Source organism: Saccopteryx bilineata, chromosome 3, assembly GCF_036850765.1.
Source record: "Saccopteryx bilineata isolate mSacBil1 chromosome 3, mSacBil1_pri_phased_curated, whole genome shotgun sequence".
Taxonomy (NCBI): Eukaryota; Metazoa; Chordata; class Mammalia; order Chiroptera; family Emballonuridae; genus Saccopteryx; species Saccopteryx bilineata.
This window is the reverse complement of record NC_089492.1, coordinates 64,420,542-64,564,720: the sequence shown is the minus strand read 5'-3', so window position 1 is coordinate 64,564,720 and position 144,179 is coordinate 64,420,542. Positions and strand designations below refer to the sequence as shown.

At 42.2% G+C, this 144,179-nt stretch overlaps 3 protein-coding genes and 1 long non-coding RNA gene across 6 annotated transcripts; 1 reads left to right on the top strand and 3 right to left on the bottom strand.

The window, feature by feature from the left end:
• Positions 1-31,253: 31,253 nt before the first annotated feature.
• Positions 31,254-58,704, bottom strand: VXN (vexin). Its single transcript, XM_066264675.1, has 6 exons — positions 58,497-58,704; positions 53,182-53,237; positions 44,326-44,476; positions 39,522-39,583; positions 34,628-34,722; positions 31,254-32,842 (listed from the first exon to the last, which is right to left on the bottom strand). Exons 1-6 carry the CDS (start codon positions 58,561-58,563, stop codon positions 32,659-32,661), a joined length of 615 nt encoding a protein of 204 aa, XP_066120772.1. The 5' UTR covers positions 58,564-58,704; the 3' UTR covers positions 31,254-32,658.
• Positions 58,705-70,437: 11,733 nt separating this feature from the next.
• On the bottom strand, positions 70,438-110,600 carry ADHFE1 (alcohol dehydrogenase iron containing 1). 3 transcript variants are annotated; one of them, XM_066266246.1, is made up of 14 exons: positions 107,734-108,017; positions 104,373-104,410; positions 103,034-103,080; positions 101,031-101,084; positions 100,702-100,856; positions 100,362-100,558; positions 98,453-98,530; positions 96,632-96,737; positions 92,874-93,026; positions 90,973-91,071; positions 87,501-87,579; positions 86,882-86,978; positions 84,192-84,349; positions 70,438-76,356 (listed from the first exon to the last, which is right to left on the bottom strand). In XM_066266246.1, exons 4-14 carry the CDS (start codon positions 101,082-101,084, stop codon positions 76,273-76,275), a joined length of 1,260 nt encoding a protein of 419 aa, XP_066122343.1. In that variant the 5' UTR covers positions 103,034-103,080; positions 104,373-104,410; positions 107,734-108,017; the 3' UTR covers positions 70,438-76,272. The 3 variants fall into 3 exon arrangements, with proteins under 3 accessions (XP_066122343.1, XP_066122344.1, XP_066122342.1); XM_066266245.1 differs by lacking the exon at positions 107,734-108,017 and adding an exon at positions 110,528-110,600 and having other exon boundaries at positions 70,439-76,356; XM_066266247.1 differs by lacking the exons at positions 103,034-103,080; positions 104,373-104,410; positions 107,734-108,017 and adding an exon at positions 101,776-102,214.
• A 1,394-nt stretch (positions 110,601-111,994) lies between these two features.
• Positions 111,995-113,773, bottom strand: RRS1 (ribosome biogenesis regulator 1 homolog). The gene has a single exon (XM_066266244.1). It carries the CDS (start codon positions 113,682-113,684, stop codon positions 112,587-112,589), a length of 1,098 nt encoding a protein of 365 aa, XP_066122341.1. The 5' UTR covers positions 113,685-113,773; the 3' UTR covers positions 111,995-112,586.
• Positions 113,774-113,858: 85 nt separating this feature from the next.
• LOC136329670 (uncharacterized) lies at positions 113,859-114,611 on the top strand. The gene is made up of 3 exons (XR_010730237.1): positions 113,859-113,991; positions 114,101-114,268; positions 114,459-114,611. It is a non-coding gene; the product is annotated as an uncharacterized lncRNA (long non-coding RNA).
• Positions 114,612-144,179: the final 29,568 nt, after the last annotated feature.

The following is a 144,179-nucleotide window of genomic DNA, read 5'->3' as shown; positions in this document are numbered from 1 at the left end:
CTCTTTTCCAATGGTCACCCCACTTATAGCTAATACAATCTTTTGTATTATTGATGTTCTTGAATGTGTCCTATGTCCAGTGAAGCAAGCTTGGTGGGAAAGGAGGAAAAGCCCTCATTGCTGTTAAGTTTTCTTGGCACATTGGTGTCAGAAATTTTACTCATATCAGTTGGTGGGGTAGTTGGTTTTACAATATTAAATGTATAAGCACATGGAAGGGTAGGTTTCAGTACAACCGTGATGGTGTCCTTTTAGGTTCTGTGATGAAAGAGAAGTTGATGTGCAGTTTTCAACCCAGATTCCTCATATAGACTGATGATCCGTGGTAAAAAACAATAGAAGCCGATGGGAAAACAAGGCCCACTGCCTTCCCAGCAGCTGTCTGGGTTTTCTTCCCGTATAATCCAGAAAAAGTGGCTTTCAAGGACAAAGCAGCATGTCTGTTAGTAATAACCACAAAGCTCCAGTGGCTGCTGAGGAGGTGTGATGCTGGGTGAGAGTGATGAGAGGACCCTGGAGGCAGCACTCTGGGCCGTGTCATTAAGTCAACAGATGTCATCTCTCATCTTTCTCCTGCTTTCTAAGGAAAGGGCTGTCCTCTCATTTATGATTGTATTTCCCTCCTTCTCATGAAAACATAAGATGGAGCGTGTCCTGAAAAAAAGTACTAAAGCACTGTAGTGCTCAAGAATGTGATCATTATTTTATAATTCCCATTTATTGTGTTAAGAGTTGAGATGAAGTCATTTCCTGAGACTTAAATTATTACAAACAAAATTAGGAGAGAGAGAGTGTGTGTGTTAGGGAGTGGGGGATGAAATTGAATGCATTAAATAATCATTTTAACTGAGAGCTCAAGATAGGCATAATTTTCCATTATATAAATTAAATTAATCCAATTTTTGTTGTATTTGTTGGTTGCACAACTCTAAAATTTATTGTATTGACAAAAAAATTTATTGTATTGACACTTAAAACAAGCAAATTTTATGGTATGTAAATTATGCCTTGAAAAAGTTTTTAACAATTAATTCACTTTTGTTGGGTGTGTATAACCAATAAAATAGTGACAAGACAAGACACTAGGAGCAAACATTTTAAAAGATATCCTCAGTTCACATTCACTTGTAATACCGTAGGGCTGTGAGGGAGGGTCAAAAGTGAGAATCTGACACTGAGCCACATGAAAAATATAGGAAAGTTTGGAATTTTTAGTTTGCAGACTGTTCTGAATGCTTTGGCCAGGTAAACACCCTCAGTCTGGGCTTATTGTCCACTGATAACTCTACTTGGGTACTGATGTGCTGACAGGAGTTTACAGGGGAGGTGATGCAGAGGGCCTTTGTTGACTTGAAAGTAGCTATAAGTGGGGTGACTATATAATTTATCATCTAACCTAAGAACAGTTGGAGGCTTGAAATGAGTTGCTATTACTATTACACTGGGACAGTAATTGTAAGCAGATTATATGCAAGGTCCCTGGAGCTCTAATTGTGTGTCTCATAATACAACAAATAATTATATGTAACTCTTGGTTGATTTTATAAGCAGAGTTTGGATCCATGTTTACCTTGGTGAATTTTGATTTCCTCAATTCTAAAATGAAGAAACATCCTCCTTTCTGTTTCCTTCCCCAGCCCCCTCCTTTCTTCTCTTCCTTGCTTACTTCCTTCAACATATATTTATTGAGCTCCTACTATTTTAAGTACTGTTCTAAGAATTCAGGAGATAAAGGTAATCCGCAAGGAGCTCCTGGTTTAGTTTTAGAAGCAGATACAGTACTGAATTACAATGTATGTACTTTCTGAGGGCACCTCCCTTGGCTTTCTGCCCGGTGCGCCCTCGCAGCTAGGTCAGAGCAGGCTTTCGGCAGAGGTGGAAGCAGCTCCTTCCAGCAAAATGTTCCAAGGCCAGACGCAGGGCAGGCAGCCTTCCCGAAGGCCTCTGCCCATCTCTTCTATCACCTTGGGCAAACCTCCTCACTCACAGAGCACGGCTAGAGGCAAACACAGTACGGTGCCCACTGCCCTTGTGTATGTGGTTACCACAATCCTACCCCATGACCCTGGACAACTGAGTCTGCCCTCTCTGAGGGGATCCTTCTCCATTTCTCTCTCCCGGATTTCCATTCACTCTCAGCTTGCTCTTTTTTTTTTTAAAGTGACAATCAGCCTAGAAACACCTTGTCTCCCTCACCCCTTCCTGCCCACTGAGCAGCCTGCATGGTGTTCACCTGCAGGAACTCGTCCACTTGCAGAGGGGAAGCTCTCTAGCCTGCTCCTGGCCTGCCCCTCCTGTGAGCGGACCAAGCCTCACACCTGTCAAGCTTGTTCCACTTGAAATCCTCTCTTCTCTCCCAGTATCCTCCCCTTCTTGATCATTCTGGTCATCCTACAACAGTGTTGAAGTGATCTCCCACCTTAAAAGAAATTCCTCTCCTGATGGACACTGCCTCCTGCATCTTCCATTTCTCTGCTGCTGTTCACAGCAAAGCTCCACTTCCTCACCTCCCCTCTTATTCTGGCTCTTGCCAGACCCATGCCCACTTTGCTATCCTATTCTTATGATGTGACTCTCTTAGGGACATGTGACAGAGCCACTTCTGTCTGAACCACTTCTTTCACTTGGCCTCTGCAATCTTTCTGGTTTTTCTCCTTTCCTACTGGCTGCCCTTCCTTGGTTTCCTTTCCTGTTTCCTCCTTCTCCTGTGTCCAACTTCTGAGTATTGGAGCCCTGAGCCTCTGTCCTGGACCCCCCTTCTCTCCTAATATCTTCCTGCAGATGACTTCATGGTTTTAAATATTATCTATAAGTAAATGAGAGAGCATTCATTTAAAAATTTTTTTATTATCAAGTGATGGATATTCAATTATAAAAATATGTAAAAATAAGAAAACAAAGATAATCAAAAATAGAAAGATGAAATCATAAACTTAACACCCAAAAGTAATTAACTAACACGTTGGCATATATACTTGTTCTGCATATATGCACATACGTACCTACATGTATCTACACATTTATATATATTATAACAATATAAAATCACATGGCACATATTATTTTGTAACTTGCTTTTTATTTATTTATTTATTTTTAGTGAGAGAGAGAGACAGACAGACAAACAGGAAGGTAGAGAGATGAGAAGCATCAACTCTAAGTTGTGGTACCTTATCACATGTGCCTTGACTTGGGGGCTCCAGCCAAGCCAGTGACCCTGAATCACGTGATGATCCCACACTCATGCTCAAGCCGGATGAGCCTGCGCTCAAGCCCGTGGGTAACTTCGGGGTTTCGAACCTGAGACCTCAGCATCTCAGGTCAACGCTCTATCCATTATGCCACCGCTGGTCAGGTTGTAAGTGGCTTTTTAAATTTAAGAATGTTTTTGTGGACATCTTTTTGATGCCAACATTCACAGGTCTCCAGCATCATCTTTAATCCCTACACAGTATTTGCTAGTGTGGATATTTCCATAATTTATTTAACCCAACTTGTTCTGAATTGTTGGAGTTGTTTTCAAAATTTTGCCAGTACACAAAAGAAGGTGCTGCAAACCCCTGGCAGCTCTGCTGCTGGGCACTTCTGAATTGCAGCCCAGAACGTGTTCTTAGGAGCTGGGAGCTGCTGAGTCACAGGCCTGTGCTTTTTCATGCATATTGCCAACCTTGTTCAAGTCTTAGGTGAGATCCAGTCCACTGACATCACCTGTCAGTCCTGGGCTGACAAAATGTCCTCCGTGGAGTCTTTGTCTGCCTCCCATGAGTGACCGTGGATGGCCTTGAGCCCAGTGGCTGCTAGCATGTGCCCTGTCCAGCTGGTGGGAGGTGGACACAGCCTGGGCCCCAGAAACTCACAATCGTCCTGCAGAAAGGCTGGGTGAGGCCGGGCCTCGCCTTTGTGTGTGCCAGACACCAGATGGGACACAATTAGGGATGTGTGAGTGGTCAGATGGTAGGCTTTCCGTGGACCTGCTGCTGTGACTATAGGTACAGATATTTTGGCGGGAAGAGAAAAATCTGAAAAAAACAAAACAAAAACCTTTTTCTCAGTGACAGGCCCTTTGGACAAATGTCTTTTTGACATTTATGTGTGCTTGGGGGTGGGGTTGTTGCTCAGAACTGGGCTGTTTTTTTCTGAGATAAAAGCCTTTTGCTCTGTCAGATGTGGGCTAACAATGACAAGAAGTTTCCATATGGCCTTTCAGGGAGCAGAGAGCAGGACAATGTTTGCACTCTGCTGAGCATGGTTGGCCATTGTTAGGAGAGCTCTTTGAATGCAAAGGGGTCAGTGAAGAATAGATTTGTGCTGGGTCCAGCGTGTGTGCATGTGCAGAGAGAAAGGATGCTGGGGAAGAGGGAGGGACACGGGAACCCCCAGAGAGAATCCCCCAATTTACATCTTAGCCCAGATCTGGAAGGATGGCCCTTTTTCAGGTCTGAAGCAGAATTGATTATAGTAAAAATGACTTATCCAGGCCTGGGGCTTGGGCACTGTTTAGATGAAATGTATTTAGTGGTAAATGACCTATTCAGATCTGAACGGAATGTTTAGTCCTAGAACACTGCTTTCCTGGACCCATAGACATAAAGGAGACCGTGTAAAAGCTCCTCTACCTCCCCAATATCTGCTCTGTTGACTTGCCCTCTTCAGTCTAGGCGTTCTTCCAAGAAGACCCTGTTATACCTACAGTGGTGACCCCGGGTCTAATACATTAGCACAGCTCATCACTTAAGCAGAGAGCAGTGTATGTGGGTAATGACACTTGGCCCAAATGTACTCCAGGAACATGAGGAGCTGGGAGAGGTCTGTAGTGAGTATGAGAGATAGAACAGGTAGTCCAGGAGCGGATCCCCAGGAGTTAGGTGTGCGAAGAGAGAAGACACTCTGGGGTGGCTCCAAAAGCCACTTCTGACATGTTGCCTATGGCTACCTTTTTTGGATCTCACCTTCCCACTAAATGCCATAGTATCCTGGATAGTATATACAGATGTCCATCTGTGTTGGGTGGTGTGTCATCGGTCTTCTTCAAAGAGAGTAAAATCTGTATGGGACTAGACAGAACAGAGTCACGAAGAGTCCTTTGGACTTTCAGGAATTGTCCTCTGGAGCCAGGGCTCCTCCGGAGCACTGTGTGGCCAGCACGAGGGGGTCAGGATCCCACAGTCACCGCCCCTTCATGGTGTGACCATGGACCAGGCCTTCATTACTGATCCCATTTCCTTATTGCTAATCAAGAGAGAGTGATTCCCAGTTTACAGGGCCAGGGTGAAAAATAAGCTCTGTAAAGACTATAATGTAATGAAAATGATACTCTTTTCAATGCTTATGGCAGCATCTTCCCCGAGAACCAGCCCCCTGCTTTCCCCCATTGCAATAGGCAGGCTGCCTCTTTCCAGAATAGTGATGTCCTTACCTTTTAAATTCTCTGACTCTGAGGGGTTCATTACTGTGGCCATCAACCGCATGTAGCTATTCAGCACTTGAAATGTGACTGGTCTGAACATACATACTATATATCGAAGATTTAAGACAAAAGAGAATCTAAAATACCTCACTAAGAATTCATATGGGCTTCATGTTGAAATGACATTATTTTGGATACACTGGGCTAAATAAAAATATTAAAATTAATTCCTCTGCTTCTTCTTGCTTTTTATAATGTGGCTTCTAGAAAAATTAAAATTATATTTGTGGAATGCATTATGTCCAACTGGACACTGCTGACCTAAGTACGAGGGAGATGACCACTTTCTTACCATCCAGCCCTCATCTCTCTCATCAAGCTGGCCAGCTGGGTAACAGATGCTCTGATCTGTCTTTACCTTACTCTTTGGGGAGCCGGGTGTTTCTGGCTTCTGTGTTTTCTGACAAGAGGTTTCTTTGGGGCTGTGAATCTTGCCTTGTTTCTATAAATCAGGGGCCAAAGCAAGCCTCTGCCCTCAGGTTGACCAAAACTGTTCTAGGAAAAGGAGCTCTGGATTATGTTTTAGCAAAGTCCTGGTCAAAGGAAAATCTGCCAGGGACGCCCAGAGTTTGATGCCTTCCTTATTTAACTGCCATCTCTTTTCTCCTTTCTAAGTTTAAATTAAAGCACAAGGCAGTTAAGGCATGGGGGGGGGGTATTTTGATATGGTGAGACTGCTGGCCACTGACTTGGAAAAGGTATCTGTCCTTCCCTCTCTGAGCAGGGGTAAGACCTGAGCACTTCGTCAGCAGGGACTTGACCCCCACCTACAGTCATTCTCCACAAGGACTGCAGAGAGAGAAGGACGACTCAACTCCTCACCTCCAGTGGGAAGCAACTGAGCGTGTTGCATATCTCACTGAGTTCCAATCCATAAAGTGATTTCACACTGACCTCTTTGTATTTTGGTCTAGGCCGAGCAGAATAAGTTGCATGTTCTTAACTTAAAAGTCTCTTCTTAACACTTTAAAATTCTGTTACATTTTTGTTTTTAAGAGAAAAAATGGGTCTGATCTGTGGTGATGCAGTGGATAAAGCATTGACCTGGAATGCTGAGGTCACTGGTTTATAACCCTGGGCTTGCCCAGTCAAGGCACATGTGAGAAGCAACTACTATGAGTTGATGCTTCTCGCTCCTCCCTCCACCCCTTTCTCTCTCTCTCTCTCTCAAATCAATAAGTAAAATCTTTAAAATAAATAAATAAATAAATAAATAAATAAATAAATAAAGAGTGAAAGTGGCTCCCAGGACATTGGATACCGGTATATCAGCTGCTTCTGCTGAAAGAGGTACTCGACCCTGGCCACCACTGTGAAGGCCTCTCCTGCTGGCCTGCAGCCCGGAATGAGGCTGGGGCTGGCTGGGCACATGCAGCCTGTGGACATGGGTAACAGAGAGGCTTCTTCTTCTGGGGGGGGGATGCTAGAGATCCTCCTCCAGCTGTTATATTTATATATTTTTTTAAGGCTCTACTCTAGCTTGGCTGGCTGTAGTTGGACAAGCCATCCAGCCTCTCCATTAAATGAGGGAATTGATGGAGTGGCTCTATAGTTCCATCCAGTTCCAAAATCTGTGCTGCTAATATGACAAGAAACAACTGACTCAGGGGAATGTGGTTCACAGAAAAAGAGACTGGATGCTTCTTCTTAGAACAGCGCATTCCCAGAAACAAGTACAGGTGAAAGAAGACTATTGTGAAGTGGGATTTCCTATCTGATCATCCTCTCTCCTTTCTGACGATGATAGTCATCACCACCCCAGACTTTGATAAGTTGGTGGCTTTGATACTTTCCATCATAACACACCCATGCTCTGTGGCCCTCTTCCTGGGAACAGAGCTTGTGCTACTTCTCAGCCCTTGTTCACTCCGAGATGCCGAGGATCTGTTGATGTTGACTGCATGGTGGCAGGAGGGTGGGGAAGTGGGAAGAACATCAAAGAAAAGAATAATACCTATGTCTTAAACTGGGAATTGTTGGAAGCAATAGGAGAGTCTCATAAATTCTTACCTTTCCCCAGTCACTCCCTCATTTGCAAAGAATACGTGGGGCATAAAATCTCTAAAGGACAGATATGATCATGTCATTGCTCTACCCAGAAATGTTTGGTGATTTCCTGTTGCCCACATTTGAGAATTTGGGACCATCTGTGACCCAACTCCAAGTCTTCCTTTCCAGCTTGCTGTCACACTTTTCATGCAGACTTTTTCATCTCTTCAGAGAAATCCTTCATCTCTGCACCTCCACACTTTTTCTTGGTAAGATGCTCTTTCTAAAATGTTCTAATCCCATATCTACCTTTTGAAATCCTAATTGTCATTTAAGGGCCAGTTGGCTCTGCTGCCACCTTCGTGAAGCCTTCCTGGATTTCCTGAGCCAGGAATGTTCTCTCCCTTACCTGAACATTCACTGTCTTTGGTTTGTGTCTTGCTTTTGGTATTACTTGTTGACTACCTATTCTTATCATTATTTCTATGCATCTTTGACCATAGCTTTATGTACCTGAGAGTATTTAGCTCATGTTATGTACTTAGTAGGTAGTCAGCAAATAACTCTTGGTCCAAATGTTTTATATAAAATGAAACCAGACAGAAATGCACCCACTGGCACCTGTGGCAACACAGGGGGACAGCTGCGCGGCAAGGTGAAATGGAGATCTAAGAGCACGTGACCTCAAACCACCTCAAAGCACAAAGGCTTTATTTTCTAGTACTGAATCTGCTGGTTGTTTGCCAGCTCTGCCTGCCTCCCAGAGAGGACCCATTCTCCCCACCTTTTCTTTCCTTTTTTAGCCCCACACACCTGCATCCCTTTCAGATTAAATAAAGGAAGAATTGGAAATATAAGACGCATTAAGGAAAAGAAGTACTAATTTTGACAGATTATGTTGTGGTCAGGCTAATTTCACAATAAAGGGAGTTTAGTTCTGATCACTTTCTGTTTATTGTTTCCTTAAAAAACAACCCCCCCCAAAAAACAAAAACAAAAACAAAAACAAAAAACAAAAAACCCCCAAAACCCCACCATCCTTAAAACAAGTTTTAAGGCCTATGGGCTGTAAATCAGTACTTCTCAAACTTGAATGTGCACAGACATCACCAGAGGATCTTATTAAAATGTGGATCCTGATTCAGCACTTCTGGGTGGAGTCTATAATTCTGCATTTCTAACAAGCTCCCAGGTGATGTCTATGCTCTGGTTCTGTGCACAACACCTTGAGAAACAAGGATCAATACATAATTTTCAAATTTTGTGCAGTAACTACGTTTTTCAAATCACCTTTCTCACATTGAATCCCCATAATATATTTTTTTGTGCTATGCATAGGGTCTGTTTAGTTGATTTCATTTTGTCATTGCTATGTTATGCATTAGAAGTCATCTCCTTGAAGACAGAAGCCATCTCTCCCTTATATCTCTATATTTTTACTTATAAACCTCATGCTGCTAGCACATAGTAGGTCTTCATAAATGTTTGTTAAATGAACATATGAATAAATTCATGGGCAAAGCAAATCTGTAAGACTATATTCTAGGGCACGGTTATGCTACTTCAGAGAAGGAGAAGTCCAGAAGAGGCATTAAGGTGTAGTGTGGAAACTTGGCCCCCTCAGGAGCTCATCTCATTGCCTAACGAGAGGGACAATTTTGAGTTGACTGGAGCAAATGCCCTTTTGGGTGCTATAGGCTCACAGAGTTTTAGTATTATGAATCCCTGGGACTTCTCACTAGAATCCATGATATTATTCAAATACTGATTATAGAGCCCATGAAACACTCGGGTTCTTAGGCTTTCTTCTTTACTCCTCGCTCCTCCTCTCTTTTGTCACTTTTCAACATTTGGCACTCTCCATCATATAGAAAGAGCTATGGTGAGAGCCTTCTGTAACAGAGACCTCTTCAGAGCACTCTTCTTCCTGTGCGCTTCATATACCTGCCGCTTCCAACCAGAATCTAAAACGACTGCTTAGCACGGCATTCTAGGCCCTTAGCCACCTGCCCTGTGCCCCTTTCCACTTTTACCTTTCATCCCTTCCCACTACACACCCCACTTCCCTCAAGTGGGCTGCTTTCCACCCCCCAAGGCCTTCGTGTTTTTGCTTTTGCTGTTCACTTTGCCTAAATTCCTTCTCTCTACTTAGCAACCTATACTCCTGGCCCTGTCCAATCCCACCTTCTCCTGGGGTACTCCTAACACTCCAGAATAACTAATCAATCTTCCTTGGGGTCCCCTACTGCTTTGCTCCCCCTCGTTTCTGCATTTGTCTCATTGCCTTATTGATAGACTCTACCTCTGTCCAACCTGCCTTCTCTTTTGAGTCTTCAGTATCCATTGGGCACTCAGCTCATGGTTATTGAAGAAATGAGGTCAACAGGGAACGGGAGTACTTTAGCTGACCACTATTCATTACAATCCCTTTTCCTTTCTTCTGGTAATCCAGAAGGAATTCACATTACCTATCACCTTCTATGAGCCAATTTCATTACTTCCCTACCTTATTTATTCTTCACAATTTCTCTGTACAGCAGGTGTTGTTAACCTCGTTTAATGCACAAAGACACTGAAGGACAGGGAAGTTAAATCTTGTGCTCCCAAGCTTTCTGAAGGTTTTGTCTGCAGACTTGGGGCCCAGAATTTAGCCATATGTTAACAATTGAGTCTCTGGAAGCCTAAGTCCCATGAAGTATGCACTGAAAGCATGTGCCTCCTTAATAAGGCCATTGATTGGGTAGGGAGTCTGTCACTGGCATCTGAGTCATTCATTCCTGAAACAAGACTTCAAATGTTGAATGGATTTCCCCCTTTTCCCGTCCCTGGTACATTCAAATGACTCAAGTGGAGGGCACAGTGAGTAGGGAGCAGGCTGACTTGGTAGGTATGCCATTAAGGGTGGGGCAATATTTCTTAACCACAAGCAGCCAAATTATTTCCCCTTTCAAAAGGGTTTTTTTTGCTGGTAATGCTCAAGTAGCCATCATTTCAAAACATTTTCAAGAGGTTTTTTATTTGTTTTTTTTTCTATTTAATTTAAAGACAATTGATTTTATACTTGCTTTTCTAGTTCTTCAGTAATATATTGCACCTGTAGGATAATCAACCAATCTAGGACTGATGCAGACACAAACACACTCAGGATCTGTGTGACCACTACCATCTGAATCTTTGTTTGTTTGTCTGTTTGTTTGTTTAACACCTATGGCACTCTCAGAGTGAGAGGTCTAGACCTGCCTGAACCCCCCTGGGTGGATATCAAGAAAGGAGATGTACCTTTAATGAGCTATAAACTCATCAGGTGATCTTATAAGGATTAAGACTTTAGGGTGACTGCTGCTATTCTTAACCTAGTAAAATTTACTAACAACAGGTGCTATACTGGAGAGCCAGTCCCCCTGCTCTGATCACAGCTCTTCCTTCAAAAGACCCTGGACCCAGGTCTGGCAATTGTCATATTCTTTGTTGGTTTCTGCACACAAAACTTTAGTGAAATGACATGTATTTTGGAAGGAAGACTGTGGAGATGTTAGAATTAAACTCTAATCATGGCTGATTAGAGCATAGGGTTTTGCCTGACCTGTGGTGGTGCAGTGGATAAAGTGTCGACCTGGAAATGCTGAGGTTGCCTGTTCGAAACCCTGGGCTTGCCTGGTCAAGGCACATATGGGAGTTGATGCTTCCTGCTCCTCCCCCTTCTCTCTCTCTCTCTCTCTCTCTCTCTCTCTCTTCTCTCTCTCTCTCTCTCTCCCTCTCTCTTTCCTTTCTAAAATAAATAAAAAAAATAAAAAAAATAGAGCATAGGGTTTTAAATCATAATATATGATTAAAAGCAAGCGAGAAGGTTGATTTTGATCATTCTGGTGTTAATATCTGACATTGATTTAGATGATTCAGTTATTCTATTAGTCTCTACAGGTAATTGCACAATAAATAAATCTGTTCTGTTATGGTGGAGAGAATTTAATCTAGGGAAGTTGGTTTGTGTAAAATATGATGTGTATTGTGGGGGCTAGAGTAGACTTTGGTGGCTTCTGGCTTTGATCTTCTTGTTGGATAAAGTAAGAGATGATTTTGGCTGGAGGACCTCAGGACCATTTATGTTACACAGTGGAGGCTAAATTTGCCCAAGAGTGAGCTGTAGTCTGTGTACATCTTTGACATGTTTTGTATGGGACAGTGTGACCATGGCCTTGCCAAGCTCCATGAATAGACACAGGCTTATTTCATTAAATCATCCAACATGGATGTCTGGAAGGCTCTTCTTGGGCCGCCAGGGCAGTCATCACCCAAGGCTTTGCTATTGAATTCCCTGTTCTCTCCCAGCCTGCTGAGTACCCTTTCCTAAACACTGGGCCCTCTCTGCATACTGCAGGACTCAGGGCTTGCAGATGACTTGGGGACTTCATTCCATGTGACAAACTGTGCCCTGGACTCAGAGGGAAAGAAGGACAGGCCACTATGATTTAGGTCTTCACAGAGATGTGATCAGCAAGAAAATGAGCTTAAATTCTATTCTTAGTGTCTCAGTGAGCAGCAGGTCTGGATACTCAGATACAGTAAGACAAGTAAAATACCCCCGCCTTTATCTTATCATCATAATAACATACATTCATTGTGGGAGATAAAGAAAACACTGATACAAAAGTAATACAATTAAATCATCCATAATCCCACATCAAAGATAATCTCTGTGAATGTTTTGGTGTGTATTCTTTACATATTTTAAATATAAAATTAGATCACATCCTGTTTCTATTTTTCATTTCCACATCCAGCAAATACTTATTGGGATACCCCAAAGTACTGTTGTCTACAGTGCAAAACACAATTGGTCTATAAAGAATTACAGTTAGTAAGCCCTGGCCGGATAGCTAAGTTGGTTACAGCGTCGTCTGGAAGCGCAGAGGTTGCTGGCTTGATCCTTGGTAATGGCACATACAGGAACAGATTGATGTTACTGTCTCTCTCTATTTCTCTCACACAAAAAAAAAATCAATAAAAATAATTAAAAAATAATTACAGTTAGTAGGGGAGAGACATTTTCACAAATATCCAACCCTGATTTCAACAGCTCCCAAAGTAGCTGGCATGCTGAGTCACCGAATGCCCACCCAGACCATGAGCATGTAGTTCACTAGGGAACACTGGCTTAGAGAGAGATCATCATGCAAGGGGGTGTTCATTTGCTAGAGCTACCATAACAAAATAGCACAGTCTGGCTGGCTTAGACAACAGAAGTTTATTTTCTCACAGTTCTGGTAGTAGAAGTCTGAAATCCAAGTGTCAGCAGGGTTGTTCCCTTCTGAGGGCCGTGAGGAAAGGATCTGTCACAGGCCTTTCTTCTTGGCTTGTCTTTTTACATCCTTTTTCCCTCCAAGCATGTCTCTGTGCCCAAACTTCCCTTCTTACAAGAACACCAGTCATATTGGATTAGGACCTACTTTAATGACCTTGTTTTAACTTACTTACCTCTGTAAAGACCCTATCCCAAATAATGTCACTTTTTGCGGTATTAGGGGTTGGGACCTCAACATTACCTTTGAAGGGGGCACAGTTCAGCCCAAACAGCTCCTTCCCTTGAAGGTTGGCTCCATGTCCCTCACTGAGAGTTCCTTCTACCAAGAGGCAGAACCAGCTGTGGGGTTGCATTTGTTCCCAGGCCACAGGTGCCACATAGCTCAATGATTGCATCACTGCTATGAGCTCCACACCTCCCAGCCATCACCCTCCACTCAAGAGTGACCTCAGCAATGCCAGGGCAATGGGTGATCTTATGGGGATGGAGGCGGGGAGGATGCTTGTCCTGGGGCCATGCCAGTGCCTCTCCTACCACTCCCTTCACACAGTTGATGAGTTGGGGATGTTGAAAGAGTTTTTTTTCTCTCTCCTTTAGAGACCACAGTACCAATCCCACTTTCTTTACCACTCCCATCACCAGGAAAGCGATAGATTGGGTTGATTTCCTCTGGGTAATCTGATTTAGAGTGGTTAACTTTTAATTCAACAAATATTTATTGGAAAATGATCATTTGGAGAACCCCCAACAAACCATGTTAGATGATTTGTTATCCTTACCATGTGCATATTCTTACCATAATTTTTCAGAGTAACAATCATTTCTTCTGTATTATATGGGTAAATCATCTAAGGCAGTGATCCCCAACTCCCGGGCCATGGACTGGTACTGGTCCGTGGCCCATTTGGTACCAGTCAGCAGAGAAAGAATAAATAACTTACGTTATTTCCGTTTTATTTATATTTAAGTCTGAATGATGTTTTATTTTTAAAAAATGACCGGATTCCCTCTGTCACATCCATCTAAGACTCATTCTTGATGCTTGTCTCGTAAGTTCGACAATTATATTTAAAAATACCACAGTTTTTACACTGGTTGCATAATTTTGTTTTGTGCATTTATCTGTCCCACCCTACAGGCCGGTCTGTGAAAATATTTTCTGACATTAAACCAGTCCGTGGACCAAAAAAGGTTGGGGACCACTGATCTAAGGGGAAAGCTGATATGCAAAGTTCAGTGTGTCCATAAAGTCTTGATGCACTTTTGACCGGTCACAGGAAAGCAACAAAAAAGGATAGAAATGTGAAATCTGCACCAAATAAAAGGAAAACCCTCCCAGTTTCTGTAGGATGATGTGGCAGCATGTGCGCATGCACAGATAATGATGTAACATTGTGTATACAGCACAGCAACCCACAGCCATGCCAGTCGAGATGTGGACGGTACAGAGGAAAGTCCAGTGTGTTCTGTGGCTCGCTAAATTCAAATCTGTGACCAAAGTGCAACATGACTATTGGTGCGTTTATAACGAAGCGCCACCACATAGGAATAACATTACTCGGTGGGATAAGCAGTTGAAGGAAACCAGAAGTTTGGTGGAGAAACCCCGTTCTGGTAGGCCATCAGTCAGTGACGAGTCTGTACAGGCTATACAGAATAGCTACCTAAGGAGCCCTAAAAAATCTGTGCATGAGCCCACATCGAACTGCACTGAATAGGTATGAAACTGGGAGAGTTTTCCTTTTATTTGGTGCAGATTTCACATTTCTATCGTCTTTTGTTGCTTTCCTGTGACCGGTCAAAAGTGCACCATGACTTTACGGACACACTGTATAATCTAGACTATTCTCTTGCTTCCCCTGTCCACCATCCCTCTGAGTTCAGGTTGAGCAGATTGCCATTCTTCAAACCAAAAGGGTCCAGACACCTTGCCCAGGAATGCTCCCTGCTTTCACAGAAGAGAAATCTCCCTAAACTTGTTAATTTTTTGGCCCCTTACCTTCAAGTTCTTTCTTGCTGACTCATCTTTGGAATGCCACCAAGCCCTTCTCACCTCCATTTTAAGCAAAATTTGTACTCATCTTTCAATACCCAGCTAAAATGTCCCTGAATCCCACCCCACATCCCACCTAAGTCAGATGACCACTCCTTTATTTCCCCTGTAAAAGCCTCAACTGTGACACAGATCCTAATTGGTTTATGTTGGTGTCTTAATCTAGACCAGTGGTAGTCAACCTGGTCCCTACCACCCACTAGTGGGCATTCCAGCTTTCATGGTGGGCGGTAGCGGAGCAACCAAAGTATAAATAAAAAGGTAGATTTAACTATAGTAAGTTGTTTTATAAAGATTTATTCTGCCAAACTTAGCGAAAATCCGACATAAAGTACTTGGTAAGTAATTATTATTATATGCTTTAACTCTGCTTTATAAATTTTATAAATAAAGTTACTTCTCTACTTTATAAATCACCATTACTGTGGAACCGGTGGTGGTTAGAAAATTTTACTACTAACAGATACAAAAGTGGGTGATAGGTATGAAAAGGTTGACTACCCTTGATCTAGACCATTGCTCTTTTCCAGAGCAAAACCTGTCTTTTCTTTAGTATTCCCAGTGTCCAGCACAATTGCCTGTCTGAAGTCAGTTTGCCTTCTGATCCTAAGCTTCTTTAAGTCCCTCTTCTTTTCTCTTTTTCTTTCTGGCTCCATCTCAAATTCTCATGTCTAATTCCAAGCTCATTTCTGCGATCTCGTTCTCCCTAACCTCCTTTTTCTCTTGCTTGCCACATAATTCCCTTTTAGGCATTGTTAAATTTGTTTCCTTAGGATAAACTTTACTTTTTGTTGTTTTACAGGGGAGGCAGAGATTACATTTAAAATAAATTGTGGCCTGTGGAAAGAACTAAAGCCTCAAATTCAAGAAGCAAACAGAACACCAAGTTTTCTTAACCCCAACAAACCCACTCCAAGGCACATCATAATAAAGATGACACAAACCAATGACAAAGAAAAAATTCTCAAGGCAGCCAGGGAAAAGAAGAGTACAACATATAAAGGAAGGCCTATTAGATTATCATCAGAGTCTACGGCCATACCACCCTGAACGCGCCCGATCTTGTCTGATCTCGGAAGCTAAGCAGGGTCGGGCCTGGTTAGTACTTGGATGGGAGATTATCATCAGATTTCTCAGCAGAAACTCTACAAGCTAGAAGAGAGTGGACCCCAATATTTAAAGCCCTGAAAGAGAGGAACTTTCAGCCAAGAATACTATACCCATCAAAGCTATCCTTCAAGTATGAAGGAGATATAAAAACATTCACAAATACAGAAAAGATGAGAGAATTTATCAACAGAAAGCCCCCACTCCAGGAAATACTAAGGGGGGTTTTCCAACCAGATTCAAAGAACAAAAGAAAACAACACCACAAGTAACAGCTCCACCAAGAACACAATAAAACCAAACTTAAACTGTGACAACAAAGGAAAAAAAGGGGGGAGAGGATGGAGATTAACAGTAGCAAAGGATGATGAAGTGCAGAAATACTTATAAGATAGGGTACTACAATGAATATGGTAGGTACCCTTTTCATTACTTAATGGTAACCACCCTTGAAAAAACCACCACAAAAACACTTGACTTAAAAAAGGTAGCAACAGAGGAAAGAAGTATGGAACACAAACAAACAAAAACAAATGATAGAAAAACAAAAGAGAAGAAACAAACTAGATACAAAACTAACAGAAAGCAATTTATAAAATGGCAGTAGGGAACCCACAAGTGTCAATAATTACACTAAATGTAAATGGATTAAACTTACCAATAAAAAGACACAGAGTAGCAGAATGGATTAAAAAAGAAAATCCAACTATATGCTGCCTACAAGAAACACACCTAAGCAACAAGGATAAAAACAAATTCAAAGTGAAAGGCTGGAAAACAATACTCCAAGCAAACAACACCCCCAAAAAAGCAGGTGTAGCAATACTCATATCTAATAATGCTGACTACAAGACAGAAAAAGTACTCAGAGACAAAAATGGTCATTTCATAATGATTAAGGGGAAGTTGAATCAAGAAGACATAACAATCCTTAATATATATGCACCAAACCAAGGAGCACCAAAATATATAAGACAGCTACTTATTGACCTTAAAACAAAAACTAACAAAAATACAATCATACTTGGAGACCTCAATACACCGCTGACGGCTCTAGATCGGTCATCCAAACAGAGAATCAATAAAGATATAGTGGCCTTAAACGAAATACTACAACACCTGGATATGATAGACATCTACAGGACACTTCATCCCAAAGCGACAGAGTATACATTTTTCTCTAGTGTACATGGAACATTCTCAAGAATTGACCATATGTTGGGCCACAAAGACAATATCAGCAAATTTAGAAAAATTGAAATTGTACCAAGCATATTTTCTGATCATAAAGCCTTGAAACTAGAATTCAACTGCAAAAAAGAGGGGGAAAAACCCACAAAAATGTGGAAACTAAACAACATACTTCTAAAAAATGAATGGGTCAAAGAAGAAATAAGCGCAGAAATCAAAAGATATATACAGACAAATGAAAATGAAAATACTACATATCAGAATCTCTGGGATGCAGCAAAAGCAGTAATAAGAGGAAAGTTCATATCACTTCAGGCCTATATGAACAAACAAGAGAGAGCCAAAGTAAACCACTTAACTTCACACCTTAAGGAACTAGAAAAAGAAGAACAAAGACAACCCAAAACCAGCCGAAGAAAGGAGATAATAAAAATCAGAGCAGAAATAAATGAATTAGAGAACAGAAAAACTATAGAAAAAATCAATAAAACAAGGAGCTGGTTCTTTGAAAAGATCAACAAAATTGACAAACCCTTGGCAAGACTCACCAAGGAAAAAAGACACAGGACTCAAATAAATAAAATCCAAAATGAAAGAGGAGAGATCACCACAGACATCATAGAAATACAAAGAATTATTGTAGAATACTATGAAAAATTATATGCCACCAAATACAACAATCTAGAAGAAATGGATAAATTCCTAGAACAATACAACCTTCCTAGACTGAGTCATGAAGAAGCAGAAAGCCTAAACAGACCAATCAGCAGGGAGGAAATAGAAAAAACTATTAAAAATCTCCCCAAAAATAAAAGTCCAGGCCCAGACGGTTATACTAGTGAATTCTATCAAACATTCAAAGAAGACTTGGTTCCTATTCTACTCAAAGTCTTCCAAAAAATTGAAGAAGAAGCAATACTTCCAAACACATTTTATGAGGCCAACATAACCCTCATACCAAAACCTGGCAAGGATGGCACAAAGAAAGAAAACTACAGACCAATATCTCTAATGAATACAGATGCTAAAATACTAAACAAAATACTGGCAAACCGAATACAACAACATATTAAAAAAATAATACATCATGATCAAGTGGGATTCATCCCAGAATCTCTAGGATGGTTCAACATACGCAAAACGGTTAACGTAATACACCATATCAACAAAACAAAGAACAAAAACCACATGATCTTATCAATAGATGCAGAAAAGGCTTTTGATAAAATACAACACAATTTTATGTTTAAGACTCTCAACAAAATGGGTATAGAAGGAAAATATCTCAACATGATAAAGGCCATATATGATAAACCATCAGCCAACATCCTATTAAACGGCATAAAACTGAGGACTTTCTACCTTAAATCAGGAACAAGACAGGGTTGTCCACTCTCTCCACTCTTATTCAACGTGGTGCTAGAAGTTCTGGCCAGAGCAATCAGACAAGACAAAGAAATAAAAGGCATCCATATCGGAAAAGAAGAAGTAAAGCTATCACTTTTTGCTGATGATATGATCCTATACATCGAGAACCCGAAGGACTCCACAAAAAGATTATTAGAAACAATAAACCAATACAGTAAGGTCGCAGGATACAAAATTAACATACAAAAGTCCATAGCCTTTCTATATGCCAACAATGAAATATTAGAAAACGAACTCAAAAAAATAATCCCCTTCACGATTGCAACAAAAAAAATAAAATACCTAGGAATAAACATAACAAAGAACGTAAAGGACCTATATAATGAAAATTACAAAGCATTGTTAAGGGAAATCGAAAAAGATACAATGAGATGGAAAAATATTCCTTGTTCTTGGATAGGAAGAATAAATATAATCAAAATGGCCATATTACCCAAAGCAATATACAAATTTAATGCAATTCCCATCAAAATCCCTATGAGATTTTTTAAAGAAATGGAACAAAAAATCATCAGATTTATATGGAACTATAAAAAACCCCGAATAGCCAAAACAATCCTAAGGAAAAAGAATGAAGCTGGGGGCATTACAATACCTGACTTTAAACTATATTATAGGGCCATGATAATCAAAACAGCATGGTATTGGCAGAAAAATAGACACTCAGACCAATGGAACAGAATAGAAAGCCCAGAAATAAAACCACATATATATGGTCAAATAATCTTTGATAAAGGGGCCAACAACACACAATGGAGAAAAGAAAGCCTCTTCAACAAATGGTGTTGGGAAAACTGGAAAGCCACATGCAAAAGAATGAAACTCGACTACAGCCTGTCCCCGTGTACTAAAATTAATTCAAAATGGATCAAAGACCTAAATATAAGACCTGAAACAATTAAGTACATAGAAGAAGACATAGGTACTAAAATCATGGACCTGGGTTTTAAAGAACATTTTATGAACTTGACTCCAATGGCAAGAGAAGTGAAGGCAAAGATAAATGAATGGGACTACATCAGAATTAAAAGTTTTTGCTCAGCAAGAGAAACTGATATCAAAATAAACAGACAGCAACTATATGGGAACTGATATTTTCAAACGACAGCTCAGATAAGGGCCTAATATCCAAAATTTACAAAGAACTCATAAAACTCAACAACAAACAAACAAACAATCCAATAAAAAAATGGGAAGAGGACATGAACAGACACTTCTCCCAGGAAGAGATACAAATGGCCAACAGATATATGAAAAGATGCTCAGCTTCATTAGTTATTAGAGAAATGCAAATCAAAACTACAATGAGATACCACCTCACTCCTGTTAGATTAGCTATTATCAACAAGACGGGTAATAGCAAATGTTGGAGAGGCTGTGGAGAAAAAGGAACCCTCATTCACTGTTGGTGGGACTGTAAAGTAGTACAACCATTATGGAGGAAAGTATGGTGGTTCCTCAAAAAACTGCAAATAGAACTACCTTATGACCCAGCAATCCCTCTACTGGGTATATACCCCAAAACCTCAGAAACATTGATACGTGAAGACACATGTAGCCCCATGTTCATTGCAGCACTGTTCACAGTGGCCAAGACATGGAAACAACCAAAAAGCCCTTCAATAGAAGAGTGGATAAAGAAGATGTGGCACATATACACTATGGAATACTACTCAGCCATAAGAAATGATGACATCAGATCATTTACAGCAAAATGGTGGGATCTTGATAACATTATAAGGAGTGAAATAAGCAAATCAGAAAAAAACAAGAACTACATGATTCCATACATTGGTGGAACATAAAAATGAGACTAAGAGACATGGACAAGAGTGTGGTGGTTACCAAGGGTGGGGGGGGAGGGAGGACTGGGAGGGAGGGAGGGAGAGAGTTAGGGGGAGGGGGAGGGGCACAGAGAACTAGATAGAGGGTGATGGAGGACAATCTGACTTTGGGCGAGGGGTTTGCAACATAATTTGATGACAAAATAACCTAGACATGTTTTCTTTGAATATATGTACCCTGATTTATTAATGTCATCCCATTACCATTAATAAAAATTTATTAAAAAAAAAATAAAATAAATACCACATAAAAAAAATAAAATAAAATAAATTGTGAAGGATGGTGTGTTTCTTAATCCTTGTTACAAATCCAGGTTTTGCTGTGGGGAAACGGCTCTCCTCCGGGAGTCCCAAGCACTATAAGAATTACTTAGGGGGGTTAGGCCCATGATTTTTGTTTTTGATTTTTAATTGACTTTAGAGAGAGAGAAAGAAACATTGATTTGTTGTTCTACTTATTCATGCATTCATCAGTTGATTCTTGTGTATGCCCTGACCCAGGATCACATCTGCAACCTTGGTGTGTCAGGACGGTGCTCTAACCAACTGAGCTACTGGGCCAGGCAGACCTGTGGTTTTTTTTTTTAATTAATTGCATTTCCACACAGAGTAAAGAGCCTGGAATATTCTGAGACTGGAAAAATGTTCTCACATCAAGAAGTTTACTCCAGAACAACAATGATGCTGTTAACTTTGGTCTCCTTTGCTCCTTTCTCAGCAACACTTTCTGTATTTATAATTCATGCCTCTGTTGCTTTAGAGTATCTATCTGGAACAGAAAAATACTGGATAACTTGGACATGTATTAAATTCTAAATGAAAATGGCATGGCAATAATCTGTGAATAACCAAACACTGGATTAATATTTCAGTAAACAATTAAGCTGTTCTTTTCCTTAAATAAAACAAAGTAGCCTACCTGTTTTCTTCTGTGCCCTGCCCCCTCCCAGCACACAACTCAGGAATTTTATGTAAGGGAGCCCAGGGCAGTGACCTATATGCCTCCCCACTGTTTGTGCTGTTGCCCTGGACACTGGAACACAACCACTGTTTTTCCAAATCAGCTCACCTGCTGAGTAATGGGTTGGCTGAGGGCCTGACTGGCTCTTCCTGGCTCCATGGAGCATCAGGCTGCATTTTCTCCCTCTAAAACTTCGCTGTGGTTTTGGTCAGGAACATGAAAGGACTTTCTACCCTTCTCTTGGTCCTTAGAATGGGAGACTACCCAACAAAACAGTTAGGTCACTGGAAATGGATAAAACATCCATGCCCTTTGCCCTGAGCCCATGGGAGGAGGTAAGTGCAAACTTCAAGGTGCAGAAGTTGTGTAGGAATGACATTCCAGGAGCCTGAACATTCCTAGGCTGGGGACGCCACCATCAGTCTTGGCACTTCCTCACACCACCCTCTTTTTCACAGATTTCTCCATCAGTATTATTTAGTGCCAGAAAAGCTCCAGCCTTGTGGAGAGGGAACCCAGAGTACAAGGACTGTTTCTTTTTCAGAGTGATTTTCTGTTGCATTCAATAAAGTGTGAAAGCCATTGCAGGCATTTTTGCCCTGGGAGTGGTAGATGGGAGCAGGGATGCGAGTCTAGGTGTGGAGAACATGCAGTCCACGACACTGCTCCTCTTGTAACCTTCCCTGCTGGCACTCCCGAGAGGAGGTGGGAGGGTGGGAGAGCTCCCCAGAGCGTGGATCCACCTGGAGAGAATCCTCTGCTCCTGGGGGAGTTCAGAGAACCTGCTATTTCCAGACAGCTTGGCTTGAGTATGGCCAGACTTCCCAAACATTTTTACCTTGGTGCCTCTAAAAGATATGCCCATGCCCTGGGGGTCTCCAACCTAAGAAGTTTCTTTCAAGGTTCAGGTTGTGTGTGTGTATGTGCGTGTGTGTGCATCCGTGCATATATTTGTATGTATTCTTTTAAGTTAAACTACTTTTTTGAAACAATCCCAAACTTACAGAGAAATTGAAAGCATGGTGCAAAGAATATCTTTTTCTTCTGAACCATTTAAAAATCAGTTGCATTTTTGTTCGTAACCTATATTTTATTAACCTTTTTTTTTTACTTTAACAACCAATATAATAAAAGTTTAAAATAGTATTTCTATTTTTGTAGTGAGATTATTTTAAAATTTTATTATTATTTTTGGCTATCTTTTTCTAATTTTATTGAGGTATAATTGACATATAATGCTCTGTTAGTTTAAGGTGTACAAGATCATGATTTGATATATGTGTATATTGTAAAATGATCTCCACAATAAGTTTAGTTAACATTCATCATTTCACATAGTTACAATTTTTTTTCTCTTGTGATGAGAACTTTGAAGATCTTTCTCTTACCTGTATATTTGCATTCTATGGAAATACCACCTGGATGATGGTGGTGACTTCTGAAGAAAAAACTGAGATCAAAGGGGAGGGAAGGAGACTTAAATTTTTTTTTTTTTTTTACAGAGACAGAGAGAGAGTCAGAGAGAGGGATAGACAGGGACAGACAGACAGGAACGGAGAGATGAGAAGCATCAATCATCAGTTTTTCATTGCAACACCTTAGTTGTTCATTGATTGCTTTCTCATATGTGCCTTGACCGCGGGCCTTCAGCAGACCGAATAACCCCTTGCTTGAGCCAGCGACCTTGGGTCCAAGCTGGCGAGCTTTGCTCAAACCAGATGAGCCTGTGCTCAAGCTGGCGACCTTGGGGTTTCGAACCTGGGTCCTCTGCATCCCAGTCCTATGCTTTATCCACTGTGCCACTGCCTGGTCAGGCAAGACTTACATATTTAAATGAGTAGCTTCTGTATTGTGTGATGTTTTTTACAATAAAAGTATATGCATGATTGCTAGTTTGTTTTAGAAGTAAATGAGAAGGCAAAAGTAATAATAAAAAATTAAGATTAAGATGCTGGCATGGTGCCCTCCACATAAAGACATTCCGCTATGTAATTCCAACAGACCCATCCCACCAGGAAACTAACATAGCTGTATGACTGCCATTGACATTTGCAACCCCCTTAAGTTTCTCCAGTTATCCCAATAGTGTCCTTTAAAGCAAAAGGACCCAGCCCTCTTCCCCTCTGGATCACTGTGGCTCTGCCCCCTCACTCTGCATGGACACCTACCTTGATTTTCCAAGCCAGATGACTTTAGGACTGAGTTGTTCAAGAAAGAAAAGGAAGGGAAAGTGGATGATTTGTATTTAAATAATATTATACATATATCATTTATTGGTGTTTTGGTATAATACCTCCAAAGAGAACCCTAGACACTAACTGAAATATTTGAGTAAAGTTTGCCCCCTCTGGGAAACTGCCCCTTAAAGGCAAGCTGTCTTTGTGTGGAGAAAGCCCCTGCACATGACCTTTGCCCTTAGTAATGCCCTTTTAGGGCAGATTTACAAACTGGACATCTACATGCAGTGGGTTCCAGAGGTGGCCTGCCTGAGTTCACCTCCAGCCTGCTCTCAATAGCTGTGTGACATCAGTCAAGCTAAGACATTCTCTGGGCCTCTGTAAAAGAAGAGGTAAAGGCATGAACTACATCATAATATTTCTGGAGGACTGTACCAGCTAAGACATTTTAAGCACAGTGTCTGGCACATGGTAAACACCCAATAAATGTTTGTTTCTATTAATGCAGCCACATCTATCTTAATGTAAGGAAGTCTACCACACCCTGGCTGGAGGGCCCCGGAAGCTGGGTAGGGTTAGCCTGTGGCTTCAGGTAGCCCCTGGCACAAAGCCCTGGGAACCTTTATCCAGTTTCAAAGGCTGGGGATGTTTTCTCACTCTTCAAGCTGGAAGGGCAGGGAATAAACAGCCAAAATATCAGGCCTCCCTTTTCCCTACTTCCTACTCCCTTCCCCAATCTGCACCTCTCGCCACATCCTGGGGAAAGGATGGGGGAAGCTGCAGATGGGGGAATGGAGCAGGACCAGGCTGGGCCGTTTCCCAACAGCGCCCAGCTTCCCACGCAGCTGACGGCCAGAGCCTGGCCAGGGCCCCAGAGAGCCCAAATGACAAGTAGTTTCGGCTTTGCTCTGGTTTCTCTGTGTCGTGGCAAGAAGGCAGAACCCCGAGGCTGAAAATGGCCCCATCCCGACCCCTCTCCTCTGGGATGGCGTTTCTCTGGAGAGCAGGATAAAAGCTCCACCCTGGCCCCCAGCCTGCTCCTAAACTGGCCACCTGCCCCTTCTACAGGGCAGGGCCACCCTGGGAGTTTTCACGACATACTAAGTGTCCTGGGTTGTTTGGGGATGTAGGGTTTGTGTGAGAGACTGGGGAGCCTGCTTTCCTGATGAGGTCACTGTTCCTTGAATATTATACCTCTCTTTCCTTGGCCTGAGCAAGCAGCAGGAATGCCTTGGAGTGGTGTTTGTTTGTGAAACATCAAACCTCTGCCTAGTTACGCCCAAGCAGGCCTGCTTGCCTCCAGTCCCTGATCCCTCAGAAGTTCTTCAGGCCTGTGGGTGCAGGTGTCTGTCACCAGCTTCAGGACTAAAGGGCCATCTTCCCTCCTCAGGCTGGAGCTTGTGGTGGGCCAGAGGTCTCCTCTGCCAGCCTGCTTTGTAGGTTTCATCTGAAGGCTAATTTTGCTGGTAGGAAGTGTAAGCAAGAGGCCAGGGCAACATTTGGCAAAAAGCCTGCGGCTCTGGAGAAAGTGAGCCGTTTGAATTCCAAGTGAAGTCCAAGGACGGTCACCGCCCTCCACTTCCTGCCTGTGAGCCAGAGCAGTTGGCTGTGTTGACCTGGCCGGCAGTGCAGCCGCCTCAGGCTGCAGGCACTGGCCCCACAGGCCACATCAGGGGGAGCAGGTAGCCTGGGACCTTGCCAGCCTGGTGCCACTCTCTGCCAGCCACTGGTGGGCCTGGCCCCGGGAGTGCAGCCCTGGGCTCTGCAAATGATTCTATTTTTGGTGCCTGAATAGCTCTTCAGCTCTCAGTCCTGTCTGAGCTTCCTGAGCTGCTTCTCCCCACGCCCAGCCCGGCTTCTTTCAGAATGGACTGGATTATCATAACACCATGTGTTAGGAAAGCAATTCACAATTTATGAAGCCCTTCTATGAACCAGCTCTCTTCTGATCTTTCATCAGCCTGTGAGGTCCACTGGCAGGTCATTTAATCCACGTTTCACAGATGAAGGACAGAGGACACTCAAAGAAATTCAAGCAGTTTGGCTAACATGACACATGCATACACATGCACATGGGCACACACACACCACACATGGACACAGGCACACGCACATGAACCCTGCACATCTGCAGGTCAGTGTGAGGCTGAGTCTTAAAACCAGGCTTCACGCCTAGACTCTGGTGCTCATTCCCCCCACCCTTCATGTCCAGGTGTCCATGGTGTATGGCACCAGAGGAGAGACCCTGCAGGACCACCTGTGGTGGCCATTTCCTTTCTTCTTCAAGGAGAACATTTGCTTCTGGGGATATTGCCTTTGAATCCGAGGAATTTAAAATGCTTGTGGAGGATAAGCAGTACTCTAGACAAAGTGGAGAAAGTAGCCAGAATTTACCATTCAGGTTCTTTCTAACCCTCCTTCCCTCAGCATTTCACCCCCTCCTTTCACGGAACCTCCTGGTCCCTAAGGAAACCTCTTCTCCATTCCCTCCGTCCCCTACTCTAAGGCCTGGTGACTGATAACAGTTTAAACAGTTGCCCCTCCATACGTTAGTACACCCTACAGTTCTGTGGTCTATGCCTCAAGGTATAAGACAGGCACATTTGAACACATTGGTTCCAGGAAGAAAGTCCACATTTTTTTTTAAGTTTTATTTATTTTTTATTATTCATTTTAGAGAGGAGAGGGAGAGACAGAGAAAGAGAGAGAGAGGAGAGACAGAGAGAGAAAAGGGAGGGAGGAGCTGGAAGCATCAACTCCCATATGTACCTTGACCAGGCAAGCCCAGGGTTTCGAACCGGCGACCTCAGCATTTCCAGGTCGATACTTTATCCACTGCGCCACCACAGGTCGAAAGTCCACATTTTTAACAACTGGCTTAGCTTTGGCAAATGACCATTAAGAACAAACACTAGCCTGACCTGTGGTGGCGCAGTGGATAAAGCGTCGACCTGGAAATGCTGAGGTCGCCGGTTCGAAACCCTGGGCTTGCCTGATCAAGGTACATATGGGAGTTGATGCTTCCAGCTCCTCCCCCCTTCTCTCTCTCTCTCTCTCTCTCCTCTCTCTCCCTCTCTCTGTCCCCTTCTCTCTCTCTCTGTCTCTCTCTCCTCTCTCTCCCTCTCTCTGTCCTCTCTAAAAATGAATAATAATAATAATAAAAAGAACACACACTAGTCACAGGATTGAGTGGGTCCTAGGGCCCCCGTTGCCCCTCCATAGTGCCAAGCATTAACCACAGCTGCTGACCTGTGGAGCGGTCTGTGACAGTCCCCTGGGGAGGGCTGAACAATTAGGGCCATGCGGGAGCTCCCGCCATTGGCCATTACCAGACAGGGTGGAAGCAATACAACATTTTCTCACACATATTGCCTACTGGCTACATATTAACGCCAATTATTTTATATAATCTTTTCTAAAACATTTGAAGGAAGAGACTACATTTTATTTTCAACTGCTGAGGAAAAAGTTTCCATGACATTTAACGCTCTCAAGCTCTCATAACCAGTGGGTGTTTCTGGCAGTAAGGGAAATTCAGAGCATGGGGTACCCAAGATGGGAGGCCCTTGATGGGATACAGGAGGTGGGAGCCCTGGGTAGGCAAAGGGTATCAGGAGGCTTGGCCCCACCAGGGGTCCAGGAACAGAGTGTGGCGCAAGGAGGAAAGGAACAAAAAACAGAAAACAGGTGTATGAGTGTGTGTGCATGACTGTGTGTGTGTAGGTGAATGCACGTGGGTTGCTTGGGAAAATGGCAGGGGTGGGTGTGGGAGACACTGAGAATGTGAAAACAAGCCTGCCCTCCCCACAGTTTTGCTGTGGCCAGAACTTGAGCTGAGTGAACCAAAAAAAATCATTTCAATTGTTTGCTTTGCCTCTTGCCTTGTACCTGAATGCTGTCCATGGGGAGAATGTGACACTGGGAGCACTAACTGTGGCACTTTAAAAATAGCCATGTCTTGTTTATCAAGTGCTCCTACCTCCTGATGTACCCCACCCTCCCGCCCTCATCATTGCCAGGCTGAGGAGAATCCTGAACTCCTCACAGTCTGATGTGAGCAAAAGCTGGTTGACGGTGAAGTAGGGCATCTCCCTGAGCCGTGGGGTCCAGACAGTCAGAGAGTAGAAACTCAATTTGCTCTTCTGTTGATAGAATCCAAAACGTTGGTAAGCACTTGGCCTGAATTCCAGGTACTCCTCCCTACGTGGGGCTGGACAGGATCCAGTTCCGCCTGCCATCCTGGAAAAGCACAGGTCCCTTTGACGCCAACAGGCAAAGGCCTGGCTGCCTGTTCCCAGGGGATGAGGTTTCGGGGCATGTGTTCTGAGGGGCCAGCCCGGGGCTGGGGACTTCTGAGGCCTCCTGGAGCAGGGGGTGTGGGAAGGAAAGAGCAGGGGTTGGGAACCAGTTTAGCTCAGGCCAGCTGCCCTGTCAATGGACATGTCACCTGATGGATTCCTGCTGTTGGCACTCGCTGGCCAGCACACACCTTTCCCCAACTTACCTGTTCTCTCCCAGCAAAGGATGTTAAGGATGTTTTCAACCCTGTCCCAGTTCCCTCCCCAGCTCCTCAATCTCAGGGCCCTTGGCCACTCTGTGGCACTTCCTGTGTCTTGGCCATGTTGGTCTCTGGCTCCAAGGCTGCTGCTCGAGACAGAACCCATGGTGACTCAGTGGCTCTTTTACTAAGGACCCCTCTCCTCCTGACATTGGCCAGTAACACCCAGACTGCTGCAGCTTCTAACACTCCCCCCACCCCGTCTCAGTTCTGAGAGCTGATGGCCTAAAGTGAGCAAAACATCCTCCACCCCTTGACAGCCCCAAGGTGACCAGCCTTGCCCCTGTGGCACAATCCTTTTTCTCTCCTAAACTCCTTCCTTTAGAACTCTGACACAGGTGCAGGTAACTTGCGTTGGAGGGCTTTGGGTAAAGGAGCATGCGATGGGAGAGGGTGATCCGAGTTGCACACATATAAATTGTTTAAGAAATTCCCTTCCCTCTCTGGAGCTAACCCATTGTCCTTGCAACCAGCATATGCATTTGTGCCTCTCTGCTCTTAGAGAAGTGACTCTCAAAGGCAGCACAGTAGTGGGAGCACCTGGGGGGACTTCCACCCTCTCTCACACACATGGAGATTCTGATGCTTCCACCCAGCATGCGTATAGGGATCACTGCTGGTTGCCTACTGTACCAAATTGACTCTTGGTATTCACCTCCAATTAAGCCCCAATCCCCTCTGTAATGTAGGGGCTGGACACTTGGGAACTATATTTTCTGGAATCCACTGCCAGCAGGCTTCTAGGTTTAGACTCCCCAGTGAGGCACTCCTATGAACTGAAGGCAGAAGGGAAACACAGGCCATATATACCCTCCAGCAGGGGCGGGCAGCCCCATAGGTTTTGGTAGATGTGGGGTTTTACAGCCACCTCTGGTTCTTCCTTTGGGAATCACTGGCCTCAGTGCTACAGGTAGTTCTAGTAGCTAGCAGCTCTAGAATTAGTCGTGGTTACTGTGGGAGTAACTTCCTGATGTTCTGAAATCTATCAGGGAACCTTAGAGCCAGCAACAGCCTCAACAAAGGATATAAAGGATATTAATAGGTATGAGTGTTGTCCCAGGTCCAGAGTGACTCCTCCTACCCCATTTTTTTTTCTAGGCATGGGGCCTGATCAGTAGGATGAGTTCTCTACCCCTGGGCCCCATGGTGATGCATTTACCAGAAACCTCTCAACCAGAGGCTGCCATTCTCATAAGAAATTAAAAACCCAATGCAATTCTAATCCTTAGGAAATTCATCTTTTTGTCTGTGATTTTCCTTGCTGGTCCCTCGGTCTCTGCCAATTTAGTCAACATGTCACATGATTTCTTTTAAAATTGGGCTCTGGCTGCTGTTGCTTTTTCTACCCACTGCCCATCTGCTCGCTTGAAAGGCAACCCAAGTTGGGAGGGGCAGGGGGACGCCACAGCGAGCGCTCAAGTAAGAACTGAAATATTTGACTGGATTTGGTCCTAACAGAGGCGATTTTATTACCCTAAATGTCCTGGAAACCCTGCTGCCTCTGGTGTCAGAAGATTCCAGGCTCTGGCATTCCCAGATGGCCCTCTGTAGCTAGCCCTGGCATTTTCTGTAAGTGACTGTGATGTGAGTCACAGTGGGCAGCCTCCAGTGAGGTTGACCATGAGGTGAGCACAGAGGGGGGAAAGCTGCATCTTCCCTCACCTCAGGGCCGAGAGGCCAACGGGCTGGGCCTGGCCCTGGCACCCTGGGTTTGTGGTGGGGACTGAGGGGTCAGCATCAGCAGAGAGGAGGGTGAGCTCAAAGAGGCCAGGCCAGGCCAGCCCCCATCAGAAATGGCCCTGGTGTTGACTGCTGGGCAGGGCCTGTACATCAAAACCAAATATTGCCTTAGGATGAAAAAAAACATGATAGGCTCTTTCTCACAATCCTCCTTGTTTAGGTAAAGGGACAAGAGGTCCAGATGTATAATTCTGTCTGTATTCACTCAGTGAGAGAGCCTCAGGCACACTCCTGTGGTGGTTTACTAATGTCACAAACAAAGCATATTTCATTTTTATTTCAGTTGGCCAAGGAAAATGTTCTGTACAAGGTAAACACTTCATCATGAAATATTTAAAATAAAAATAAATAAGTTAATTCCATCCTACAGAAATCCGCAACTGCCACATACAAATAAAGGACATTAGTTATAAATTAATAAGTTAAAACAAATAGTCTTGGGATACTAGGAGTCCAGCTTACCCACCGTTTGCTCCCTAACTTTGTTCCAAGCCCCATCATCTACCAGGTAAGACAATAGTCTTTTGAGACTAAGCCATCATTGAAAGAGCACTTGATTCCTTAATCTCCAAATCACACTTCTGGAGCCAGGACTGAGTGCAGAATCTAGATCAACAATGAAGAGCAGAGATCAGCAAAGCAAAAGCAAAGCCGAGGCCTCTTAACACCGCCCCTCACCCCCGTCCCACCGCCAATGACTCTTATAGTTCACCTGGATGCAAGGAAACAGATAATTTAGCAAAAAGCAACACGTAGCCACAGAGCAGCAGTTTATACATAGCAGTTGAGTCCGAGACTGGTAATGTGGCCAAATTCTTCTTTGTACCAAGATGTGGCCATTTCCAACCTCGTTTTAGATTAAATTTCACCACGGAGTGTCAGGTTTTGATAAATAAATTGGATTAATTTAAGCTTCTGAAATAGAAAACTTCTGAATTAGTTGGATTAATTTAAGCTTCTGGGGGAAGAGCTGAAGGCACAGATGACAATACACAAAGCATATGCCCCTGAGCCCCTCCACAGTCAGGCATACTAATTGATCACTGCACTCCTTCATCTCAGATTCTATCTCTACACCAAACACCAGGCAGCCTCAGCCTATCAACAATGGATAGATCCTTCTCTATGGTCTAAACCAGGGGTTGGGAACCTATGGCTCGCGAGCCAAATGTGGCTCTTTTGATGGCTGCATCTGGCTCGCAGACAAATCTTTAATAAAAAAAAATAATAACATTAAAAATATAAAACATTCTTATGTATTACAATCCATTCATTTCCTACCACTCATGTTCATGGTTGTGGGTGGCTGGAGCCAATCACAGCTGTCCTCCGGGACAAAACCAAATTTTTATTGGATAATGCCTAACATACACGGGTCGTTGTATGGCTCTCATGGAATTACATTTTAAAATATGTGGCATTCATGGCTCTCTCAGCCAAAAAGCTTCCCGACCCCTGTTCTAAACTATGCTGAGTGAAGGAGTAGATATAACACAGGCATTGAGGCCTGACAATGCCTCATATGATTAGGTACCTTTAGACTAAACATTTAACTACTTTAAACTTGTTAGCTATTAAATGGGTAAAGCCACCTAACTCAGAGTAGTTAGAAAGACTGGGATGATGTACATAAAGTGCTCAGTATCATGCCTGGCACACAGTAGGAATTTACTAAATGATAGCTATCATTATCATATTATCTTTAAAGCTACTGATGTTGACAATGGAATTAGTAATGACATTCCCATTACAAGAAGAAAAGCATAATATTATACATTATGTATAAAATTGACAACCAATTGGCTTTGACCTACCAATATGACAATTTCTTCTATTTCAACCTAATGCAAAATAATGTATTTCATTCAAATCATTTATTGTTCCAAATTTATCAAATTCTTCCCTTCAAAGATTACTTCTGGAGACACACTCCTTCCTCTAAAAACCTTCTTCAAATAAGTTGCGAGGGTAAGCAAAGCAAGGAGTCTGGTGGAGAAGTGGACCTAGTATCTAGTTCCACTGTCTGATATCTTGTCACACAACCTCTGAAGGCCTTGGCTTCCCCACCTGAAGATTGAGAACAATTGTGCTTTTTCTAATGGGGGTTTTGTAAAGATAGATACCAGATGGGAAGCATTTTCAAAAGTTGAAATCATTATACCAAAGCAAGGCATTATTAATTCACTAGACTATGACATTTCAGAAAACATTAATATTTAACATTTCATCATGTTTTTTTCTATAGAAAAGCTGCATGTAAAAGAATAGAAAATTCATGCAATCCTGTCCAGTGATCACCAAAACTCATCTTGACCTTACTCTCAAGAGGGTATTTGGACTATTAAGTTAATTATATAGTGCTTTGTCATTGGAAATCATACCTCATCAAAATAAAATAGGAATGACAGCAGGAATATTAAGAGCCATTGTGTTTACAAGTGCTTCAAACATCAAGTTCTTACATTTACACCAGAAATCACACATATTAGAACAACTCATAAGGAAGGTGGAAGAATCACCTGCTTCCTTCATTGAAGGACTTTAAAATTGGTTTGGAAAATGTTATTTTGGTGTGGTTTTACTTAAAGATACATATAAACTTATCACCTCTCAAAGTCACTTTCAGACCAGGGGCTTTAGCAATTCTAAGAAGGAACAGTTTTCTTTTGCCTTCGAGAGAAGTTCCTTTCCTGCGTCCTAAGACGGGGTGTTTGGGTAGCAGGGAGGATGATGTGTTTGGACCAGCTCCTTGAAGAGGTAAGTGCGGCTCCATTCCAATCCAGCTTTCTTCCCCTGTGCAGTGAATTTTGGTTAACGAAGGGCTCCTGGGGAAAGTCACCTTTAGTCGGCCTCAAAGGCGCTATTGGTAGCGCCCACGTACTCAGGCTTCTTCTTATGCCTCATCCACATTTTCCGGAGGATCCTGGGAACGCTGCAGGACACACTTCCTGTCAGTGGTAGGGAGGCTTCTGCTCCCTGGGGAAGGGTTGGATACTCTTCGGTCATCTTCTTGTGATGTCTGGATCTAAAGAAAAGTCAGGGGTGTGGGGGGTGGGCAGTCACTTCACTGAGCTAGACTCTACTTTCTGCTCTGAAGACAAGTAGCCTGAGCTCTTATTCATCCTCCCCTTGCACATCCTGGGACAAGGAGGAAAGGTCACTGTTGGGACTCAGGCAGGAATGACTCCCCCTGGGGGATCCTTGAATAGGGTGAGGGAATGAGGTGGCCTTGGGCACATGGTTTATGGACCTCAAGATCTGCCCTTGTCCAAAGTTCTGCTTTCCCGCCCCTTCCCCTTCTACATAAACAATCTTGCTGAAAAGGGTGGATGTCCCAAAGCATTGGCTTTTGAAAGAGCTTGAGCCCTGGGGTTGAATACTGCTGCCCACTTACTGTGTGACCTCAGGCAAGTGACTTAACCTCAACCAGTCTGTTTCCTCATGTGTAAAATGGGAATAATTTCATCTAACTCATTCTTTTGCAAGGAGGAAAATGAGAAAATAAAGTATCTGGCACATTGTAGGCCTCCACGAATGCTCATTTTTCTCCTCACTTTGTTTTAGGTGAAAGAAATGGCCTTACTTGTCAATAGCCAGGGCCCAGCAACAAACTGAAATGAGAATGTCTGAGTTTAGAGAGACCGGCCCCATTTCAAACCCTTCACAATGCAGCCATGTGGATTAGTAAGGTTGGCCTCTGTTGAGATGTTGTAAGTTTTTGTGGACTTACTCTGGCAGTCACCAAAAACCAATTGCTGCTTAGAACAATTTGCTACTAGAACTTAATACAATCCAAATGATTTTCTTAGTTTTCTCCAGTTAGGTCCCAATACGTTGAGTGACTTGGTTCTCTTAATTCCTTCTGGATGGCTTTCTTTTATCTAGAAGAGCTTTGCACTGGTCTTTTTCTCCTTGGACTCCCACAGTGTTCAAGGTGTGTACCACTCACATGGACATTTTAGCCCCTGGTCCCTCACACGTCCCCGTCTAACACATTCCCTAGTATGTGTCCTTCCAACTACTAGATTGTAAGTTTCTAGTAGAAAATGATAGCAGTGGTTTGTGCTAAGCTCTTCACTCATTATCTCATTCAGTTCTCACTATTACCATCCCCATTTTATTTTTATTAAAATAAACGAAGACATGAAAGTTTGAATAACTTGCTGAAGTCACAGCAAGGCAGTGGCATGCCAGGCAAGCAGCACCACTTGACTGCCGCCTGCAGCATGGAGGACAGTGGTGGGGACATAACACGGACAGAGGGAACTGAGCTTAAGACTCCCGTGTCATCTTCTTAGTGCACCACTGAAGGCAGGGAGGGATGCTGGGGAATTACGCATTCCTGCGACTCTGGCTGCTGGCTCTGGCTCAGAGGTAACAGCAACGTGGGAGTGATAAACTGGGTTTGAAACTTTTATATCTTATGTGCTTCTTTAGCTCTGTGCAGGGGCCCTGAACCTAATTCAAGAGGCGTTTCTGACCTCAGCATGTTGTGGGAGGTTCTGAATATGGCCTGTGATTACATTTATCTGATTAACCAAAAATCTTCCAAATGACAATTCTTCAAGTCTAAAGAGTGGCGTTAATGAAGTGGAAACCATTATAAAAAACACACACACAAAAATACTTCGGCCTAGGGAAACAGTTATGTAGGATTATTGCCCTCATTAAAAGGGAATTAGCAGCTGGCATGGATTTTGTGTCATCATCCTGAGAGTCTGTTAACCCAGCCACCTGTTACTCTTCTGCCCCGGGGGCCAGAGCAGGTGGGGTGCCCTGCAGGCAGCGGGCGGGGAAGCACAGCACTTACCCTCTTGGCAGAACAGCTCTGTTCTCTGAGCCCAGGGCAGCTGCCTCAGGCACAGCGGTGGGGGCCTTCACTGAGATCCTGGCTACTGGAACAATCTGTGTTGTCGGATAGGGGAAGAGAATTTGAGGATGTAACTATGGCCCTAACTCTAGCTCGACTGGAGCCATTGAAAGGGGAATGGCTAGACTGAACCACCACCAACCTGAGGCAATAGTTCTTACACTTGGGTGGGCACCAGACTACCTGGAGGGCTTGTCAGCACCATCCTGTCTTGGGCCCACCTGGGTATCAATTCAGTAGATCCAATGTGAGCCTGAGAATTTGCATTTTGAACAAGTTCCTAGGTGCTGCTCATCTTGGGACCTCACTTTGAGAAAAACTTGAGAGAGGACACTTTCATTGCCTGTGTCTCTTTTTTGTCAAACCCTGCTGTTTCTTGCTTTGATATACTGCCTAGAGTTCTGCCAGCCTCTCTACTTCCTCTTCTGTAGTCTTTAGGGCCAGGCACTGGGGCCTCCTTGTTTCCAAGCAGACCTGCCACATTCCGCAGGCCCCTCCTAGATTTCTGGATGGCTTTCTTTTATCTAGAAGAGCTTTGCACTGGTCTTTTTCTCCTTGGACTCCCACAGTGTTCAAGGTGTGTACCACTCACATTGACATTTTAGCCCCTGGTCCCTCACACGTCCCCGTCTAACACATTCCCTAGTATGTGTCCTTCCAACTACTAGATTGTAAGTTTCTAGTAGAAAATTACTAGACGGAGAAATTAGAGACGGAGGCCACCTCTGCAGCTGCTCCTCAATGCTCCTCAGAGCCGACTCCATCTCATCTATGCAGCCCTACCTTCTGTCACCCCCAACTCCGCCTTCCGCCACCAGTGTGGGTACCAGTAGTTGCAGTCCCAGCAGGGCCATACCTGCCTTTCCCAGTGTCCATGCCCAGCTCTGCATCTTCACTTGTCTTTTCCTTCCCTCTCTGGATTGAGCCTCATCTCTGCCTGCCCTTCAAGCCTACTCCCTCCAGGAAGCCTTCCCTGAGGCTAGTGGCCTAAGTTGATTTCTCTCTGTCCCTACAGCACTGCATACCTCTGACATGTTTCAGCATCCCACCAATTCATTCTTTTTTTATGGTTCTCTACTTGTTTCATGTTTGTCCAGTTTCCTAGCCCCCAGAAAGGTCTCATGGCATGTGGCAGGGCCTGAGACTTCAGCCTTTGATGGCCTTCCTCAGCTCTCCTAAAGGAGGTGCTGGTGGCCAAGAAACATGTACAGAGGTAAACATTAACTGATGGCCCAACCTGGCCAAGTCCAGCTCTGTCAGTGGACATACACTATGCTTTGTTCCTCCACCCCAAGGCCCATGAAGGTGAAGGTCACAGTGTGTCTGGAACTGCTCAGAAATTCCGCAATGAGGATGCCATGATTCACCTCCTGCCTCTCTCCTCAGCTGGCCAGAGTTGTGGGCAGAGTTACTGTGCTACCTTGTAGCCTCTTGGGAGCTCTCTCCCTCCCCATCATGCCAAAGCCCTGGGGGAACATATACCCACTGCCCTTCTTCCCCACTGTCCTCAGCCCGATGTCCGCCAGTACACTTCAGGGTTGAGTCAGAGTTAGCTGTGTGAGGTCCGAGCTGTTCTTCAGCCTCTGAAGAGCTGCAGGACCCCAGCCCTGTCTCAGGCTCAGAGGAAAGGGTTAATCATGCTGCCTGTTTGTCTTCTGCATTATTACTGCCCCTCCCTCCCCCATTTTGTAACCATGTCTCCTTCACCACCCTCTCCCATCCCGACTTGCTCTGACCTCCCAGCTACAGCTACCTCTCTGCCAAGGCACTGTCTGACCTCAGCCTTAGGCCTGTGATCCAGGCTGTGGGCCTTCTCTTCCCTTTTGAGTCAGGGTTCCACTATGTGTGTCTGATACCAGCTGTTCGCGTATCTGACAACCTGTGACAATGGCCCAGCCATCCTCATTTTCCCATGAGTACTAGGTTGGGACCGGGAGCTCCTGACAAAACAGCTTGTTTCATCTTGGCCTGTTGTGTGGTTTTCCTAGGATAGGGATGACTTGGATGAGACACGTTGGTTAGATTTCCTGCTCTGACCAGGAGTGAAGTGCTCACATCTCTGAACAACTTGTTCCATAAAGATTAGGGGCAGACAATCTGTCGGATCTCTTCTGGTTCTCACATGGCACAGCTCATGAATCTTAAGGCTGATGTTTACTGAGCACAAGGTGCTGAGCCAACCTCACTTCCAGCTATGATTCAGCCCCTATTGGGCTAACAGAGGGTGCCCACGCTCATGCTCAGAAGGAGATACAGAAGACATCATTTTTTTCAGAGAGACGTTAAGCTAGATGGTCCCCCTTCAGGGAAGGACAAGTTGCCCGACTGTAGGATGGCTCTCAACTCCCTCAGGTATGTCTCAGTGCAGAAGGGCCACATGGTCTGAGGTCACACTTTCTTGGGCATCCCAGAGGTTGTGACAGGGTGAGGAGGAAATATAAAGGCCTGGTCACTTGGACCCAACTTGGGAGAGCCCAGATGAGCAACACTTGCTAGCCTCATAGCTCCTACCAGGAAGGGTTGGGCCTGTGTGGCAATGTCCCCCTGCCTGCCCCCCTTCTCCTGTCACAGGTATTGATCCCTACTGCACGTCTCTTACCCTACACCCCAATCTCAGGGTTGGCTTCCGAGAGCCTGAGCTGGAACAGGTGGCCTCCAGAGGTGTCCCAGCCTAAGATGACAGGTGTTTTGTGTTTTCACAGTGCTCGAGACCCCTTACATCTTTCACCCTTAGCTGCCCTTGGGAATTAGGCACAACCACTGTGGGGGGCCAGCCACAGAAATGCTTCTTCCTTCCATTTTTAGATGTCTACTTGGTAACACCTTCTTCTGTTTGCCTAATAGCTGAATTTCTGGCAAGAAAGACAGCAGGAGCTAGAGGTGTGCTGCAAGCCCACAGACAGTAGGAGCAAAGAACCCTCACGCCTGCTTTTCTGTGACCCTCAGAACTGGCCCAAAAGGACACTCAGTCTCTCATCATGGTGAGGCAGGATAGTAAGAGGCTAGGGCAGTTCCTTGACAAGTGGAATAAGAGAAGCTGAGATAAAACAATTAAGCCAGGGCGAACCATTTGAGAAACTTATAGCCAGCTAATGAATCACAACATTTTATATTCCCTAACCAATTTGGTTAGGAGCGAATGGTTTATGCATTCCAGATGTCCTGGGGCAGACCGCCCCCACATCCCTCTTTGATGACATTATTTATTTATTTATTTTGTTAGCGAGACAGAGAGAGAGAAAGAGAAAGAGAGAGGGATGAGGGACAGACAGGAACAGACAAACAAGAAGAGAGAGAGATGAGAAGCATCAGTTCTTTGTTGCGGCTCCTTAATTGTTTATTGATTGCTTTCTCATATGTGCCTTGATGGGAGGGGCTACAGCAGAGCGAGTGACTTCTTGCTCAAGCCAGCGACCCTTGGGCTCAAGCCAGCGACCATGAGGTCACATCTATGATCCCTTGCTCAAGCCAGCGACCCTGTGCTCAAGCTGGTAAGCCCATGCTCAAGCCAGCGACCTCGAAGTCTCGAAACTGGGTTCTCTCCATCCCAGTTTGATGCTTTATCCACTGTGCCACTGCCTGGTCAGGCTGATGGAATTCTTTAAAAATAAAACTAACCAGGGCCCTGGCCAAATGGCTCAATGGATAGAGCATCAGTCTACCATGCAGATGTCCCGGTTCAATCCTCGGTCAGGGCACACATGAAAAGTGGCCATCTGCTTTTCTTTCTCTCCCTTTCCCCCTTCTCTCTGTTTCTTTGCCAATCGCAGCCAGTGGCTTGATTGGTTTGAGCGTTGGCCCCAGATGCTGAGGATAGCTTGGATGGACCCAGGGTCAGCCTCAGGCCTCAGACAGGGGTTGCTGGCTGGATCCCAGTTGGGGAGCATGCTGGAGTCTATCTCTCTATCTCCCCTCCTCTCACTTAAAAACAAACAAACAAAAAACAAACCAGAAAACAACCCTGACTCTTCTATAAGCACATCTGATGAATCAACCTATTGAAGGACACACCTGGAAAGCTAATGAATCTTCTGTTAAGATCCTCCCCCGAGATCTCCCCTAGGATTCCTGCAGGCTAAGGAAAGAAAAAAGCCTCAAGACTAAGGACCCCAAAGTGTACTCTATCTAACACACTCACACTTTGTATCTCTGCTTTTTCTCCTAAATGATACAAAACTCACAAAATGCAACCAGTGGAGCAATGGGCAGCAGCAGCTCATCCCAGAACCTGTCTCCAAGGCCCTCTTTTCCTTTGACTTTCCAGTGCGTGAACAGCAGCCTCGCCTTGACTCACTTCTGTCACTGTGACTTTTATTTCTCAGTGAGCTCAGGCAGCCCAGTGTGGCCCGCTTCTTTCCTCACATTTCCTTTTTTAAAAAATATATATATTTAAATTTATTCATTGGAGAGAGAGAGAGAGAGAGAGAGAGAGAGAGAGAGGAGGAGTAGGAAGCATCAACTCCCTTATGTGCCTTGACCAGACAGACAAGTGCAAGGTTTTGAACCAGTGACCTCAGCGTTCCAGGTTGACACCCTATCCACTGCATCACCACAGGTCAGGCTCCTTACATTTCTAAAAAACAAAGGCAGCCTTGCTGAGGCTCTTTCCTGTTGCATCTTTTATGCTGAGCCCTTCCTTTTTTTCACTGTCCCTAGCTGTAACAAACAGTCTTGAAATTACCTGCACTTGTGTTGTAAAATCTTTCCTGTACGAAGCCAATAACCCACACACTACTGGCCAGACCTAGAAAGACCTGCTCCAGGCCTTGTCCTCATCAGGTAACAATGACACAGACAGCACAACAGAAACAACTACCCAGACTTAGATACGCACCAAAGACTTTCCATAGGCTCGGTTCCCACACAGATGTGACGGTCTGGGTTCAGCAATTCCCACTGCAAAGATGAAGGAAGGACACATTACTCAGTGCACTCTGCTCTGCCTCTCTTAGGACTACATCAATTATTAAAGCTGGCAATTTCCTTCCTTCCTTCCTTCCTTCCTTCCTTCCTTCCTTCCTTCCTTCCTTCCTTCCTTCTTTCCTTCCTTCTTTCTTTTTAAAATTATCATATGTATTTTTCCATTGATAGAGAGAGAGAGAGAGAGAGAGAGAGAAGCATCAACTTGCCTGTCCACTTAGCTGTTCCATTTCAGTTGTGTACTCATTGATTGCCTCCTACAAGGCCCCTACTAGAGATCAAACCCACAACCTTGGTGTGTGGGAATGATATTCCATCCACTGAACCACCCAGACAGGGCTTTTTACTTTTAAATTAGAGTTTTCATTTAATTTTATTCTATACTAGTTTCAGGTATATAGGATAGTGGTTAGAAAATCATGTACTTTACAAAGTGTCCCCACAATGTTTCAAGTACCCACCTGGCCCCATACTTAGTTACCACAAAATTATTGATTGTATTTTCTATGCTGTACTTTGAATCTCCATGACTATTTCGTAACTATCAATCTGTACTTTCTAATTCCTTCACCTTTTTACCCAGCCTTCCAAACCCCGCCCCTCTGGCAAGTACCAATCTGTTCTTTGCCTCTATGTGTCTGGTTCTATTTTCTTTGTTTGTTTACTTTGTTTTTCAGATGCCACATATCAGTGAAATCATATAGTACTTGTCTTTCTCTGACTTATTTCACTTAGCATAATACTCTCTAGGTCCATACACTCTGTTGCAAAAGGTAATATTTCATTCTTTTTTATGACAAGCTAGGGATTTTTTTTATTTTTTAAAAACTTTATTCATTTTAGAGAGAGAGAAAGAGAGAGAGAAGTGGGGAGGAGCAGGAAGCATTAACTCTTGTATATGCCTTGATTGGGCAAGCCCAGGGTTTCAAACTGGTGACCTCTGAGTTCCAGGTTGATGTTTTATTTACTGCACCACCACAGGTCAGGACAAGCTGGGGATTTTTAAAGGGCTTGTACCAAGCAGCAGAATTGGATAGTAGGCTCAGGTAGCAGGGCAACTAACTGCTGAGAAGGTTGCCTGCACCCCTGGCCCTCTTCCAGGGGGCAAGGATTGAGATGTAATAAGTAGGTACTCAGAGAACATACCCTCAGCCTCCCCTCCCTTCCTAAAGCACCAGATCACAGAGGTGATCAGGAGTTAAGTCTTTATGGCTCGAATCAATTCTTTACTCTGCTGCTCCTAGACATTCCTCTGTGAAAAGGAGCAGAGAAGTCCTGTCTGTGGTGGGAAGCACAGCGTCATAATGTGGACGACTCGGAGCTTCTCAGAGTCCTGACACATGGGCTGCCTGAAAGGTATGTGAGGACCTTCTTGCTATGCCTTTATTTCCAAGGCCTGATCTACTTTTGAGTAATTTCTACTCTGAAGCCTGCAGCATCTGAGCATCCACGTGTTGAGCTGAGGGAGCTGACCTAGGGTAGGAGATGGTGGGGGGAGAGGGTTGGCTTTCAATGTTGTTCTCCCCTGGGGCAGACATTCTAGGATGAGGCCCATCCTATCACACTACTGTAGTAATAAAGCACCCTGACCCCCAGGATAACATCTTTATACCAATTTAAACAAAGTTACAAGACTACAGAGATCAAACCCTGGTGTACAGTGCTCTGGAATAAGTAATGTTAGCAGCTCATATTTTTGAGTGATTGCTGTGGCAGGCACTGTGCTGAGTGTAAAACATACACACATTGTCTGATTTAATCCTCACCACTACCTAGACAAGATGTTGTCATCATAGTCCCCATTTTCCAGATGAGAACGTTGAGGCTTTTATAATATACAACAGTTTCAATGAAGCTGGTGAAGATGATTTTGGGAAGAGCGAACTGCAGGGCTGAAGAAATTAGACCCGGGAGCCCCCTAATTCAGTCTGGGAGGATTGCCAGGCGGACAGACACAGGGAGGGCAAGCCGCAGAGAGAAGAGTGTCAGCGAAGGTCCAGGGAAAAAAGCATATAAGGGAGTAGTCACAGGATTACACAGCAGCTCCGGGTGGCTCTGTGTATGGACTGGCAGGGACAGGAGTGTCACAGGAAGTGGCCCTGGAGATGTCAGCAGAGGATAGGTCCTGGAGGGCCTTGGGCATGGTATGGGTAGCTGTAGGTGGCAAAGAATGGCAGAGGCAGGCTTTGGCTTTAGAAGGACCTTTCTGAGAGGGGGCCCGGTGGCTGAGGGCCAGGGTGGGCTGCTACACACAAGGGATGATGCAGGGACACTGAGTCCAGCAGCCCGAGGTAGGTTCCAAGAGGGAGAGATGAGACATATCTAGGAGTTGACACGCTCAGTGTTCGGTGTGTGAAGTGGTGGGTGGTATGAGGGTGGGAGAGGAAAGGAATGTTAGGAAAACATCCCAGAGGCTTGTGGAAAGATGGACAGTGGTCCTAGCTGAGAAAGGAAGAGAGGTTTGAATGAGGAAGATTAGTTCCATTTGGAAAAGTTGATTCCAAGGAACCCGAAGACGTCTTGGTGTAGGGGTTCCACGAGTGACCAATTCTGCCAGGCCCAGGAGGTAGAGTATCCCCTTTCCAGGCCCCAGAGGCTCACCTGCTTAAGAGCTCATGGTGAGAGTTTTCCAGCTGGGCCTCTGCCTTCAGAGTGCCCACAATTTCCCATTCCTGGGTTCCTCAGTCACCTCCTATAGCTCAGAAGAGAAACAAGTCCCCAGATCTGAGGTTCCTGGAGATGCACATCCTCTGACAGAAAGACGGAAGGCTCAGTGCCCAAGGCTGGTGCCAAGCCCTCCTGTGGAGAGCACTGGGGCCTGGCTTTGGTTCAGAAACCCTCCCGCTCCTCCACCCCCTCTAGAATCGATCAGACTTGGGGAGCTGAAGGTTGAATCAGCACCCAGCTCAACTTTTTTCTTCTTCTGAACATGACTAACGCATTCCCTGCATGAGCTGACTGTCACATGTTGGGTAGATTCTCTCCATTTCATAACTTACTGTCCTCTTCTTTCAGAATAAAAGACTGACTTGGGCAATCGAAGCTTCCATGAGCTACTTAGAAAGGAAGGAAAGTGTCTCCTAAAACGAGACAGTTGGGAAGATGTTATTCTCCTGGAAGGGAAGAGGCATCAGCTAGGAAATCAGGAGATCTAAAATTTAATCTCAGCCTCGTTACTAATGAGCAATGTGACCTTGAGTAGGTCACACAGTTTTCATGGTTTCAGTTTCCTCTTCTATAAATTGGCAGGGGTGTGTGCAATACATCTGTGGTTCTCCACCTTCAGTGGGCATTAGAATCACCCAGGGAAGTTATTAAAACTCAGATTGCTGGGCCCCACCCCAGAATTTCTGACTCAATAAGTCTTAGGAGGGACCCAACATTTATATTTTTAACAAGTTCCCAGGTGATTCTGCTGCCCTGAGGACTCCACCTTGAAAACCACTCATTAAATCATCTCTAAATCCTTGCTAATCAATTCATTCTCCTTGGACCAACATCCTTAGCATTATCTGGAAGCTTATGAGAAACATAAAACCTGGGTCCTCATTCAGTCTTACTGGACTGGAATCTGCAAACAAGATTCTCAGGTGATTCTGGTGCACGTAAAACTTTGAGAAGCATGGCCCTAAATTCACTGTATGACATTGTAGTGAAGATATTCTCTTCTCTCTCTCTACACACACACGCCACCCACTCACCTAAATATACACACAGAGAAAATTGATCTCTTCTTAATTTGCAAGGCAGATTGTGGTTTTCCAATGCTTTCATTCTACACATATATGTGTATATGTAATCACTTAATGAGAGAATATAGGTGCTTTGTGCATTCTTATAGTAGGATTGTAAAGAGGATCAGGGTGTTAGTGGTCAAAGAAACCTTAAAGAAGTGGCATGGATGAAGGGACGTATTCAGTGGAGTCTTATTTCAGTTCTCGTAGCACACAAAATTGTTGACCCACAAAGGCTTTGACAAGGACACCCCAGACATTCTATTATGTATTTTTGGAGTTAAAATATGAATAACTTTAGGCTGTGGGCATAACAGAAATAACCTAAACCATCAATTAAAGGCAAAATACCATCATAGACTTCAGTGAGCTAGAGGAAGATGCCTGCTTGACTGCTTGAAGTGGAAGCCATTTATAAATATAGTGTGAAAGGTAAACATAGTATTTCCACCTTCCAATACAAATTTGTCCCAAAATTCTTTTTATAACTTATTGAAACAGCCTATCATTCAAAGTTAAAATGGTGAGAGTTTAAGATGGCTGTTTATCGAGAGTCTGTAAAAGTATATATACACAGCCTAGAAAATAAATAATGTAGGCGTCATCTGCTTTATGAGTCATGACTACACTGGTTTCCTCTCCCCCAGAACATAATGACTTTCATCTCCTGAATCCAGCAGGGCTTCCTGTGGAGCAAGATGGTGGATGAAAGCATCTTTGCTCACTACACACACTCAAAGCGAGTTTTATAGGTAGAAGGCGTTGTGGGGGCCGCTGTAGAGGGATCTGAGAGCAGGTGCATTCATAGCAGGAACACATGTGTGGGGGCAAAGTGCAATCCCCACACCACAGGTGTTCTGCTCACCTGGCCTGACCAAGGAGACAGACCAAACACAAGTCGGGATGCAGACACTGCTGCTGCTGCTCCAAGTGAGTCATTGTCCCCCAGGGAGGTACCAGGAACAGGGGTCAGGGTGCACATACCTGGCCTCACAGGGGTCTTGGCAGGGTGGGGTCCTTGCTGCCATGAGCTCTGGAGCCGGCCCCACCTGCAGCCCTCACTGTCGTGGCTGTCACTACGGTGTGGCAGCAGCTCCAGGGGCCGGGAAGGGTAGAGGTCTGACTCGATCACCACCTGCTGGGAAGAGGAAGGACAGTCAGCTCATTCCCAAATCAAATCTAGGGAGCCATGGTCCAGGCCAGGGCTGCAGCTCTGCATGTTTTGGAGCCATTCATATTCCACTGAACGCTAGGAACACTGAAAACACCTGGGTACGCTGGTTAGAAACAGCTAACTGCATATTGAACTTCAGCATGTCCAGTGGTGTCACAGTGCAGGAAAATGAGGGCTCTGGGGGTTCCTCGCCAGCAGTACAATCACAGAGTCGGCATCCTGGGCTATCATGCCAAAAGTCAAGGCCGGTCACCTGCACCCTGGCCTGACCCAGTCTGACAGCAGGACAGGTTATTTGAAATAAGGATAAACCTAGAAGTTGGGGTCTTAGGGTCTTTGCAGGTAAGTGGACATAGATAAAAATAAAGTGGTTACTAGGGAGAGGGGTTAAGGGGGAGGGGATGGAGGGAGTAAAGAGGAACAAATATAAAGTAATGGAAAATGATTTGACTTTGGGTAATGGACATATAATACAATCAGTAGTTCAAATGGTATAGAAATATTTACCTGAAACCTATTATACTCTTATTGCTCAATGTTACCTCATTAAAATTAATTTTCTAAATAATTTTTAAAGAGAGAAAGAATATTAAAAAATGGGGCATAAAACATGGTCTGGCAATTGACAATAAAAATACAAATGACCAATAAATGCGAAAAGATGCTGAACAACATGCGTAATTGAATAAACTAAAACAATCATTGTACTTTTTCTCCTATTAGATTGTCAATGATGAAAAAAATACTCATTTGGGTTCAGGCAAAACTGAGTTCAACCCCAGTTTTGACACCTTGTGGTTAGGTGGGAAAGGGACACCCTTGTCTGCCCTGGCTGTATTGGGGCATAGTAAGTGCCTGTCATTAAGACAAATTTAATTTAATTTATTTTTTATTGACTTTAGAGAAAAAGAGAGAGGGAGGGACGGAGGGGGAGAGAGAGAGAGAGAGAGAGAGAGAGAGAGAAACACTAATTTGTTGTTCCACTTATTTATGCATTCAATGGTTGATTCTTTTATGTGCCCTGACCAGGAATCAAATCTGCAACCTCGGTATATTGAAACAATGCTCTAACCAACTGAGCTATCCAGCCAGAGCCTAGTAGGGATTTTAATAGCACAGCTCACTCTTTTAGTTCATGTCACATAAAGGGGTAAGTAAAAGTAGGTTTGCAGTTGTTCTCATGAAAAAATATAAATAATATTACAAGAGTAAACTGTTTTGCATACTCACAACTGTAAACCTACCTTTGCCCACCCTGGTATTTATCTACAGTGTCTGACAGTGGTTCATGTCTCCCACAGAGGAAAATAAGGGAAGCTGTCACTCTTTGCCTCAGTTTACCACAAACAGTCTTTTGCTTAGAAAATTAATATATTCCAAATTTGGTCTTAGGGTAGGAAATAAACTCTTCCTGGAACAATTTTAGGACCCAGACTTATTCATTCTATGCTTTTGGAGAAAGCTGATAATTCAGGAGCATTTGGGATTGGCTCCCTGTCTCCTCTGGGCACTGCAGAAGGTGGTGTTTCTGTTTTCTGCAAGCCTTCAGTGCAGGCTGGGGGCAGCACCCTCCACTCGACAGTCTGTGCATTGGCACAGCTGTGGGTGGCCTGACACTCAGCACCTTGCACATACATCCTCTTTGCTCTCCTCCTTCCCTTCTTTTTGGCTCTGTGCTCTGCCATGATGTTGCCCAGAATACTGTAATTTTCTGGAGTAATGCTGGCTCAGAGTCCTATTCTCACGGACACACAGACTGTTTGACCTAAGGGCCCTCTCCCAGAATGTGAACCTCCGAGTTGAATAATACCTGTCTCATTGACACTTGCAGGAATCTCTGAGGTTAACCTCCCATCACAAGTATTTTTTATTTTATTTTTATTGTTTCAAAGTGAGGACTGATGTGTTTTCAGACCCACTGTAGATGGAGAAAATAAGGCAGGATGTGAAAGGCTGAGGAGTCCTGGGGAAAGACCCAGCATTTCCTTCTCTGTCAGCAACAAGAACCGCCACCTTGGCTATCCCCTCTCTGCACGTGGGCTGGGGAAGAGATTGGGGAGGGAGAGAGTGGAGAGAGGCAGTGGGGCTCAGCCCATTGTTTGGTGTAGGAGGTTCTTGGTGGTGGAGATGAGGCTGGTTCCTTCCCAGGTCATGACTTAGGGCCAAATGTCTCCTCAGGGTATCTTCTCCAACCACCCTCCACCCCCTTTTGCCAAAGGATGCTAACAGTGGGAAGGAACTGAGAGGGGTCCAACTCAGAAGATTTCCCTTTTGTAGCTGGCCTTGTGCTTGGTTCTCATTTCCCACAATAACAGAGGCTCTAAAAGGACCCCAGGGCAGTGTGTTAGGCCTACACCAGGGAATGGACAGCTGAACGGATGGTTGTGGCCTCCTGAGAGCCTGGTTTATTTCTGTTCTGTAGGACTTAGTCTATAGGACACAGTCTGTAGGGCTTGTTGCTGCTGGTTGTGGTCTTACAACAAGTTGGTTTGAGAGGAGGTTCTTTAACACCTTGAGTACACAGTTAAGATGGCGAACCGGCAGCAGTGGGTGGGGCATATTAACAGGAAGTTAGAAAGACAGATGAGACTTGGGTAATGGAGAATCATCATGATTTGGGGTTGATGAGATCCACAGCAATGTTCACATCGAGAAATTGAGGCCAAGAGAAGTTGTATGTCTTCAAGGTCACAGAGATATAAGGGGCAGAACCAGGACAAAAGTGTGTTTTTATTTACTTAATCATACCTGATTAAAGGACATTTGATATTTCAGTATTTTTCCTGGGATTACAGGTGATTTTTAAAAGATCTATTAAGATATACAACACGTGCACTTATCATCAATGTACAGCTTCATGAATGGTCACAAGGCGAGTCATAGAACCCTCACCCAGCTCAAGAAATAGAATGTGATTGACCACCCCTCAATGTAAACTTCATTTTGACTTTCAATAGCAAAGATTAGTTTTGACAGTTTTTGAGTTTTATATAAATGAAATAATACAGTATGTACTTTTTCATGTAGGGTTTCTTCATTTTTAATTATGTGACAATCCTTTATTATATGATTGTTACAGATTATTCTCATTGCTGTACATCGTGAGACTATATCACTATTTATCCATTTTACTGTTTATGAGCATTTGAGTAGCTTTCAGTTATGGGCCTGTATGGCTAGTGATATGATGAATATTTTAGCAATATGACTTTATTGATGATAATTTGTATATCATAACATTTTCTCATTTCAAATATACAATTCTATATATCAATTTGCCTTTTCTAGACATTTTATAAATGAGCTTGTACCTTTAAAAACCCCAAAACTCTGGTTTTATGACTTCTGAGTGCTCTTTGACAGACTCACAGAGGTACCTACATTCAGATAAGAATTTTCTAGTACAATTGATTGCTCAGTTCATTTTGAAAAATTAGTAGATAACCAGACAAATCCCTCCTCCACAAGGTTGAAACATGGGGAGAATGCGACATTTGCAATCTCATTTCTCCATCCTTCCTAATCAACCTTTCCTGACGGTGGCCTGTTGCCTGTCATGAAGGGGCTGTGAATCCCAGTGGCGGGGCTTCCATTGTACTGGGAGTCCTCACTGACCCACACCTTCGTGTAAATTCATTACTTTGAGCTACTCTTTTTACAAAAATTTGTTTCATTATTCATTTATTTTAGAGAGAAATGACAAGAGAGACAGAGGCAATCTGTTCCAGAATGTGCCTGAACTGGGGATCGAACCAGTAACCTCTGTGTATTGGGATGATGTTCTCACCAACTGAGCTATCTGGCCAGGGCTGAGCTACTCTTATAATGTTGATGACATCAAGTTGATCAGGATGTCAATAAAATTGCCTAAGAATCCAAGTTGAGAAAAAAGAGAGACTGTCTAGAGAAGGAACATTGTGGGGCTGTGCCCTAGGTTTAGAAAGAAAATGGAACTTAAGAGGAGTCCATAGAGAAGGGAAACTAGGACTGAGGGTGTTTCAGAAAGAAAAGAAATATCTTAAAGGAAGCAACCTGATACCCACATGGTACCTAGAGAAGTGAGAACAGACACAAATAAGAATTTCAGGACAAAAAATGTCATAAACATTGGTACTTTAGAGCAGATGCAAAATACGAATCATTTTCTCAAGAATGCAAAGGGAAGCCAAGAGTAAAATGGATGAGGAAAGAAGAGATCACAGCCAATTCATTCTTCTCTGGGACTCGCTTCCCCTATCCAAGGTGGACTAAGACACCTTTTCTGTCTTTTCTAATTTGAATGTTCTGTATAAACAAAAAATGAATCAGGCTGTCAGGGGAAATCAGAAATTCAGAAGCAAGCTCAAAGGCCAGGGGGCTCTGTGAAGCTGTCTCACCTGGAGGAATCTTGCATATTTGAAGACAAGACTCTAGCTTCTGATTTTTTTTAATCAAAAGCAATTTTTATATGTATTCATATAATTGAGTCATTTTTTTTCTTTGAGTAAAAGTACTTCAGAGAGGGGAAGTCAGAAACTACAAATATAGCAGTCTTTCTCAAAAACTTCCACACTCAAAACCTGAGAGCATGGCTGTATAGCGCCTGGCTGAAGCCAACTGGATATTTCAGGAGGCTGTGCCCCATGTTTTGGTGGCCTTGTGCACCTCACATTCATGAGGCTTCACCTCCACCATTGAGAAATATCACTTTAAAGTTCTAAGTTCCCTGAGAACTTCTTTCTCTAGGACTCTAGAAAGTATGATGATTTAGTTTCCATCTTTAAAGTTTTTGTACCAAATACATGGTGACAGAAGATAATTTGATTTTGAGTGATGGGCACACAAGGCGATATACAGATCATGTATCATAGAAATGAACACTTAAAACTTATACAATCTTATTAAACAAGTCACCCCAATATATTTAATTTAAAAATAAAAGGGGAAAAATTGAAGACAACTAAAAGTTTTTGTAACCACTGTTCTGTCCTTATAAAGCCAGTTGATATTGGTATAAGAAGTGATTTACACAGGAACATTATTTAAGGTTAGAAATTCAAGGCAAGAACTTGGTTGAGAACTAAATAGTCCTAACTCCCAATGGGATTGTTCCTGAGTCATGAATGATTTGTGGCTCTTTCAGATCCAAGGTAATGCCAAACTTAAGGCCTAGACTGAAACATCTATTGTGAAACTTTTTTAAACTCTGAATTACCTACAAACAACTGCTTCCCTTTCCATTTTGGTAAAACCCACTGCTCCTTAAAAGTCAGGAGCAATTTTCTAGCCAGGTAGCTCAACTGGTTAGAGAGTCATCCTGATATGCCAAGGTTGTAGGTCAGATCCCCAGTGAGGGCACACACAAGAATGAACCAATGAGTGCATAAAGGAGTGGAACAAAAAATGGATGTTTCTCGGCCCTGGCCGGTTGGCTCAGTGGTAGAGCGTCGGCCTGGCGTGCAGAAGTCCTGGGTTCGATTCCCGGCCAGGGCACACAGGAGAAGTGCCCATTTGCTTCTCCACCCCTCCCCCTCTCCTTCCTCTCTGTCTCTCTCTTCCCCTCCCGCAGCAAGGCTCCATTGGAGCAAAGATGGCCCGGGCGCTGGAGATGGCTCCTTGGCCTCTGCCCCAGGCGCTACAGTGGCTCTGGTCGCAACAAAGCGATGCCCTGGAGGGGCAGAGCATCGCCCCCTGGTGGGCGTGCCGGGTGGATCCCGGTCGGGCTCATGCGGGAGTCTGTCTGACTGTCTCTCCCCGTTTCCAGCTTCAGAAAAAAAAAAAAAAGATGTTTCTCTTTCTTTTTCTCTTTCTCCCTTCCTTTCTTTCTCTAAAATAACTTAATAAATATTTTAAAATATTAATAAATAAAATAAAAAAATTTAAATCCCTAAATAAAAATGTCAGGAACATTTTTCTACTAGAGATGGGCTTAAGTTTTCAGGGACTAGAGAACAAAGTAATTTTCATGCCTTACAACAAAGAAATTTTCCATCCACTGAAATCCCTTTTCTTTCTAATACATGAAATATTTGCAAGTTATTTTAAAAAGTATATGACTGACAAAAAATAATGTGCAAAAGACAGAAGTAAGAAACCTGGAGTGAAAAAAAAATATATGAGAAGATGAAGAATGGTATTAAGAAATGCAAATTAAAACAATAAGATATTGTCACCTATTAATTAGATTGTCAAAGATCAACAACATTGATACCTCACAGTATTGGCTCAGGTGTTCTAATAAAGGTACTTTTAAAACACAGTTGCTTAGAATTTGACAATGGCTATATAATTTTTTCAATGTTCATATTCTTTGAGCATTGTCTTTTATTTTTTTAATTGATACATAATTGACATAAATTGTGTAAGCTTAAGGAACACAAATGTTGATTTGATAGCCCAGAATTTTCATATCTATGATGTATCCTTAAAAACATTTACATAAGAGTATAAAAAATGTGTTCAAGAGTATTTCTTAGGACATTGTTTTAGTGGAAAAAATGGAGAATCTCATTTATTGAAAATTTGATTAAATAATTACCCTAAGAAAACTTCTGCTTTGGTTCAGGTAAAAAATTATGGTACATTCATACAATGGCATACTATGCAGCCTCTATAAAAATGAAGTAGATCCTGGCTGGGTAGTTCAGTTGGTTAGAGTGCTGTCTCCATATGCTAAGGTTGTGGGTTTGATCCCCGGTCAGGGCACATACAAGAATCAACCAATGAATGCATAAACAAGTGAAACATCAAATTTATGTTTCTCTCTCTAAAAATCAATCAATAAAATAATAATAATAATAATAAAGAATGGAGTAGGTCTATATGTATTAATAGGCATGTAAACATGTTCAAGATTTATTGTTTAGTAAAAAAACTGCAAAACAGTATGTTATTAAGCAATAAGGCATAATAATTCTGATAGTATATGGGAAATATTCACTTAGAAAACTGCCAGTGCTTATTGAATGCTCAGTATGTGTCAGATTTTGAATTAAGCACTTTAGAGATAATTTGCTCCTTCCAATGGTTCTTGAGCTATGTACTCTTTTTTTATTCTCATTCTAATGCTAAGGAAATTAAGTCCCAGCATGGTTGGGCAACTTACCCCAGGTCAGAAAGCCAGAAATAGATAAACCTGAAATTTAACCCCAGGCAGTTTGACTCTTAAGTCTATACACCTAATTACTGTGTTCTACAACCTTCAGGATTTATTAATACCATATTTTATATCTTCATAACGTTTCAAATTTTATAATTGGCACATACTGATTTGGATATTAAAAAAGTAATAAATGTAGGCCCTGGCCGGTTGGCTCAGTGGTAGAGCATCAGCCTGGCATGCAGGAGTCCTGGGTTCGATTCCCGGCCAGGGCACACAGGAGAAGCGCCCATCTGCTTCTCCACCCCTCCCCCTCTCCTTCCTCTCTCTCTCTCTCTCTTCCCCTCCCGCAGCCAGGGCTCCACTGGAGCGAAGTTTGCCCGGGAGCTGAGGATGGCTCTGTGGCCTCTGCCTCAGGCGCTAGAGTGGCTCTGATTGCAGCAGAGCGACGCCCCAAGATGGGCAGAGCATCGCCCCCTAGTGGGCATGCCGGGTGGATCCCGGTCAGGCGCATGCGGGAGTCTGTCTGACTGCCTCCCCGTTTCCAGCTTCGGAAAAATACAAAAAAAAAAAAAAAAAAGTAATAAATGTATATAAAAGCAACAATGACTAAAATCCTACCTATTCCAAGGACACTTAAAATTATTTTTTAATGGAGAATAAATTTTCAAAAATTGAGATACTCAGAAAATCAAGATGCTGGTCTATAAAAATTTGTGATAGAAATTCCAGTATAACCAAGAGGAAATGATTAGCAGTTAAAATAAATCTTTTACATTAAAGTACAAAGATGTATGGACAGCTTTTACATAAAAAAATTTGTAATTAAAATGTGAAAGTCACAGCCTCATTAGGCTCTAAAGACATGTAAATTAATTTTAAGGTAATGTCTATGCTTATTAAAGTAGGGAAAGATAATACAAAAAAATAAAAGCCAATGTTGGTGAAGTTGGAGGTAAATGAAAAAGCATGGCTGCGAGCCTGGAAGTTGTTCAGAACTACTGGTCATATGTGACAAAACTGCAAGCAGAACTATTTTTTAAAAAATCACCATTATTTCTTCCCATCTAGCTCAGTGTCTCTCACACATAATAAAAATGCAAATATTGGATAAATGGATGGATGGATGGAATTATTTTTATTCTTTTACTTGTTAATTCTATGAGACCTATGAACCAAATAATTAATCCCCAAAATAGTATTTTGTACAAATAAACTCATTGCATTGCTATTTATAACAGTGAAAAAAAATGGAACATTGCAAATGCCAACAACAGGAGAATATGTAAGTCAGCGATGCTATATCCCCATCGTGGACTCTGTTTAAATAAGAAAAAAAGTATTTATAAAATGAGATTTACTCTCTGTGTCTGGAAAAATGGAAGAAGAGAGGGGTCTGATTTAGAGCTATGTGCTGGTTGACATCTGCCAATTATTTTGGTTAAGTGGAGGAGAGAGAATGTAGCAACAACAATGTGGGCTATAGAAAACCTTCCTGGTTAGAGAGAGAGCAGGAGAGAGAGAGTGAAGAAGCTAGACATTGCTTTTTAAATGAAAAGCCAATAAATCAAAATTGAAGTTTCCTTACATTCTTTGTCAAGAGGTGTTGAGAGCTTTTGACTCTTCTTCTGGCTGGACTGGACACTGCAAAGAGAGAGTAAAGGAATAGTTTTAGAGAATACCTCTGAGGCTGGCATAGCTACAGTAACAAAACTGAGAGGTTCACGCCTGCAGTGGGGCAGGGTCACAGAGGAGGGGGAACGGGAAGAAGAGGCAAGGGGCAATAGCAATTTTAGATGTTACTTGGTTGAGTGCATCAAAGTACACAACAGCATTATTCACAATAGGCAAGAGGTGGAAACAACCCAAATGTCCATCAACAGATAAATAGGTAAAATGTACTCTATACATTCAGTAGAATATTAATGTTCTCAAGAAGAAATGGAATTCTGATACACGCTGCAACATAAATGAAACATTAAGCTAAGTGAAGTAAGCCAGACACAAAATGACAAATATTGTATGAGTCTATTGTATGAGATACCTAGACTAGTCAAATTCATAAAGACAGAAAGTGAAATAGAGGTTACCAGGGGCGGGGAATAAAGAAATTGGGTGTTATTATTTAATGCAGTGATTCTCAACCAGTGTGCCACAAGAATTTTTTAAACATACAATACCTGACTATTTACTTCTTTTCCCTTAGATTGTTTAAATAAATAAATAAATAAATAAATAAATAAATAAATAAATAAACAAATAACAACAGCCAACACAACAATAGCCATCTGGTGTGAATGCCCTTAAGCCATAATGATATAGGTCATATAATAGAGTTGCATCTTATTGGTCATGTCCCATAATAAGGTTTTGTCTGATTTGTTAATTCTTGATACCAGAAATCCTTATATACAAGTATAGTCACTCAAGTTTTTAAAAAGTCATTTTGGAAGAAAAAGGTAGATAATTACTATTATTATTTTTCTTCTGTAAATCAATCAAAAATTATACCTTTTTTTTTTTTTGTCAGACCAGCAAAAAATGTAATATATTTTTTTGGTGTGCCACAGAATTTTAGTAATTAGTTTATGTGTATCAGGAGAAAAAGAAGGTTGAAAATTGCTGGTTTGAAGGGGACAGAGATTCTGTTAGGAATGATGAAAAAGTTCCTAACAGAAATGGATAGTGGTGATAGTCGCACTACAGTTTTAATTTTCTTAATGCTACAGAACTGTACACCTACAATGGTCAAATGGTAAGTCATATATTATGTATATTTTAACTACTTGGTTAAAAAAGGTGCATTTTGTTGAAAAAAGAGATTCCCATGGCATCTCTTTTCCATATTGCTGTTAGAATGATTTACTTGGAATCTAAACCCCACCATGTCACTGCCCTGCTTAGCACTGAAATGACTTCTTGTTACCTATCAGATAACTGATCAGACAGTGCTGTGTTATCTTCTTCAGGGCACCTGCAGCCATGACACCAATCATCCAGCGACCAGCCCAGTATACAGGTTAAGGGCCAGGGCCCCCCACTCTTCTCACTCAGGTGTGAATCACTTGCCAGTAATGTACCTTGGGCAAATTACTCATCCTTGCTAAATCTCACTTTCTTCATCTATAAATTAGGGATGATACCAGCACCTACCTCAAAGGACTGTGGTAAGGATTAAATAAACTAATTTGTATTGAGCCCTTGAGCCATCACCTGGTGAAGAGTAAGTTCCCAGGAATTAATTGTGGTTATTATGATTTTCCTCTTTCTCTGCAAGATGAAGGCTAGCGAAAGGAATAGGTGATAACGTCTAGAGACTGTAGCATGCCATTATAATTTCTCTTTCTGGAGTTTTCTCCGTTTCCTCTCTCTCCTATTCCCCTCATTAACCCCTCCCCATCTTTGTTTATCCCCAAGTAGATTATTTTGAATGCTATGCTACAATTCCCCCAGAATTAAACCCACTCTGGTTTGCCTCAGGAAATAGCTTCTGGTATAAATTCTTGGTAAAACCACAGCTTTTTATCTTTTGTGTTTACAGTGAATTGTGTCTGTGAAATCTTTCCGTGAAATGTCTCTAGAAAATAAACATACACACTTGTCCTCAGTTACAGACTTGATCTATGTCCTATGCCTTTAAAATACTTAAGAAACACCATAACATTTGCTGTGGCTATCTCTCTGTGAGTTATTAAGATGGCTCAGCTAAAAAGAGTATATTGTTATTAGGTTAAACTCAATACATGTGTGTTGGAAAGTGGGCTATAATATAACAATAATAAATGTAATAATAGCTCCTCATTAAGCTTTACTAGGTGGATGGCTTATCTGCCTTATTGTACTCAGCTTCCTAGCAACTCTAAGGTAGGTGCTCTTCATTTTATAGATGGGGCTACTGAGGGTTGGGGTCACACAGTTGATGATGGAACAAGGCCTATGCTCTTAACCACTAGGCAACACTGCCCATGTGACTGAACTTGTCCTCTGAAAATGTTTTGGTCATTGCCCATTGAATAAACACGGCTAAACTGTGGCATCTGGGAAAGGGCATATCAGGGGGGACTATAACCCTTTTTAGATAGATCAAAGCAACCTCTGTTTCTGCAATTAGGGAATGTGAGGATGGAATAGTTACCAATCCCACAAGTGGTGATGTAAAATGAGCTAGCACTGTCTTCTCTCATTGATGGCCCTTTGCTTGTTGGCTTTGGGGAAGCAAGCTGGGGCAAAACAAGAAGGAAGAGGCAACGTCTTTCACTTCTGGTCTAATATCAGTAGCAAATACTCCTTTTCTAGAGAACAACTTCCTGAGCACTGAATGTGCATGAATACCAGTGAATACTCAGTTTAACATCTACAGAGAGCCGTGAATAAAAATGGCAAGAAAGGAATAAGGGATTAAATATTTATCTTTGACCGAACATATTCATTGCTATAAATATGGAGCAAAAGTAGAAATCACTTGGTCAGTGATGTATTTAATGGTGCTTACTGAATGCCACGTGCTGTTCTAAAAGCCTTTGTATCTCATGTTCCCCACATAATAACCCTGGGAGATGAGTTCTAGTTCTCCCCTTGACAAAAGTGAAAACTCAGGCCCAGAGAGGTCAAGTGACCTGTCTGAGGTCACACAGTGCAGACGTGGCAGCAGTCTAGACACGTGAAGTTAAAGGCCCTGTTTTAAGTAATTTTATTCAGGTGAAGTGTGATATTGCTCCTGGACTACATAATGATTTTTTTTCTCCCTTTAAAACTTTTTAAATAAAAAAATGACAGAAAATAGACATTTTAACATTTTCATATTTGCTTCCAGTTGGTTTCCTTATCATATAAAAGTAATAAAAAATTAAAAGACAAGTTTAGGCCCCTCTTTGTGTTCCCTAATTCTACTTCCCTCCCTCCCCAGGGCAACTAAGATTACTCATTTTATCTGGATCTTTCCAGCCTATATTTTCATACTTTTCTCAAAATATGTATCCATAAACAATATATAGCATTGTTTTGTATTTCTGAATTTAATTATTGTTATCATACATATGTAATTACATATGTAATTTTTTAGCCTACTTTTTTTTCACTCAACATTATGTGTGAAGATCTATGTCCATACACGCAGATCTACTCCATTGCTGTTGACTATTGTGGAGTGTTCCATAGTACAATGGCTCTACATTTTGTTCCTCCCTCCCCCTTTCTTTTTGTGTGACAGAGACAGAGAGGCAGAGAGAGGGACAGATAGGGACAGACAGGAAGGGAGAGAGATGAGAAGCATCAATTCTTCATTGTGGCTCCTTAGTTGTTTATTGATTGCTTTCTTATATGTGCCTTGAGGGTGGGGGGCTCCAGCAGAGCGAGTGACCCCTTGCTCAAGCCAGAGACCTTGGGCTTCAAGCCAGTGACCATGAGGTTATGTCTATGATCCCACGCTCAAGCCAGCTACCTATGCTCAAGCTGGTGAGCTTGCGCTCAGACCGGCGACCTCGGTGTTTCAAACCTGGGTCCTCCGTGTCCCAGTCTGAGGCTCTATCCCAGATGTCCCCAAACTATGGCCCGCGGGCTGCATGCAGCCCCCTGAGGCCATTTATTCAGCCATCCACCTCACTTCAAGAAGGGGCATCTCTTTCATTGGTGGTCAGTGAGAAGAGCATTGTATGTGGCAGCCATCCAACGATCTGAGGGACAGTGAGCTAGCCCCCTGTGTAAAAAGTTTGGGGACACCTGCTATCCACTGCACCACTCCCTGGTCAGGCCCCTTCCTCTCTTCAAGGACACTTAGGTTCTTTTCAATTTCACTGTCACAGCATCAGTGCCACCATTAACATCCATGTCTATGGGAGAAGTGGAATGGCTGGGTCAGAGGGTCATGGCTGTCTTGACTTTCTAGAGTCTCCAGAGAGAGTTCCCACTCCTGCACGTGGGCAGACTCCTAGCTCTTTTTTCTCTCTGGCTATCTGGCAATAGATGTCTAAAGCTTAATTTATGTTCTGCTGGCTCTCTCTTTGTGATCAGGCTCAGTCTCTCCCCCAGACTCCCACCCCTTCCAGCAATGGCCCTGTTGATGGTTGAGGAGGAAAGAAGAAAGAAATTGTTTTAACAGGGGGTCACAACACCAGCAAATACCCAGCCAGCTTCATTCAAGTCTGACAATGGGGCTAGGGTTAAGCTGGAGACCCGGACTCAACCAGCACAACAGCGACTGCAGGGACAGAACAGAGGCCGCAGAAGAGAGGGCGAGCTTTGGAGGGGGTAAGGGAATTTGTCCGGCCACCAGACACTTGCAGCCATCTGGGCTCTCACCCAAAGCCCTTCCTTGGACTTGACACCATTTGTCTTGGAGCACAAATACTGACAGTCACACTTTTGGGTGGTGCTAGTTCCAGGTTAAGTTTGGGAGCACAGCCCTAGGGTCTGGGAAGAGGTCAACCTGGTGAGGGCATTATTAACCACTTCATCGGACTTTGAGTCACTGTGGGAAGAATTTCTCTTATTTCACAGCACAGTTAGAAATCAGACATTTGAGGCAGCTGGTTCCCATTTCAGAACCCACTTGCTCACAGGAGAAGAAAAGAATCTATCTGGCTGCCGGGGAATTTTGTGTTTGTCTATGTTTCCTGTAACAATGGCTTGCTGTCACTTTCATTTGGCATATTGCATTGCAGAATTGAATTAAGTGAAATAGAAATATTTAACTGTCCTGTCTCCCTAGATGGACTGTTTCTCAAAAACTGATGTTTATGCATGAGCCTCCTTTTCAGAAACAACAACAAAAAATATCATCAAGACAGAGAAGCAGTCAGAGCTCAGACACCTGAGGGAAAACCATAGTAAAACAGCACGTGATTGTCCTCACCCTCCAGCATAAGGTGCCACATTAAGAGAACAGTCAAGGAGGATTTTACTCACCCTTGGAAGGAATCACAGTGGTGAAAACCTCTATATTTTCATCACTGCAGCTGTAAATCTGATGCATCGTTTCAGTCTTCTCTCCCCTAAAATGCCTGGGGACTGGAGGCCTCTCTCTGAACCCCTAGTCGCGAGGTTTCCTAATCCAGTCTGGCTCGGGGATCATTGTGCAGGTCCACAAAAGACAGGCTGGTGCTGTGAGCTCATCTCATTCCAGAGTCTTCACTGCAACTTTTTCTAATCCCATCTGTCTTTTTTTTTTTTATGAATCCTATTATTGCAAACCTTTGATTGAGTGTGGAAGCTTCAGTCCCCTCCCAGCCAGGATGTATTTAACATTTTTTATTTTGCCGCGTCTGCCGCAGTGAATTTGGAAATCTGTTGTGAGGTGACGAAGTGGAATCGCCTACTCGGTTCGCGCCCAGCTTGGCTGGAGAATTGTACTGAAAAGGAAACATGTTTTTTGTTAACAGCAATTCTCCTTTTCACTTTGTTTTTTTTCCCTCCATAAGAACTGAATGTTCTATAACTTGTCATGTATTAATTTGGCTTTCTTCAAAATTTCTATTTTAAACCAAAGGACTGTTTCTCCATCGCGTTTTCACCTCATGCCAGTGCATGACCTAGGTTGACATTTCTAGAGCTGTGTGCTTACATTTCCCTGTACAGCCTTCAGGTGCTTGCAGGACGTAGGACAAGCTGTGTCCTGACACTGAAGGTACCCAGTTACAAGGTTATATTTTATCCTGCACATTGTGTATATTATATACAAACACAAAATAGGGCTGAAACCTATGTGTCTTATGTCAAACACACTGCCTTTCATTATTACACTGTTACAGATTTACTTCTTCATATTGAAAATGATGGCAATATAATAATATTAATTAATGAGAGTTGGCATTTGTGAAACACTTGCTAAGAAGAGCTAGGAAGCCTGATATATAATCTCATTTAATGTCTGCAATTACTCAATAAGATTCATAGTTTTGCCATTTTATAGGTGAGAAAACTAAGACACGAAGAGATTGAGTAATTTGCTTGAGATTAAAATACCTAGTTCATGGCAGAAATAGTATTTAATCCCTAACTTGATTCCAAAGCCAATGTACTTAACCACTTACACTCCATTCTTTACCCGCATAGCCATCCCTCCCCCTACTCTGAACCTAGGAGAACTTGAGCCATAAACTCTTAGACTTGAACTTGGCATCCACTGACATTTTTATAGTAGACAAATTTGGGGCATTTGCTCATCAGGTAGTTGTCAGTATTATACCCTATGCCTCTGAGAGTGGCACTCAAATACAGAGGATGGCTCTGGAAAGTCATGTATGTTCTACCTGAATTTGTCCCCCTAGCCACATTTGATTCAACCATGGTGGACACCCAGCCAAACTGCTGCCTCCTGAGACTGAAACTGGGCCTTGGTGTGTGGCCATAGGAAGCTACTATTAACTCTGAATATCTGAGGTGGCTCTCAGGGCCTTTGAGGGTGAAGTTGAGAGCAAGCAAATAAACAAACCGTTGGTCTGGAAGAGGCCTGAGACCTGCATGCAGATTCTGGGTAAGGAGTTCTACCTGGGGGAAGGGAGCAGGCACTCTTACCTCGGCCCACAGTTGGTGTGTCTGTTATGTGTGTATGTAAGATGGGGGCTTGGGATGAGGGTAGTGTCAGGACAATGACCAGTGGGTATGGGGTGTTGAGAAGAAGAGAGCAGAAAGATGTAGAGATAGTCTGACCAAGCAGTGGATGGAGTGTTGGCTTGGGACACTGAGGACCCAGGTTTGAAACCCAAGGTCCCTAGCTTGAGCACAGGCTCACCAGCTTGAGCGTGGGATCATAAACATGACCCATGGTTGCTGGCTTGAGCCGAAGCACAGGATTGCTGGCATGAGCCCAGGGCCGTTGGCTTAAGCAAGGGGTCACTGGCTCGGCTGGAGTCCCCCAGTCAAGGCACATAAGAGAAAGTAATTGATGAACAACTAAGGTGCCACAACTATGAGTTGATGCTTCTCATCTCTCTCCCTTCCTGACTGTTTGTCCCTGTTTATCTGTCTATCTTTAGTTAAAAGAGAGGGGGTGGGGAGAGAGAGAGAGAGAGAGAGAGAGAGAGAGAGAATATTGCCCTGGTTTTAATAGTTTCCCATTTCTTGCCTGTCTCTCACAGGTCTACAGTCACTCCTGTCTTGTGGTCAATGAGGTACTTCAATCTCCATCAGATAAATTTCCTTTTTGCTTAATTTTAAGTACATTTTGGACATTTTCAGCTAAAAAGAGTACTGTCTAAAAGACATGTCTATAGCCCTGGCCAGTTGGCTCAGCGATGGAGCGTCGGCCTGGCATGCGGGGGACCCGGGTTCGATTCCCGGCCAGGGCACATAGGAGAGGCGCCCATTTGCTTCTCCAACCCCCCCCCCTTTCCTCTCTGTCTTTCTCTTCCCCTCCTGCAGCCGGGGCTCCATTGGAGCAGGGATGGCCCGGGCGCTGGGGATGGCTCCTTGGCCTCTGCCCCAGGCGGAGCGATGCCCCGGAGAGGCAGAGCATCGCCCCCTGGTGGGCAGAGCATCGCCCCTGGTGGGTGTGCCGGGTGGATCCTGGTCAGGTGCATGCGGGCGTCTGACTGACTATCTCTCCCCGTTTCCAGCTTTTATAAAAAAAACAACAACAAAACAAACAAACCAAAAAGACCATGTCTATAAATTTTATAACCTCTACAGTGGTTAAATATGCATGTTTAAAATAATGTAAAATTTAGTGCCCTGGCCAGGTAGCTCAGTTGGATAGAGCATCATCTTGATATGCTGAGGTTGTAGGTTCAATCCCTGGTCAGGGCACACACAAAAATCAACCAATGAATTTATAAATAAGTGGAACAACAAATCAATGTTTCTCTTGCTTTCTCTCCCTTCCTTTCTCTCTCTCTCAAAAAAAATTATAAATTTAAAAAATATTAAAAAAAATAATGTAAAAGAGGACTAGTGCATTAGAAAGCAAGATCCAAAATTATGCTAATAGCCTGAAATTATGTTAACACACTGTAGGTAATAAAATCTGCAAGATAAAATGTAACAGAACTAAATAAAAACATCTACCTTTACATTAAAAAATTTTTAAGCACAGAAATAGAGTGACCTCATTTAGCAGCAATTAAAAAAAAATCTGGTGTCCAGTTAACCACACGTTTCATAAGAGGCAATACTAAAGGGCAGGAGGCTAAAAGACACAAATACAGTGTCAAGGACTTGGTACTAAATTGAAATTAAGACCCCTAAGGGACTCCCAGAAGCCAATCAGGGTTACCTGCATTAATCTCAAAGGGTCAAGACTGTCTAAGAAAGCCCAGATTTAATCAATTAGAGCATAATGTACTGTGTCCAATGAGTAAGCCTAAAACACATAACTCAATGGGCTAATGTGAGAAAACACACCCAGACAAGAACAATTTTTTTATTTATATATTTTTTATTCACTGCGTTTATTTTTTTAAAATTAATTTTAATGGGGTGACATTGATAAATCAGGGTACATATGTTCAGAGAAAACATCTCTAGGTTATTTTGACATTTGATTATGCTGCATTCTCATCACCCAAAGTCCAATTGTCTTCCATCACCTTCTAACTGGTTCTCTTTGTGTCCCTCCACTCCCCTCCCCCAACCCTGTCCGTCTCCCCCCCCCCTTTTTTTTTTTTTGTGACAGAGATGGAGAGAGACAGAGAGAGGGACAGATAGGGACAGATAGATAGGAAGGGAGAGAGATGAGAAGCATTCATTCTACGTTGCAGCACCTTAGTTGTTCATTGATTGCTTTCTCATATGTGCCTTGACCTGGGGGTTATAGCAGAATGAGTGACCCCTTGCTCAAGCCAGTGAACTTGGGCTCTAGCTGGTGACCTCAGGGTCTCAAACCTGGGTCCTCTGCGTCCCAGTCTGATGCTCTATCCACTGTGCCACCACCTGGTCAGGCGAGAAGAACAATTCTTAAGAAATCTTTTTTACCTGTTTGAAATATATTTTAAATAATAAAAATATACACGCTTATTATAACAAATGCAAAAATTATAGATGGGTATACAGAAAAAGTGAAACACATTTCCCCCATTTTAGTCTCACTTCCTAAAAGTAATCATTGTTTACAGATTAGTGAGTGTATTTACAGATTTTTTCATATATACATATACATATATATAATTTTAAAAAATAGAAATGGAGCCATACTTCACATACACGCCTGCATGCACACACTGATCATGTGTAAGCATATAGAGTTCCTCTCCTTTAAATAGATGAGCAGAAAACAAATGCATCATTAGAATTTATCCATTTTCTAAGTAAATCAGAAAAAACCAGGAACTATATTATTCCATACGTAGGTGGGATGTAATAGTGAAACTAAGAGACATTGATAAGAGTGTGGTGGTTACGGGGGGGAGGGGGGAATGGGAGAGGGAAAAGGGGTGGGGAGGGGCACAAAGAAAACAAGATAGAAGGTGACAGAGGACAATCTGACTTTGGGTGGTGGGTATGCAACATAATTGAACGACAAGATAACCTGGACTTGTTATCTTTGAACATATGTATCCTGATTTATTGATGTCACCCCATTAAAAAAATAAAATTATATTAAAAAAAAAAAAAGAATTTATCCATTTTCTTTTTTTTTTTTTTTTCCTTTTCATTTTTCTGAAGCTGGAAACAGGGAGAGACAGTCAGACAGACTCCCGCATGCGCCCAACCGGGATCTACCCGGCACGCCCACCAGGGGCGACGCTCTGCCCATCAGGGGGCGATGCTCTGCCCATCCTGGGCGTCGCCATGTTGCGACCAGAGCCACTCTAGCGCCTGAGGCAGAGGCCACAGAGCCATCCCCAGCGCCCGGGCCATCTTTGCTCCAATGGAGCCTTGGCTGCGGGAGGGGAAGAGAGAGACAGAGAGGAAAGCGCGGCGGAGGGGTGGAGAAGCAAATGGGCGCTTCTCCTATGTGCCCTGGCCGGGAATCGAACCCTGGTCCTCCGCACGCTAGGCCGACGCTCTACCGCTGAGCCAACCGGCCAGGGCAGAATTTATCCATTTTCTTGATAAACCTAGAGCTTACTTCCATTTTTCAAAAGTAGAAATAATGTTGCAAATCCTTATATATGTATGTCTTACCATATTTTTATAAGCTACAATACATTTTTAGTTGTGGGAATGTGGGTCAAAGAATACACACGTTCAAAATTTTGACAGACTTTTCCAAATTGTCTCTCCCAAATTCTGCATCTGTTGACATTTTCACAATAGAATATGAGGGGCTTATTCCTCACACTCTTGGCAATACTTGATATTATTAATTTTTAAAATTTTTGCTGAAATGATCTTGTTTGGCTTTTGTGCTCTGAGCCCAGATTCTTGATCACAGCATACAATTTGGGTTCTTTCTTTCTTTCTTTCTTTTTTTACAGAGACAGAGAGAGAGAGTCAGATAGGGACAGACAGACAGGAATGGAGAGAAATGAGAAGCATCAGTTTTTCATTGCGACACCTTAGTTGTTCATTGATTGCTTTCTCATATGTGCCTTGACCGTGGGCCTTCAGCAGACTGAGTAAACCCTTGCTCAAGCCAGTGACCTGGGGTTCAAGCTGGTGAGCTTTTGCTCAAAGCAAATGAGCCTGTGCTAAAACTCGGGGTCTCTAACCTGGGTCCTCCGCATCTCAGTCCAATGCTCTATCCATTGCGCCACCGCCTGGTCAGGCACGACTTGAGTCCTTTAAGCCCAGGTACTTTACAATGTCTGGAGGGTGAATGGCTGAGTACTCATTTTGGAATACAAATTCTATAATCTGTACATAATAGTAAGTATAGACCACACTTATGATTACTGGTGACAACCTCTTTCCAGGACCAGACTAAGTAAGGGAGGTCTGTCCTGGCCTGGGGTCCTCTGGACAATCCCTGCTAAAAGTTCTACACTATTGGTATATTGGTGAGCACTTATGATCATCTAAAAATTTTTCTTCTATAGCCATAAGACCTGAATGCCTTCCATTTACCTGCCCCCTACCCTTCCTCTTTGGGGAAAATTCTGCTTCAACTCAGATCCCATGGTTCAGTATTACCCCTTCCCTAATGATCAACAAGAGAATATTGATACAGAGACTTCTTAGGAATGAGCCTTCCTAGCACTGTGAGACACACTATCCAACCAAAAGTGTGGTCATCAATGCATCATTCAAGTTCATTTATTACCAAAAGGAGGAACTATTGCAGGAATCAAAGGAGGACAAAAACGCCCAGAGAACTGATGAAGAAAGTAGGATTTATTAAAGCTGGCAAAGCATGTGATGTTTGTAACTCCAAAACACGGGTCCTCGAAGTTGACTTTCTTCTAGGTTATATGCCTTTACAGTATCTAAGTTATGGACATGTGATTTCTTTAAGGTTTCCAGGACTCAAGGAGAGGGGAGGAAAAATTTCAGTGGGGTAAACAAGGGGGAAGAGGTTTCCAGATCACTGGCCATAGTTGCTGTTCTTGTTTTGTATTGTAATTCTGGGATATAATTTATCACTGGCTGACTCGGTTACCCCAGCTGGCTCCTTTCCCTTGTATTCTTTTCGTTTCTTCCTTCTAAGCCAAGAGGGGGCCTGCCCCTCCTTCCACAGAACAGTGGGGGGAAAAAACTGGGATCTATGCAGGTGTCCCCAAACTGTGGCCCATGGGCCACATGCGGCCCCCTGAGGCCATTTATCTGGCCCCCCACTGCACTTCCAGAAGAAGCACCTCTTTCATTGGTGGTCAGTGAGAGGAGCACTGTAAGTGGTGGGCCTCCAATGGTCTGAGGGACAGTGAACTGGCCCCCTGTGTAAAAAGTTTGGGGACCCCTGATAGGGTAACAATAAAGTCCTAACTGGGTAAGTTATAAACATTTTAGTAAAAGATTTATCTTTGCCTGGAGCAAGCCCTCTTTATTGTTCTTGTGCATGTCAATTAACACACATTTGAAATAACCACCCTCAGGAAAGCACATAATCTTGCTAACTATACCATAATCCAATTTCAGCCTTGCTTTCCTCCACTTCCATGTAATCTTCCTTAGTTCCCTTCTTAATTTCAAATGCATCTCTGGCTAGGTAGCTCAGCTGGTTAGCACATTGTCCTGATACACCAAGGTTGCCAGTTCAATCCCCCATTAGGGCACATATAAGAATTAACCAATAAATGCATAAATAAGTGAAACAACAAATCAATGTTTCTCACTCTCTCTCTGTAAAAGAAAAGTTGATTATCAAATGCATAGAAGCAGCTGCAAAACTGGGGCATTTGAGATCCCCAGCAAATGTCTTCATTTTGGCTCAAATAAACTCTTAGAACATTCAAAAAAATAAAAATTTGCTTCCACACTTACTCCAAGAGCCATCAATCAATGTCAACAGAAACCTTTATTTCTTTAGTGCATGTTCTACAAAATACTTGGTTACTTGTTTGGCTAATGGAAAAAACTGAGTAGGGCTACCTCTGTTTCTCTCTCCAATGGGGGGAGGTGGGACTCTGAAGACTCACCCTCGCAAAGGTGCTTGCAGAAGCCCTCTCTGAGGAAGTTGCATTTAGGCTGAAACCTAAGCAATGCTCCTCAGACTTCAGTGTGCGTGGGAATCACTGGGACTCTTGTTGCAGTGCAGATTCTGATTCTACAAGTCTGGGGAGGGGCCCCAGTTTCTAAAGAGTTCCTGTAAAGCCCTACTTGCTGGCCCCAGGGCACACAGGAGCCAGAGCAGAGAGCTCACAAAAGGAGAGCAGATGTTCCTGGCCCAGGTGCATTAGAGGCGCTCAGGTCCCCCACCAGACTAAATATAATATAATCCCCTCGGGCCCAAGCCCAGGTATTGTAAAGTGCCACTGGTAATTATAATACGCAGTTAGGGTTTGGATAAAGCAAGTGGTTTTCAAATTGTCCACAGACTGCAGGCCAGCAGCACCTGGGAACTTGTTAGACATGCAAATTCTCAGCTCCCTGCGACCTTCTCAGTCAGAAACGCTTGGGTAGAGAGCCTAGCGATCTGTGTTTGAACAAGCTCTTCAGAGCTTCTGATCATTGCTAAAGATTGAGAACCACTGCTGATGAACAGAGGAGGGTCCTTGACAAAGTGCTCCTCCAACAATTGGATCCATGGTTCTTAACCCTGGCTGCACTTCAGACCAGCTAAGCAGCTTGATAAATGCTTGCATGCCTGGGCCCTATAACTGTTCTTTCTGGTGCCAAAGATCTGGAGTGGTTTCCAGGAGTATATACATGACTTTAAAACCACCTGGAGGATATAGATTTAGTGGCTGAGCAGAGGGGCAGTAGCCCTCCAATATGAATGGTGGTCTGTGCCTCCTGGCCTGTACCGGGCAGTGTTCATTCATTTACTCCACATTTATAGAACTCACCATGTGCCAGACAATGTGCACATGATTTACTGTTGAATAGCTATTATGTACCAGGCACTTTATACATTACCCCTACAACAACCCTGCAAGGTGAGCCTACTACCACTTTACAGAAGAGAGTCCTTAACCTGGGTCATTCATGACTCAAATCCTGGACTCCCCACCGTGCCACAAAGCCAATTCTTACAGACTTGGAGGCACAGGCTGTAGGCCTCCGAGGAGTTTGTGTTTAATGTTCAGTGGCTTGTTTTGTGAAATTGAAGATACACTTATAATTTTAGCAGGCAGAACATTCAACTTTCAGTTCCTCTGAGAGAGAGAGACAGAGAGAGAGAGAAATGGTTTCGATCTTTAACTTATGCAAAATGATGTCCTTTGTAGGTGAAGAAGACTCTCCTTATCAGAGGGGTAGGTGCTTAGAGTATAAGTAGTCAGATAGAATACAGGTTACTCAGTTAGGTTTTAATTTAAGAAAAATAACAAGCAGTTTTCTTAGTATATGTAAGTTTCAAATATTGCATGGGGCATGCTTACACTAAAAATTATTTGTTTACAGAGATTCAGATTTAAATGGGTATCCTGTATTATATGCTAAATCAAGCCTCCTTAACTGACTTCCTTCTCAATTCACTGGACGGCAACCACCTTGGGAAGAGGTGTAATCTTGGGCAAGATGGTTCTCCTCAGTGGAGTGATAGGGTTTTCTGAAAAACCACAGTAGGTGTTGCCTGATCTTCTACCTCTGAAATGCGTTGCTTTCCTATTTAGTGATGATGGCTTATTCGCCTTGTTAAATGCTTGACCTGTTGTGTGAGCCTAATTTTTTCATTTCCTTTAAGAACAAATGGAATTATAGAAAAATATTTGTGCTACACAATGCAAACTCCCATTTTCCAGTTTATTTAAGTAAAAAACCTTTTCATTATGAATAATTTTAAATATATATAAAGTGAAGAGTATAGTATAATGGACCCCCAGCTTCCTATCACTCATTTTTAACAACGAGCAACTCATGGCCAATCTTATTTCATCTACACTTCGACTTACTCTCCCATTCCATTTTATTGTGAAACCAGCTTCAGACATCATATATTTCTTCTGCAAATATTTGAGCATGCATCTGGACAAAAAATATATACTTTTTTTTAACTTAGAAAATGATTTTTGGCTTCCCTTGCTACTGATGGTTTCTTGGTAAGATCAGAATTGCAAATAGGGTCCTTATACTTAACCCTATGGTACATTTTTAGTTATTAAAGGGCTGGTGAGTTAATTACATGAGCAACCAGAGTTGTTCTTAGCTCTTGATTTATCAAGCCACATGTTCAGCTTGTATGATGGATGTCCTTCACATCAGGCATGGCGGGCTCATTCATCTGTCTCTGCCCAGCACCCAGCACTCTTCAATCATGACCGCACTCAACAGATGGGGAATTTCATGGTCACAAACAGAATTGTTTATCCTCTTATTGTTCCTGTGTCAGCAATCAAACTAAATCCACTACCCACCCATAAAAAGATCAACCTGCTGCCTGTTCAGTGGAAGCAGTTGAAGCTATGTTGAGGGGATTTTAAGTTTTAGAGAAGATTAAAAAAAAAAAAGAGAAGCCACATAAAAATTAAGATGTAAGAGAAGAGTTTGAGTCTCTTGTTCTAAAGCTGAAGGTTTTAAGGGATTTAAAAGAGAAGGCCTAGTAATTCAATCTTTTCTTTAACATAAAATACACTCTAAAGACCCCTGGTTATAAATATTGCATAGCTTTTATTGTGTGTTGATGGCTTTATTTTTTCATTTTAAAAATGAAAAGCACTCAAGTTGGGGTGTGAAGAAGGAAATGTCAGCTTCATAATCGAAAAGCTGCTAAGATGTTAAAGGCATTATTACTGGTAGAAAGATTTTCTTTTGTGTGGATAAATAGTTTTCTGTTCTTTATAAAGTTGTCCCTCACTGGCTCAGTGAGGGGAGTTCTCTCTGCACCGATCTGTGAGAGGAGGCTCCTAAGTTCTGTGGACCCCCAAGGCTGCCGTCCCAACATTCTCAATGGTCCAGGGCTTTAAAAAGTGGATCCTAGAACACTTTTGCTTTTTGCCAGGTTGTTTTAATATCAGGATATAATAGGTAAGGGATATTAGTTCTGTCACTCATTGGCTATAGTTGAAGATCCGGTGCATGAAGGCTTGGCATTTATTCACATGTAAAGTTTAAGACTATGGCTGATGAAAGATCAGATTGTCCGAGTAAGAAAAAATCAGGGTTGTTTTAGTCTCTCCTTTCCATTCTATTTTGCAAGAACTTATTGATATTTTACTGCTGTAGATGCCAGCTATAATAGCAGCTAGGTGATAAGGATCTAGGGATGATTAAGACAAACTTTTACCCTCTGTTAACAGATTAGAGGGGGTAATAGAAAATAAGTGATTACCCACAGAATAAGATGTATTTTCAATATAGAGGGATAAGAGATGCACACAAATGATGCTATGAGAGTTCAGAGAAGACCTCAAATGAGGGTTTCTTGACTCCCCTAGTGAGAAAGGAGAGACTGCAGTGGAAACCTGCAATGGAGACTCAAATGGAAATGGGAAAGATTGCTTTATCCTTTGATTACAAAAATAACCCAACTCTGATAAACTTTCTAAGCATAAACATTAGAAAGAAATAAAATCTAGCTTTAATATTTTGAAAGGAATCTTTTTCTTTTGAGCTGTAGACCTCAACTGTGGACTTAAAATATTCAGTAAGCCATGTTGTAAACGGATGTGCTGTCATCCAGACTTCGTTGTCTATTTATAGAGCATAGACAGTGTAGATTCAGCATAATTCTTAAGTGTCCTAGGATTTTCAGCGTGGTAAATGAGCACTGGCTTCAACTTAAAGTCACCAGCTGCATTACCCCTAACAAGAGAGTCAGCCTGTCCTTTGAAGCTCTGAACCAACTCCTCCTCTTTAGCTATGAAAATACTAAATGGCATCTTCCAATATAAGGCTGTTTCATCTGCATTGAAAACCTGTTGTTTAGTGTAGCCACCTTTACCAACTATCTTAGCTAGATCTTCTGGATTACATTTTTTTTTCTTGCTGTTTCACCTTACACTTTTATGTTTCCTTAAACCTCATGAACCAGCTTTTGCTAGCTTCCAATTTTTCTTCTGCAACTTCCTTACCTCTCCCAGCCTTCATAGACCCGAAGAGAGTTAGGGCTTTGCTCTAAATTAGTCTTTAACTTAAGGGAATGTTATGCCTGGTTTGATCTTCTATCTAGACCACTAAAACTTTCTCCATATCAGGAATAAAGTTGTTTCACTTTCTTATCATTCATGTGTTCACTGGAGTAGCACTTTTAATTTCCTTCAAGAACTTTTTCTTTGCATTCACAATTGGCTGGCACAAGAGGCCTGCCTAGCTTTTGGCCTATCTCAGCTTTCAACATGCTTTCCTCACTAAGTTTAATCATTTCTATCCTCTGATTAAAAGTGAGACATGCAACTCTTCCTTTCACCTGAACATGTAGAGGCTATTGTAGGCTTATTAATTGGCCTAATTTCAATATTGTTGTGTCTCAGGGAATACGGAAGCCCGAGAAGAGGGAGAAAGACAGGAGGAATGACCAGTCAGTGGAGAAATCAGAACACATACAACATTCATTGATGAAGTTCTCTATCTTAGTTGACCATGTTTCATGGCACCCCAAAACAATAACAACCAATCACAACAAATATAATAATCACAAAACGTTTGAAATATTGTAAGAATTACCAAAACATGGCAGAGACATGAAGTGAGCAACTGCTGCTGGAAAAATGGTGCTGATAGACTTGCTCAACACAGGGATGCTACAAACCTTCCATTTGCAAAACAGGAGTGCAATAAAGCAATGTGCAATAAAACGAAGTATGCTTGTATTATTATTGCCTTTAGTTTATTATTGCCAGCTGAAATAGATGCTTCACTCAATAGGTCACTGTGTTTCATAAAAGTAGGTATTTTAAAATGCCAATAGTTTGGTTAAAAATACTACAAAATGTCATGTTCCAGTTATTCCCTAGCCTCCTGCAAAATATGCTTGCCTTCAGAACCTCAATTCTCCTCCTCTCCCCAAATCAATGCTCTCCTTCTTCCTTTGGGAAACTACTGTATTTCCCATGTATATGACGCACCTTTTTTGGAAAAATCTGCTGTCTAAAAACTGGGTGCATCTTACACAGTGGTTGTAGATTTTTACTTGCATTTCCTGCTTTTTTTGCGCTTGTTTTTACACTCATTGTTGTAGATTATTTTACTTGCATTTTCCGCTTTCATGCTTGTTGTCTTTTTTTTCAAATTTCAGGCCCCCAAATTAAGGTGCATCTTATAAATGGGAGCATCTTATACATGGGAAAATACGGTAGTTTTCAAGGTACTGAGTTTATTATAGTTGTTAAAATGAGATATAAAAAATGAAAGAAAACTAGCCTGTCCTTACTCGGGTTGTCACTCCAGCCTATTGTTATTATGTGGACATCTTTCCAATTGTATGCTGTTTTACAAACATTCTTTTCTCATCTGCAATGCTTGGTATAAAGTTCAGGTTGGCCTCCAGTAAATGTTGCCAAAGCCATCAAGGAATTAGTGTGCACAACTGCAAAGCTTTGGCAGATTTTGGATTTCGAGGAGCGGCTTAGACTCTTGGAAGAGATCTTGGCAGTGTGGTTGTTTGATGTCACTCACCTCCCTCCTAGTGCAGAAATGCTTTTGCTTTCAGGTGCTGAAATTCTAGAACTTCCTTAGAAAAAAGACATTTATTTATATTTTCTGTTGCTCTTTTGGGATATTTTTCTTGGCCAGCAAAATTGAGGACCATGAATAACACTGGCCCGTAGACTTAGGGGCCCACAGAGGGTCCTAGAAGAAAAAAAAAAAAAGGAAGTGACCAAGAAAAATAGACTTGGTGATCTATAGTTTCACTTAAAAGGCAATAACATAGCACTAAGGTAAGATTCATAATTTTATTTGAAAAATTTAATCTGTTCACATGGACTCTTAAGATATGCTGACATAGCCTGACTAGGTGGTGGCACAGTGGTTAGAGTGTTGACACCAAGGACCCAAGTTTGAAACCTGAGGTTGCTGGCTTGAGCATGGGATCATCGACATGATACCATGGTCACTGGCTTGAACCCAAGATTGCTGGCTTGAGCACAAGGTCACTGGTTTGGCTGGAGCCCCCTAGTCAGGGCACATATGAGAAGCAATCAATGGACAACTAAAGTGACTCAACTATGAGTTGGTGCTTTTCATGTCTCTCCCTTTCAGTCTGTCCCTGTCTCTCTCTCTCTGTTGCTTAAAAACGTTTGTAACAAACAGGCCCTGGCCAGTTGGCTCAGCGGTAGAGCGTCAGCCTGGCGTGCGGGGGACCCGGGTTCGATTTCCGGCCAGGGCACATAGGAGAAGCGCCCATTTGCTTCTCCACCCCCTTCTCCTTCCTCTCTGTCTCTCTCTTCCCCTCCGCAGCCAAGGCTCCATTGGAGCAAAGATGGCCCGAGCGCTGGGGATGGCTCCTTGGCCTCTGCCCCAGGCGCTAGAGTGGCTCTGGTCACGGCAGAGCGACGCCCCCTGGTGGGCAGAGCGTCGCCCCGGTGGGCGTGCCAGGTGGATCCCGGTCGGGCGCATGCGGGAGTCTGTCTGACTGTCTCTCCCCGTTTCCAGCTTCAGAAAAATACAAAAAACAAACAAACAAACAAACAAAAAGATATGCTGACATAAAAGAAAAACCACAGCTGAATTTTACAGGTCTGCACAAATAGTCTAGTCAGTCCATCCATGTGAACTTTGTCTTATTACTTGTTGTTCTGCACTACTACTGATATTTTTCATTTAAAAATTGTATTTATTTTTATTTAAAAATTTTTTTAGCAAGAGAGAGACAGAGAGACAAAGACAAAGACAGGAGGGAGAGAAATGAGAAGCATTAACTCATAGTTGGGCACTTTAGTTGTTCATTGGTTGCTTCTCACATGTGCCTTGACTGGGTGGTGGGGAGCTCCAGCTGAGCCGGTGATCACTTGCAAAAGCCAGCAACCTTGGGTTCAAGCCAGTGACTTTGGGCTCAAGCCAGATGAACCTGCGCTCAAGCCAATGACCTCCAGGTTTTAAATCTGGGTCCTTAGTGTTCCAGGTCGATGCTCTATCCACTATGCCACTACCTGGCCAAGCTAAAATTTTATTTTTTAATTACAGTTTATAATCAATATTATTTTGTGTTAGTGTTGAGTATATAGTACAATGATTAGACAATTATATACTTTACAAAGTAGTCCCCCTGATATTCAAGTACCCATCTGGAACCATACATAGTTATTACAATATTATTGATTATATTTCCTATTCTGTACACTATTATTAGTTTTGAAGAGAAGATTGAAGGAGAGAGTAAGCAGCATTTAAAACAATAGTAAGGTGTATATAATTTGACAATATGAGTCAAGAAGCATAAAAATGTCCATACTCTAATGTATAAAAATTCAATTGGGAATTAACCTAAGAAATTTATTTAAAATCCATATACACAATATTCATTGCTATGGTATTCATACGGGTAAAATTTAGAAGCAATCTTGATGCCCTATAAGAATAAATTATTGGATTCCTGTTATGTACCTCTTAATGAAGATTATGTGGCAACACAGAAAATACTTAAAATGTCATGCCTTATGAGCTAAAGATTACATCACCCAAATGAAAAAGATGGAAAGGAAATATATCAAATGATAGCAGCTGTGTTTGGGTAATGGCATGGTGGTAGTTTTTTTTCCTCGTTTTTGCTCATGACTATTTTAATTAGTTTCCAATTTTATAAACTGGAAAATTAATTAAAAACACTCACATAAAAAAGCTAACATTTAAAGCCAGAGAGAATAAGATGAGGTTATTTTAAAGTTAGCTGTCCTGCTTATAGCTTCAGGAGGGATTTCATGTGGGACAAAATTGCAAACATTATTGCAATTTGTGGGGCATATTCATTTATTCTGAGAGTCGTGGGGGTGGTTGGAAAGACAGTAGAATAATAGCATGTGAAATAAGGCCCTCCTACCCCCAGCTGCCAGTAATTCAACCTAGGGCTTCAAAAACCGATTTCTGCCCAAAGTGTGGCTTTTCCTGGTGACTGGTTCCCGCAGGCCATTGTGATGGTGATGGCTGGGATGTGGCCTGGCCTCAACAGCTCCCAGGGGACCAGGCATTTAATGGAGGAGCCTGGGCAGCTGTCTCAGCTTGGGGTTGCTGGTCATCAGAGACACAGCAGCCTGTGCGATGTTGACCCCGAGGTGAACAGTCCCGTTTCTCATACCCAATCCCCAGAGGCACCAGTTCCTCATTAGGGTACAGTTTCTAATCTAAACAACCATTAATCTTTTTTAGGGTTAAAAGGCCAGAAAAACAATTTTTGCTCTCTTTTCTCTCTCTATTTTGATACTGTACTTGTCTGTATTTTACAAGAGCAGACCAACTTCACTGACCACTGGAAAACACCCCACAGCTGTGTCCACAACTATGGAAACAATGCCAAGCCCAACATAGCACTCCCTATGCACAAAGAGACAGGAGTGCAGAACTAGTCTGCTATTCACTGGGGCACGTGACAAAAAACATAGAAATGTGACTTACCTGTTAACAAGTTAGTATTTTGTGTCATGAAATAAATTAGGGATGTGCATGTACTTTAAGTGAAAATGCCACCTTATAGGATAGTTTCATGAAAGTAGTATTTCACAAAAATTTGAATACTTTTCTTTAATGCTCCTTGCCTTAGCAAGTAAATTAATCCATATAGATGGAGCTGTGAGGCCTAAGGAGTCTTTGATTTTTTAATGAAAGTCAACAGAAAAAATAGGATTTGATTTAGAAAAACGCACTAGTTGACTCAGAAACATCAAAGTGTTTGGCTTATGGAAACGGGCCTAAATTATCTCACACTCTTTGAATAGCTGATAAGTCAAGAAACATATCTTTTTTATATTCTTAAATTGTGAGGACCAATAATGATGGGTATTAAGGTAAAAAACATAAAAGCTTTCTAAATTTGTTTCTTCATGCTTGACCTTTAAATCCTTCCTCTAGAGTCATCATCAGTATGAATAGCAAACACTCCTCCTGGTGAGTCACATTTAGACATCTGGTTACTGGGAGTAAAGGCACCGAACATTTAAGGGAGATAGAGAATAAATTTTTCTATCTCAAATTATTTTACATTAGATTTCCCATACTCAAAATCTCACAGTAAGAACCAAGCAATACATCAAATCTAGTCATAGGGTTTTTAAGCTGGAAGAGGCCTAGGTTGAATAAGACTTAGACAGACCAAGGGACTAGGGCAGAACCCAGGGTACTTAACTCCTAGTCTAATGCCATTCTAAGGGTGCACGTCACCTTGCAGAACAGATTACAAGAGTTCTAAAACTTCCTTGGATTTTTTGGGGGGCAGGCAGGGGACAAATATGTCTTTTTATTCCAAATGTATTTTGAAACATTCATTAACGATTTTTACAAAAGTTTTCTGAAGCATCTCAGATTGGCAGAGTTTAGCTTTTCTCTGTCTCTTTCACTGAGCTTGTAACAAATCCAAATAATACAGAAGTTTATAAAATAAAAAGTGAAAGTGTAATATAAAGTGAATATTTTTTCTTCTCTATACCCCAAATTTCATTTCTGCAGTAATAACTTTTAATATTTTGATGTGTATCCTTCTTTCCTAAGTATACATAGACATATACTTACATATAATTAAAAACATAAAAACCAGATCACACTAATATATAATTGTTCTGCACTTTACCTTTTTCCAACTTAGCAGTATATCATGAACATATTTCCAATAGTTTTACCTAATTCTTATTAGTAGCATGAGAGCACTTCATTATTTAATATCCTATAATTTATCAACATATTTTTAATGACTGTCTAGATTCTTTCAAAATTTTTATTAGAAAAATGCTGCCAGAAACTTCTTTGCCATATTTCTTTACACACTTGTGTTAGCACTATAGTATAAATTTCTAGACATGGATTACTGGGCAAAGGATATGGACATGAATATTTTTGATAGATACTGAGTTTTTATCCATTTGATACATGAAGCAGGGGTGGTCTGCAAGGGTTAGGGCAGGAACACAGACCAGGGTCTGACACTGTAAGCATTTGTCTAACCTGCATTATGGAAGTATCTTGACTTTGAGCATAATAGAATCTTTTGCAGGATAAATGTATATCACATTCAAATTGGTAACAGATAAGTTATGTGGGGAAATGAAAAGACAAAGCTCTGGTTTGATCAACTTCTGATTTCAGAACTGATAGCCAATGGTAATTCTTTCAGTGAAAATGAAAATTAATACAGTTTCATTGAAGCTTCAAACAGGGCAGACAGATCCTCTTCCGACTGAGGGCGTGGTGAAAGCTTAGTGACCCTTTCCTGAAACAGTAAACAAAAGGAGTTACTCAGGGCTTTGAGAAGGCAGTGCGTAAAAGCTACTAGGTTATGCAAATTAATTTGGGCATAAGAAACAATAACTTGATAATAGTTATACCTTTAAAAATCATATTTCTTGTTTGCATCATACTAGCTGCCTGCTAACTCAGAAGTTTATCAAGTGATGCCTCTTTCCCATAAAGCTTTATTTTATTTTTCAATGACAGTTTATATTAAATATTATTTTGCATTAGTTTCAAGTGTACAGCATGGTGGTTAGACAGCCATATACTTTCACAATATTTAAAGTGCCTACCTGGCCCCGGCTGGTGGACTCAGTTGTAGAGCATCAGCCCGCCATGTGGATGTGCTGGGTTCGATTCCCAGTCAGGGCACACAAGAGAAGCACTCATCTGCTTCTCCACACCCCACCCCCCTTGCTTCTGTCTCTCTGTCTCTCTCTCTCTACCTTTCCTGCAGTCATGGCTCAATTGGAGTGAGTTGGTCCTGGGTGCTGAGGATGCTCCATGGCCTCTGCCTCAGGTGCTAAGAAAAGCTCAGTTGGAGCAACAAAGCAATGCCTCAGATCAGCAGAACATCGCCCCCTAGTGGGCTTGCTGGTTGGATACTGGTCAGGGCACGTGCAGGGGTCTGTCTCTGCCTCCCCTCCTCTCACTGAATTAAAAAATATAATAAAATAAAGTGCCTACCTGCCTGGCCTGTTGGTTCAGCAGTAGACTGTTGGCCTGGCATGTGGCTGTCCTGGGTTCAATTCCCAGTCAGGGCACACAGGAGAAGTGACTGTTTGCCTCTCCACTCCTCCCTCTCCCTCTCTCTCTTCCCGTCCCACAGCCATGGTTTGAGCACAATTGGCCCCAGGCGCTGAGAATGGCTCCATGGAGCCTCAGCCACTGGTGCTAAAAATAGCTTGGTTGTGAGCATGGCTCCAGATGGGCAGAGCATCGGTCCTAGACGTGGGTCACTGGGTGGATCCCAGTCAGGATGCATGCTGGAATCTGTCTCTCTATCTCCCCTCCTCTTACTTGGAAAAGAAGGAAAAAAAAATAAAGTGCCTACTTGGCACTACACTATACACTACTATAGTCATTACAATATTATTGACTACATTCCCTATGCTATACAGATTTCAAAAGCCTTATGTCTGGCATAACTGTCCTTGTCTTATGCCCTGCCAATAGCCTTTTGTCCAAATGTACAGAACTAAGCCAGCCTTGGGCAAGAAAACCTCCTATAATGACCAAACTACATTGGTGAGCAACCTCACCAGTTCTGTGTAAGAACACTATACCAGGCCTGTGCAGCCAAAGAAAACAGAAGCAGTTTGTTCCTAACTTGAAAGAATGTATATTCTGCCTGTCTAGGTAGCTCAGTTGGTTAGGGTGTCATCCTGATATACCAAGGTTTCAGGTTCAATCCCCGGTCTCTCCAATGACTTTGCATTACAATTAGAACAAAACCATAGCCTCTAATGCAGGGGTCGGGAACCTTTTTGGCTGAGAGAGCCATGAACGCCATATATTTTAAAATGTAATTTCATGAGAGCCACACAATGACCCGTATACGTTAAGCATTATCCAATAAAAATTTGGTGTTGTCCCGGAGGACAGCTGTGATTGGCTCCAGCCACCCGCAACCATGAACATCAGCGGTAGGAAATGAATGGATTGTAATACATGAGAATGTTTTATATTTTTAACATTATTATTTTTTTATTAAAGATTTGTCTGTGAGCCAGATACAGCCATCAAAAGAGCCACATCTGGCTCGTGAGCCATAGGTTCCCGACCCCTGTTCTAATGCCACCCTATCTGGCCCAGGTTCTCACCCCAGCCCCAACTCTTCTCTCATCAACCCATCTCACTTAGACCCATGTCCCCATTCAGTCCTATGACAATGCTGATCTTCACCCTGTCACAAGGCCCTTCCCCTGGACCTGGAGTGCTTCTTCCAGATCCCCTCTTGACTGCCTCCGCCCTCACCCAGAGGCCTTCTCTGACCACCTCTGGTGGAGTTCCCTCAATACTGTCCTGCGTGAAATCACCCAGGCTTTCCTCCTGACCACTACCCATTATTTAAAATGATTTTACTTGTATTTTAAGGATTTGGTTACGGTCCATCTTTCCTCATTGGAATGAAAGCTTCATAAGAAAGGGACAGGACTTTGTTTTCTTCCTCACTGTATCCTAATGAATTGTATATCATAAGAATCTACTAAGTATTTTTCTGGTAAAAGAAAAAAATGAAAAGAAGAAAGGATGTATAAAAAATTAACTCAAAATGAATCTAAATGTAAGAGCTAAACCTTTCAATTCTTAGAAGAAAATAGGAGAAAATCTTCATGATATTGGATTTTGCCATGGTTTCTTGGATGATACCAAAAGCACAGGCAACAACAAAATCCCCCCAGATAAACTGGACTACATTAAAATCATAAACTTTTATGCATCACAGGACACTATCGAGAGAATAAAAAGATAATAGAATGGGAAAAATATTTGTAAGTCAGATATTTGATAAGGAAGTAATATCCAGAATATATAAATAATTGCTACAACTCAACAACAAAATACCCCAGACAATTCAGTTCAAAAATAGGCAAAAGAAGAAAAAAAAAGAATTAAAATAGGCAATGGACTTGAATAGACATTTCTCCAAGGAAGACATATAAATAGCCAATAAGTTCATGGAAAAACGCTCAATATCATTAGTCATTAGAGAAAGACAAGTTAAAACCAAAATGAATTTCACTCACCCGCTAGAATGGCTATCAAAAAAATAAAATAAAGTAAAAAAGAAAAGAAAAAAAGAAAAGAACAAGTGTTTAATAAATATTAGATGCGAAGAAACTGGAACCCTTATGCATTGTTGGTGGGAATATGAAATGGTGTAGCCACTGTGGAAAAGTTTGGCAGTTTCTCAAAAAAGTTAAACATAGAATTACCATGTGACTCAACAATTCTATTCCTAGATATACCCAAATAAATTGAAATCCGGGACTAAAACTGGCCAATGTTTTTATTGAAATAGCAGCACTATTCACAATAGCCAAGAGGTGAAATCAACGCAAGTGTCTATCTACAGAGGAATGAATAAGCAAAATATGGTATATTCACACAATAGAATGTTAGCCATAAAAAGGAATGAAATTCTAAAACATTGAAGATATTATGCTAAGTGAAATAGGCCAAAAAAAAAAAAAAGACAAATATTTTATAATTTCACTTACATGAAGTACCTAAAATAGGCAAATTCATAAAGACAGAAAGTAGAATAGAGGTTACCATGGGCTGGGGAAAGGGGACAAAGGGGACAATGGTAATCTTATTTACCATTAAGCAAGAGTAGAGATTCTATTTGGGATGATAAAATAGTTCTGGAAATGGACAGTGGTAATGGTTGCACAAGATTGTAAATGTACTTAATGGCATGAATTGCATATTTTAAAATGGTTAAAATAGTTTTTTGTTAGGTATATTTTACCACTATTAAAAAAATAATTAAAAAAAAATGGATGGACAGATGGGAGAGGATGGGGGCAATGCTGACGAGTATGGGTGAAGCCAAGGTAACATTGTACATGCCAGAAAATCTTTCAGAGACTCGAAAGAATTTTGAAAATCTATAGCAGGGGCCGGGAACCTATGGCTCATGAGCTAGATGTGGCTCTTTTGATGGCTGCATCTGGCTCACAGACAAATCTTTAATAAAAAAAATAATAACATTAAAAATATAAAACATTCTCATGTATTACAATTCATTCATTTCCTACCGCTGATGTTCATGGTTGCGGGTGGCTGGAGCCAATCACAGCTGTCCTCCAGGACAACACCAAATTTTTTTTTTTTTTTTTTGTATTTTTTCTGAAGCTGGAAACGGGGAGAGACAGTCAGACAGACTCCCGCATGTGCCCGACTGGGATCCACCTGGCACACCCACCAGGGGTGACGCTCTGCCCACCAGGGGGTGATGCTCTGCCCCTCCGGGGCGTAGCTCTGCCGCGACCAGAGCCACTCTAGCGCCTGGGGCAGAGGCCAAGGAGCCATCCCCAGTGCCCGGGCCATCTTTGCTCCAATGGAGCCTTGGCTGCGGGAGGGGAAGAGAGAGACAGAGAAGAAGGAGGGGGGGGTGGAGAAGCAAATGGGCGCTTCTCCTATGTGCCCTGGCCAGGAATCGAACCCGGGTCCCCTGCACGCCAGGCCGACGCTCTACCGCTGAGCCAACTGGCCAGGGCCAACACCAAATTTTTATTGAATAATGCGTAAGGTACATGGGTTGTTGTATAGCTCTCATGGAATTACATTTTAAAATATGTGGCATTCATGGCTCTCTCAGCCAAAAAGGTTCCTGACCCCTGAACTAAAGCAAGGCAGAGACTTGTTCCCGGTGACCTGTGGATACCTTTGTGGCAGGGTCAAGAACTGAAGTTCAGCATTTGCTATGAAGACTGCCAACTCATTATTCTGTTTCTTAATGGAGAGAGTCTTATTGGATGAGCTGAAAGACCCTTAACATGATCTTCCTTATCACTGGTGAAGTGCTTCAGGACTCCCTGAAGTACTTCAGTCCAAGCTGAGCTGAGTTTCTCTTTCAGATTTCTAACCCCCAATGACTGGTTCAATGGGGCAAAGACAAAGTCTGCAATATATCTCTACACACCATTGATGCTATATAAAAGCTAAACTCTCAAAACTAAGATGTGTCTTCAATGTGCTATTATTTATAGATGTGTAAGACTGAAGGACAACTGATTAACATGGGCACTGAAATAAATCCAGACTACTACTTTTAGCACATTCATAAAATAACATTTCAGCTGGCCTGTCTGCCAGGGAATGGAAGTGCTCATTTTGGTAGACAGCTCTCTTCAGTAATGAAATGTTTTGATTTGGAATGTAAATGTTTTTTTCCAGAGGTTTCAGAAATCCAGCTTGGAAGATTAATTTATTCTTGTCCACTCCCTTCACAACACGGCTGTGGCGGTTGGAGGCCTCCGCACACAGCGCTGCTATTTGCCACTGCCAGTATGAGCCGTGGTGTTTGGTCAAGAATACTGGCCTGCTTGTTCCTTCCAGAGAAAACCGATCCCTCATTGCTGAACATAAAAGGAGCTTTATCAAATGTCAACTACATGAAATAACGTGTTTTTTTTTGCAGGAACGAATATGCCCCTTTACTGCCTAGATTATCAAGCTGCACATGTAAAATTCTGAAGTTGCCACAGCATTCCTGTAAAATGTTCATTGTTGCAAAAAAACAAAACAAAAATACATACTTTTTCATTTGCAAGACAAACTTATTTCTAAGATTCCTTCTAAGGTTCTATGAATATACTCCTCTCTATTTATGTCCATATATACCTATATCTATCTATTTATCTATATCTATCTATATATATCACATATATGATATTTATATCTATATCTTTATACATATTTTCCTATACAGTATCAATATATCTATATCTATATATCTGTATCTCTCTATATATATCACATATATGACATTGATTTCAAATGTGATAGTTAATTCCAATCAACTATGTTTCTAACATGATCAAAAGAGAAAAAGGCAGCATACATGTTGGGGCTGCTTTATGAATGTAGCTCAAGGGAACCCTACTTTATGAACATGACTTGGATTCCAAAGATTCAATTTACCTTGACTCTTTTATGAAGTGAAGAAATTAGCTTTGTCTAGTTAAGGGTTTGCTATCTGTATTTCCCAGTATGGCATGTACACTGACTGAGTCATTCAGAATGATACCTAATTAACTTGCTATTTTAGTGGATAGCCTCAAATGTTCATCTGGAACAGTTTCTGAAAGTGGAAGTCTGAGCACAGTAGAATTAAAACAGTAAATACTTGCCAATGTGTCCTGATAGCTAGAAGATGTATTGCCACCAGCAATTAAGTGGCCAAGAATATAGTGCAGTTTTATTTGAAAACCACGGATACCATTCATAGAGGTTGACAATCAAATATTCCCAAACACTTTTGTAGGCTACACAAGCAGAGATTTTTAGAGGAGCCCTTACAGAATTGACACTGTCACTGAGACCACACTCTAGGAGCCAGAGCTACATCAAAATCGTGATGACCATTTGGTCTCTGGTGTCCCTGGACAGGCTTTTATGGTTCTTTGTCATTGGTTGAGTTCTATTAAATCTAAGGAAACTTCTCAATAAGTTACCACCATTCAGCGATTAAGCTCATTGGACAGAAGGTCTAGGAGGAGAGGGTTGCAGGTATGTGTTCATTTAACATGTTTACTAGCCCATGCTAGATGCAATAGAGGATGGATGACCAAAACAGACAGGTTCCTGCCTTCATGGAACTTACAGTCTAGTACGTTTGGATAAAATAACTGGGATGGTCATATTTTTTGGCCAGTTAGTCCCTTGAACTTGTGGGTTAGAACCAGGAGTTTGTGAGTTAGCCTAGGAGCTTTGTTACATTTTGAGACTCCTCTTTTTCTCATTCATTTATATTTTTAGATGCAATAGAATCCACTGACCCTCAGTCTAAATCAGGGAAACTGACAGCCCATGGCCACATTTGGTTTGTACCTTGGGAAATGAGGGAATTTAACACAAACATCCAGACTGTGGATTTTTCTTGAAAATGGAAAGTTCTACCCACACCGGGATCTGAATTTCTACTTGGACATAATAAACTGTAGATGAAAAGCGATTTAGCCAATGAAATAAGCTGTGCACTGTCCAGTTCACCAAAGTACCCACTACTAGCTATTGTCTCAGATTACTTTGTTCATTGCTATTACCTTCCTGGCTCCGATGGACGTGAGTGAACCCATACAAAATTGCTGAGGTCTTCAACATTCTAAGCATTTGCTAAGTGGAGAAGAAGCTTGTGGGAGGCCCTTGCTTAACTGGAGTAGGGTGAGCAGTGTGAGTGGATATCCTAGCTGTTGACTCTGTTCCCATTTCAGGGACAGACCCACGAATATCTCTGGATAGACATGCCTTATTTTCCTGTCCTTGCAGTGTTTAAACGAGCCCTGCTTTTCCCATTTTGGACAGGAGGACTGAAGGAGCACTCGGCCTGGGGAGCATGGTGTCCTCACACACTGAGCACTTGCGACTCTGGCTCTACTTTAGGGCTTTGGCCTGTTAGGTTCTGATGCTATAGCACAAGGGTATCTGATCCTAAACAGAAGAGAGGTCCAATGAAGAATAAACTCTCTCCCTCGGGAGAGAAGGAACCTCGGGAAGGAAACTCTACATCTATTATAATTCTTCTACCAAATAAAGGATGGCAGCTTAGTTTAAGTTCTTTAGCAACATGTAAATAAATGAAATAAGACCCAAAGTGATAGAGATATGTATATTATATACATATATAAAATATACAATCTCCCAAATATGTTAAAAAGTGATTTTGTAATAGTCTTAATTTATAGGCCATTTCTATTCTTCACAAAATTGTAGGAATCTGTAATTACAATGGAAAACAAAGTTAGTGGCTCTTTTACAGGGGATTCTTAAGAGAACAGAAATGGAGAAAAGGAAGGTTCTGCCATACCTCACTATAAATGTGGTTGTTTTTGCCTTGAATTTCTGTAAAGGCTCTTTTTGGTTATGTCATAAAAGTATCACACATGCCACAGTTTATGGAAGAATTTAAAGGTGAGGGAGCCTCGAACTCCTTCCCTGGGGAAGGGGAGAGCATTCTGGTGTAGAGGAGACCTTAGAGCTGCGGGAGGAGCCCTGGGTTTTCATCTCCCCCAGCACATCCCAAGTGGACCATGGCTTTCCTGCAGCTTCCTGAAGGGAGTGAAGATGCACTGGGTCTCTTACCTGGGGCAGTGTTCCTTTCACTAATGCGGGGATATCAGCCTTGGAGTAACCAATGGCAGCTAGGCCATCATCAACATCCAGATCGAATAAAAGTTTCCGGAGTGTGTCGGCCAAAACAGGCCCAGCATCTGCGGTCCTGGCAGTGCGACTGTTGGCTCCTAGAAGATACAAAGCGCTAACTGTAGACAGAGAAGAGGAAGCTGGCCCTGGGTGTAATTCAGTCACACGATAGCTGATATATAACCTATTGCTGGTTCCCTGACACGGAGGACAAGGGCACCAATATGCCTCCACATGGAGGCTGGCCCAGCGGGCAGCCCCACAGAAGACAGATGGGCCAAGCCAGTGCAGAGAACTTGGCTGGGGCAGCTAACCCAGCTCTCACCTTTCCAAGGGGCTGCTTGCCTCATGTGGGGGTGGGAAGACAAGGAACAGAGCCAAGAAAAGAGGCACAGGAAGGAGACCAAGAAAGAAGGCTAGTGTTTTGATGAGGAAGAAGGAGCATTTGTAGCAGAAAACATAGTTTATGTAACTTGTAAGACTTGGAATTTGCTGACATCTAGAGGTATTACATGTTTCTCACAGCAGCATCTAAGGAAAAGACAAACCCTTTACAAAAACACTTTGTGATATAAGGATTTATCCCTAACATTAACTGCCAAAAAGGAAGATGACAAAAAAGAATTATGTGTGGCCAGTGAAGGAAGTATTTCTTCTCTATAGCTATAAGTTTTTATTTTGGATATTGTTACCAATGGGCAAAGTAGGTTCCTCTAAATAAATATTACAGAATTAGTCAGACAGAACCAAGAACATGAAGACTCTCAGGAAAGTTTTTAAATACGTAGATGATAATGATATTAGTGAAGGGGCAGGAAGGTTGCCAAGGGTTGGAGATTTGAAAGGGCAGAATTATTTGAAAGGGCACAATTAATAATTAACACATGACATTACAGTGACATCAATCTGGAAGAGCCAGGGAGTTTTGCCCTTAGTAGGGGTAGCAGTGAAAGTCCCCAGATGAAGGGAACTGATCCCAAAACCTTAGCACTTTGACCTCATCTATTCTAGTTGATCATATTCCCCACCTGGAAGTAAAGCACTTTACCAATGGAATGTAGCATTAGTTATTATCCAAAATGCCTCATGTTGTCCTCCAAGTCCACTTTCTCTGTATTGCTCAAAAGGAGACTAGAATGTATGCTTTACTTCTCTACTAAAGCACATTAAGTCAGTTTTAACCTCTCTTCTAGGACAGTGAGAACTGCTTTAGTAATCCAGGAAGAAAAAAAAAAGAACCAGATATGGGGCTGGTTGGTGGAGCAGCTGAATAGAAGGTAAACTTTGCTTGATAAGACCATTCTATATTACAGCACAGCCGCTAAAATATGGAGTAGGTGGAGCAGCAACACATGATACGAGGCTTATGATATTTTTTTCTTGGGATTGCTGCCATAAACCACATCATCAAAACCTCTGGGTTTTCCTATAAACTGTTTTCAGAAAAAAAGAGAGGGTAGAAAGAGAGTACATAGTTATAAAGCTAAAAAAACCTAAGATTGCTTAGGGAATCAAAACATTAATGGCTAAGAATAGAATAATATTAAACAAAATTTCTGATGCAAGAAGAACAAATTGGTGGGTTCTTTTGGCTTGGATTTTGACTAATATAGAAATCGCTTTCTCAGTAACTTTGTTGGTTGTGTGGAATGTTAGCTGTAAATTCTCTAAGATTTTCCCATTTAGCAGCCAGTTAACCCTACTCTTTGGGATCCTGCCCATTTACACTGTTTGCATATTTACAAAGGCATCTGAGTCGCAACAAATGGCGGAACAACATTCCTAGTCCCAAAGGGAAAAGGGGCACAAGAGCCTTGGTAAATGTGGCATCACACTTCCAGCAGCACGTGCCCCGGACTTCTTTCAGGAACATTCCCAGCACATCACTTGGAACTCGGCGGAAGCACAAGAGTCAGAATGTGAGAGAGCCATGCGAGTGAAGTGGCCCGCGGAAGGATGTCTGCGGGTCGGCCCTACCTTCTTGGAAACAATCTGAGGGCTGGTGCTGGAGAAAAACAATAAAGTTCTCTTTTTGGACTTTCCCTTCCTACCCCAAACGCTTGTAGCGGAATAAGATGTTTGCAGAGTTAATTATCTTTACTTTAAAAAGTCCTCATCTTTGAAAAATACCAAAAATGTACTTAGCTATCCTGAATATAATTTTTTTTTCTTATAAGGTGCAAAAGACATGTTTGGAATCTTGTTACAGACATTACTTACTCTGGAGAGCAGTAGCATTTCTTCTTTGGGGGTCTTTTTAAACAGTTTTTAGTTGTTTAGATAATTGGGAATTAAGATTCATTTTATTACCTGGTAAACATACCAAAAGCCATTTATAACATTTGTAGTATGTACGGAGTCTCACTTTCCTTGGGGATAAAAACTGGAACTATAGTTACTCCAAACTTAACATAAACGGTATCTGGTTGCATTTCATTGTTAACGGACTATTAGAAACATAAAATTATAGAATTTTAGAACTAGATGGGACTTTAAGCAGGTCAGTGACAAGTTATTAAACTATCTCAAAGCAACATTTTTAGTATTATCCTTTATGGTTTATCTTCAGAAGCAAACCTAGGAAATGCTCCACCTATGTGGTTCACGGAATTATGAGTGACAGTTCATACCCAATATTTCTGCTGTTTCCAGGTGCCGCTCAGGAAACATCTGTGCCGTGAAAGTGAACACCGCTGGGGAGGTGAGCACCACAGAAAGGCCATGAGGCTAGAGAGAAACGAAACACGGTGAATGCTGGGCAAACCTGGTCTTCAACCTGCATGCTCTAGATCAGGGGTAGTCAACCTTTTTATACCTACCGCCCACTTTTGTATCTCTGTTAGTAGTAAAATTTTCTAACCGCCCACCAGTTCCACAGTAATGGTGATTTATAAAGTAGGGAAATAACTTTACTTTATAAAATTTATAAAGCAGAGTTACAGCAAGTTAAAGCATATAATAATTACCAAGTACTTTATGTCGGATTTTTGCTAAGTTTGGCAGAATAAATCTTTATAAAACAACTTTCTATAGTTAAATCTATCTTTTTATTTATACTTTGGTTGCTCTGCTACCGCCCACCATGAAAGCTGGAACGCCCACTAGTGGGAAGTAGGGACCAGGTTGACTACCACTGCTCTAGATGTTAAATTGCTTTACCTTGTATTCCAGGCAATCAAGGATTGGCAAATACATTATAGCGGTTGCAAGGAATATATGATTTAATCAAAGAATTTGTTATGATTTTACCACCAATGGGTGATCCACATTATAATCCTTTGCTTTATATGTCTTCACTAAGCCTGAAATTGGGTAAGACATTCCATGGCTGGAAAAGAAAGAAGGTCTTTATGTGACATACAGATACCAAAAATTCGAGTTATACAAAGATTCTTACCAGACAGCCATTTACAGTCTCTTTATCTCAAAGTTATGCATTCTGTTTTCTGTGCTATAAGGACATATTGTTACACACTTGGTATTTGGTGTTATTCTTAACAGAACCTCTGAAATATTCAATTTCAAATGTTCATAAAACTGTATGCCATTAAAACGTGTTGATGTAGAAGACTCTCCCCACCTCATAATCTTGAAGAAATTGAGAATTCACTTTGAAGTTTCTTTAATAAATTTCAGAACATGCATTTTCAATCTTACTCTGCACTATTTTAGCAATGTGTTCCTGCACAAGCTGACTATGTCAGTGGGAGTTTTGTGAACCAATATGTGCTGCATTCGACATGCAAATTTGAACTGCCAGTGATCTGTGCCACCAATAATTGATACATCCTTTTGAATGTCACGTGCTAATGGAGTTGAATTATAAATGATTAGTCTCCAGTAGTCGGCAAACTCATTAGTGAACAGAGCCAAATTTTTTAAACTAAAACTATATAGGTAGGTACATTGTTATTAACTTAATTAGGGTACTCCTAAACTGGCCTTTGAGCCACACCAAGGGGCCAAAGAGCCACGTGTGCCTCGTGAGCCGCGGTTTGCTGACTACTGGTCTAGTCTGAAAGACTTTCAAGAACTAGCACCATAGTTTTTATCTGTGGGAGTTTTGGGGGTTGTTTTAATGGAAAAACGCTATATCCTCTTGAATTCTTAATGAACAAATAGGATAATATTATAGCTTAATAGGTGACTCAGAAGATATACATTGTGAGAAGTTAGTGTAGTTACAATTAACATATTAAAATAAAATGTTTTATAGTAGTAAAATGGTCTGTAAATTTATTAATGTAGATAATTGGATGACTTTGTGCTTATTCACCAAATGATTTACAATTCACAGACAGATGAAATATTTTGTGAACTGTATGATTATCTATTCCCACCCCCCAAAAAGGTTCCCCTTGCCTATAATCTTTCATGAGGCAGGTCAGAGGTCTGGGTCCTCTGAGTTGTTGGGTACTTGGGAATGTGTTTACCTTTCTTGGGCTCCAGAGCATTCAGAAAATTATTGTTTAGTGTGTTTTCACGAAGTGAAAGGCTTCATGTACCTCTCTAATGATAGCTAATATTTTTGTTTAATTTCTTTTAACAGTTATGTTCTTTGTAAAAAAATTAAAATAATCCATAATCCTATTCCCTCAAGATAACCATTACAGAGTATTTCCTTCTAGTCTCCTTATACATATCTTTAATTTGGGACCATAATTTTAGACAATGCATTTGTTACTTAATATTCTTTGTAAACGTTTTCCCATGTCGTTTTGTATTCTTCAAAAACATTATTTTTAATAGCCTCATTTTTTTATTGTTTGATTACTGCCCTTGAGTTAGCCATCCCCAAATTGTTGGAAATTTAAATTGTTTCCAAAATTTTCAATTATAACAACACTAAAGTGATTATCCTTATAAGGACATTCTTTGATCATAGAATTATTTTTTTAGCCTACATTTCTAGAAGTAAAATTAGTGGGACAAAGGGTAAATTCATTTTTCAAACTTTGGGGGGATTTTGCTCATTTGGCTTTTTAAAAAGGTGTGACAATCTGAGCTCCTCTCGGCAGCAGAATTGGGGAGGGGTGACCATTTATTTTATTGTACTCTCCCTAGCAAAGGCCTATTCCTAACTCTCAGTATTTGCTGGTATTCAATTTTAAGGCAATCTACCAATAAAGTTCTGATCAAAAAGATTAAATCTGAGCTATTGGCAAAGATTCTGATCTCTATTTTTGTGAGAGATTAGAAGAAAAAAATGTGCATTTGAGTTTTTAAAGATCCATGACACATGGTGAGAATGTGGAGCTATCAGAACCCTCACCCACTGCTGGCAGGAATGTAAAATGGTGCAGCCGCTGTGAAGAGTCTGGAAGTGCCTCAAAACTTAAACACGGAATTAACAGCAGTTCCACTTTGAGTTATGTAATCAGTAAAAATGAGAACGTGTCCATACAAAAATGTACGTGAATGCTCACAGCAGCATTATTCATAACAGCCAAAAAGTGGATACAACTCAAATGTCCAGCAGCTAATGAATGGATAAATGAAATGTGTTATATCCATACATGGACTGTTATCGACAATAAAGGAATGAAGTGCTGATACTGCATGAATAAACCATGGAAACATTATGCTAAGTGAAAGAAACCAGACACAAAAGGCCAGATATTATTTAATCCTATTTGTATGAAATGTCCAGAATAGACAAATCTATAGCTAGAAAGTAGATTAGTAGTTGTTTAAGACTGGGGGTGTAGGAGGATTGGCGGTGACAGCAAAGGGACACAGAATTTCTTTTCTTGGGTGATAAAATGTTCTAAAATTGATTGTGGTAATGGTAACTCTGTGACTGTACTGAAATCCACTGAATAGTACATTTTAAATACAGGGGGTCCTCGGGTTATGACAGTCTCAACATATAACATTTTGAGTTTATGGCACTCACTCCCATAAAAACTTAAAAAAATGAGACGTGTTTGGGCTTACACCATTAGCATCTTACTTACGGACTACGTAGGCGAACTAGTTCTAGACTAGCCTGGAACAATTCTTTAAGAAGGTGGAGAGACCTGCAACAGATCCTGTACCCTTTATATCAGCTGCTTCTCGAGATGAAACACATGCAATACAGGTAGAATCATCTCCAGAGTCTCCTGCATGTTCCTTAGGCAATCCTGGGTCACCTGACCCAGTATCTCCAGCACCTTCTGCAGGTTCTCCTGCCTCTCCAGTTTCCTCCTCCCAATAGGTCAGTCTCTCCCACCTTGCAATGCCCCTTCCAGTGTACAAAGAAGCCAACCACGGGAATAAAGGTAAGGGATTTTTTACACTCATTTTTTTTCTGTTACTACAGTACAATGTACAGTACAGTATATTTATGTCCTTTTCCTTTTTCTGTGGCTTAGTTGTGTTTTTATGTTCTAGATTATGATTTTACAACTGTGTTAGTATAGGTAAGTGACTTAGGCTAGGGTGTGTTTTGACTTACACCATAATTCAGGTTACGTCACTATTATAGGAACAGAAGTGTCATAACCTGAGGACCTCTTGTAGGCAAATTATATAGTGTGTGAATTATATCTCAATAAAATTGTTACCAAAAATATCTATGACCCAATAAACTACATTTGAATTAAGGAAATATTCCAGAACCCTAAGCTAAATACTTTCTTTTTATAACATATTTAAAATTTACTACCTGTCCTAAGTAATGAACATTTAAAAAATTTAAAAGCATAGCTTAAAGAAATAAAATCTCAAATTTGCTCACCACAGATGAACACCAGCATTTCCAAAGCCAATGCCAGCAAAAGCACTTGCCAAGTGCATATTGGACCTTGCTTCAAGATCATCAGGATTTCTGACAGCCCTGTGGGTGATATAAATCCCTAACAACAACACATCAACATTGGTATTTCCTACTGAATAAAGAGCCACCTTAGGGAAAAGATCTGGGGAAAAAATGCTACTTGGTAGGAAGAAAAATTAGGCAAGTTATTCAAACGACATCTTGTCTTCTACAGGAAAATGGAGGGTAAACATATTTCCTCATCAATGGTTTCAGCAAAAGCATAATAAATATGCTGTCAGGCTGCTCGTGTGATAAAAGTGCCAGGGGAAGCAGAGCACTGACCCTTGCATTGTGAGAGCTGCTCTGGCAAAGTGTCCTGAGACTCATTCTTCTTCTTCATTTGTCAATAACCTTGACTGCAGCTGTGAATGGACTTAGAGTAAACACACACTCAGAATGCACAGAGCTCAGACTGGCTCCCCAAAGTGAGTCCCCGTCGCCTGGGGCTACCTGCAGGCTACATGCAGCCACCCAGCCATCTTTCTTTCTGTGACACTGCGCCAGTCCAACTCACTGGAGGCCTCTTGTTATCTATGGAAACTGCACATGTTATTTTAATATTTATTATTGTGGAAGCGGGATGTTATTGTAGAACAAGCTTTTGCTTGCTCTGTTTGTCCCCAGTGCCACTTCGGAAAAGCAAATTCTCAAAGGCCCCTTTCAGATGCAGTGCAGCCTTCCTGCGCACAGGCATGAAAGCCCTGGCCTGAGGAGGAAGCCTGAGACTGCCAAGAGGGCCACTTCTCACTTGCCTTTTTGCGATTTTGCCTGGAGTTAAGGATTCCTGTTACGAAATAAGACTGTCATGGCCTTTTTTCCTTTTGTTTGAAACAGTTGGGTGTTCTGAGTCTCCTTTCCAAAACCCAGTGTTCATGCTGCATGCCCCGAATAACAAGATGAAATAGTAGATGATGGAGCTTCAGCCTTTCCTCTGTCCATTTTACCCCCTCGCCTGCCATGGCTGCTCTGCCAAGCCTTCTACTCTTGCCAAAACACACCAGCTGACACTTCTACCCAGTCAAATGCTTCCATACTCCCCGGTGGTCCCCACGAGCCTGAAATAGTTCTGTCCCCTCCCTGCTCTACTACAAATACAGTCTAGTCCTCTCACCAGGGCAGCTTCCACCTCGGGGCCAGAGGAGGCACCATGCTCACATCTAGGCCTAACCTGCCACGTTCCTTCCCTGCTTTCTGTAGAAGCACAACAGCGAGTCCGACTCTGCAGATGTCTTTGTCTCAGGGATCAGCTTTCATCTCTAAGTATACATTTGCTTTCCCAGGAGCCTATTGTGGCTATGTCATTCATAAATCTTTCAGAACCTTTCAGGAAGCCTTTTTATCTCCTGGGACAGACAACTCCACACATTTAATCCTTAAATTTAGCTCATCTGAGTGTGCTCACTGGGTTGATTCCATGTGCCTTTGCCCAGGACCCGGGAAGGATAAGCCAACTTCTGCCTCTGTGGTTCTCTTGTTTGCCCATGGTAGCTAAATTCCAAAGGATATTTCCCTTCATCTTATCTTTTGATTTTGAGAATTCAATGAATAAACCTTGTATCTACATCCTTCCTAAATTAGGGGCTTCTATTCTGCCCTCTTGTAGTCTTTGACTTTTCAGGCTTAAGGACCCAGTTTTCATCTGTCCTTATGTGCTGTCCCCCTTTTCTTCTCTCCAGAAGCTTGCTGGTGCTTCTCAACATCCACTCACTGACCTTTTGGTGAAAAGACTTACTCAGGACACGTCAGAATCTGGCACACTACATTTTATGAGGGTGGAATGGGGTTTTCTGTTCTGTATCTGTCCCCTTAGGGTGGCATACCTCTTCAGATACTTAGCGACGATCCGCAGTGCATGGACTGCCCAAATGTCACTGATTGGGTTGCTGCCCTGGTAGGCTGGCCGAGAGATGGGATTTGAAGGGCAGGGGCTCCGCATGTGGTAGGGAAGGGCAGTGTAGGACTCCAGGGCATGGCTAACAAAAATATTTAAAATACACAGATTGAAAGCATGGTCTTCCTCCTTCCCTCCATTATGATTACAAATTGTCTTGGAAATGTACTCACTCCACCGTGGATATGCTATGTGGCACTGATAACCACAAGAGGCTCGTTAGCCTCATGCCCACAACAATCATTGCCTGTTATAGAATTTAACATAGTGAAGCTTATATTAACAGCACTACAGTGTTTTTGACGTATATAAAGTACTTAGCACACTGTACCAGCATGCTGTAAAAGTTACCAATCACCATTAGTATTAGTTCTTGGCCTGGAAAAAATCCAGTTCATTTTTATTAAATGCCCTAAATTCAGGGTCGACTATTTTAAGACCCAAGGTTCAGAATTTCTGCCACTTGCTGACCCACCACCAATTTTAGCTGAAGAATAAACTTAACCATCTAGATTAATGGTGCATTGGGAACACAATATAAAGTGAACTATTTTTCTCATGAATTATAGTTTTCAGCCTTAGAATGAAGAATTTCCTCTCTTCTACATTTGAGAAGCAGATAACATCTTTTGAAGAGAGCATAAAACTTTTAAAAAACTGTGTTGGTAGACAGGCCTAGAGCTTTGTGGTGCTAAACAAGGAATCTGCGGGCAATGCAAGAATAAGGTGTCCAGGAGGATGGACAGGGTGGCGAGCAGTTCCCTGAGGTGCTCTGCATGCATCTGCATTCTGGACCCACAAGTAGCTCCTTCTCTCAGGGGCAGACTCACCGAGCGGAGCTCACAGAGACTACATATAAAACCTGAAAGTCTGATTATTAATTTACAATGAGAAATGTAACTGCTGAGGGCAACAGACACCTGAGTCTTCTAGAGGGTACCTTTTCTCCCTTTTGGTAAGTCCTATGGATGCTAGTTTATAATCAGAAGATCCAGGAAGTCCTAACCAGGGGAACTGCCTGTAAGGTTGGACACATGGGTGTGTCCATCTTCAGAACTGGCCACTGGCCCCTAGGGGCAGATTCCTCAGGCCAGGTATTCTCATCCTTGAGAAATGCTTGGAAGGGCAAATACCACCATCATTTTTTCTTCCTAGTCCCCTCCCCACTGTGGCTGACAGTGAAGTCTTTGGGTTCACTTAAAGATGACTGCTTTGGCCCATTATATGCTTATTATATATAAGTATATTATTATGTAGTTTCCAGTTAGGGAAGGTAATCTTATTTTCTTAATTTCCAAGTTGTTAGGGGACAACTCTTCGAAGTACAGACAACTTTGACTAGGCTGGAGTAGAACACAATTTTCTCGTTTTTTAGCAGGTGGCATAATGTAATGAGAAAAGCAGACCATGGACTGGGATAAACCTGGATTTGAATCCTGACTCTGCTGCCTCCTGCTTGTGTGAATGTCATTCAATGGCTATTAGCTGAGTACCGGTGATGTGACAGTCAGTGTGATGGGAGCAGAGATAGATGAGTAAGATGGTCTTGTCCTCACCAAGCTCACAGCGCACTGAGAGAGAGATAGGCGTATGAAGAAAGAAGTGTCTCAGAAGCAATGTACAGGGCCCCCAACTGGGAAGAGCAAAGCAAAGGACGGGTGGCCAGTTGTACTTGAGGAGAGGGAAGGGGAGGTCAGCGAAAGTTCCATCAGGGAGAGATTGCTCCAGTGGAATGGAAACATGAGCTATCCAGGCAGATAAAGAGCAGAGCATCAGGAACATCTGGGGCCAAAGGAATTTGGCCTTTGGACATAGGCATGAAAAGCCACTGAAAGACTGGTCAGGTAGAGGTGTGCGTGTGCGTGTGTGTGTGTGTGTGTTGATGGTCACCTTGTGTTCTGCAAGCTTGGTGAGGTGGGTATGGAGGAAAGATGGAAGGACTATGGATGGCAGCAGGTAGACTGATGGGGGGACTACTGCAACCATCCAGCAAGGGCTGGGTAGGCCTCCACCACGGCAGGAGCAGTGAGGCCCGAGAAAAGGGAGCAGATCGAGAGAGATGCAGCAGGACAAGGCAGAGGACCTGCCGGCTGGGGTGGGCATGGCAGAAAGGAGACGTCCATGCTGAGTCCTACCGCTCCCTAAGTTAAGGGGCTGAGGAGGAGAACTGCGAGCTATGCTGGAAGGGGTTTAAGGGTAGGTGGAATTAAGAGAATTATCACATTTCACCAAATTTAAGATGCCATGCATTAGAAGATGCACCATTTTAAAAAGTGTACCAAGGAAGAAAACCAAACTGCCATGCCACAGATTTTAAGATATGTCCTGATTTGAGCTGTTGGAGTGAACAAGTGTACATGTGCGAATGGATGAAATAGGGTAGTTTAAGACATGCTGAATGTGAAGTACCCATGGGACCTCCATGAAGCCGCTGGAATGAATGGCCTGGAGCTCAGAGTGAGGTCTGTGGTAGAAGCCACTGATTAGGGAACCGTGGTCCATGGCCGCTGAAGCCCAGGGAGCTTGTGTCTGACTCTGAGAAAATTACTAAACATCTCAAAGCAAGTTCTCACTTTCATCCAGCACAGAGCTGTACGGAAGTGGTAACACATATAAAGTACTGACATGTGCGCAGTCCAGCTCAGGGAATGTCAGAGCCCTTTTCTGCCCTCTTCTGAGCTGTGGCAGCCCTGGGGCGCTCCATGGTTAGTGTAGCCACAGGGGCACGGCAGCTCTGACTGACTGCTCCTTTCACCATGTCCCTGTGGCCACAGCTGTGGCTGGGGTGGTCCATCCTGAATAGCAGGTTTGTGGCTCACCCAGGGCCACACCTATTCACTAACCTACTCGCTAACAGCGTGCTTATTTTAATTTAGGAAAGGGGATAATGACAGTCCAAGCTGGGCTTGCTGTGTAGTGCTAGTCAACGGATGCTTCGTAAGTGCTTTCAGTGAGAAAATGCTGTGTTCTTTCCAGCCAGCACTGAGCCACGGGCATCTCTCAAGACAGCTGGCCCAAGCACCATGAGACAGGAGCAAGAGAAAACCCCACCACAGGAAGCAAAAGTATGAGCTGGGCCAGCCTGCTGCCACCACGAAGATGGCCCTCACCGCATGTACACAGTCTGCAAGTGGGGAGGCAACAGGAAGTACAGGGCCTTGAAGTGGAATGTGGGCAACTTCTCTGGGGCTCAGAGTGTTGTACACGCAAAACAAGGATTACTTATGTGGTCTACCCCACAACAAACTGATCCACTCCAAGACCCTAGTAAAGAAGTGCATCGTGCTCATTGACAGCACATGGTATGGTCAGTGCTGCGCACTGCCTCTGGGCTGCAAGAAGGAAGGGATATTAAACAAAAAGCGATCCAAGAAAATTCAGAAGAAACACGATGAAAGGAAAAAGCATGCCAAAATCAGCAGTTTTATGGAGGAGTGGTCCCAGCAGGGCGAGCTTCTTGAAAGCATTGCTGCAAGACCAGGCCATTCTGGCTGAGCAGATGGCCGTGTGCTAGAGGACAAGGAGCAGGAGTGCTCATGGAGGAAAATCAAGGCCTGGAAGGGGAAAGACATCCTCCTGCTTCCTAACTCAGCTCATGTAATAAAGGTGTCTATTGTTCTAAAAACAAAACAAAATAAAATACTGTCCAAAGACCCAGGTATTGAAAATGCCCCTCCAGGTACCTACCAAAGCACATCGAAGCCACTGTTGGCAACCACACGGTCAGGCATGTGCAGGGTGTGCAGAGGGTCAATCAGTCCCAGCGTGGGCTTGATGGCTCGGGAAGCAATGCCTAGGACAGGAATTTGCAATGGAGGCAATAGGTATGGACTTCATTTAAAAACATTAAGTAACTTTAGGATAACAAATTATCCTAAAAAATAAAAAATGAAATAAGAGTCATTCCCATGTAGGGAGGCAGCAAGGAGCAGGGGAAAGAGATCTGAAGTTACTACCTGAGTTTTTCTGTGGAGTGGAAACTCCTTTCAGTTTAAAGGAGCCAAGTATGTGCATCTCTGCCCAACTGCAGGTCGAGTGATGTCATTGGCTATGGTGGGAGTATTTATACCACAGAAACTGGCAAATGCTACAAATCAGGGCTTACTTATTAAATGGCAGAGAGCCAATTTACTAGCTCACCGCTGGTTTGGGTCTTTGCTCTGCAACTTACCATGTGTCTTTGGGAAAGCCTCTGAGCCGCCCTGAGCACTCTATGAGATCAGACTACACCACAGGCCCTCCCTCCCTCACAGAGCTGTTGTAAGAATCACATCGGATAACACTATGAAGAAGTCTTTAAAAAATGGTAAGGCAGAAATTAAGTGTTGGTAACTATTCTTTCCTGATGTCAAAGGATAATGTAATTTTCTTTTTTTTTCTTTTTTTTCTTATTATTAATTTTAATGCAGTGACACTGATAAATCAGGGTACATATGTTCAGAGAAAACATCTCCAGATTATTATGACATTTGATTATGTTGTATACCCCTCACCCAAAGTCAACTTGTCTTACGAAACCTTCTATCTGGTTTTCTTTGTGCCCCTCCCCTCCCCACACCCCCCTCTCTCCTTCCTCGCCCCCCCTTATCATCACATTCTTGTTCATAATGTAATTTAATTTTAAAAAGAGAAGTTACTAGAAATGTGTGATTGAATGTCAATTTATTCTGCTACATGGCATGAAAGAAGAATATTGAGCCAGACGAGGAGAGGGACATTTCTACCACCTTTGCTGAGAGTTAGAGAAGACAGACAACAGGATAAACACAACAAAGAAGATGGAAAGAAGAACAGTGGTTACTTGAGAATGGGGCTGGAGGGATTGTTTTGGAGTGACGGGAATGTTTTATGTTTTGATTGGAATTCCTATATTTGTCAAAACCCATCAAACTAGGCTCTTAAAATGTATGCATTTTATTACATAAAAATTATATCCTAATAAAACTGATTTAAAATGTAAAAAAGATGGTCAAGAAAGGGAATTACACTTTATCATTGACATACAGTCACTAACTTCAGCAGAAAAAAGGCCAGTCAAGATTCATTTCAGTGTCCTTTTATAGGCAATTCTCAAAAGGAAGTTTATTAGACTGTTTCATATTTTTATGTGTACTTGGAAAAAGAAAGAAAATGTATATATGTATATACCCTTCCCTTAACTCTGTAACTTCTGGATTGTTAAAGATTAGGATTTAAGAAGGGGGCTAGGGGCTTGACCTGTGGTGGCGCAGTGGATAAAGCGTCGACCTGGAAATGCTGAGGTCGCCGGTTTGAAACCCTGGGCTTGCCTGGTCAAGGCACATATGGGAGTTGATGCTTCCAGCTCCTCCCCCCTTCTCTCTCTCTGTCTCCTCTCTCTCTCTCTCTCTCTCTCTCTCTCCCCCCGCTCTAAAATGAATAAATAAATAAAAAAAAATTAAAAAAAAAAAAAAGAGACTTTAAGAAGGGGGCTAGGTTTAAAAGGTAAAAGAGAGAATATTTAAAAAAGTGAATGGTCAAAGTTCTTACCAATTTTTACTTTCAAGGGCTCATAGTCAAAAATGGCAACTCCTGTAGTTTCACTCCCAGTTCCTGAAGTAGTTGGGACTTGGAACAAAATAATATTAATGTTAATACAGCATCTAAGTAAAGGTCAGAGGAAATACTTAATTCAGCCTTAGGAAATAAGGAGCAAAGCTAGAGTAGAAAGTTTTGCTACTCCCGTTGCTTGCTGAGATGTATATCTCTCAGGCTTCCCCAAACTACGGCCCACGGGCCACATGCAGCCCCCTGAGGCCATTTATCCGGCCCCCCACCACACTTCCAGAAGGGGCACCTCTTTCATTGGTGGTCAGTGAGAGGAGCACTGTATGTGGCGGCCCTCCAATGGTCTGAGAGACAGTGAACTGGTCCCCTGTGTAAAAAGTTTGGGGACCCCTGGACATGCATGTATGCTTCACATACATGTATGTGTGTGTCAGCATTCACAACAGCATGAAGCCCGTGTCAGTATCAACATGCATGTTTAACGTGTATGTTCATGTCTGTATTAACGTGCATACATATGTAATTGTATGTGCATTTGAATAATTTCTTTTTTTAGAGAGAAGTGGGGTGGGGGAGAGAGATAGAGAGACAGGAGCATGAAGCTGTCCCTGTATGTGCCCTGATCGAGGATTGAACTGGCAATTTCTACGCTTTGGGATGACACCCCATCCAACCAAGCTACCCAGCCAGGGCTGTGTGTGCACTTGGATGTGTAAGTGTGATACCTATCTGCATTAACATGTATGATGTCCATGTCTGTACAAATACACATGCAGTTTTAATGTATTTCTGTATTAACAGCGAGGAGCTCTGGGAATCTCGGGCTCCTCTAGTGCCAGAGCTTAAGCAGCTGAAGCTGGATATTCAAACGCAGGCTGCTGGGCATCTCCAGGAAAAACACTTGTATTTGCTTTTCTGAAAGATGTCTTTATCCCCTCCTGGCAGTAAGCATAGTAATGCTGTGCCTTTGCTGAGCTGGTGGGTTTGTAGTTCTGTTAAATTTCTAAACTTTACTAATCACCCCTCTGTGTGATGCCGACACAGTTTCACCAGAGGCTTCCATTTGCCAGACATCAATTATGCTGCTCCCCGCTGACTGCTCATTCACATCAAAGCCCGTTCATCTGCCACCAACTCACTCCTGTCTCATCACACGGCCCATTCACAATGGGGACAAAAGCGGAGGACAAGAGACAGGACAAGACTTCAAACTGATATTTTCCAGTGACTGATCAGTGCATTTTAGCTATAAAACTTTAAACAGTAATATGCTAACAACTATAAAATTCGAGGGAAGAAAAGACAGAAAGATGCTAAGGTCTGTGTGAAACAGAAAAGCTACTCTGACTTGGATTTGCATGTCTGTGCCCCGTGCAGCCAGAGAGCAGATGTCTCCCGGAGCAATGTGGCCATGCTGGCCACATGTCCCAGGACAGAGACAAAGCCTCAGGTCAGCTGAAGAGCCATTATGTGGAAGAAAGGGTTGAGTCAACACCAGAAAAATAACAGCCAATGTTCCCCTTAAACTCCACAGTGGTTGGCAAAATGGGACCAAACAGAAAGGAGGTTAGAAGACAAATCTGCCTATAGAGAGATCTAGTAATAATACATAAATAATGACCTCCCCCCTCCTTCACATAGTGACTTCACGTCTTAAACCTGCAAACTTTCCTACCACTGACCCGAATTGTCTCTATCTGTGGAATAATGAAGATCAGAATTTAAACATAAATGAACTGCTATCTATTCTGCACTCTAAACAAGGTACTACACTGAAATGAAGGCATCAGAAAGCTTGAGAAACACATACCCTAAAATTCCTGGCTTGCATCTTTTCTAAGGCCTCTTGCCAACTGCAAAACAAACTAACAAAGGAGCAAACAGTCTTTACCTGCAATCAGAGGCTTAAGAGGCACAGACACAGGCTTGCCCTTCCCAATGGGGGCACTGACATAGTCCAGAAAATCAGAGCGAGGGCTGGATGCATACAGATTAGCAGCTTTACAGGTGTCCATGGTGGAGCCACCCCCTACAGCAACATAGGCATCAAAATTTCCCTTTTTGGCAAACTCAATAGCTTCCATGAAGCTGAGAGAAAGGAAAAGAAAAGACATTATGACATATTTTTCAGAAACAAACTGTCACACCACTAAGTTGGTCTTGGGGCAAGTTTTAAGCAACAGATATGTGTTGGTTTTCACTAAAAGTAAATAACAACAACAACAAAATACCTTCTATCAGTTGGTTCCACTCTCACATTATCATAAACCTTAAAGTTTATGCCATTCTTCATGAGCGAATCCATAACTACTCGTACAGGAGGGAGCTGGGAGAGGTTCTTGTCTGTCATCAAACAAACATTTTTAGCACCCATGTTTTGTAGATCCTACAACAGCAAAAATAATTCATAAATTAGGTTTGCTTGCATAGAAATGCAATAGACACTTCTGACCAATTTAACATCAAACATTTTTAAAAACAAAGGACTCAATATCCATTGGCACTTGTTTTAAAAGCTATGTAAACCTCTACAGTAGCTCTAGAAATCTTAAATACTTGCCATTCCCACTTCATTTGTAACTCCTGCTCCATATCTAATATTTGAAACAGCCATCTGAAAAAAAAATTAGTGATGAATATATTTGAGATTGACCATTTTATTTCCTTTTTTTTTTGTATTTTTCTGAAGCTGGAAACGGGGGAGACAGACTCCCGCATGCGCTTGACCGGGATCCACCCGGCACGCCCACCAGGGGGCGATGCTCTGCCCATCCGGGGCGTCGCTCTGTCGTGACCAGAGCCACTCTAGCGCCTGGGGCAGAGGCCAAGGAGCCATCCCCAGTGCCCGGGCCATCTTTTGCTCCAATGGAGCCTCGGCTGCGGGAGGGGAAGAGAGAGACAGAGAGGAAGGAGAGGGGTAGGGGTGGAGAAGCAGATGGGTGCTTCTCCTATGTGCCCTGGCTGGGAATCGAACCCGGGACTCCTGCACGCCAGGCCAACGCTCTACCACTGAGCCAACTGGCCAGGGCCAAACATTTTATTTCTAAAAGCCTGAAATGTTCCTCATTGCCTAGAGAATAAAGTAGATATTTTGTAGCATGGCCTTCCAGGTCACCCCATCTGGCCTCAGACTCATTATACTTCTTCTTCTTTTTTTTTTTTTTTTGTGGGCCATTACATTTAATCCTAGCTCGCACTGGGCGGGCAAGAAATACACACAGTTGGAAAACACTTCCCTTTCCATTCAGGGATCCCAAAGCCACTGACTCATCCAAGTTTCCTAGAATCAAAGGTTTCTACCTCACCTTGTTTATTCACCTCTGTTCCCCATCTCCGTCTCTCTGTACAAACTCTGCACAAACTGGCTTCTCCTTCAGCACTCCGCCATCCTGGCTGCTTCTCTTCTCCTCCACGTGGGCTTTCTCTGCTCTCCTCTCATTATACTTCTTTAAGATAACCTTGGCTCTAATCACATTAGAATTATTTATCTTTTCCCAAACACATCATAAACTCTCAGTTGTTCTCGCAGCTTGAAATGCCTGCCTTTCCTTGTCTCCACAACTAAGTTATCTCTCAATTTTCTTTTCCTTTTCCAATTTAAATGTTGACTTGTGTATTTTCCACCTCTTCATTATTCATCTAGTCATTCATCTAACTACCGTAGCATGCATGTATCCATCCGTCTAGCCATCCTTCCACTCACCCAACACTACTGAGTGCCTGCTATGTTCTAGGCACTGTGCTAGGTTCTTGTTACACAACTACGAACAAGAGAAACAGTCTCATACAGTTTATAACTGAGAGAAGAGCTCTTATACCAATGGATGAGGGGTCACTACTGGCCTACAGACATGTTTTGTTTGATTCACATTATATTTAGATTTCTTCTTTTTTGAATTGGCTTATCACTCTTAAAAATGAGAATAGAAATATCCAGTGTGACTGTCTGATCTCTCTTGAATAACAGGGCAACACGGGGCCTGCATTCCCAAGTCACAGCAATCATGTGGGGCTGAGTGGAGGCCGCACTCCTCATGTGGGCCTGTGCTCTCAGTGAACTCAGCGCTGTCCTCACACAGCCTGCTCCCAGGCTGGTTGACTGTCAGGCCCCTGGTGACATTTAATTTATGAGTCCTGAACTAGGAGACAGGAATTTAAACAAATAATTATGTAATTACAGTGTGATAAAAATTAATCAGAACTAATTTTTCCTTTATTCCTGTGCCAAAAGATTACTTGGATCTCTTTGGGGACTGTTATACTTACAAAACTAAAGAAGATTTAGCATACAACATATGTAAATTTGAAAGTCTGTAGAACTAAGAATTTGTCCAATTTACTGGCTATATAGAAGACATATACTTTACATTACTCAGGTATCATAAGATTTGTATTTTATTATCCTAACAAGGTTCTTTGCAAAATAGAGCCTGATCAAATAATGAAATTAGGGGACATCAATTAATAGCAGATTTTAAATGAGATAATAATGCATTAGCAAGACTCTTTAGTTGTATTTTTAAAGGTTATACATAAAAGAAAGAATGGAATGATTAAATTTACCTCAAAGGCATAATCTGTTGTTTTCCCAGAAGGTGAAAGTCCAGGAGCTAAAAATGTAAAACTTAGTATCAAAGTAGGCCTCAAAAATCAAGCAAAATATTATTATTTGATAGTGAATTGATATTCTAACAGTGAGTATAAGCATCTCCCTTGAAGTCGTACCTAAATTACATTTTTTTAGGTTTCATTGTTGTATATCAAAATAAAATTAAAACTTGCATTTTAAGGGAACATAATGCTAACTTGATACTGATTATGTGAAAATAAAGTTGCATAAAATATTTTCTCCATCGAAATTAAAATATACTTTTGAAAACATAATGTGTAAAAATCTTCTAGAAAAAAATCTTCTAGACTTTAGAGTTGGATTATTGTTAGAGAATAACTATTAGTAAATTTATTAATTACTCTTGCTTACACTTCTTATAGCATCTGTGATCATTTCTTTCAATTGATATTTTTCCATGGAGATTACTTATCACACTAAGATAATTCTATTTCTCAAGCTTATAAATATAAAAATGTCATTTTCTTTGTGAAATTTAATAAAAAAATTTATAAAGTGACACTTCTTTGCAACAGTTGTAGTTAGGGCAAAAATGACTTTCTGTCATATTGTAACAACAAGAGGGCCCCAGTAAATAAATATTTTCCTTGTTTTTATCTTGGTTAGTCATAAGATTGAAAATCAGCCTGGTTAGTCATAAGATTGAAAACAATAAGACACCATAACTAGACAACAACCTACGTTCAGTTTCCTGAGGGCAAGAGTATCCTTAATCAAAATTCAAATTTGTTTGAACTCTGTAGTTAAAAAAAAATCTATTACTTCTGTGACTAAAGTTTAGGAAAAGATATAAATTGGATCCTATTAAACAGTGAAATTAACTTTCTTTAAATTAATAATTCTATTTAAAATATAAAAACAGGCCTTGGCAGGGTAGTTCAGTTGATTAAAGGGTCACCTGATAAGCCAAGGTAATGGGTTTGATCCCTGGTCAGGGCACCTACAAGAATCAACCAATGAATGCATGAATAAGTCAATGCCTCTCTCTCTTTCTCTCTCTCAAATCAATAATAAAATAAAATAGAAAAACATAATAAATAGCATTAAATATATATAGTATATATTTGAGCCAAACACAATCAGTAACAAACATTCAGTTACCATCATGCAATTAGAGCTACACATTACCATTTTCAAGTGAAAAGGCAACTCCTTCATCAGCCTCCCTTATATCCCTTGATTTTCTTGCTTTACCCTTTGCCCAAATGTGTTGGAGTGCCAATGTGGAAATGGAAACTGTAGCCAGTTTAAAACCACAAAAGGTATTATTACCTTGGGAGTAAGTATGAGAATGAGTTGGGCACTGGCATCTAGGGAAAAGGAAAAAAATAAAATAAAAAATGTAAAGTGAAACTAGAAAACCAAAAGATAAGAAGTCTTCAGGTAACTCACTCTACAGTCTTAAGATGCTAGCAAAGTAGTAGTGATTAGCAAACCCTGTACATAGAAAAAAACAGAAATCATCATGGACAAAAAGTGTGCTCAGAGTCTCTCCAGTGTTTTAAGTTCATAAATAAATGTCTGCTGGGAGCTGAGATGAGCACTCTTGGGACACAAATAAGTTTAAGATTGGAGCCCCTGATCTAGGTGAGGTCCCAGCTCTTACTAGGTTAGGAGCTTTGACCAAATTGACCCAAAATCAACTACTCAAGCACCTCATTCCTCCCCCCACCTTCCCCGAGGTTGGGGGTAATTTCCTTTGTTTTCCCATTGTCCTCAAGGTGTTCAATTTTTCCTCAAATAGGTTCTGGCCTTGTTCCCCTGGTCTCCCTGGGGACCACCTCACGCTGTCATCCCTTCTCTGCCAACCCTCAGGGACCAGTGACCACCGTCCAGGCTCCTGGGGCTCGTCCACTGGCTGCCTAGTTGACGCTCACACCTGCCCCTTGCTTCTCACTGAATTCCGCACGTCTTCTCAGCTCAGTCCGCTTCTCTACCCTTGCCTTATCCCTTCCCTGTCCTGGTCGCCTGCAGTTCTTGGAAAATCCTTTCTCTGGCTTCCTTTTGTCCTGATCACTATGTTTGAACGTTGAGAAAGGGTTTTGATTCTATTTATTGCCCAGGGGACATTGTCATAATAGAGTAGAGAAGTGAGGGGATAACCTTCCCTCCATCATTCAAATTTGGAAGGCAGCTATGCTGGATTAAACTATACCACCAACGCCTCACCCTCATTCGAATTTGGAATGAAAACATCTGAGGGGGAAGGAGAAAGAAGGAAAAGAGTTCAGCTTAGTGGTGGCCAAGATATCAAAAACAATCGCGGAGTCAAAACCACGTGGGAAGCGCCTGTGAGCGATACGGTGAATCAAGGCTGCCATCTCGTGGGCGCTGCTGAGCACGCCGAGTGCTAACGGTTTCCCAGCGGCGTCCCAACTGGTCCCATCCAGCCGCAGGCTCTGGACTGAGAAATGAAAGTAGGCAAGGCCAAGGTGTTCTCCTTCACGGGGCTGGGGTTGGGTGGCTTTACGCCTAACAAATACAAGAGGAGAGAGACAAAGGGACGAAAACAAACAAACCCCAAACCCCTCAAACTTCAAGTTTTCCACTGGATCATGAGAACACAAGCTTCCTTCCACACTCCCCTTCTCTTTTTATTTTTATTTTTTCAGGCCCTGAGGCTACTTCAATTCATCAATTCTCTTCTTTATTTGTGCTTTGAATCCCATCCCTTCTTGCCTTCCTGAGACTTCCATCTGTCCTGTGTTTCCCAGTCCTGCTGCTCGCTTAATCCTCCTCATATAATGCTGAAGAGTTTCATGCTTAGAACTCTCAACCTCTTGTCCCCTCTGGCTTGCTTCTGACCTACACTGCCGGTTCCATTTCCTTGCCCCCTACACATTTCTTGACTCCCTGAATCTGGCTGCTGTCCTTACAAGTCCCAGCTTTCCTGCTGTTATCCTCACTTTTCACACCTCCTCCTAGCACCTAACTGGCATAGCATTGAGCACAGTGGGCCGCCCCTCCCTGGCTGGCTGAGAGGATCTTCTGGGCTTGCCCCTCCCTGCTCACCTCTCATTATTCTCCCTCTGGCTTCTGTTCCATGCAGCCCATTCTTTAAACCTGGGCTTCTATCCTGGGCTCACCCCTCACCCTTTGTAAAAAACCATACATCAAGGCCCCAAATATTTCTCTATCCAAATCCATCTACTCCACCTTTGTCACACTGTGGTCAGACACTTATTTCCAATTATGTAACTCCATTGTTTAAAAGTACTTCAATGGCCTGTCATGGCTCTTAGGATCAAGTTCAGACATGGCCTTTCCTCACTGGCCCTGCTAACCTCTCCAACCTGGTCTCTCATTAACCTCCACCTCCCAGATTGAGCTGTTGAAAAATTAACTTGGTTCTTTTCCTTTAATCGCCACACACTCTCTCTCTTGCCTCCAGAACATTGTCCTTGTTATTTCCTCCGCCGAGAACTTGATTTCCCCTCTTTTGGGTAATTAGTGTTCTTCCCAGGTCAGTTCAGATGTCTGTTCCCTGGGCAGTCTTCCCTAAGGCCTGAGAACATCCCCCCTCTCTCTGTGGTCCCTGGTACTACTCTTCCTTCCCATTAAAACTGTTACTGTACTGTGTTGTCTGTGCCCCTTTCCTGTTTCCACCTGTGTTCAGAATGTACATTTTGTGATAACAGGGCAAGAACTTCCTCTTTTCACAACTTTATCTGCAGTGGATAGCGTAGTGCTAGGGACACAGTGAGCCCTTAAAACTGACTGGATAAATAAGTGAATGAATGAAGGAAGGCAGACATTTAAAATCTCCTGAACTTCTCTTTCCCTGGTGTGCAGACACAGAGCCTAACGTCGGGAAGGGAGTATAGACTGTGGGCTCCCTGCCCTTCTTAGGATGGCCTGAAACTACTGATGGGCCTTTAGACCCCTCCTGAGCCTAGGAAACCCCAGTTAGAGCAAGTCCTGCATCTACTGGCTCTGGTCCAATCATTCTGGCTTCCTTCCTTGTATCACTATAAACTGGCCATGCTCTTAGCAAAGGCCAGCCCCTAAGCTGTGCACTGTATCTCAGCCCCATCCACCTACTCTCCATTACCACTTGTTCTTCTTTATCTCGCCTCATCATCAAAACTTCCCTCCCAATAGACTTCTCCCCATATTATACTAAAAAACAAACAATAACCTTCTCTTGTCCCTCTCCCCTCTCCTGATGCTGTCCCTACCTCTCTCCTTTCCTTTAACTGACCAGACCTGATCTCACCAATTTCTCTTTATCCTCTCTGGAACCTCTTTCGATTGGTCTTTACCCCATGATTCCACTGACAAGGTCTCTAATGCCTCACCTTGCTAATACACCACTGACTTCTCAGTTCAGTCCTCACATTACCTGACCTGTGAACAGCATCTCCTGTTCATTCCCTCCTTTCTGGAAACACTGTCTTCCCCTGGCTTCCAGGACACCACTCTCTGGTTTTCTTCCTACCACAATGGCTGCTTGCTCCTGGCCTAATTTCTTTTCATGCTCTTGAGTCTGAATGCTGGAGAATCCCCAGGTTCAGTCCATGAATCCTTCTCTTCTCATAACACACTTCCTTAGTGACCTTAGCTGGTCTCAAGAGCCTTGAATACCTTCTATGCTAAAGACTTCCACATTTACCTGCTGGTTCAGACCTCTTACCTGAACTTGATTCAACTGCACTTGAATGTCCATTAGATATTTCAGTTTCCCTAAGACTCAGCTCCCGGTCTTCCCTGAAAGCCTCCTGCTCACTCCAGTTTAGTGGCAACTTCATCTTTCCAGTTGTTCATGTAAAAAAATCTTGGGGTCATCCTTGGTCACCCACATGGCCCCCAATGTCTGACCTCATCTACTGTTCATGCACTCCGCTCCAGTCACCATGTTCTGAAATCACACCAGGTGTGCTGTCTCCAGGAACCTTCCCAGAGAGCCACATGGTTCAATCTCACCCCCCACTGCTCTTTCCATAACAACTAACTCTCCGTGAGTGTGGTGGTCACCTGAGCCCCAGAAGACATCTGGGGTCCAAATCCCTGGACTCTGTTAATGTTTAAAGCACATCTGCTGGGTGATTAAATTAAGGACATTGAGATGGGAGATTATCCTGGATTATCTGGCTGGACCCTAATGTAATCACAAGCAAGACACTACTTTGCTGGCCGTGAAGATGGAGGAAGGGGCCATAAGCTGAGGGGTGTAAGGAGTGCAGCTCTAGAGACTAGAAAGAGCAAGACAAGGGGTTCTCCCCTAGAGTTTCTGAAGGGAGTGTGACCTTCATTTCAGCCCAGTAAAACTGATATTAGACTTCCCAAACTCCAGACCTGTATGAGAATAAGCGTGTGTTGTTTTCATCCACTAAATCCACGATAATTTGTTACAGCAGTAATAGGAAACTAATAGTAAGGTCTTCTCTGACCAACTTCTCTACAATTGCATCCTCTCCTTCAATACCCAATCCCCCTTTACTTTATCTTGCTCATCAACATCTAATATATACTAAACTTACTGGTTTACTGTCTGCCCCCCTGCCCCCCACACAGTGAAGCACCAGGGCTGTTAGGCTGTTCTGTTCTCTGCTGTACCCCAGGGATGAGAACAGTGGAACTCTGCAGTGAATGTGACCTATCCCTCTGGGGTTTTCTCCCCTCTCTTTGGCCATGACTCTTATCCTTTAATTCTGGTTCCTTTTCCTCCGTTCAAAGTGAAAATTGTTTGAAAATCCAGAGGCCTAAGGTGGCAGGCAGGTAATATAAATGAGAGGCCAGAGCTGCTGGCTGTCAGAGTGGTTGCTCTGTGGGGTGAGTGGTGGGCTCCGCTGGGTCTCTCAGGAAACAGGAGCGTCCCCTGTCCAAAGGTAGCCACCACTTAACCTCAGCCCCTGCAGATGTGGGCTCCATCATGCCATTTCCACATTTTCCAAGATTATCTTTTGAAATCTCCTGCTTTTAAATGCTTAACCTATTCAAAAAAACAAAAAGGAACAAAAAAACAAGAAAACAAAAAAACACCTGTGTATAACAAAGCACCACTTTGCTACCCCTGCTACAACAGTGTTGCTCCCCAGGACTTCATTCTTAGCCCTTTTCTTCCTAGTCTGCCAAGGCCTTTGCTGCCACACCATGGATGAGTTCTGAAGTTGCTCCTCAACTCTACAACACTATTTTCAATTCCCTGCTGGGGGTCTTCATCTGGATGTACCTGAGGCATGTCCAACTCAAAATGCCCAAGACTTAAGTCATCATCTTCCTCCTAAAGTGAACCCTCTTACAATCCCTATCTTGGTAAACAGCCCCATGGTTTACCTGACGTCCCAGCTAGAAACTTAAAATTTCTCACTAAAAATATATAAAATCTTGCTGCTTCTAACCAACTCAATATTTCTCATATATATCCCTGTACCAGCTGCCTCTTCTTGTTGTCTGAAGTCATCATCTTTTAGCTGGAGCGCTAACTTAATTCTAATTATGCCACACTCCTTTGTCACGCAACCATTCTAAAAACATGTTCTACATGACACTAGTTCCAAGGGATAGGAATAGTGTTGCTTGATAAAAAGTTCTATGATGACAGATTTAGAAAAAAAGATTTAAATTGAGCTAACCATTTCCCCCCCTGGAGGACTTCATAGAGCAATTCATGGTCATACTGAATCTCCAAAAGGGCTTTGCAGCAGTGAGCAGTTTCCCAAATCTACCATATTTGGCCATGGAATTATTTTCTCAGGGACATACCAAGGTATGTATTAGTGCTTCACAGTGAGAATTACTGCTTTCCATTATTCACAGAACACAATTCACTTGCTAGAACTTTTCCATGTTTTCTTTGGCTCACTATTGCACTTGCACATTCAAAAAGTATTTGATCAGGCGGCTGTGTACCGACATAGCCTTCCTAAAGGAGGCGGAGTCAGCCTGTCAAAGCACTGAACACCTCGATTCCCTGCACCAGCCAGGGAATGAAGCTCCCGGTGATACCTCAGGTCTGTCTTTCTCTTCAACACCCTCTGTCCGCTGCACCTCGTTTTACAGACTTTGTCCCCTCATTCAATATCCTACTAGACTTCAAACTGTTCCAGAGTCTTTCATCTTGTATCCTCAGCTCTTAGAACAGTTTCTGGCACATAAACACGCACCCAACATAAATGCACTGATTGGATACTGAATGTGTCTTGGTCACTGCTCCAAGCCCCCCACTACTTGCCACGACGTGGACTCGGGCATGACCTCTCTAGGCTTTAGTTTCCTTAACCGTACACAGAACAAGGTAAAGCCGGTCTCGCAGCGCAGTGCGTGCTTGCATAGTGCACTGACAATGCTGTCCCGCGCCAGCGCACAACGGGCACGCACTGCGGTAGCCCCTTCCCTGTTATTAGAAGCAACCCGAGGAAGAATGCGCCGGGACAGGGAAGTCACACTCAAGCGGGCTGCGTGGGCCCACGGAGCGCCGAACTCACCCTGTGCGCTGCAGTTGCCTCAGCAAGTGCGCGACCCGGGCCCGGGCGGCGGCCATGGCTGTGTGGTGGCCTTCCTGTGGCCCCACCCCTACCCCAGCACCAGCCAACCCCTGCAGCGCCCGCCTCCTCCCGCCCACTCAGCACTGACTGTCCACCCACCTTGGTGTCAAACCCTGACGTTAGCCCTCGAGCCCACTCTCCCATGTGAATTAAACCTCAGCAGACCCAGCTGCCAAGTCTCCCCAACCACCTGGGAGATTGCCGTGAATGTAACTGCTCGGTAGAGTCTTGGCTACTTGTCTCTCTACTCAGGGAAAAACAAGAGCATTCTTTCCCCACAATTGTCTTTAAAATGCTGCCCTGACTTCTTCAAGTATTCTCAGAAAAAAATTAAGACACTCCATTTAGACTGTTTTAACAAACAAGAAAGCTGCAGAAAGCCTGAGGGTCCTTTTTCACAGAGCCTGTATTGTGTTCAACTGCTGAATCAAGTCTAAAAGCAAAAACAATACCCCCAAAAAACAGCAATCCCCCAAGTTGTGAATTTTTAAAAATATGTTATTTTTTATTTGAAAGAGAGAAGCATTCACTTTTTCACTTAGTTGTGTACTCATTGATTGCTTCTGTAGATGCCCTGACAAGAAAGTGGGGAGCCAGGGCTGGGGTGGTGCACTGGGTCAACCTTGATCCACTGAGCCAGCAAAGGTTAAATGCTCTGAGAATGCCTTAGCTACTGGTGGAGTGCACCGCAACCCCAAGTGCATCATGTCAAAGTGGAAAAGCTGATCAATGATCAACTTGGCAAGGCTCAACTTTGATTTAATCAGAAAATATCCTAAGTGATGACTGAACATGTTTTAAGTAACCTGTATGAAATCCGAGTACTTTCTTTCATAGCAACTTCTAAATGTAACCTTATAAAAATGAGACAACACCAAAAAACAAAACAAAACCCCCCCAGAAAACCACACAAAGAAAACCTTCCTGATTTGAATTTCCTATCATTTGTCAGACCACATAGCAGAGTAGAGTGGCACTCAGCTCTGTAATAGCAGCAAAAAAGACTTCTTGGCGTCTAGCTCTACTAATGAATTCTTTTCAGGAGATATTTATTTTTACAATGACACGTTACTGAGATTGGTTAGGAAAACAGACCTAGAATAGCTATAAAAAGTTCAGCTAAAGAAACCAGGTCAGGTCAATTTGACCAATAAAACAAAATATTACAACTAAGAATTTGGTAGGTTTTTTTGTCTTCCCCAAATAGACCCTACTTGAAGCTTTAAAAAATTGGGGAACATAAATGTTGAGAAAGATACAAGTGTTTTCTGGATTAATGTCACTTCTTATTTAGTTAAGCCCCAATTTATCATTTACAGCAAACCAATGTTTTCAGTGTTGAACAGGTAATCTTTTTTTCAGAAACATGAGTTACACTATATCTTCAATATTATATCTGATACTAAGTTTCTTTTTTTTATAGTGGTGTCGCTGACATCACAACTTAGCTGCTATGTGTTTTTTAGAATGTATACGAAAATAATCTACCAGATATCCAGGTCACTGGCTGTACTTAAGATTTCTACCAACAGCCAACCAGTTAAAGGCAACATTAGTTACAGACATACTTATCAAACAACTTCACAACAATTATTTTTAAGGCCAGCTCTGAAAATATAATCTGTATGCCCCCACCTGCTTTGATAAATACACGATTCTTATAAAAAAATAACGCTGAAATCAATCTATTTTAAATCTCTGAAATATAAACTCTCCTTCACACCACATCCAAAGTTTTTCATTTTCAGTTTCGAACAAATTCCCTAATTTTTATGTCCTCAACCACATCTTTTAAATCTCCAGCCAAAGCATTGTTAGAAAAACATTAACTTGTTAAGTCCAACATGTACATACAATCTTGATGGGAAGGCAGTCCTATCCCTTCAACCTCAAGTTCAATGAAGGCAGTGGCCACCTTCTTCTGCCTCCCCCTACAGGATTTAGGCCTTAATATTTAGAATAGTTCTTGGTTTACAGGCAAGCAAGTCGGGGGCGAACTTTACTTCCTCCTCCTTCCGCCTTGGCGTTGCCCTCCTTTCCTCTTGCCACCCAAGCCAGGCGGCCCAGAATTCATCTTGCCTCCCAAGCCTCCTTTCCTCTTCCCCACCTGGCTGGGCGGACCGCCTTTTCTGTTGCCTTTAGGACCCTGTCGGCCCCCCTTTCTCTTGCCCTTTTGGCTAATTTTCCTCCGCTTGGTCGCAGCTTCTTGGTCCTCCTCCCTCATCTGCTTATTGGTGGCCCTTGTCACGTCCAGCTGAGGTTTTTTGCTGTTCATTACTCGCAGCATCTCTAACTGGCTCTTTTTTTCCTCTGCGAAGTCTCCGAAAAGGGGCTGAAACTTCCTTTTCTTGCCTGAGCCCCGGGGCGCCTTCTCCTTGGGCAGGCGTTCCTGGAAGCGCCCCACAGACGCGGTGGAGACCTTGGCCACTTGCAAGGCGCGGCCCAGCTCCTCCTTACTCTGGTGTCCGGTAGGGTGCAAGCCGGCCGAGCTGGGCCGCTGCATTTTGTGCGCGCGGGCTAAGTTACGCAGCCGGTTCAGCTCGTTTTTGGCCACCCGCTCCTTCTTAGCCTGAATCCGCTTGGCGAACTGGTCCTCCGAGGGGTCCGCACTGCCGGGTACCTCGATTAGCCATTCCTTGGTGTCGTCGCGGGCGCGCTGGTAGCCCCAGCGGCGCCGCCACTGGCCGCTCACCTCGTCCCACACTAGATTGGTCTTCTTCTTGGGACGGATGCCCTTGAGGCGCGCGAACTGCTGCCAACGTGTAAGCGGCCGCGGCTGGGGCACGGGCTTCTCGCGCGGCAGGCGAGTGGTGGGCTCCGGCAGCCGCGCCACCAGCGCTTCCTCCACGCGCTCCGTGGGCAGCTGCCACAGCTGGTTGATAAGCAGCTGCGTGTTGTCCCGCGCTAAGGCCCGCAGTTCAGCCTCAGGCGTGGGTTCTCCGCGCCGTAGCCCCGTGGGGGGATTCCGGTCCGAGGCCAGCAGGTTTCCCAGGTCGAACTCCAGCTCCAACTCCTTGTGCACCGTGATCCGCTGCAGCTTCTCGGCTTCATCCCGCTCCGCCTTTGCCAGCAGCTCCTCCACGCTGTGGCCTTCCATGGTTCCGGCCGGCTCACTAGCTCAAGGAAGACAGTTCAAATCACTTAGCGCCGGCTGAAGCCAGGGTAAAACAACCACGTGCAAGCGCTCCCCGGAAGAGAAAGGTTCACTTCCGGAGCAACCGGAACTGGCTCATAATCCGGGCGTCTCCAGAAGAGACCGGCAGAGGGCGGTGTTGGAGAGCAGATGGGAGTCCAAAGGGCTTTTTTGGCTTGAGCCCGGGTGGAGGCGGAGCTGGCGCAAGGAGCCCAGACTACAAATTCCAGGGTGTAATTGCTACCACGGTTCCGGGGAGGTGGCTGCGCAGGTGGGCAGTACAAATTCGTCGGGCCGCAGATTGTGTTCTCCTGCGACTCTGTCACAATTTCAGTGAAAATGTGTTTTCAAAATATTTAACCAGTCAGCTTTTTTTTTAGGACTGGACAAATTCTGTTTCACCAGAAACCTGACCCATTTGTGGGGGGTCCGGAGTGCGGGCCGAGCAAGTTTCCACAGACTTGAAGCGGCGAATGGAGACCCGGCTCCGGCGTGCCCGGCGCGGAGCGGTGCGCCTCCTGGCGGCTGAGCGCTGAGTCGGAGCCCGGGTACGCTACGCGTTGGACAGCTGGTCCGGCGCTGACTGTGCCACCGTTTGACCTCCAGCTGTACCTTATTTGGACCTATTTAAAAACTTGTGACCTTCTAGGGCTTTTTATAAAGATAAGTGAGTTAATATGACCCCACGAGATCTTATACTGGGGCCTGGACCTCTACAAGGTTACTATTTTCTTACAGGCTCTGCGAGCGGAGCTGACGGGCATCTTACACGGTGATTAAACAGCGGGTGCATGAGTCAAACCACCTAGACACAGATCTGTGGTTACTGTACCTACCTTGGAGAGGCTGTTCGACCCAAATTCTATTCATAATTTGATAAATATAAAAGTTTCTGGCACATGGAAAGCACTCAGTCATTCTTCGCTGTTGTTCACCATATTCCTCTGATGATAAAGGCTTCGCTCAGAGGTAAAAGGACTTGGCTAAGGTTCTACAACTGGGAAATGTGGGAGCCGGACGTAGTTGACTCCCAGCTGTAAGGCGGCTTGCATATGCTCTGTACTGTCTTCCAGGCTCCTGATCGTCTACAAGGGTGGTATCTGGACCAGCGTCTTAGCCCCTGCTGGGCGTTGGTTAGAAATGTAGAATTGCTGACCTCACTCCAGATATGGTCATGCAGAAGCTTCATTTTAACAGGATCTCTAGGTGATGGGTATGTACAGTCAGGTTTGGAAGGCACTGCTGATTGTGGGATTAAAGGTTTTGTTTCCTTTTAAAGGGAGCTTGGGAGTAGCAAAGAGAGGTTTATGCAGGAGAACCTATAGAAATGGACGTAATAGCTATTAGGAAATAGACTCAGTTGACTTTCTGTTAGAGAAGGCTTTAGCTACAGACCCATCTGTCACAGCTGTCCTGAGTTTGGTCCCTTCTTGAGCTCACATTCTTTCCTTAGTTCATTCACTCATAAAACATTTAATGAACACATTTTATGCTTCAGGCAGAATCTTTTCTTTCTCTTTTCTAAAGGTGTTAGGCTTTTGTCAGGGGTTTTCTGAGCCTTTACCTTAACACTCAGTATCAAGTCTTTAATACCAATCATCCCCTGAGCCAAGGTTCGGTCAATGGCCGTAGTAGGTAACAGCTCTTAACTCTAAAGCTTTTGAGATTTGCCTTTGGAGAGAGTTAAGGACATTGACAGCTGCTCTGGGCTTGGCTTAGCTTCTGATTCATTGGTATTATACATTTAACAAACATTTGAATGATTACCATGTTCTAGACAACAGATGTAAAGATGATTGAGTCTTTATGGAACAATGGGGAAGAAACAAAGGTAAAAAAGAATTTACCCTGTGGCATGCTTGGGCATTAAATAGGAAGTACAACTATATTGGATTTATTTCCTCTATCAACCTGAGTTAGGGGGGAGAAAAAGCAGATGTCGGCAAGTGCTGAATGGTGTGAATTCTCAGTGGATGAAATGCTATTTGGTTTGAATCATACAGGCTAGCTCTTAGTTGAACTTTTATTTTATGCTCAATGGTTTTTTCAGTCCAAGTGGATTTTAACTTCCTTGATGACTGGAGACTGATTTTTTACTTCCACTTTGCTGGATGCAGAAGAGCTATTCAATACATAATTACTTGAAAGAATAAGTTTAATAAATAGACTTTTCTGAATTATAAAAGAATTAATGTTGGCTGCGTTAGATTCAAGGTAAGCAAAATGGGTAAGATGGGGAATTAGGGCTTTAAAATTTTTTTTATTGAGGCAAGTAGGTAAATGTTCTCCAGCTTGCATTTGTATCATCTGTATGTTAGGCAACACTGCAGTGTCAAGAAGAGAGCCTGCCAGGGATGTGCAAATATATGTGAAATTATTTTAATAGTACGGCAAACAGTTGCACATATTGTCTTTTCCCTTTGTTGTCTTTTCTCTGTTGGTGTCCCTTCCTTTTTTTGTCCTATAAGGCATAGCTCTCAAGTTTTGTCATTAGGCCCTCCTTCTATTCTTTTTATACCCTCTCTTTATGCCATTTGGTCCACTCTTGTGGTATCAGCTGACATTTTTGTGCAGATGGTTCTTAGGGATATGCTTTTATTTCTTGCCTTTTCAGAGCTTTAGGCTCTAATCTTCAGTCACCTGCTGGGCTCTTCCACCATACTCTAAACTCAGTGTGTGTAAGTCTACATAACACATAACAAATTGCTTCTTTCATCAGCCCTCCCTCCTCTCCCCCCTCCCCCTCCAACAAACGTTTATAGAAGGCCTTTTATGCCCAAGGAACTGTGCTAGGCATTGGGAATATACTGGTTAGTTTGGTTAGTAAAAGTAGGCTCACTTGATGTTATTGTATTCTAGCCTAGTAACTAAGGTTTGAAACTATGATGTCATCCTTAACTTTTCTCTTTCCATCTCCAAATCCACTCAGGCAGAAAGTACTGTTAAATTTGTCTCTTTTTATTCCCACTACCATGACCTTAACCCTGGACAAGATCTCTTTTTTCTTCTTTAGATCTTCCCTTCACTCGGTTCTTTGCCTCTGCCTTCCAGCTGGTTACAGCTAGCCAGAGGCGGGTGAGACAGAAGATCATAGGGTGTGAAGAAAGTAGGGTGAAGGCATGCACACCGGTGGTCCCCTGCAGATTGCCATGGGTTGGCTGGTTCCTCTAAAAGGCCATAGCTCCAATCAGGCAGTTCTCTCCATGCAGCCTCTCAGACTCCTCTAACTGCTCCCCTGCTTCCTGTAGGCCTGGGAGTGGCTCTTGATATTGTAGCACTCTTCTTTTTGAGTTTCCTGAAACTATGCCCCCATCTTTGTAATATTTCTTTTATTGACCTTTCTTAAATTACCCTGCTTGACTGTTCCCACCAGGACCCTGACTGATACCCAGGGAGCTATCCCAGAAGCATCCTACCAAGTTTCCTGCCTACGGTCTCTCTACAGACCAGTCCTGAAGATTTATCTTCTACAGATTTGGTCAAATCACATTACTCAAAAACTTCCTTCTTGCCTCGCCTGTGGTGGCACAGTGATAGAGCATTGACCTGGAATGCTGAGGTTGCCTGTTTGAAACCTGGGCTTGCCTGGTCAAGGCACACACACAAAGCAATCAATGAACAACGAAAGTGCAGTAACTATAAGTTGATACTTGTCATTCCTCTACCTCTTTCTCTCTGTAAAATCAATCAATGCAATCTTAAAACAAACAAACAAACAAACAAACACATCCCTGAAGGGAAGGGCTACCTTTAAAAAAAATTCCCTTCTCTACCCAACAAAATATGATTGTTTTTGGTGCTGAATGTTCATGATCTGGTCCAAACAACTCTTAACTGACATTGTATGATAGTACTCCTTATGCTTGTTTTCCAGATATTTCCTCCCCATTCCTATGTTTTATCTCAGCTACCTTTCTACAACCTTAGGAACAGTTCTCAAAAAAGGCAAAAATGAGATGCAGGAAAGAAGAAACAACAATTACATTTTTTTTTTTTTACACAGGGACAGAGAGAGAGAGTCAGAGAGAGGGATAGACAGGGACAGACAGACAGGAATGGAGAGAGATGAGAAGCATCAATTATTAGTTTTTCGTTGCAACACCTTAGTTTTTCATTGATTGCTTTCTCATATGTGCCTTGACCGCAGGCCTTCAGCAGACGGAGTAACCCCTTGCTCGAGCCAGCGACCTTGGGTCCAAGCTGGTGGGCTTTTTGCTCAAACCAGATGAGCCCACACTCAAGCTGGCGACTTCGGGGTCTCGAACCTGGGTCCTCTGCATCCCAGTCTGACACTCTATCCACTGCGCCACCGCCTGGTCAGGCTTTTTTTTTTTCTTTTTCTTTTTTTTTTTTCCAATTACATTTTAGTAGCAACTATTGAGAAGTTTTTTATTAATGAGAGTAATTATGTAGGGAGATTTCAATTCCCACCTTCAACCAGGGATGAGAAGGTTAAGGACATGAAAGTTACACCTTTCACCTTCCTTCAAAATGTAACTACTTTGTCCAGTAAAACATTTTTGTAAGGCCCTGGCCTGTTGGCTCAGTGGTAGAGCGTTGGCCTGGCGTACGGGGGACCTGGGTTCGATTCCCAGCCAGGGCACATAGGAGAAGCACCCATTTGCTTCTCCACCCCCCCCTCCTTCCTCTCTGTCTCTCTCTTCCCCTCCCGCAGCCAAGGCTCCATTGGAGCAAAGATGGCCCGGGCACTGGGGATGGCTCCTTGGCCTCTGCCCCAGGTGCTAGAGTGGCTCTGGTCACGGCAGAGCGATGCCCCGCAGAGCATCGCCCCCTGGTGGGCAGAGCGTCGCCCCTGGTGGGCGTGCTGGGTGGATCCCGGTCGGGCGCATGCGAGAGTCTGTCTGACTGTCTCTCCCCGTTTCCAGCTTCAGAAAAATACAAAAAATAAATTTTTTTTGTAAGCAATTTCTTCATTCTTTTGATACTGTATGAACTTAAGATTTACTTTCTAAATGTTTTTCAGTTGCTCCTTTCTGGTAATGGAAATTTTTAGGGATGATTCAACCATTCTTTCAACATAGTTGTTTTGAATATTTTTGTGTAGGAAATTAAATCTGCTAGTAAGTTGAGAAGATAGAAGAAAAGGGCCCTTAAAACACTTACATTACTGACCTAGTTCATTTTTACTGATTTATAATTTTAATTTGGAAGTACTAGAAGGGAAAATTTAATTTTGAAAAATTTTAAATCATAGACAAAAATCTGTGTATTCATGTGCTTCAGTTTTAGTCAAAAAGCTGTACAAAAAATCATTATTTTAAAAAGGAACAAAAAGATATAGCATTAAAATTTTGTGTAGTTAATCCACTCGTCCACTGATGGACACTTGGGCTGTTTCCAGATCTTTGCTATTGTAAACAATGCTGCCATGAACATGGGGGTACATTTCTTCTTTTGAATCAGTGATTTGGTGTTCTTAGGATATATTCCTAAAAGTGGAATGGCTGGGTCAAAAGGCAGTTCCATTTTTAATTTTTTGAGGAATCTCCATACTATTTTCCACAGTGGCTGCCCCAGTTTGCATTCCCACCAGCACAATGGAATACTATGGGGCCATGAAAAAGAAGGAAATCTTACCTTTTGTGACAGTATGGATGGACCTGGAAACTATTATGTTAAGTGAAATAAGCCAGGTAGAGAAAGAAAAATATCATATGATCTCACTCATTTGAGGAATTCAGTGAACAATGTAAACTAAAGAACAGAACAGAGGCAGAGGAGGGATCAAAGGGACCAGAGGGAAAGCGGACAGAGGGAAAGAGGATGAGAGGATGGGATCAGAGAAAGGAAAGAGATTGGTGAAATTATATATACATAAGACAGCATTATAGAGAGCAGAAAAGCAAATCCTGGAGGGAAGAGGGGACGGCCTTGAGGAAGGGGGGCAAAGGGGATGTTGAGAGGAACACGGGGTGGGGAGGTGGGGGGATGTATTCGGTGGGACACTTGAATCTATGTAAACACAATAAATTTAAATCAATAAAAAGTACATAGTAAAAAAATCACTTAACTATCTAGAAAATATAACTATTCATGTCATATTTATAAGCAGCTCTTTCTGAAATAAAATACATTTAACATTTTATAAAAAAGAATTTTGTATAGTTAGTGTAGAAGCAGATTTGAAAAAACAACAACAAAAAACTACCAAACATTTTATACTTGCCTAGAAAGTACTTTGGATTTTAGGATAGTAAAAATGATGGTAACATTTTGGAATTGACTTAATTTGTTTTGCTTTCTGTAAAATATCCAATGATTTCTGTTTACAAATTGACAAGTGCAGTTTTATTTATTTGCCAAAATCTTGTCACCACCTGTAAAACAGGTAAGCCCTACTGGCTGATGGTTTTCATTCATAAGACTCTATAACCAAATCCTAAGGGGATGAAATTGGTGCTATGCTTCAGATTTTACTTCTATGAGCAGTTTAATATGAGGATTAAAGATTGGTATAAAAAGGAAAACTGAAGTTTCAGAATTTTAGGAATATTTGTACTCAAAGAATACAATAACTAAATGTAAGCCCTGGCTGATGGCTCAGTGGATAGAATGTTGGCCCGGTATATGGATGTGCCCAGGTTCGGTCCCTGGTCAGGGCACACAGGAGAAGCACAACCATCTGCTTTTACTCTCCTTCCTCTCCCTTCCCTCCTTCACTTCTCTCCCCTTTCCTCCCCTCCTCCCTTCTTTTCCCTTCCCCTTCTTTTCACTCTCTCCCTTCTCTCCCTTTTCTCCCTCTTTTCTCCCCCTTCCACTCCCCCTTCCTTTCCCTCTTCCCCTCCTGTAGCCAGTGGCTTGATTGGTTTGAGTGTGGCCCCAGGTGCTGAGGATAGCTCCTTTGGAACGCATCAGCTTCAGACACTAAAAATTCTTAAGTGTCTGGTGGTTCCCAGTCAGGAATCTGCCTCACTATCTCCCCTCCTCTCACAAAACAAAACAAAACAAAACAAAACAAAAACAAAAAAACCCCCCCGAAAAACAAAATGTAGATCTATTTATTAAATCTGTTATATTTTACTTTTTGAAAGGAAAATAGCAGTAAGTGAAAAATCCTTTTGTGTATTCTGAGTCAATAAAATAGAAACAATTTTTTCAAGTAACTTGAGTGAGTTAGTCTCGATTAGTCATCTGAGTCATAAATGTCTCTGTTCAGGAAAGCAACTTGGTTGTCATGCAGCCTTCAGTTTGTCTTTGTCGTCATAGACCATGTGTGAATATATATTAATCAAGTTTTTCTTCTATATTTTCTACATAAGCCATATTATTAATTCACAATAAGTTACTGCTATGCTAAATAACATAAATTCTTGGCCTCACCTAAACAAGAATTATTTATAGACATTATTGACCTATTATTTTTTAGATACATCTATGAAAAATATGAATAGATATACTAAAAATAGCCTGACCAGGTGGTGATGCAGTGGATAGAGCATTGGACTGGGACACAGAGGACCCAGGTTCGAAACGTAAGGTTGTTGGCTTGAGTGCAGGCTCATCTGGCTTGAGCATGGGCTCTCCAGCTGAGTGCAGTCACTGGATTGAGTATGGGATCATAGACATGACCCCATGGTCGCTTACTTGAGCCCAAAGATTGCTGGCTTGAAGCCCAAGGTCACTGTCTTGAGCCCAAGGTCAGTGGTTTGAGCAAGGAATCACTCGCTCTGCTGGAGCACCCTGGTCAAGGCACATATGAGAAAGCAATCAATGAACAACTAAGGTTCCACTATGAAGAATTGATGCTTCTCATCTCTTTCCTTCCTGCCTGTCTGTCCCTATCTTTCCCTCTCTCTCCCTCTCTCTGTCTCTCTTGCTAAAAAAAAAAAAAAAAAAAAAAAGAAAAGAGAGAGAGAGAAATACTAAAAATATGACTACATATATGGTAAATTCTGTAGCCAACACTTTCCTTTTTTCTAGGTGTTTTTACTCACCAAAGGAAGACAGCAAAGGAAAGAGACTCTTAAAGGCAAAGAGATATGTCACTATCTTTATGAGCATCCAAGAGTGCACTGCAATCTCATCTAGCTCCCTGAGCCACTTGTAATCCATGAGATCCAGTTGCTTATGGAGTGTGTACTTTTCCATAAGGCCTAAGGAAAACTTGTTCTTTATAATGTATAAATAATGTTCCTGGTATTTACCAGTCTTTATTTCACTTGCCACATTATCCAAGATAGTGTTAATTTTTAGTTGGGAAGGCTGGCTTATTATGGTGGGTCCTGGGTTCTCTTCTCTGAAAAGCCTGTGAATTTCAAAGGAGATACAGTTTAGATCTCAGGCTTCAGTGTATTATCTTGAAAATAAAAGGTTTTGACTAGGTGGCCTTTTTGATTCATCTCTTTGATCCCTTTGCTAACAATCTGTGCTTTTCAGGTGTTCCAATATTATTTTCTTATAAAGTGCTGTCTCTCCTGGTTGTTGATTAAAGTTTTTGACTAATATACCTCATTTTACAACCCCGCCTCCTCTTCCTGAGTCATTTATCTCATTCTTAGGTTGGTTGTATAACTCCACATAGTGAAACAGCTCCCTGCATGCACAAGAGACTGTGACTACACCAGTGCTAATCAGTTTTTAATAACATGGAGGCTGATTATTGTGTTTTGTAGGTTATTTATGATGCTTTTGTTTCTTTTTTTTTTTTTTTTTTTGTATTTTTCTGAAGCTGGAAAGGGGGAGAGACAGTCAGACAGACTCCCGCATGCGCCCGACCGGGATCCACCCGGCACACCCACCAGGGGCGATGCTCTGCCCACCAGGGGGCGATGCTCTGCCCCTCCGGGGCATCGCTCTGCTCCTCTGAGGCGTCGCTCTGCTGCGACCAGAGCCACTCTAGCAGCGCCTGGGGCAGAGGCCAAGGAGCCATCCCCAGTGCCCGGGCCATCTTTGCTCCAATGGAGCCTTGGCTGCGGGAAGGGAAGAGAGAGACAGAGAGGAAGGAGGGGAGGGGGGTGGAGAAGCAAATGGGTGCTTCTCCTGTGTGCCCTGGCTGGGAATCGAACCTGGGTCCCTCACACGCCATGCTGACGCTCTACCGCTGAGCCAACCAGCCAGGGCCGCTTTTGTTTCTTTACCATTAAACTACTTTAAGAATTGGAAGGTAGAGTAGAAAATGAGCAAGGTGTAATTCATTTTACTATTTGTTAGTGGTTCTGGAAAAATATAGGGAAAAAAGATAGAAGATATATTTATAAAATATTTATTAAATTATTTATATTTTATAAGGTCAAGTCTGAGAATGAGAGATTTTGGATTGGCTTTATTTGTGTCTTTCCTGGCCCAAGATGTGGAATTGATGATATTTTTGATTATTACAATTACAGGAAAGTTTTAAAGAAAGCTTCAAAATTAACTCCCTCAAATAATAAAATTGGAGCAGTTTTCTGTTTCCTACTTTGGAGTTGCTTCAGAGAAAACTAATGAGAGAATTTTAAAATATGGAAGGTAAAGTAGAATAAAATATGATAACATTTCTGGTATATTTAGTAATTACCATTCTGAGAATGAGTCTTGGTGATTTCCGGTCTGGTTACCTGGAGACAAATTCCCCAAGGGATAATCACCCCACCTGAAAAATGGGCTAATATTATTTCTCAAGTTTAGAGTTCTGTGAGTTGAAGGTAAATTATTTAAACACACTTTTGCAAAGAACCCTAGAAGGGTAGTCAGAAGACAGGTTTTGGCTTCATCTCTGCCACTCTGTAGTTGTGTGTGGCTTTGGTAAGTCACTTCACCTCTCTGAGTCAGTTTTCTTATCTTGAAGTGAGCTTCATTAGCTTCTCTTTATGACTGTTCTACCTTGGAGTAGCATTCTGTGCTTTTGTTAATATGGTCCCAGGAGAAAAGAGTGAGTGAAGCATAGACTTGAAGACAGAGGTTCTTTAATTTGAGTTCCATGGGCAAGCTACGGAGAAACATGAGTCCCCTGACGTTTTATGCAAACGTAGTTATGCATGTGTATTATTATAGATGGAAGACTCTTCCCCCCTTAGATTCTCTTAAGGCATCTTTGACTCTCTACCTCTCCCCCACCAGGTTAAGAACTACTATACTGTAGAAGAGGGAGATAAATAAAATTGAGAGGGAGTTATTGGGAAGGCTTTATGAAACAAAATGACCTTGAGTTGGCCTGTGAGCTTAGAGTTTGAATAGATGGGAGGTGGAAGAGAGGTGTGTATCAGGTGCTGATTCCTTTATAAATCCTCGAAATAAAGCTAGGAGGTAGATATTACCAGTATCCTCATTTTATAGATGAGAGAACCAAAGATCACAATGGTTAAGTAAGCTGTCGAAGGTCATGCAGTTAGTAAATGGTAGAACCAGGATTTAAACCTTTGTAGTCTACCAATCCAGGCAGATAAGCACTAATACAATAGAGCTTCTTTCTGGTCCATTGGTGGTTTGGTTTTCCTAGGATAAATGATTTGTATTGGGAAAGGTATGACATAGCTTGGTTAGATAGGTAGAGCAGTACCAAATGTGGATAGGGTCAAAAAGAGGAATTTTGATTTGATGCCAGAGGCAGTAAGGAGCCATGGAAGATTTTAGACCAGTGAAAATATAACCAAAATGGTATTTTCTTAATTTTATTTCTATCTTCCATGTTCTTAGTAATATTTTATCTTCTTAATCTATCAATTACTAAGAGTATGTTGAGATCAACTTTAATTATAGATTCTTCAGTGTATAATTCTACCAAATTTTTATTCTATATTTTGATGTTATGTTATTAAAGCAAATGAAAATTTAGACTTACTAAATCCTCTTGGTGAATTTCTTATCTTTTTATCATAACATAGTGGTCATCTTTGTACTTAATTATACTTTTAATAGTACTGTAACTATATTGTTGTTTTTGTTTAGTATTTGTCTGACTTATTTTTTCTGTTTTTTTTTTTATTTCCAAACTGCATAGATATGTCTCTTATAAGCAGTGCACAGTTGGATTTGTTGGTGGTTTGCTTTTTAAATCAAATCTGACAATATATGACTTTTAATTAATACATTTAGACTGTATTATTGTGATTATTAATATTTGTTTCTCTTATCTTATGCTTTTTATTTATCTGGTCTTTTTTGTATCTATTTTTCTCTGCTCCTGCATTTTATTAGCTTGAGTTTTCTTTTCTTTTTAAAATTTATTTATTGACTTTAGAGAGTGGGAAGGGAGAGAGACAGGTAGACAGAAATATCAGTCTGTTCTTGTATGTGTCCTGACCAGGAGTCGAATCTGCAACCTTTGTGTTTTGGATGATGCTCTCACCAACCGAGCTATCCAGCCAGGGCTCTTTCTTTTTTTAAATTGAGATATAATTGAAATACAACATTATATTAGTTTCAGATATACAACATAATGATGTGATACTTGTATGTATTATGAAATGATCACCACATTAAGTCTAGTTAACATCCTGTTTTATCATTGTTGACTTATTGGAAATGCTCCTGTGGAGGATTCAATTATTTTCTAAGTGTTTTACTGGAATATTTAGAGGTCCCTTTGGGGCAGTTGTGTGAATCATCTCATATAGTTCTTGTAACAAGAATTGCTAAATAAGACAGTATCATATAATTGTACTTATATGTTCATAGTTTGAAATATTTAGATAGTTTTTGTTTTAAAGCAAGAGACAGACAGACAGGGACAGATAGATAGGAATGGAGAGAGATGAGAAGCATCAACTCATAGTTGCGGCATCTTACTTGTTCATTAATTGCTTTCTCATATGTGCCTTGACCAGGGGACTCCAGGTAAGCCAGTGACTGCCTGCTCAAACCAGCGACCTTAGGCTCAAGCCAGCGACCTTGGGTTTCAAGCCAGGGACCTTTGGGCTCAAGCCAGCGACCGTGGGGTCATGTCTCTGATCCCAAGCTCAAGCTGTTGACCCTGTGCTCAAGCTGGATGAGCCTGTGCTCAAGCTGGCAACCTCAGGGTTCTGAACCTGGGTCGTCAGAGACCCAGGTGGATGCTCTATCTACTGGACCACCACCTGGTCAAGCCATCTTTTTTTGTGTTTGTTTATTTTATTTATTTTAGAGAGAGGAATGGAGAGAGCAGGAGAGAGACAGGCACATCTGTTCCTGTATGTCCCCTGACTGGGGATTGACCCAGCAACCTCTACACTTTGGGATGATGCTCTAACCAACCGAGCACTCTTCAGCTTTTTAAAAATTGACTTTGGGAGGGGGGAGGAAGAGAGAGAAACATCAATTTGTTGTTACACTTATTTATATATTCATTGGTTGTTTCTTGTGGGATCCAACCCATAACCCTTGACATATTGGGACGATGCTCTAACCCAGTGATTTTCAACCTTTTTTGAGCCGTGGCACATTTTTTACATTTAAAAAATCCTGGGGCACACCACCTACCAAAATGACACAAAATGACACTCTAACTGTTAGAATTTATTTAAAGTTTAAATAAATTACATTTATTAAAAATTAAATAAAAAAGGATAACCCCCTCATATATACAGTCCCACGTAACATCCCCTCATATACAGTCCCATGTAACCTCATATATACAGTCCCATGTAACCCCTCATATATACAGTCCCATGTATCCCCTCATATATACAGTCCTGCTAATAGATACTATATATATAGTCCCGCTAATAGATACAAGGTTGTGGGTTCAAATCAATTTGGCAAATACTCTCTCTATATAGAAACTGGACAAAATCAATTTTAGAAAATGGGCCTGACCTGTGGTGGCGCAGTGGATAAAGCATCGACCTGGAAATGCTGAGGTCGCCGGTTCGAAACCTTGGGCTTGCCTGGTCAAGGCACATATGGGAGTTGATGCTTCCAGCTCCTCCCCCCTTCTCTCTCTCTGTATCTCTCTCTCTCTCCTCTCTAAAAATGAATAAATAAAATTATAAAACAAAACAAAACAAAACAAAACAAAAGACATATTTAGAAAATGTTGGGTACTTGTGTAACATCATAAGTCCTCAGAGCATCTCTACTGTTAGATTGAGAAGTTTGCTTTCTAGTTAAGGATTCTGATAAATACTAGAGTTCTCCCTGAGGTTGTGGGTTCAAATCCCATGGTCAGCTGGGTGCAGGGGCCTTGGTTCTGTCTGTTTTGATGGTGTATATAGAGATTTGAGCTCTTTAAGAAGATGACCCTTCAGGAGGCCATATACAATATAGATACAATTGTGATGCATTGTATATCACCCTCTGTGGGGACCTCTTTTAAAAAGAAAAAGGTCAAATATCTATACACCATCAGGATAGACATAACCAGCTGAGGCTGAGGCTTCATCTAGTGGTGGCAACATTTACCTCCAGTCCTGACTAGGATTAGAAATCGGGACCATGGGGAGGAGTAGCAGCTTCAACTACTCGCCGGGGTCACACAATGACAAGTGCGTGGCAGCCCGAGCGGGGACCTTCCTGGGTGTGGATGAGAGGCAGCCTACTATTGGTTCATCGCTAGTGGTCAGGATGAATCCTAGAAGGTGATTGGTCAGTGAGCGTTCCCTGTGCCTCCACTCTTCCTGTCACTGATAGCTGGAGGAATTGTGAGGGAAATGTTTATGTTCAGATGGAGGCGGCTAGCAGTGGGCCGGATAAATAGCCTCCGTGGGCTGTATCCGGCACACGGGGCCGTAGTTTGGGGATCCATGTTTAATTTCCCCACCGCACACCTGACCATGTCTCGCAGCACACTGGTTGAAAATCACTGCTCTAACCAACTGAGCTACCTGGCCAGGGCCTTTATCATCTTTAACAGCTATAAATATAAAGGGGAAATGGAAACTGCTACTTTAACAAAGATATCTTACTAAATATCCTTTTCCTTTTCTTTATCTTGTAATCTTGTTTAAAGCTGTTTTCTTCCAATATGCAACAAAAGGATTTATTCTCTTGACAATATATTTAATAAGGGATGATTTAGCAGACGCTGTTGATATCTTCCAAACTGTAATTTCTTCTAAGCACATAAGTGTTGAGAACATTTTGTTACATTATATTTTACTTTCTGTTTACAGCTCCCAGGTTAGCCATGTACATAAGCACACTGCAACTTTTCTGCTAAGCCTCCATGACTGCATCTCATCCTATTTGTAGCCTTGAAAATGGACACATAATAGGATATCTTAATTTTGTTTCTTTTCTAGTTTGCCTATATCATGAGTCAACAAATACTCGGTGAATCCCTAATACAAGGTAACTCCAAGTGCTATAGAAAGACACCTGGATGCCTGTATTGCAGGGACTGTTAATGTAACTAAAAAATACCATCATGGGGAGGCATGTAGAAAGTGTGGCAGAACTTCCCAGACATTGTAATGTACCTTGGCATGGGTATTTGCTCCCTTCCCATCACACCTCAATACCAGTCCCACTGCTTTTCATGGCCATGTGTTTCCTTACCATGGGTAGAAAAAGAAATCATGTAGCTTAATATTTTGGAATAAGATCCCGTGCCTCCCAGGAGGAAACAAGATTTGAATGAAGTTTCATCTGAATAAAGTGGAAGATAAAAGTTTGAAGGGATATTTCAATATTTATGAAGTCCTCTCTGATCTGTTTAGCAGTAACCAGCGGGAAATGAAAAAAAAAAAGAGAGAGAAAACTTACAAACTTTCTGTCAGGAATCATAGCTCATGAGTTTAGAAAAAGTCGAAGTTTATTTGATGCTGCTGCTGCTCCTTGCAGTTTATGTTCAGAGAGGCGGAGTGACTTTTCTGGCAGCTCTGTTCTCCGACTACTGTCTTTGGATTGGGGCCTCCACTGTACTCTTCTCCCACTACTACCAGAGTCCAGACCAGAACCGGTTCTTAGGACAGTGCTAGAGAGTCATCAGAGTCGACACTTTTTACTGCACCATTTGCTCTCCCCTATCCTGGGTCCTTTATTCTTTGGGTTACAAATGTCAGTTCTGAGATGCTGTGGTCAGTGACCTCCAACCTAGGCTTTCTCCTAACCACATGCTTGTGGTTCTTTATGATCTCTAATTTCTGTTCCAGACTCAGTCCTGGGGTCCTGTTGCTGAATTAAGTGCAATCTATCAAATTTATTAATGTTCTATATAATAAAATTATAAATATATGATACTATATTATTTTTAAATGAAGACAAATGAAAATGACAACTATAATTTCAAAAGTAAAACATTTGTCCAGTGGAACTGAAGTCAGAAATACCTAAAATTTTGGAAAACAAAACCTAGAAATATCATAAATTTGGGTTTTATGATTTAAAAATGGCCTAAGTACTTTCTAAAGATTCTCTAATAACAGCTTGTCCAGGCGGTGGTGCAGTGGATGGAGTGTCGATTGGGATGCGGAGGACCCAGGTTCAAGACCCTGAGGTTGACACCTTGAACGTGGGCTCATCTGCTTTGAGCAAAGCTCTCCAGTTTGGACCCAAGGTCGCTGGCTTGAGCAAGGGGTTACTCGGTCTGCTGAAGGCCTGCAGTCAAGGCACATATGAGAAAGCAATCAATGAACAACTAAGGTGTCACAGCGAAAAACTAATGATTGATGCTTCTCATCTCTCTTCATTCTTGTCTGTCTGTCCCTATCTATCCCTTTCTCTGTAAAAAAAAAAAAAAAAAAGAGAGAGAAAGATTCTCTAATACCAGATTCTTCATAGCATACCAAACATAGTGCCTTTTTCTTTTTTTTTTTAGATATAGTGGATTAAACATGTAGCTCTAGGATCTGGAACCCGTGAGAACACTAGGTCTAGGTTAAGAATAGTAACTTTAGTACTCAAAAGGATCACACAGGAAATGTACATGAATGAAGCCCATAGCTACCACACATTTTGATAAACTATTTGTTTATTTGGGTTATGGCTTCCCTGGTCCAGAAAATTTGAAACTATTAGTTATTATAGGTTAGTCTGTGATAAAAATAGTTATTCAAGAAACCTGTGAAGTGTGTTTGCATAGTCGTCTGGAATTAACATTTCCCTGAAAGGGTACCTGAGTAATCCTTTCACATGTCTGCTGTGTTCGTTTCTCTGAGTAACCAATTATTCTGTAAGGACTTTCCAGTTCATCAGACTATATAGTCTCATATGCTCTTAAACTTCATCAGCAAGCAAAAATAGTAAAAAAAATATGGCTGAGAAACAGCAGCCTCTTTCTTCAAACACCTGAACTTAAGTTGTTATAACTCATAGCAAGAGAGAACCATCTTAAAGTGAATGATCAAAGTTGCTATGGAGATGATGCAGGCAATGATTCAGAAGATTGCCCAGAAATATATTTCCTTGAATATTGATAAATCCCAGGCAAAACATGTCAATCTGTGGCAGTTATAAAATGAATTGGATATCAGTGATTCCTACTGACTGCCCACAGGTGTGCCCATCACGTGTAACCCACACTTAGATGCCATTGTAAGTATGAAAGTTGAAACTCCCAAATGACACTGTATGCCATAGAGTTACATACACAGAGGGAGTGATTTTCAGATTTGAATATGCATGAGAATCACTAAGAATGCTTATGACAAAAGTCAGTTTTATTCTGATTCAGGGGATCGGCAGACCATGTTTTTTTTTGTTGTTGTTTATTTTCTTTTCTGAAGCTGGAAACAGGGAGGCAGTCAGATTCCCCCATGTGTCCCAACCGGGATCCACCCAGCAAGCCCACGGGGGCCATGCTCTGCCCATCTGGGGCCGTTGCTTCATTGCTTGGCAACCGAGCTATTGTAGGGCCTGAGGCAAGGCTATGGAGCCATCCTCAGCGCCCGGGGCCAACTTGCTCCAACTGAGCCATGGCTGTGGAAGAAGAAGAGAGAGAGAGAGAGAGAGAGAGAGAGAGAGAGAGAAAGAGAGAGACAGACAGACAGAGAGAGAGAGAGAGAGAGACAGAGAGAGAGAAAGGAGAGGGGGAGGGGTGGAGAAGCAGATGGTTGCTTCTCCTGTTGCCCTGGCTGAGAATCGAACCTGGGACATCTAAATGCCGGCCTGATGTTCTACTGCCGAGCCAACTGGCCAGGGTCACATTCAGAATTCAAATTAATAGAAAAAGGGAGAAAAATCACACCATCTGAATATGTTTTATTAAATAAAAGCCTTTTTTTTTTTTTTTTTTGTATTTCCCTGAAGTTGGAAACGGGGAGGCAGTCAGACAGACTCCCGCATGCCACATCCATCCGGCATGCCCACCAGGGGGCGATGCTCTGCCCATCTGGGGCATCACTCTGCTGCAACCAGAGCCATTCTAGCGTCTGAGGCAGAGGCCACAGAGCCATCCTCAGTGCCCAGGCCAACTTTGCTCCAATGGAGCCCTGGCTGTGGGAAGGGAAGAGAGAGACAGAGAGGAAGGAGAGGGGGAGGGGTGGAGAAGCAGATGGGTGCCTCTCCTGTGTGCCCTGGCCGGGAATCGAACCCGGGATTCCTGCACGCCAGGCCGATGCTCTACCACTGAACCAACTGGCCAGGGCTCAGACCATGTTTTGAGAGACATTGCTTTAAAAGTTTAGGAAGTATCACAGATGGTTTGACTTGTTTTTTTAAATGGTCTTATTCACTCTCTGGAAGACATTCCATCAGCTACAAAGTATTAAAGTTCCTTGAGTAAATATAAATATTTTATCGTTGTTCTTTTTTCATATATTCATGATGACTCCAAAGTTTATACTCCTAATGCAGAACTTTTATTTGAACTCCAAGTGAGTATTTCAACTGTCTGCTGGACACCTCTACTTAAATGTTTGATAGACTTCTCCTACCTCCCACAGACACACTCAAATCCTCCCACTGAGCCTGCTCCACCTACAGTTTTCTCTATTTCAGTTAATGCAACATCATTCTTCGAGTTGCTTTGTCCAAAAAACTTGGAATCATGCGAGGAATTCTTTTTTTTATTTTTGTCATACCCCCATCCAATTGGCTGACAAATCCCCTTGCCTCCAGAGCAAAGTGTATTTAGAATTTGATAATTTCCCCCCACTTTTTGCTACATCCTGGTCCAAGCTTTTAACCATCTCTCACTTGAATCATTGCAAGTCTCTTTACTGGTCTCCCTGCTTCCATTCTTGTTCCTTTATAACCTGTTTTCAACACAGCAGCAAGAGTGTTCTAAAATTAAAACCATATCCTGTCACTCTTTTGCTCTAAGCCCTGCAATGATTCCCCATGTCACTCAGAGTAATAGCCATAGATCTAAGATAGACCTATAAGGGTCAAGATCTCTGACCTCTTCTCACACCCCTCTCCCACATGCTCACTTTCCTGTAGGCTCAGTATCTTCAACACTATTTTTTAAAACTACAGGGCCTTTGTACTAGCTATTCCTTCATTGTACTAGTTGCTTGGAATGCTCTACCCTGAGATATCTGAATGGCTTCCTTCCTTACCACCTTTAAGTCTTTACCCAACTGTTGCCTTCTCCAAGGGCCAACTCTTACTTCTTTATTTTTATTTATTTTCATTGATTTGAGAGAGAGAGAGAGAAAGAAAGAAAGAAAGAAAGAGAAAGGGGAGAGAGTGAGAGACAAGAAGAGAGAGACAGAGACATTGATTTGTTGTTCTACTTATTTATGCATTTATTAGTTGAGTCTTGTATGTGCCCTGACTGGGGATTGAACCTTGGCATGTGGGACAAGGCTCTAACCAACTGAGCAACCCAGCCAAGGCTCTTACTCTTTTATTTATTTAAAACTGAGACCTTTTTTCCTTTCTTCACATGTTCTCTAACATGATCCCCCAATCCCTTTTGTCCTCCACTGGTTTTCCATAGCACCTGTCCCCTGGCAATGTATTAGATTTATTTTTCATTTTTTCACTGAATGATTCATTGACTTAATGTTTATTTTTCTTCTACACTAGAAGTTGAATGTCACAAAGAAGGGATTTTTATCCATTTTGTTCACTAATGTGTCCCCAGTGCTTAGAAAGGTGTTTGATAAATACTGCTCAGTAAACTCAATGAAATATTTATGGAGTAGTTACTAAAAGTCAAGTCTGTTTTAAGTTCTAGGAATACAGCCATGAACAGACAGGATAGCTCTTCTTTCTTGGAGCTGACGTTCCTAGTGGGAACTAACTGCAAAATAGCAGATCTGCAGAGAGTGCAACATTTTATGTAGAGGACAGCATGAGGGGCTGATAGAGCAGCCACAGGAGTAAAAGAGGGAGGAGAACACCTGGAAGTGGCCCTAAGCAAAAGATAGAGTGATGTGCTGAAAAGTTAAAGCTTCTAGAAAACATAGTGTATCACAATGTACAAAAGTACAGGGATTACAGAAAAGTGAGCATGAAGAAGATAGACTCTGGGTGAGGCGTGGGAAAGCAAGCAAGCTCTGTAAACAGCATATAACAGCAATTTCAGATAATAGTAGCTAAACCACAAAATTGTTTATTTTCCCAAATAAAATAAAAGGGAGCTAGGTGTTGAATGGAGGCTTCAGGATTCCATCAGATATCCAGTGTCCTCTCTCTCTGTTCCACCATCTTCAGCACATGCTTTCCATCCTCAGAATCACTTTGGGGAAGGATGCAAAGGGAAGGGCAAAAGGAGTGCATTTCCTCATTGAAGAGTCTGGCAGAAAAGGACACAATACTTCCCATGGGCTGGAATTTAGTTGCCTGGTCATACCTAACTGCAAAGCAGTCTAAGGAAACTGGTCTTTTACACTGGGGCATTGCCCACTGCAAATATCTCTGCCATAGGAATAAATGGACAAATTAAAATTTATTAGAAGAGGACCCAAAATTAAAACACAGAGCATTAAAGAGTCAGACCACCCTGAGTTAAGATGCCTGGGAGGAAGGGTTGCTGGCTAAAATTGTACTGTCTGTGTATTTTGATATCATTAGTTCTTTGTATTTGTGTGTTGAAGGGTGATTAGCTGGGAGGAAGATATCAAAATTATAAAACCAATGGCCCCAGAAGAGATGGTTAGAGTTTAAAATTGAAAAGGGTACTTTGGTAGTTATCTGATTAATGCTTCTGACATGGAACATTGACTGTTTTTATGTGCTTTGAATAAAAGGAGTGTAGGGAACTAAGACAATTCATTTGTCTTTCAGATCACATGTAGAGAATTTTTATAAAGAGGATAAGGAGCCATTTGTTTACAAATTTATTTTAATATTAGTATTTTAAACAAAAGGAATATACAGTGAAAAGTAAACCTTTCCTATCCCACCCCATTAGATCCCTAAACCTGTAGAGTTCCAGTGCCTCTCCCTAGAAGCAACGACTTTTATCAGTTTCTTGTAGAAGAAGGAGTCATATAAAACTGGTGAGTCATATGAATGTGTGATTTCATTGTTAACAGTGAAAACTTTGACTTTTGGGCATTAAAAGGAAGTGCGAGCTCAAATGATACCACTTCTAGGAACCCCCTACCTATATTAAGACAGGCAGATGTTACTGCCTCACCAACTCTTTCATGTCTTTTTATAACAATTTTTTTTATTATGGCAAAACATATATAACATAATATTTGCCATTTTAATTTTTTTTATTTATTATTTTTCCAAAGTTAGAAGCAGGAAGGCAGTCAGACAGACTCCTGCATGCGCCTGACTGGGATCCACCCAGCATGGCCACCAGGGGGCGATGCTGTGCCCATCTGGGGAGTTGCTCCATTGGGCTGGAGCCATTCTAGCACCTGAGGTGGTGGCCATGGAGCTGTCCTCAGCCAACTTTGCTCCAATGAAGCCTTGCTGTGGGAGGGGAAGAGAGAGAAAGAGAGGAAAGAGAGGAAAGAGAGGGAGAAGGGTAGAGAAGCAGATGGGCGCTTCTCCTGTGTGCCCTGGCCAGGAATCAAACCTGGCACTTCCACATGCCGGGCCAATGCTCTACCACTGAGCAACTGGCCAGTGCCCATTTCAATTCTTTTTTAGAGTCAGTGGCATTAGGTACATTCACATTGTTGTGCAACCATCACTGCTATTCATTTCCAGAATTTTTTTCCTCATGTCAAACAGAAACTTTGTACTCATTAAATACTAACGGCTCATTCCTTGTTCCCCTCCATGACCAGCACCACTCTACTTTCTGTCTCTATGAATTTGCCTTTTCTAAGTACCTTATGTCAGTGGAATCACACAGTATTTGTCCTTTTGTGTCTTGCTTATTTCACTTAACATAATGTCTTCAAGATTCATTCATATTGTGGTTTATCAAAGTTTTCTTACTTTTAAAGGTTAAATAATATTTCATTGCACGGATATACCACATTTAGTTTGTTTCCACATTTCAGCTATGGTGAATAATGTTGCTGTGACATTTTAGTATAGTACAAGTATCTGAGTTCCTGTTTTTAATTCTTTTGTACCCTTCATATCTTTTTATAATATGCTGTGATTTATAGTAGTTGATGCATAAATGTGCAGATACTTTAAATTCCTTGTTAGATTTTAATCCCTTGACAGCAAAGACCATAATTTTTTTTCACTAAAAAACTCACTCATTTGGTCATTCAACAGTTACATATTGAGCACATACTGAGTACCAGACACTATGTTAGACTTTGGGGACATAGAGTACAATGATGAACGTGGCCTCTATCCTCTTGCTATGAGCATAGGTCTAATGAGAAACATTTTTTTTCATTCATCAAGAACAATGCTTTGCACATTATAAATACTCAACAAATATTTGTTGACTTGTGACTTATATCAATATATTGATTTCATGTGTCCTCAGTGGACCCTGAGAGTCTCATATTAGTGATTCAATAGCAATAAAAATATTTGAAACAAATGAAAGCTCTATAAAATTAGGAACCATGCCTTTCTTGGTCACATGCATACTAGCGAATATCATGGTATCCAGCCCATAGTATGGGCTCAATAGTTTAAAAATGAATGCTGATGACATAATTTGTTCTAATGAACTCTGACAAGTTCTAATGAATCTCCCCATGTATTATGGATGGAAAAACTGAGGCATTTAAGAAAGGCAGTGACCAAGTCAGAAATAGAACCTGGGTCTCCTGACTTGCAATCTATACTTTGTGCTCTCCATCACACTATTGTATAAAATTAGAACTGATGTTCCACCTTTCTGTGAAAGATGTGAACTTTAATTAGGTATAATCACACACAGTATGGAGAAGATTTAAAACCTTTAAATTTCCTAAAAATGATAATGAATCAGATTCTAAAATAAGCTTATTAAATGCTATTCTTAAGTTAAAAAGATAGTAGCATATGATGAATTGCTATTTGTGCTGTGAGGCGTGAGGTGTTCCTGTGTTGTCAGTTTGGGAAGGCCTTACCACCTGTGTCTAACTTTATACATCATTTCTCTGTTCATTCACCTTGACCTCATTCTGGGGTTTGGGAATGATATACAATTCTTGACTGTCAATAAATTGTTTAGGCCTTTTGGATTTTTTTTTTTTTTAGCAACCTGGTTTGGAAATATTTAATCCTATGCTATATGAGTTAAAGCAGTGGTCCCCAAGCCCCGGGCCACGGACCGGTACCCGTCCATGGGCCATTTGGTACCGGTCTGCAGAGAAAGAATAAATAACTTACATTATTTCTGTTTTATCTATATTTAAATATGAACGATGTTTTATTTTTTAAAAATGACCAGATTCCCTCTGTTACATCCATCTAAGACTCACTCTTGACGCTTGTCTCAGTCACGTGATATATTTATCCATCCCACCCTAAAGGCCGGTCCGTGAAAATATTTTCTGACATTAAACCAGTCCGTGGCCCAAAAAAGGTTGGGGACCACTGAGTTAAAGTTCAAATCACTCATTTCATTAGGAATTCTGGCTAAATTTTTCATGAGAGACAAGGTTGAGGACTTTAATTATTAAAAACTTTTTGGATTATTTGTGGATGTTAAAGAAAAGCTATTCTAAAAATTTCAGATATTTCAGTTTCAGAAAAGCCTCCAGTATTTGAAATGAGTAAATATGTCTTATAATACAACCTAAGAATTCAGCTTAGCAACCCAAGGAGAGCATAGATTAAATTCATACCCAGCTTTAGCTGATCAAGTTCTGAAACTGTCATAGGTCCACTGATGGCACAGGGAACAGAGGACCTTAGTTCATAAAGCAAAACCAGTGTGTGTGTGTGTGAAAAGAACTTGATATTTTGCCTGGCCTGTGGTGGTGCAGTGGCTAAAGTGTTGACCTGGAACGCTGAGGTTGCTGGTTCGAAATCTTGGGCTTGCCTGGTTGAGGGACATACAACAAGCAAGCAATGAACAACTAAAGTGAACCAATTATGATCTGATACTTCTTGCTGCCTCTGCTCCTCTCTCTGTAAAATAAATAAATAAAACCTTTAAAAAAAAGTTGACATTTTAAGAAGATTAAACTGAGCAGAAAATATCTAGAAGAACTTGCAGAGAACAGAGTGCTACCAGTGCTGTCTCCAAAAGACTTGGATACTGTCATAGAATAAGCCTAAAGGCTGGATCTGTTTATTATTATTTTTTATGATGACAACAATTAAGATCTAGTATCTTAGCAAAACTAAAGTTTAAAATATAGTATTATTGACTGTGATCACTATGTCATGCATTAAATCTCCAGGAGTTATTTAACTACTAGTTGTGAGTTTTTACCCTTAAACAGCATCTCCCCAGTTCCCTTATCTCCCAGCCCCTGGTTAACACCATTGTACTCTCTGTTTTTACAAGTTTGGCCTTTTTAGATTACACATGTAGGTGGTTGGTATCATACAGTGTTTGTCTTTCTCTGTCTGACTTATCTCACTTAGTATAATGCCCCTAAGGTCCATCCATACTGTTGCAAATGGTGGGATTTCCTTCTTTTTCATGGTTGTATAATATTTCATTGTGTGTGTTTGTGTGTGTGTGTGTGTGTAATTTTCTTTATCCCTTCATCTGCTGATGGACACTTAGATTATTTCCATATCTTAGCTATAATGTATAATGCTGCAATAAGTATAGGAATGCAGATATCTCTTCAATATTACATTTTTCTAACTCCTAGGGAAAAAAAAACATAGGGAAGAAGCTCTTTGACATTGTTCTTGGCAATGAACTTTTAGATACAACACCCAAAACAGATTTTTGCTTTTGGTATCTTATCCAAAAGCAAAAATAAAGAAGTAGAACTATATCAAATTAAAAGGCTTCTACACAGCAAAGAAAACCATCAACAAAATGAAAAGAAAACAAATGGAATGGAGAAAAATATTTGCAAACTATATATCAGATAAGTGATTGTTGATGTTTAGACTGTCTAGAGTGGTTTTGCCTTTATGACAACAGGAAATGCTCAGAAGCCTTTATAGTTACTACATAATAATGCAAGTATTTCATAAATTTTGTTGTTGTTGTTTTCTGTTTTGCTGTTGCTATATTTCCCATTGTATATTTTTCTAGAGTTAGGAGTATGAAGATAAAATAACCAAGTTGTGGCCCATGATGTTTGTTTTTTTACTGCCAATCTTATGTGGTTTGGGTGAAATATGTACAAGTGTTTGTTGTGATAGTAAGGACCAGAGCAATAGCTAGAGGTAATATGGAGAAATCAAAGAACTGACCATGGATTTTGGTCAAAAATTGTCTTTGTTACTCAGTTTTGATGTGTTGATTTCCTTGGAGCTGCTCTGTTTGTGTCCCAGAGAATGATGGGAGCTCTTCTTCCAGTAGGCTACCGTTTTCCCCTGCCCAACCATGTGTAACGAAAGAGCAGAGGCTGAAGCGAGCTCCTCTCCTGATCCTGCCAGACAACTGTCAGAGTCCAACGAGAAGAGAGATCAGCAGTTCACTGTTCTGGTCACTTATATGTATCTCTCTGAAGAAAGTTTGCCATTTTACAATACAAGCACAGAGAGGCAGTCAGGATAGGGAGAATTGAGGGTAGAGATAGGAAGAAAATATGGGAGGACAAATCTGGGGTTAAATATTTTCACCAACATCTAAGATGGTGAACAGAAAGCTAATGCCTTAACAGTCTTAGCCTTAAATATATATATGTAATATATATATGTAATTTTTTTTTAGCTCATGCATGAGAGTGAGAGACAGACAAACAGACAGGAAGAGAGAGATGAGAAGCATCAACTAATAGTTGCGGCACCTTACTTGTTCATTGATGCCTTTCTTACATGTACCTTGACTGGGGACTATAGCTGAGCCAGTGACCCGTTGCTCAAGCCAGAGGCCTTGGGCTTCAAGCCAGAGACTATGAGGTCATGTCTATGATCTTGTACTCAAGCTGGTGACCCTGAACTCAAGCTGGTGAACCTGTGCTCAAGCTGATGAGAACACACTCAAGCTGGTGACCTTGGGGTTTCAAACCTGGGTCCTCAGTGGCACAGACCAACACTCTATCTACTGCATCCCCACCTGGTCAGGCTAAAATATTTTTGAGGACTTGTGTACTATGTTAAGTGCTTTGCAATTAGCACCTCATTGAATTTCTTTTTTTTAAAAATTAAGTAAGAGCAAGGGTAGCAGAGAGACAGACTCTTGCATGTGCCCCAACCAGGATCCACTGGGCAAGCCCCCTATGGGGCGATGCTCTGCCCATCTGGGGCACTACTCTATTGCTTGGCAACCAAGCCATTTTTAGTGCCTGAGGCAGAGGTCACAGCTATCTTCAGGTCCCAGGGTCAACTCTCTTGAGCCAATTGAGCCATGGCTGTGGGGGGTGGGGAGAGGGGTGAAGGAGGAGGGGTGGAGAAACAGATGGTTGCTTCTCCTGTGTGCCCTGACTGGGAATTGAACCGAGGACATCCACACACGGACAGATGCTCTATCATTGAGCAAACTGGCCAGGGCCACACCTCATTAAATTCTAATAACACCCCATGAAGTATGAATTATCCTGTATCTCTACTTTACAGATTTAAGAAAATCAAGACCCACAGAGAGTTATTTTGCTAAGATTATGTGAAAGGGAAAAACCAGAATTCAAACTCAGGTGTGGCCCCTGGCTGGTTGGTTCAGTGGTAGATTGTTGGCTGGCATGTGGATGTCCTGGGTTCAATTACCCAGTCAGGGCATACAGGAGAAGCAATCATCTGCTTCTTTACCCCTCCCCATTCCCCTTCCCCTCCTGCAGCCATGGCTTGATTGGTTCAAGTGTATTGGCCTGGGACGATGAAGATGGCTCCATGGAGCCTCTACCTCAGGTGCTAAATATACCTTGATTGCAAGCATGGCCCCAGATGAGCAGAACACTGGCTCCCGATGGGGATTGCTGGATGGATCCTGGTTGGGGTGCATGTGGGAGTATGTCTCTCTATTTCCTCTCCTCTCACTTGGAAAAGAAGAAGAAAAAACCTCATGTATGGTCTAATTCTGGAAGTATCTGCCAGTGTGCATCTTTAGAATAAAGTATGCCCTTTCTCTAACTCTGGACAGCTCCTCCAAAAAGTCCAATATGGTCTGAAAACTAAGAATACTGACTGGCTAGCTGGAGCCCCAGGCCACTTTTATGCCTCCAAAGGAGTTTGGCAGACATGATCACTAGGTAAAAGTCGTGAATATCTGAGTTTTTGTCACTTGGTGGGAATAGATTTACAGAAAGTTAAGGCTAGTATTGTCCCACAGAGATTGTGCACCTGTTAGAAGTTTGCCAGACCTGTGTTTTTACAGCTTCACATATACATTTGTCACCAAGTTGTTACTTTAATGTAGTAGTTAACCATGTATTACGTTATAGCAAAACACACCTAATGTGCTCATTAAACAAATGTCACATTTGCATAATCATTGTCAGTAGAAAGGTACACACACAGAAGCATCTGGAAAACTAGTGAGATTTGTTCAAGCAGCAGCCAGCCACCCTTCACATGGCACATGTGTTCCAGGAACTGTCATGGGACTCCCTAGGTTCCTCCCACCTTCCTAACTGCACATTTTTTAGATGCCTAGACCAAAAAGTTAACTGGCAAATTGTAGAGGAGGATGAAAAAAGCAATCTGATGAAAACTGAAGCTAGAGGGGGTTATTACCAAATAGGAATGAGGACAAAGGAAGGCCTTCAAGTGAGGCCATTATCTGATGATATGATGATTTCATGTATTAGAAGGGAATGGTTTGTTCAGTGTGCTCTAAGGGCAGAGCAGAGCCCACCATACCAGGCTCCATCCACAGGGGATGTCACATAGCCCAGAAGTAGCAAAATGGGGTCTGGGGATTTAGGACTCCTGACTCGAAGGCTGGAAGGTCCAGTGCCTGCTGTATGACCGATACCCAGGAATGGAAAATAGAAGGAGGTCTAGAATATGCAGAATGCTCCATGATTTCCAAAGTGTTTTCAATAGGTGATCACATTTGGTCATCCTGACCCCAACGTGAGATAGGTGTTATTACCCCAATTTTTACAAATGAGAATAAAACAATAAACATCCTGTTAAAGTCACATGGCCAAGAAGTAGCAAAATGAGATCTGGGGACTTAGGACTCCTGACTCTAAGACCAAACAGGTGTATATTCTGACAGAGGTGCAGAACACTGCCCTGCTTTGGGGGAGAGAGAAGTTCTATTGGCAGGAAGCAGAATCCCAACTCTGGAACTAGGATTTGTTGATAGGTCTCTAGAAGGACCCCTGAGCCTGGCTGGTTAGCTCCATTGGTTAGAGTGTTGTCCTGATATGCCAAGGCTATAGATTTGATTCCCTGATGGCACATTCAAGGAGCAACGAACAGATGCATAAATAAGTGGAATAACAAATTGATGTTTCTCTCTCTCTCTCTCTCTCTCTCTCTCTCTCTCTGTGTCCTTCTTCTTTTTCTAAAATCAATTAAATTAAAAATAAGTTAAAAAATAGAAGGACCCCTGATGCCAACCAAACATCCCAAGATCTCATAATCAGAAGATCCTTGTTCTAAGGCAAGGAGATTACAGAACAAGACAGCAGTCGGTTTCATAAAGCACTATTCTGGGCATTTTTTAACAATTCAGTGAAGGTGGGATTATGATCTTCATTGAGAAGAATTGGTTGAACATTGGGGGCAGGGCTGGATCTACTGTGGATAAGGTGGCCTCTGCCACAGGGGCAGGGACATAAGAAGATCATCCTAGGACCAAGGAGAGCAGTGGAGATGGAGCTCAATACCCTAACACTACTGCTCAACATGACACCTTGTAAAAGAACCTGGATGCAGTAGAGGGGAGCCCTGCGTTGGGAAAGTAGTAGAAGATTACCTGACTTTGAAGTTCCCTTCCAAATCACAGCATCTATAAGTTTATGAATAAAGAGCTGCTGGTGAGATCATTCTTTATCAGGAGTTCATTGGGCACCTACGGGTACTTCATCACACCCTTCACTACCTCTGTCCACCTCCAATCACTCCATGGCTCCTCAGAAGCTCTCTTACTCTTTCCCCAAACAGTTCCCATAATGGCTAAAAATGGACCCTGATCCTAAACATAGCCATCTATAAAAGGCTGATAGCCCCACCCCATCAGTCCTGGGTACTGACCATTCAGCTTTGTTCAGGCCAATACATCCAGAATGGGGAATCCAGTAAATTTCACAAGGCCAGGACCATGCCCATTTTGCTCACCATTTAATTCCCAGTGCTGATCCCAGAACCTGGTACATAGTTGAATTACTGGAGAGTGATGAATAAATGAGCACAGTTGCCAAAGAAGACTTGAGAGATGAAGGTGATGCTATTTCTAGGATCATTTTATTTAAGGAACTGATTGAACCAAAATTCAGTGCCTCTAAAACACATTATCATCTCTCATTCGGCCCATATTATGAATTTGGAGGGAGTAATTGTATAGTCATACCCAGGAAAGGTCCTCAGGGTAGTCCCTCCATAGGTTTAACTGACCTACAGATCTTTTCTTTGTCCTTTAGCACCCAGCATAGTCCCCTGGACATAGAATATGCTCTACAAATGTTTGTGAAAGTCCTTGCAGTAAGGCAGTTTCATGTATTTAGTAGTTTCCTTACCCAGACTGAGAACTTGATATAGTAAGCCTCTAGGGTTTGTTGGGACTGTGAGTCATGAAGGTGTGTCTTATATTCAAATGGAATATAAATTCTCCACTGAGGGATATTGTGCCTGGTGGTGCAGAAACACACTGTAGCTTTATTTATAGAGTAGTTTGGGTCTTTTACTGAAGAATTCTGCTCAAATATTTTTTTTTCTTTCTAAACATGATTCATTTAAATATTCTTTTTGTGACTCCCCTTTATCTAAAATTCCTCTGGGATAAACTGTTATGTGTAAATAAAGTTTTAGAGACTTAAACCCTTTATTCTAATCTCACTTCTGAGTTCATCACAGTTTAAGATTATCAGTGACTACCAGTCACAAGATTTAGTATTGAACAATCCTTCCAGAAAAATATTTTTTCCCTTGTCTTCTGTACTGCTACATTTTGGTTTTCCTCTCTTATGTGGCTTCTCCCTAGTCTTGTTAAAAACTCTTACTTATATACTGAGGTCAAGTTGTTGGAGATTCTGAGATTTTGGCTATAGGGCTTCTTCTTTCCCAATTCTGTACTTGCTCCATACCATGGCTTCAGTTGATTTCCATATGCCGATGATTTTCAAATGTGTATCTCCAGCTCAGGTCCCTTTTCTAAGCTCCAGACACATCTACAGCTGTGACAGTTCATTCCCATGTGGATATTTGAAAGCACCTCTAACTCAATTTATCCAAAATTGAACTTGTGAAAATGGAATAGTTTTTCCTAAACTGGTTCTCTTCCAATGTTTTCTTTTCTAGCCAATGGCATCATCAGTCAACTAGTTGCATGAGTCATCAACTTCCGAGCCATTCTTTTTCTTTTTTTCATTTGTTAATTTAGTACATTCCAATTTATTTTTTTAATCTTTAAAAATATTATTTAGTTTGGCCCTGGTCAGATAGCTCGGTTGGAGTATTGCCTCACTATGACAAGGTTGTGCATTCAACCCCTAGTCAGGGCCCATATAAGAAACAGCCAATGAATGTGTAAATGTGTAGAATAGCAAATCTCTCACTCTCTCTCTCTCTCTCTCTCTCTCTCTCCTCCTCCTCCTCCTCTCCCCCTCTCCTCTCTCTCTCCTACTCCTCTCTCTCTAAAATCAGTCAATAAAAAATAAATTATAGTTTACATTCAATATTTTATATTAGTTTTACTTGTACATCATAGTGTTTAACCAATTTAAATACTTTACAAAGTGTTCCCCTTGAGCCATTCTTGACAAGTGCTTCTCCCTTCCCTCCACAACAAATTTCTGTTGATTTTATTTCAACTCATCCCCTTATTTCCAGCTTCATTTCTGTTATTCTAGTCTAAGCACATATCATCAATCACCTGGGCTGCTGAAGTAGTTTACTGACTGGTTTACATGTCTCTGCTCTAATTTCCCATCCAAACTCCACAGTGAGCTTTCCAAAATACATTTCTGATCACTTCACCCCGTTGTTTAGATCCTTCAGTGCCTTATATCCTACTGTTCTTAGAATAAATATCAGAGTCTGAGAAAACCTACAAGTCATGGCCTGACCCCTGCCTACCTGTCCAACCAACTTCATCTTTCCTTCTGAGAT

Excerpts from the sequence above, each read along its gene's own strand:
- RRS1 (XM_066266244.1), bottom strand. The coding sequence starts at position 113,684 with ATGGAAGGCCACAGCGTGGAGGAGCTGCTGGCAAAGGCGGAGCGGGAT.
- VXN (XM_066264675.1), bottom strand. The coding sequence starts at position 58,563 with ATGCATCAGATTTACAGCTGCAGTGATGAAAATATAGAGGTTTTCACC. Across the intron at positions 53,238-58,496 it reads CACTGTGATTCCTTCCAAGG|TGTCCAGTCCAGCCAGAAGA; the intron begins GTGAGTAAAATC and ends CTCTCTTTGCAG. Across the intron at positions 44,477-53,181 it reads AACACCTCTTGACAAAGAAT|GTGGTGATCGAGTCAGACCT; the intron begins GTAAGGAAACTT and ends TCTTCCCAGCAG.
- ADHFE1 (XM_066266245.1), bottom strand. The coding sequence starts at position 110,583 with ATGGCCGCCGCCCGGGCCCGGGTCGCGCACTTGCTGAGGCAACTGCAG. Across the intron at positions 93,027-96,631 it reads AGTGGCTTCGATGTGCTTTG|CCATGCCCTGGAGTCCTACA; the intron begins GTAGGTACCTGG and ends TATTTTTGTTAG. Across the intron at positions 86,979-87,500 it reads ATGTGGATCACCCATTGGTG|CCTCATGGCCTTTCTGTGGT; the intron begins GTAAAATCATAA and ends GTTTCTCTCTAG.